The sequence below is a fragment of the Bicyclus anynana genome, chromosome 8 (genome assembly GCF_947172395.1).
Source record: "Bicyclus anynana chromosome 8, ilBicAnyn1.1, whole genome shotgun sequence".
NCBI classification, from domain to species: domain Eukaryota; kingdom Metazoa; phylum Arthropoda; class Insecta; order Lepidoptera; family Nymphalidae; genus Bicyclus; species Bicyclus anynana.
Window position 1 is genome coordinate 12890427 of NC_069090.1, and position 121818 is coordinate 13012244.

The window sequence follows — 121818 nt, forward strand, 5'->3', positions numbered from 1 at the left end:
ACAATAAAGATGGGACTAGGATAGCTTCACCGACGACATTTTGTATACTTTCTCTTCACTGGTCGCATGTTAGCGTCATTGACCTTGTAAGCCAATGATATTTTATACTATAGATATTTGTAACAACAAAAGGTAACTGCTGTAAATCGTTGACGAGTTCCATCGTCAGTGTTTCGGCTCCATCATCAGACCAACTCCAGACCTTCATAAAATTGTAGTGGTTTAAAATACCTAATGAAAACCCTAACAAACGTACGTCTCTACAATTTTCGAAAGTTCCCCACAATTTCTCCAGGCTGCCATCATCAGATCCTGACATGAAAAAAATGGGACCACCCTTCCAAACAAAAGAAGAATTAAAAAAAAACATACATGCATCCGAACGTAGAACCTCCTCCTTTTTGGAAGTCAGTTAGAAACAATTATTTCGTAACGTATAAGTTACGTAGCTATAAAAATAAAATACAACATTACAAAACAACACATCGAAACATTGATACAAACATTATTTAAAGTACGTTCAAACTAACCTAAAAATAAATCATAAGATATTTCCATAATGAACTCGTTTATCTACCCACTTAAACTATACGATCTGTGGTTAAAATATTATCTATACTAATATTATAAAGCTAACGAGTTTGTTTGTTTGTTTGTTTGTTTGTTTGTTTGTTTGTTTGATTGAACGCGCTAATCTCAGGAACTACTGGTTCGATTTGAAAAATTCTTTCAGTGTTAGATAGCCCATTTATCGAGGAAGGCTATAGGCTATATATTATGCCCGTATTCCTACGGGAACGGGAACCACGCGAGTGAAACCGCGCGGCGTCAGCTAGTAATTTAATACAAATTCCGTGCGTTGTCAACAACAAATAGCAAACATTCTTATTGGATAGATAAAATTGTTAAAACCAACAGAGGCGAATTCAAACAATGATAAAAATATTTTTTTTTACATTACATAATATTAATGTACAATTATCAAGTTTGTGTCAAGTCATGCAAAATGGTTTTATTAATTACTAGTAGGCGCCGCGCGGTTTCACCTGCGTGGTTCCTGTTCTGTAGGAATACAGGGATAAATTATAGCCTATAGCCTTCCTCGATAAATGGGCTATGTAACAATTAAATATTTTTTCAAATCGGACCAGTAGTTCTTGAGATTAGCGCGTTCAAACAAACAAACAAACTCTTCAGCTTTATAATATTAGTACAGTACAGATTAGTGGGCGACTTTGATCTCGTGAAATTTAGCACACATCCCGCAGAAACCATGGATATTTTCGGGGTAAAAAGTAGCTTAGGTACATTAGTTGCTCAATAACCTCTTCTATGTTTCAGTGAAAGTCTTATTAAAATCCGTTCAGCTCTTCCAAAGATTATCCCGGACAAACAGACAGACACGACGATATGTTTGTGTATTGGTATCGTGTAAATATTGATAAACTAATGTTAGATTTTTAATTATTTAATAATTATAAATACATAAGATAACATATAAAAACTCCTTCTACCAGATAAATATTTTAATCTGTACCTACTGTTTATTAATGATTATGGTTTTATTCTGAGGTTTGGTTGGGTAATTGTTGTCTAGGAAAAGAATGATGACATGTTATGTGGTGATAACTTAAATTTAACTAATGTATTAACCATCTAATAAAGTAACGATTTGTTGAAATTTTAAATTTGTGGAAGTAAGAATGAGTAATAAGATATTTGGAAATACAGTTTAATCATTTCAGCTTGTGTTTTTTTAACTCAATTTTCACACTAATAAGTATGCTACGCTCTTGGGCCTACATAGGAATTAATTAAATAACATTTTGAAATAATGAATATATATATATATATATATATATATTATTTTGACAACGGTATCCTAAGAACGAAAAAACCTGATAACGTTTTACACCAAACAACGCGGGTTTCTGAGGATAAGAGCTGATTAGTTTCCGAAATACAATCAATCGGTACAGCTGTTCATAAATTATTAAAAAATCTTTGTGATTTTTTTTTAATTTATGAATTTTTGTTGTGTGGAAAAAAAAGTGGGAAGCAGGAAATTCAAGTGAACATCTGGTACCTAAAAGTATTCATATATAAACAATGTTTTAATTATCATGTATTCGTATCAAATATTAAGCACTAAAGCAAATTAATTTTATTTAGTGTACAATACTAACTGTCATAGTAGAAGATTCGTATTAAAAAGTACCTTCACCCATCCTTTTATTGGATGAAAATTGTTTTATATTAAATTTAGTACTTATGTTAAAATAGTACTTTGTTATAAAAGGGGCTAAAAGACCCATTTATACCTACGTATTTTTAGGGCACGAGCCGTAAGGCGAGGGCCGCTAAATAGAAACCGAGTTTATAATAGGTTTAGCCCCACGTGTTACTTTACACTACGATTGCGAGAAAATAAATTAATTCAGTACAGAATTCAATGTTAAAATTCTTTTTGCAGACGCTCAACTCAGAACTCAATAAAAATAAAATTAATAAAAAATACGCATTCCACAGACAAAAACGCTGCATTTCGTTCCAATTTCAATTTTTTATCAAACAATCAGGGCCTTACTTATGTACCTACTCGTACCCAACCTATGATGATTATATTGACGAATAAAACCATCTTTTTTATAAAGGTCATTATTTTAATATTAAACTATTTACGAATGAAACCTTTTTCGTTTTAAAGTAGGTACTCGTAACAAAAATAAAAAAGAATCAATCCTACCTACCTTTTTTTCTTCTAACATCATTGTCAACAAGGTTGAAGATAGTTTCTAATAGGTATGGCTCTTAGACTATCACTAAATCATTCTTTATCAGACCGGTATTACGATGTTTCTATTAATATGTATACCATAACATACACGCAATGAACGCGAGATATTTGCGGCCTTCAAACTTACTAAGAAATTACTTCGTAGACAGTCGTGTACAGCAAAGTACGATCATAAAGCTCATTACTGGTGAACAAATAAGACGTAAATTATAATCGTAATACAAAATTAAGTGACATTTTATTTTATGTGATAATCGAAAACGTAAGTAGGTACTTACCTATTAGATAATATACCATAGTTAATATTTGGCATATTACGTAATTTTTTTCAAATCAAACTCTAAATGCCCGCAGTTTTGCTTTTATAATGTAGATCAGTTAATCTGTTACTTTTTATTGGGAACAAACAATACATTTTCTGGATGATCGATTCGTATTCGATATAGGTATCGTTAATTTTATATATCCAAAATTCGTGAAATCGTAAATAAACGATTTTACGTTTTATAATATTATTTTTTCAACTAACAATAGTTTCGATTTTTATAAAAACAGAATAACAAACCTAGTTATTTTTTTATGATTAAAACAGACGCATTTATAATTATTTTCATTAACTAAAAATATTAACTTAATTACCTACTTAAAAAACTTTCATAAAAAAAGGAAATGTAAAATTATAACTAAAGATTTAGACCTCGTAGTCGGATGAATTCCACCCCAATCGATGTTCATTGGTAAAATGCTCAGAAGACTGGCAGTATTGACACATTGAAAGGCAATCTCCAACCTAAAGGAGATCATTCACGCTCCATACATTTCTGGGCTCTTTTTTGAAAGTGACGGTCAACAAAAAAAAAATAGCACGACTCGTTAGAATTAGCCATTTGGAGCAATAGCTAATATGGCATAGAAGTTGTAGGAGGGCTCTGAACCAAGTTATACAGGTTCGACGATTCGTTATTTCCATACATTTTGTCGATTTTCAAAAGTGCCCACCAAGAAAAAAAACTGATACGTTAGAACTGCCCATTTGGAGCAATAGTTAGTATGGCACAAAGATTGTATTTCTAGTTTTTTTTTCTTAGCGGGCACTTTTAAAAGTTGACAAAATGTATGGAAATAACGAATCATCGAACCTGTATAATTTAAAAGATCGGACTAACTTACCTAGTGACGTCCGATCCCCAATTGTGTGAAGTGATCTCGTACTCACTTTTGTACTATGTAGATGTTCAAAGAAAGAAAGTTGTGTTGGTTGAATAAACAGTGAAAATGTTCAACAATACATTTTATAGGACATAGTCCTATTTATAATCACATACTTATATAACATGATCAGTCTTTAAGTACATATTATTTCGTTGTATTAATATCAAAATAATAAATTTATTATCATAATAAACAAAATAATTATATTATAATATAATATTGTCATCGTTTATGTTTATGTTATCTAAGCATAAAGACAACGTTTGCACTCGATGTGCAGTAACAAGATCCAGAAGAGTTACTAGTTTCTTAGTAAGCTATTATTTACTTATGTATTTCGTTGAGAAATAAAGTAAAATAATCTTTAAATTATATCAGGGCTCCAAACATTTACTCAAAAACAAAAAATACCTATATCAAATCAAACATTTGATATAGGTATCGTTAATTTTATATATCCAAAATTCGTGAAATTGTAAACAAACGATTTTACGTTTTATAATATTTTTTTTCAACTAACAATAGTTTCGATTTTTATAAAAACAAAACAAAATAACATACCTAGTTATTTTTTTATGATTAAAACAGACGCATTTATAACCATATTTAGGCTTTTTTGGTGATCTATAAATTCCCCTGAAGAATCTTACCACTCTCTCATCAGTCCCTATTTGGGTTCCTCAAACCAGACCACCCTCATATTTAGTCCTAGTCGAAAGTGAACTCAGCATATTCTCCAATGAGGGCGATGGTATTTTCCGCTTTATGAACACTTCCTCAATAATATGGTTGCTATTTTTAAGGGTTATAATATAATATACCCTACAATAGAGTTGCTGGAAGGAAACAATATCAAGTCACGACAGGGATACAATAGAACGGGTTGAGATTCTATCATAGAATTAAAAAAAAAGAGGATACCAAGGTTGAGGAGGTCAGCAAGGGACAATTACAATATCAATGGCATTCTCATTTTTATTTTTTGTAACATTTAACTTATGAGTGAAAACTCCATGCCATTTTAAAGTGAAGGCATTATGATCTGAATACCAAGACACATAATTTGGACATTTAGCATTAAAAATTTTTTGCAGCCTCGAGATGTCCCAACTTGTCTACTATTTTCTGGAAAGCCTTGTCATTCAGGCTTCATTCAATTTCGGAAAACTGAACGTCTTGTTTCTTAATATATGCACACAGCCAAAGATCTCTTTCCTCGCACTATTGCCATAAAGCCCTTGCCAGCTTATTGAGATGAGGAAATTGGGTACCACCCCTCCTCAGTGGCGTGCATAAGGTTGTCGATCAGGATATGCACTATTAATAAAATTAAGCAAACTGAAAAAACCTGTATTTAATAAGCACTAAGAAGACAACTCTTAGGGTATGCAGTACTATGCATATATGAAGTGCAATCCACTGCCTCCTATCGACATAGGCGATGTCTGTTATATTATCGATCCTTAGCAATATTTCAGTGCTTTAAACAATTATATTTTTAAGACCTATGAATGCTGCTAATAGCTCAAAGTAATTTATATGAAAAAGTTTTTCATCACTAGTCCAATGTCTATGATTTCTAATATTATTGCAAACTAGTCCTTAGCCTGTCCTGAGAAAATTCTAACTCTATTTTACTTTATAGTACAAGAGTCTGCCTGAATGTGAAGACACCACCATTCTAAATCTAGTAAGAGTTCTCTTGATAAGTGTAAAGTAATGTTATACTTTGCATTATTAACTTGAAATGCACTCGTTTTGTAATTTTACAAAGTTTTTTATAAAGCCATCCATATTCTATGGCTGGGCATGCTACGAGCTGGCCTTATAATTTAGCAAGATCTATGATTTTACAATTTCATTTTAGATTTTTCTTTATTAATAGACTTGCTAATAGATTCCCTTCTCTTTTGAGGTACAGAAATTTGGTGGTACTGGTTTTAAAATACTTTTATCAGTTTTCTACTATATAAAAATAAGTCGGGTTTTCCTTCCTGAAGCTATAACTCCAGAACGCATGAACCGATTTCCACGGTTTTGCATTCGTTGGAACGGTTTCGGGCTCCGTGATGTTTATAGCAAAGAAAATTCAGGAAAAGGTAGGGGTAGGGTAGGGTTAGTTGAAAGTTTACATCGAGTTTCACGCGGACGAAGTCGCGGGCGTCCGCTAGTAAATTATAAAACACAGGTCTTTCAAAAATGTCAAGTTGGTTGACACATTCTGTAAGCACTTTTCATAGCTATCAGCAAAGCAGAGAATATCTCTTAGTAATAATAACGGACTGTGACCTCAGCTGGAACATAACAGGTTTTATTATCTTTGTGAAGACATACAGTGATGTCCTATTTTAGTTATAGTGTTACACTAAGCCAAATGTAAGACAGGTAAATTCACACAAAATGTTAAGTCAACAGTGGCATAAAACATCTTGGTGTAATAAGTTGTGCTGGCTGTTCTCAAAGTGAATTGTGTTAATAAACTTATTAAACTTCTTGAGATTAGGTATAAATGTCCAAGTTTCATCAGACGTTGGGTGCAGAAAATATGCTGGATAAAGACCATTCGTTGACAAACAAACTTTTATAGCTCCTAGTTTTAATAACGTATCAATTTCTACTATTATCATTTCGGTCTCTCTAGGAGTGAATGAATGGTTTTTTGGAACATAGTCCATTAGTGGATATTCAAAAAATAGTATTTTGTATCTTACAAACCACCTACATAAGGTAGGATTAAACAAAAATGGACCAGCTATTGGTGAAATACTGCAAACTGCCAGTATGTACCTAGACGTTGAGCCTGACGACGTAGACGCTGTTTCCTCACCCGGCTTGGTACTGCTCTCGCTGTCCGGTATGTCTGCTGCCTCAACTTCAGTTTCTGCCCAGTCGGACGCGGCAACTGGGATCGTTGTGGGCCCCTGGAGTTTAGATTGCTAATCTTGTATTCTTTAGCTCCTCTGCAGCCTTTTTATGGCTTGACTTTATCTTGCAGTTTGTTTCCAAAAAGGTATACCAAAACAGGTCTTTGATATCCTTGTACAATTCTGGAAGTATGAGGCTCATACGTGTCTCAGTGTTATCGTGATAAAGTTGACATAAAAGTCTCGTTATTATCCAAAGATGGTATCACAACACTTAGTACTTTGCCAACAGCTGAGATTGCTGTGGCTAAGAGTAACTGCTGGTCAGCTATACATTTATCGCGTTTAGCTTCGGAGGCACAAATAAACTGCAATTTTTAGGCGGGTCATATTGTCTCATTAGGGCCACTTTGGTGTCTTTTGTAAGACCATTTTTCAAGATTGCAGTCCAACTATTTGCCAAGCCCTCATGCAGCTCAACTCTGTTTCACTCTCTGCTCGAACCTTCTTTACCCAGGAGCCCCTCAATGGCTGCTGGCAAAGAAGTCACGGCTGTACCCTCTGTTGCTTCGTCTGCAGGAACTGCTTTATCTGCCTGCCCCCTCCCTCTCCATTTTCAGCTTGATCCTCACTGCTATTGAAGGATGCGGAGGGGAGAGAAGACGAGTGGCGGTAGCAGCGTAGACTTCTACGGCTTCTGACGAGGGCACTTTGGATCAGGGGAATAGTGAATTTCACTAGAAGATTCCTCCTCACTTAAATACTTGACATGCTGTGTGAAAAATTCTACGACTAATTTCTCGTGAAAGTTTAAACAGTAAACAGTCAACACCATGAGACCTTACGTTCGTCATATCGCGAGACGGACAACATAATATACCACTGGCTAACCTCTCGTAAGAGCTCTAAGAATAAACAATCAACACCTTATGAGAGCGTACGTTAGTGATATTGCGTGATGGACAACATAATATACTACTGGCTAATTTTTATAAAAAAATAACAATAAAAGCAATAAAATAATTTTAAAATCGAAAATAGAAATACAGCAATCAATCACAGCGCAATCGCACAAAAAAGCACAATGACATTGACAGGTGACCAGCAAAGATGGCGGATTGTCAGACCACAGACAACGGTGATTGACAGCTTAAAAATAGTATTAATATCTTTTTAATAGTCTTTGCTTTAAATATTGTGACAGTACAAAAGTGAGGACGAGATCACGGAACACAATTTGGTTCAGAGCCACCTGACAACTTTTATGCCATATTAGCTATTACTTCAAACGATTAGTTTTAACGATTCGTGCCATTTTTTTTCGTTGGCCGGCACTTTCAAAAAGGGCCCAAAATGAAAGATCTCCTTTAGGTCACGGGAGACATCGATTAATCACTTTGCGATTTCTTTAAAAAGAAAGCGAGTACTCGGATCCCACGGACTTAGCGTTTCGACCGCAAACGGCTCAAATACGCAATCACCGGCGAGATTGCTGTATTTGCGTCGCTTGAGGGTATCTGCTGACAGACCATCATTTGTGATATTGGATCTTTCAGGAATATTAAAAAAATAGAAAAAATGACGCACTGGAATCACAGATCGGATGCTGTGCACTGGTACATGCAAGAGATATCGTCGAGAGTGGTCGCCGAATCAGGCATACCTGGAGATAGGTACCACTTGGGCAAGCTAACGCTGAGAGGTCTTAGAGATGCTCCAGACTATATTTTACAGGTGCGATATTTAATACGTTCACAGCGGCATAAATCTTTGTATACTCACCATTCAGGGGGCTATTTAGACCCCTTAAGCGCACTAAATATTTCAGTCGAGTCTCTCTGGTCCTGTCTTTGCCACAGGTTTGGGAGCGACATACTGGACTTATATTATTTCTCGGTTTAAATATTGGATAGAAGCAGGCGTTACTTTGCGGAAGTTGGTCATGTATATATTATAATTTATTTATTTTGCTATAATCCGCGAAAAGCCGACGAACCCATGCAACAACGTCACCCAGGTCCGACAAAATACTCTCGACGTAAGTTTCAATTGCACGTTGTAGAGTCAACATCTCCTGAGGATGCTCCGGTTTTGGGGTGAAACGTACTCAGAGAGTATTTTGTCGAACCTGGGTGACGTTATCGCATGGGTTCGTCGGATCGGCATTATTTTTATGCTGTCAAGTATTTGATTTTTCCGAACAACTTAGGCGGTTCTAAATTGCAAACAAAGACAAAAATTAGGTACGAACAATAGCTATGTTAGTATTTTAGCATAGAAACACTTTATTAACTGAGAATATTTCGAATATTTTGTGGGTGGTAAACTATTAATTTTAATAAAAACAATATTCTAGGTTGACGGGGCGACAGGAGAGACCGAAAACTTTGCATCGGCATTAAAGAGATCCGTACAATGTGCCAATGCATTCAGAAAACTTGGATACCACCATGAAGATGTAGTGCTTCTAATGGGACCAAATCATATTCACCTGACAATACCGATGTATGCGGCGTTCTATCTGGGAATGAGTGTAGCTGGCATTGACATGACGCTGGGAGTTAGTAAGTAATTTCTGTACGATTAATAATATAATCATAAAACTGAAAATTTTGAAAAACTGAACAATTCATTTCAGTTTTTCAAAATTTTTAATTTCATGAAATTATTATTTACACTCTCGATCAAGTCATCAATATTATCTTTAATTTGAGACCCCACTCGAGTATATTTGCAGATATTCGGTTATTTTTTAATTGAGAAAGATTACAATAAGGAACTTAAGCTAACTCATCCTAATAACTATACAAATCATGCCCACGTTGAATGGTACCAAGAATACTGGCTGCATTTCCGCGTTGGATAACCAGGCTGATCCTTTGCGCAATAATGAGCCAGCCCTTCTGTCACCAGTCGAGGCAACTACTGAAATGGTTCGGTAAATTTTTTTGGCACTGCGACTCCATGGCCCAAGGATCTCCATGGCAAAAGGTACAAATATGTAACTCTCTGTCAGAGAGGCATACTTGAGCCACTTACCTTTAATACAAAAGAAAAACTAAATTAAACATCGCTTCCTTTAATACAAAAGAAAAAAAATTAAACATCGCTTCATCCGTTCGGAGCTATGGTGCCACAGACAGAAAGACAGACTGACAGTCACACAGACACGTCAAACTTATAACGCCCCTCTTTTTGCATAGGGAACTAAAAATCAAGTTGCGGCTGGGCCGATTGAGGTTTTCTTAATTGGTCTAGGTCTGGCTAGTTACCGGCAAAGACGTACCGTCAAGCGATTAAGCGTTACGATGTCGTGTAGAAACCGAAAGGGATGAGGATTTTCATCCTACTCCTAACGAGACTCTTTATCTGAGATTTTGTATTATGTAAGAAGTATTAATATTACATCTACACATTCTAGAAAGTAGATACTCGTACGCGCCCTCAAAACTGGATTTAACTACATCGATTACTTATAAAGCAACATTGTATCGTATCTTGAGATAAGATTTGATAAAATTCAAGGAAATACAATTTTGATATGACAGTATCTGATTATTACAACTCACAAAATAATAATAAAAATAAACAAGTGCGAGTCGGACTCGCACTTTAAATAAATACTATATTTTTTACTAGTGGACGCACGCGATTTCGTCCGCGTGAAAATCGATGTAAACTTTTAACCCCTATTCTATTTATATTTTCGCATGTTTCTTATCTAATATTAAATAGTCCACTAATTGTTTCACAAAAATATAACTCAAAACATGAACCAATTATATTTAAAAAAACCTTCAACCCATTTTATCCCGTTATACCCTAGGGGTAGAATTTTGAAAAATCATGAATGACAATATTTTTAGTATTAGTACACATACCCATATCTCTACAAATGTAACTTGAAAAATAAAGGACTTTCCACACAAACTTTCAACCCCTATTTTACCCCCTTTTGATTTAATTTTCGCAAAAAAAAGTATTTTATAACCTTCTACGTATTATGAACTGGAATCGCACTACGTTTCATTTAAATCCAATCAATAGCTTTAGCGTGATTTCCGGTCAATAAAAATACAGCCAGACAGACAGACATACAAAAAAAATTTTAGAATTTAAACTATCGTGAGTGTTATTCATAACACGGCTAAAACTCACGTGATATTACGTCGGAGTATGCCCGACTAGTTTCGAACCCATACGGGGCCCTTAGTCATGAGCTGGTTCTTGCACGATCCAAACTGCGAAGCGGCTGCGCGACGCGCTGCTGCACGCATTGCGCGCGCGGAGAGGGGTTGAGTGGTGGGGAGTGAAGGTTCCGTTACACTCTCCGACGGTTCATTAATGTCATCTTCATTAGACTCGTCTTCTTGTAAGCAAACCGAACTAATGCTATCTTGTTCCAAGTTTGTTGTATGTGACAATGAAAGAAATAGCGGTTTCCACGCTGTGGGCAGCATCCATCCATGATCCCGATTAAAATTCGGGTGACGACTAATTTCTATCGCTTCACGTATCTTACGAGGTACTAGAAAAAAAAATTGGCATCAGTATCGATAATGTAATTTCCTCCAATAAAAAAATCAAAATATCTTTAATGTACAGTATTCGACCTGTTACAGTTTTATTATAAGTACAGATGATTTATCCAAAACCACATAGGCTAACCTGGCTAAGCTGGGCTGAAGAGGCTTAGATCCTACTAAAATATTCTGTTCTTCTATAGATGAACTTCGCGATACCTTCAAATTCAACGCACCGAAAGTGATATTTTGCCAAAGCGAACGAGCAAACGACGTGGTTGAAGCATTGCAAGGTCTCAACATTAAACCGCAAATTGTAACATTTGACCAGGGAAATGGATTCCTCAGTTTTTCAGAATTATTAGAGAAATATGGCAGCGAGACGTCTGTTGAAAATTTTAGGTATGTTACATACATAATATCATTGACAACCTATAATCGTTTAATGTTGAGCTCTCTGAATAAGAGGGGTTAGGCTAATAGTCCACCACGCTAGATGCGAATTAACAGACTTTACACACGTAGAGAAGTAAGAAAATTTTCAGGTATGCAGGTTTCCTCACGATGTTTTCCTTCACCGTTTGAGAAACGTGATATTTAATTTCCTAAAACTTACATACAAAGGCGTCTTGTCGTCTCTAGCTCACCTAGCGCCCAGGTGCAATCAGCATTCTGGCGCCCTCTAGTACCGTGCTGATCACTGTTAAAACGGAATATGTACAAACAGCACTTCAAATTACCACAAACTTTCTATGTAGCAAATATATACCTTGTAGGTACCTAACTAGAGACGTTTATTTAAGAAGAGCTCTAGATGCTATGCAAAATGTAGATATGTTAGCCGGAGTGAAGATGCCTGCGCCCACATATCTGAAAACTTAGAGGTGCATGCCCTGGACCGGATTCAACTTACGCCCTCTGACTCGAAAGCAAGGGTCATATCCACTTGACTATCACGGCTATTAAAACAGAGCTGAATATTATTATATTCCCGTTCCAGGGCACAGGTCGAATACAACGTCCTACTATATTGAACAAACAAGCGTACTTATTATGTTAAACACAATAATCTTATTAATAAAAACACAATGAGCTCCTTAATAAGCTCATTGTGTTTTTATTAATAAGATATTAATAATTATTAATATCTTATTATGAGATTTTTGTGTTTAACATATAAGTACGCTTGTTGATGAAGTCTACGTAGTAGATGAAACGATCAGAAAAACCAAAAGGATCATATTTGCTAAACTATGTGGTAATTGCCTGACTGAAAGAGACAACAGGAAACCACGAATATAAAACTAACCTTATTTTCTGATTGTGCAAGCTGGAGGGTTTGGGCGAACGCAGGAGCATCGCCTGAAGGAGCTCAAAGGCAGAAGCAGAGCGTGGCGGGACGACTCTCTAAGGGTGTCTCATCTGAGAAGGGAAGAAGGCAGTTCGGGAAGATTGCTTTAGCCTAATTGTATCATCAGTCCGGGAGCCCCCGACATCCTGAGTTAAATAGCCCACGTCCGGGTGACGTCAGATATCGGGGACCTCGTCTTCGCCGCCGAAGACGCTTAGCTTAGCGTAACTTGTGGAAACTAACCTATCCTTATTTTGGATTTCAGAGCTGCAGACTTCGATAGCTCCAATACTTTAGCTTTACTAATAGCAACCAGTGGTACTACTGGTCTTCCGAAATCGGCAGCAGTCACACATAAAAACCTGGCTCTGGCTGTGCCTTACATGTGGCAAGTATTTATCAATATTTTTTGGATGAACATCAACCTCTAACGTGATGATCTTTTATAAATCGGTCGACGCCGGCTGTATGCATGAAAAAGTGTCCTGTTGTAACTTGACTAAGTAGGATGAAATTAAAAATACCAAGAAACCTAATTACATAAATGTAATTAAATTACCTTACAATTGTCTTTTTGAAAAATATAAACATAAATGGAAATAGCGGGGTTTTAAAATCATTTCATGTAATCATTATGGTAGCTACTCAATACACTTAAATTAAGTGTATTGAGTAGCTACCATACAAGTGACTTAATACATAATAACCCCGATATCACTGGCCAAAAGTACAATTTTATTATAATCTTTATCAGGGAAATTAGCACACAGTTCATCGTGACGCATTAACTTTTTTTCTGGGGCAAACAATGTATGGAGTGGGCCATCTCCTTTTCATGAATGTTTTCTTTTGGTCTGTAAACCAACTATTTTTATTTATTTATTTACAAAACAATATCAATTACAGTTGCCCAATTCTTTTTCCTAGGCTACAATAAACAATATTATAAAAGAGAATTCGTATTTATAAAAATTACTAAGAAAAAAAACAAATAACAAATTATTATACAGCAAAAGCGAAAAAGAAATAATTAAAAATACAAAACGTTATAACAATAATGTAGTAACATAACATCGAATAATTTATATTGCAATTATATTATTGTCTAAGAAAAATAATTTCTATATTATTGACTTAATCAACTTTCAACAAGAATATATTGTATCGCTAAAAAATGTCAATCTGAGAATCTGATGTGGCAGTTTGATATTGTGACGATCACGTCAACGTACACGCGAATTTCTAAGGAATTAAAACAGCGCCATCTAGTGGCACTACTGCACAACTGTTTCAATTCTACACAAGTTTTCAATGTTTTCATACTGTTGGCGTTAAAGTAAACACGATTTAATACTAATTCGTGTGTTGGCGTTAAAGTAAACACGAATTAATACTAATTCGTGTTTACTTTAACGCCAACAGTATGAAAACATTGAAAACTCCCACTAGGCACCCTGTTTCATGTTTATTAAACCATTTGATTATCCATTTAGCTATTGACTAATAGAGACAATTTTTGCGAATGTCACAGGCATACCTTCGAAAACTTTCCGACACCCAGTCGCCTGCCAGTAGTCTTGTCACCGATCCAATGGTACTCCGCGTTGTTCATATTCGTCTTTTCACCGATAATAAGGCAAACGAGACTTCAGTCATCGCAGCCCTCGACCCAAGAACATGCTTATTATCTAATTAACAAATATAAAGTAAGTACTTGTATGTATTATTCGATCGATCAACTCATTTTTGAGAATTTCGGTAACCTTGAATATTTCGAAAATGGAAACGAAGAGGTTAAAAAAAATTGTAGATTCTAGCAGCATCATGAAGCAGCGCCCACTACATAAATGCCAATGCACTGCCTATCTAATACTTGTAAACCTGAATGCAATGCTTATCCAAAACTTGTAAACATAAATGCACTGCTTATCCAATACTTGTAAACCTGAATGCACTGCCTATCCAATACTTGTAAATCTCAATGCACTGCCTATGCAATACTTGTAAACCTAAATGTACTGCCTATCCAATATTTGTAAACCAAGGGGTCTGACTCTACGACATCACGGTGATGGATTCGATCGTCACCCGTTGGACTATTATCGTGCCCATCCCTACACAAAATTTCCAAAAGTCAACGACTTCTAACAACACACGATATAACGATAACCTATATTTGATTTGACAAAAAATCCTTTTTTTAATGGTTCACTTGTACATGACGTAAATCTTTGTTACGTAAATTTTGAACTCCACGTTTGCTTTTTCCTTACATTCATTATGAAAAACCGAGCTACAAAATCTAGAGTCGTTCTTACATACCAAAAAGCGAAAAGTGTATGAAAAAAATAGATTTCAGGTAGAAAGTCCTAATAATCATAGTAAATCCAACTACGTCATTTTAATTTTATTTCTATCTTTTCATTCAAGCCAACATTCATGATGACGAGTCCAAACACACTGACCACACTCTTCAAAGCTGGCGATCGGGAGAAATGTGACTTGACAAGTTTTGAACTAATTCTTGTTGGCGGCAGTGCAGTCCATCCTAGTCTTGTGAAGGAAGTGAAGGTATAGAATCATTCACTAATATTTAGTTACTTTTTTTATTGATAAAGAATACCTACATATTAATAGGGAACTTAAGCTAATATATCCTAATAACTATACAAATCAAATCAGTCGTGATAGCCCAGTGGTTCGAATCCGGTCCGAGGCATACACCTCCGACTTTTCAGTTGTGTGCATTTTAAGAAATTAAATATCACGTGTCTCAAACGGCGAAGAAATCTGCATACCAGAGAATTTTCTTAATTCTCTGAGTGTGAAAAAGTCTGCCAATCCGCATTATACCAGCGTGATGAACTATTGGCCTAACCCCTCTCATTCTGAGAGGAGACTCGAGCTCAGCCGCATATGGGTTGTTAATGATAATGATAATACAAACCATACCCGCTTGAATTGGTGGCAAGCAAACTGGCTGCATTTCCGCGCTGGACAGCCAGGTTGACATGTAGCGACCCACATTAGGGCCCGCCCCATTTCCCAGGGAACCAGCGTCAATCAGGTCGCCAATAATTAAATAAATTATGATCGGGATCGACGTCTTAAAATGCTTTCCGAAGCAGGATACAACACCACCAAAGTCACAACTTAAAAGAGTTGAACAATATCACCAACTTATAGCAGTGTGGTAGGTCTTAGCTCCATTTCCCTTCTCCTATCCATTTAGGATAGGATCCCTCCATAGGAAGGCCTGGTTAAAATACGCTGATAATAATGCTTGTTTTTTTTTATTCTATGACAAGTTAACACATTTTTTTTACCTATTCTTAACAAGTTAGTCCTTGACTACAATCTCGCCTGATATTATGTGACGATGCAGTATAAGATGGAAGCGGATTTACTTGGAGTTACAAGGTACAAATTATTTTTACACCTCTGTGTACGCGGCATCGTATTAAAACGTCAAATCGCTTGGCGTTACGTCTTTGCCCACAAGGTGGTCGAAGTCTACCACCAGATCAATGATGAGATCGAAGTAGAAGTTGTTCATTCAATGTTAATATTTTACAGGAGGTCTGTCCCAATACAGAATTAATGGTGATATACGGTATGAGTGAACTTTCTGGATTAGCTATGGCCTTTGACGGCAGTCGGACCGAATCACTAGGCCGGCCTATATCCAATTGTTATGTAAAAGTAAGTAAATAGTACGTTTTTTTATCAGGTACATTAAAAAATCGGTTCATACTTAAGCAATGGGTGGTCAGAGCTTCAGAGTGAGAATCTCATCACAATATTCACATTTACAAAGACTACTGCCTTTTGAATCCAACCTTAGATCGAAAGCCAAAGCTTTCAAGTTCTTTGCTTTTCGCTATAAGACCATCGACTGATACTAATTTTTATTAGGGTTTTAATTTAAAATAAGGAAGAAACCATTTATACTAGAAGATTGTGACCTTACAATCTTCTAGTATAAATGGTTTCTTCCTTATTTAAATTTAAACCCCGTAGTCATTTAATCTGTATAAATTTAAAAGTGAACAAAATTTTCAGTTGGTAGACCCTTATACATTAGAAGAAGTGACGGAACCAAATAAAAATGGAGAGCTGTGGGTCAAAGGACCAGGCGTATTTAAGGTACATATTTTATTTAAAACTTTTGAGTTCATTTTGATGTCTGATAATGTCCCCAAATATTTAACGCAAGATATAACTATAGACTACCTCCCTGCCAAATTTCATCTTTGTACGTTAAGCGGTTTTCGAGACTTCGTGAGAATGACCTTTCGAATTTGTATATTAGGAAGACTAGCCAACGACCGAACATTATTTTCCCCGTTTTGCTTTGCTCCTATTGGTTGTAGCGTGATATTATGTATACTATTTTTTTCCTTACATGGCAAAAAAGGTAAACAAAGATCCGTCGTCACGACATTCACATATTTCTCACAAACCGTCCGTTTAAACTAAATCATTTATATACACATCACTTCATTTAACGCGCACACCGCGAATTACATAAAAACTGCTTGTAATTAACTATTATATCACATTTATTTCACTAAAAACGAAATCACAACAAGTTTTATTTCTACAGATTAACGAAAATGTTGCGAATTTGACATTTCGTAATGCTAGATTGTCTATGAATTGAAGAGACGGAAAGATACATGAAATTATAACTTGTCGATAATTATGTACATATTTTTTAATTTTAATATTTGTGTCCTTTGTGGCTTATAAATAAAATAAATGTGTATCTTTATTAACACAGCACCAAAGAATATATTATACTCCATGGAGAAGAAGTAAATCTACATACATGAAAACGTTGGACATAGCAGCGACATTATTTCCGCATACGAATATTTTTTCATAAAGTCAGTGGCAATTTTAAATGGAGATTTTTGATTTTAAAATAGTTGAAGGACCTAATTGAGAAAAAACAAATAATAATTTATAAAAATATATACAACCGACTTCAAAATATTAACGTACCCACGAAATTAAAAACGGGAAAAATAATATCATTATATTTTCTGCCAAGCCAGTGTATTCAATCTATTAATTGAAGGTGTACCCTATCGTAAAGATTTTTGTTTCTCAGACATTATTTTTGTCTGTCATGTGTTTTTTTCAGTAACGACTTAAGTCAACATCAGACGGGCTTGGCAGCGACTTCAAAATTATCAATAAGTAGAAAATATAATAATGTTATCTTTCCCTTTTTAGTTTCGTGGGTACGTTAACATTTTGAAGTCGGTTGTATTTTTTCATAATATTTTTTTTTTATATTTTTAATATACCTAATAAATAAATCAATCCATATGAAATTCAACCTAAAATCCACCCATCTGAAAGTCGGAATTTTCGGTTAGTTATATTATTGTTAGTCATACACTACTCAGCAATCAGTAATAATATAACAACCAAACAACAAATAAATAACAAGACTAACAATTGCAAACGAAACAAATAAGTAATGATGATATGGAACAAACATTGACACGACCTCACTGTGAGCATGGAAGCGACAATGTGGCACTTTTTGCTCGCAGTAAACTCATCCTAAACCGAGCTTAACCAATCGCGGCGCGAGTGCTCCCGAATGTTTGTAATTATATAGCACGATCAAAAATTATTAAAAAACCGATAAACCGATTCTTCAACCACTTGCAAAATTTTTAAATTAAGAATAAAGAAAACAATACACAAATACGACTTGAATATTATGATTGCTGGATCAGAAAAATAAATAAAAGATTTAAAATACTAATGGAAAAAAATTATTACTTTTGTTTCGCAACATGGTGAGATTTTTATTTTTCTGGTATACGTAAATCGTGATAGTCAGAGTTATTAGGATATTATATAAAGAAGTTTGAGAGATAGTGATGTACAAGGGGCCGAAACTTTAGTACAAAGGTTTTTGAATATATGACATTATGCGGTAATAAATTTAGTAGGTTCTAGAGCTAGAAAAATGTTACGAATTATAATTAGAGACAGACAGTAAGTGTACATTAATTCCAATTATGTTCTACATAGTCATTTGGACTAGTGGTGTATAACCAAGGGAAAAAAAGAAAGAAATAATAATCTTTAATTCAATAGAAAAATCTTTTTGTCGCTTTTTTGTTTTTCTCAATTGTTTTCTTCAACAATTTAAAAATTAAAAATTTCCATTATAAATTGCAACTGACTTTATTTCAAAAATATTTGTATGCGGAAATAATGTCGCTACTATATCCAACAAAATGAAATGAAATGTTAATGTTTTTTAACTTTTGTAACTTTTGTATCTTTTGTAATTTTTAAAAATGTAAACTGTAAAATTTTTGTAATTTATGTACTTGGAAATAAAGGCTATATTATTATTATTATTATTATTATTACTATATCCAACATTTTCATGTATTTCATGATTCACTTCTTCTCCTTGGTGTATATATTCTTAAAATGATATTTAATTTCCTAAAATGCACACAACTGAAAAGTTGGAAAACGAAACGAATATGGAACGTATTCGTTTTTTAAGATGACGTATAGTAACGGATATTTTAGTTTAGTTATTTCAGATATAACGATACCTACTTGATATCGTTACGATGCCCGCGGTTAACTTCTCAACCCTACTGATTGTCTTTGGTTCATAGTCAGCCATTATTGTTGTTTAAAATTGTCATCTAAGAAAATTTCAAGTATAGCTTATATATAATATAAAAAAAAATTCAACCATAAGTTCGTCAGTATGTAAGGCAGAAGTACGAAATTGCCTATAACATGGTGAGCAAATGTTGTGTGATGACGTCACGTACAATATCGCGACCGTTAGCGGGCGTCGATATTTATGCGAACTTTGAATGCATGTAAAATCATAACTTTAGGTATTTTTAAATAAAACAAAAACTAGTGTATCTGTATATATAAAAGCTCTAATTTAACGAAGCTTCAAATGATTATGCGTACCTAGTAACCCTCTCCATTCACCAGGGATACTATCGCAATCCAGAAGCAACGGCAGAAGCGATTAATGAAGACGGTTGGTACAGAACCGGAGATATTCTGTACCGGGATAGTTGTGATTACTACTACTTCGTCGACCGTATGAAGTTATTACTTAAATACAGGAATCATCAGGTATGTACAAGGTGATATTATGCAATTTATATTTGTGAAATAATATAAAAGTCGACGTGGTTTTGAAGGAATGTCCCTATTTCTTCTACCCCTAATTCTTCTTTCTTTCTTAACTTAAATTCAATATCCTCCTTATCTTAAGGAGAAATTCACATTTCTGGAAGTGCAATCAGAGCTAAGAACATGTCGTGCTAAGAGCACGACATGTTCTTAGCTCTCTGTGTATGCCTTTCCATAGGAGTAAATTTTACAAGTGTTCATTTGTTGTACGTGCTATTAAGCTATGGAATGCACTCCCAGTCGACATTCGGAAATCCAAATCCCTTGATATGTTTAAAAAATCCGTTAAGACATATTTTCTTAGTCACTAGTTACATATTTTATTTTATTAGAATGTTTATCATACGACATAATGATATATTATTTATGTAAAAAGAAAACCTCTTTAATATTATTTCTTTTTGGTAATTTACTTTTTTTTTCATGACATTGTCACATTTGAAATATTCGATAAATTGACTTAACAGCAAAACATTAAAATTTTTATTAAAATATAAAGTAAATGTAAATAATAGCTTTGAATGTTGTTTTTATATTTTATTTATAGGTAAGTTTTAGTTTAGTATTTATTTTAATAATTTAATGTAAAATATTGTAAATAACAATTATATTTTATTTATAGAAACACAAACAAGCTTTTATTACTACTATCACATTCATGTGAAATAATTGTCATTATAAAACAACATTTATGCAACTATTTTACGAAAAATGGAGAAATTGAGGTTTGATTTTGAAGTAAAACCAACAAGTGATGGAAAATCAAACGCAATATGTGTAACTTCGATTGCCACACCTGATGGTAAAACTTTCAGTATACCAGAGGAATATCAGCCGGTAAATCTCCACCAAACAATTTATAATACTCCAAACTTTATTAAGGTAAAAAAATCCTTGAATAAAAGATACCAAACGAGGAAAGTCTGGATAACCTTAACTAAGGAAATAAAAGATATTTATTTGGATGCGGAGCAAAATGTACAATTTTATGATTTTTATCTCGAAGAAATTCTAAACTATTCTGAAATTATACCTAGTAGTTCACATGGAGTACTAGAAAAATTGTTAGAAAAAATGCTTGAAGAAAGACAAAACAAACCTGAAAATCAAAATTTAGGGAATATTGCAAAAGATTTCATGATTGAAAAATTCAATGGTAGAAACTCAAATGCTTATCAATGGCTAAAGGATTTTAATAAAGAATGTGAACGTTTTGACATAAAGGAAGATATAAAGAAAATTAAAGTTTTAAAAAATTTTATGGAGCAATCTAGTGTCGATTGGTATAGTTGTATGATAATGAAACATACAATAGAATCAAAATGGGACAAATGGGAAAAAAGTTTTTGTGAAACATTTGCAAACAAAGGATTGTCACCCATTAGATATGCTCTGTCCTTTAAATATCAAACAGGCTCATTACTCGCATATGGTTTAAAAAAAGAAAAACTTTTACTGGAAGTAAGGAAATCAATTGATACCGAAACACTTATTGACCTTATAGCGGTTGGATTACCGAATTATGTGGGGGATCAGATTGATCGAGCAGCTTTAAAAAGTACTGAGGATCTTTATTATGAAATTGGGAAATTGGAACACCTTGTAAGAAATAATAAATATGATAATAAAAACAGTATTTGCTCTGACACTAAATTAAATAAAAAGGAACAAACAAAACCATGCCCCATATGTGTGAAAGAAAAAAAGGGGAAACGTTACCATTTAATAGAAAATTGTTGGTTTAAGGATAAAGATAAAACAGGAGTTGTTAAAACTGTAAATAACTCTGAATTGGAAGTTGAACTGAATGAAGAGAGTCCAAAAAACTAGATGTGCCACCATTAATAAAAGTAAAGTTACTATTGAATGATACGTTAGATATTTCTGGAATTTATGATTCAGGTTCGAATGTATCATTGATTAATGCAAAATTATTAAAAATACAGAAAAATGATAATTCAAACAATACCCAAATAGTAAGCTTGAAAACTATTAATGGTGAGAAGAAAACAAAAGGTATAATAAAACTTAAAATAAAAATATACAATATTGAAAGAGTTATGGATATCTTCGTAATAGATAATGAACATTTTAATTATGACTTTTTGATTGAACTAGATTGTATCAAAAACTTTAAGTTGATGCAAAATGAACAACTAAAAATCGTACAATTGAATGATCCAAAAGAAAATGAAGACATAAATAAATGTGAAGTGAATTTCAATGAACATATTGACACGGCAAATTTTGAAATATTGGTAAATCATCTTGATTTATCCCAACAATCAGAAATTGATAAGTTGGTAGAAAAATATAAACAAGTGTTTGCTAAGGATAAATATGATATCGGCACTGTACGGGATTATGAAGCACATATTGATTTAAGTGTAGATAAATATTGTTGCAAACGTCCTTACAGATGTACAGCTGAAGACAGAATAGAAATAGAAAGCCAGATATCAAAACTATTAAAAAATAATTTAATTGAGGAATCTTATAGCCCATTTGCTGCCCCAGTTACTTTAGCATATAAAAAAGAAGACGGTAAGAGAACAAGGCTATGTATAGATTTTAGAGAATTGAACAAAATTGTTATTCCCCAATCACAACCATTTCCGTTGATTGAAGATTTAATGATCAAAGCTGTGAATTGCGAATATTTTTCTACTTTTGACATAAATTCAGCCTTTTGGTCAATTCCTTTGAAAATAGAAGATAGATACAAAACTGGCTTTGTTACACAAGAAGGACATTTTCAATGGACGTGTCTTCCGTTTGGATTAAAGACTGCGTCAGCCATTTTTCAAAGAATATTGGGAAATATTATAAGAAAATACGAACTTTCTGGTTTTGCAGTAAACTTTATAGATGACATTTTAATTTTTTCTAAAACTTTTGGAGAACATATATTACATATATCTAAGTTACTTGAGGCAATACTAAAGGAAGGCTTAAAACTGAAATTTTCAAAATGTACTTTTGCGGAAAAATACGCAAAATATTTGGGTCACATAATAGAAAATAATTCAGTAAGGCCTTTGAAAGATTATTTGTCTGCTGTAAAAAACTTTCCACTTCCAAAAACAAAAAAAAATATACGCCAATTCTTAGGAAAAGTTAATTTTCATCATAAATTTATACCACACAGTGCAATTATTTTAGATCCATTACACAATTTATTAAGAAAAGATGTGAAATTCATATGGACTGCAGAATGTCAAGAAGCATTTGATAAAATAAAAACATTATTATGTTCAAAACCAGTTCTAAATATTTTTGACCCAGAACTACCAATATACATTTATACAGACGCTAGTATAAAGGGTGTAGGAGCGGTTTTGAAACAAAAAGATAAAAATGAGGATATAAGACCAGTTGCTTATTTCTCAAAAAAGTTAACTGAAACTCAAAAAAAGAAGAAAGCTATATATCTAGAGTGCCTAGCAATAAAAGAATCTATAAAATATTGGCAACACTGGCTTATGGGAAAAGAATTTATTGTATATTCAGATCATAAACCATTAGAAAACATGAACATTAAATCAAGGACTGATGAGGAACTAGGAGATTTGATGTATTATTTATCTCAATATAACTTCAAGATAAAATATAACCCAGGAAAATCCAACCAGGAAGCCGACTGCTTAAGCAGAAACCCAGTTTTAGAACCACACGAAAACAGAGATGATTGTTTAAAAGTTGTAAATTTAATAAGTCTACAAGATATAAAGAATGACCAATATAGAAATCAAGACCTACAAAAACAAAAACTTATTAACAAAAATGGAATTTACTACAAAAAGAATAAAAGACGGGAAAAGATTATATTATCAGAAGAGATGAGCATAAATCTTATAAAAGATGTTCACGTTAGTTATTGTCACATTGGGAGGACCCAGATGATAAATAAATTAACACCATTTTATACAGCAAAAAATTTCATCAAAAACATTAAAGAAATGTGTGATGAATGTGAAACTTGTATTAAAAACAAATCAAGGAAGAAATCAAAATATGGTTTAATGTCTCATTTAGGTCCTGCAACACAACCTTTTCACATTGTATCAATTGATACCATTGGCGGTTTTGGAGGATTGCGATCAACAAAAAAATACTTACATCTTTTAGTTGATCATTTCACAAGATATGCTTATATTTCTACATCAAAGACACAAAGCTCCACAGATTTTATTAAACTAATGAAAAATGTTACAGAAACTTACAAAGTAGATATGGTATTAACAGACCAGTACCCTGGTATCAATTCCAAGGAATTCAAAGAATTTCTGAACCAGGAAAATATAAAAATGATTTTCACTGCTGTGGATACACCTTTTTCAAATGGACTTAATGAAAGGCTAAATCAAACATTAGTCAATAAAATAAGGTGTAAGATTAATGAAAATCAGAATAAAACAGCATGGAGTACTATTGCGCAAAAATGTGTAGAAAAATATAATGAAACAGAACACACTGTTACGAAATTTGCTCCAAAATACCTTTTAGAAGGAGAAAATGTGAATATTTTGCCAAATGAACTGAAATCAAGATACACTAAAGACGATCTAGAAAGAGACAGAAAACTAGCTCTGGAAAACACACTAAAATCTCACAATTATAATAAAAAAATATTCGACCAGAATAGGCAAGAATATATATTGAAAATAGGAGATAGAGTATATGTAGAAAACGGAAATCGTTTAAATAGAAAGAAAACCGATGAATTAAGAATTGGACCGTTCAAAATTGTACAAAGGATTTCCAATTCAATCTATGAAGTTGATACCGGCCACAAAAAAGCGGAATCAAACTTTTATCATATCACAAAACTGTATCCTGTTCTTAATGAGAGAACAATTATAAATTAGAGAACATTATTTAGATAAAGTTCTTTTTTAAGGGGGGGAGATGTAAAAAGAAAACCTCTTTAATATTATTTCTTTTTGGTAATTTACTTTTTTTTTCATGACATTGTCACATTTGAAATATTCGATAAATTGACTTAACAGCAAAACATTAAAATTTTTATTAAAATATAAAGTAAATGTAAATAATAGCTTTGAATGTTGTTTTTATATTTTATTTATAGGTAAGTTTTAGTTTAGTATTTATTTTAATAATTTAATGTAAAATATTGTAAATAACAATTATATTTTATTTATAGAAACACAAACAAGCTTTTATTACTACTATCACATTCATGTGAAATAATTGTCATTATATATATATTAGTTATATATTATATTATTGTATAATTTGTGTATTATGGTTAATGTATTAGTGTGTAGTTATTTGTATGTATGTATATGTACATTATTATAACGTACACACCACCTACAATTGTCCTAATAAGTTCCTAAGCCTAAAGTTGCCTGGAAGAGATCGCTACTAAGCGATAAGGCCGCCTTTTGTATTCTACTTTTTCTTGTGTTTCTGTTTTGCTTGTTTTCTTTTATTTTTGTGGTGTACAAATAAAGAGTATTAAATAAAAATTCAATTGCTCTCTATTAAACCTTTTTAACTGATTTTCATTAATTTCATGATGAATAATATCATCATTATGCATATTCTTCCTAAGTAGGATATTGTGTCGTGGGAGGCAAACATTCCGAATGACCACTGTATAAAACTGAATAAATATAATGTTCTAACTAATGAACGACCTAAAAATAGCTATGTGGTTTGTACATCGAGAAGTGGATTACCAGCAAAATCTCTATAATTTGCGTAAATAAGGTCTCTCTGAAAGCCTACTATCACTTACCATCGGAGATTGTATTCAAGGGCTAACTTGTAGAGAATCACACTAATATTATAAAGGCGTAAGTTTGTGTGTAAGTGTGTAAGTATGTTAGTTCCTCTTTTACGCTGCGACTACTGAAGCGATTTGGCTGAAATTTGGAATGGAAACAGATTTTACTTTGGATTAAAACATAGACTATTTATTATCCCGGAGAAATCCATTGTTCCCGCGGGATTTGTGAAAAAGTGAATTCCACTTGGACGAAGCTAATTAAAAATAAATGGAATGCTAAGACACTTTTCCCTCCCTTGGGAGAATTTGATAATATTCATATTCAATGTTAAATTTTCAGATATCTCCTTTAGAGTTAGAGAGCGTGATAGTCAAACATCCAGCAGTACTCGAAGTGGCAGTCACTGGTATTCCACATAAAGAGCATGGTGATTTACCCGTAGCCTTTATTATTCCACGGGAGGGACACAAAGTCACTGCACAGGAAATTAAAGATTTGGTTAAAGGTAATTTTTATCTTCATTACCATAATACTCGGGGCACCAGTCTCCTATCAGAATGAGAAGGGTTAGGCCTTAGTCAACCACGCTGGCCTAGTACGGATTGGCATACTTCACACGCAGAGAATTAAGAAAATTCTCAGAGCAGGTTTCCTCGCGATGTTTTTCTTCAACGTTTGAGAAATGTGATATTTAATTCCTTAAAATGCACCTGTTCTTAAAATGTAAAAGTCATATCCACTGGGCTATCACAAAAATATATCTGTCGTGGTTATTATGAAATTTTGTGTGCATATCAGATAGGCCTCAGAATCTGCCAACATCTATTTTTCATACCACTAAGTGAAAGAATAGTCCATGCCAAAAGTTTTTTAAGGCTAACAACGGTTGGGCAGGCTAGTTTATGTATATACAGGGTGCTCGGGAGTATTACACATAACACATAACGCTATTATTACACATACACATAACGCTAGAGTTTATTTATTTTAATTTATTAATTTTCTTTTTTGGAAAATTAAATAAAATGACTGAGGAACAGTAAAAAATATTTCGTTTGTCAATACATTTTAAATTGTGTCCCTCAATCGCATCCTTATATTTATGACCCAGCCAAACCTATTCATTGTTATATATCATTAAGTAGCTTACTAGTAAAATGCGAAGTGTCAGTTTAAATATTTCGTCGATATCGACAGTCTTACCACTACGATTAAGTAATTTTATAATGCAAGGATAGTTAAAAGCGGGTGTTACATGGATAGTTGGAATTCTTTGAATTACTTTGTATGAAAACATATCAAGTTTTTATTTCATCATCATCATCATCATCATCATCATCATCATCATCATCATCAGTCCACTGCAGGACATAGGCTTTTTGTAGGGACTTCCAAACATTACGATACTGAGCCACCTGCGTCCAGCGAATCCCTGCGACTCGCTTGATGTCGTCAGTCCACCTGGAGGGGGGTCGACCAACACTGAGCTTACTAGTGCGGGGTCGCCATTCCAGCACCTTGTGACCCCAACGTCCGTCGGCTCTTCGAACTATGTGCCCCGCCCATTGCCACTTCAGCTTCGCAACTCGTTGAGCTATGTCAGTGACTTTGGTTCTTCTGCGGATCTCCTCATTTCTGATTCGATCCCGCAGAGATACTAAGTTTTTATTTAAGTTAAAAAAATTGCTATGCAGTTTGGCTCCTATAACTTGTGGACTTGTCAACATCTTGAAGTTATGGGAGATACTCCCGAGCACCCTGTATATAAGTGATGTGTATAACGCAACTCTGTACTTCCTTTTCCAGAGAGTCTAACTGACACGAAGCAACTAAGAGGTGGTGTGATATTTTTAAAGGAACTTCCCTTAACGTCTACTTCAAAAACTGATCGGAAGAAACTTGCCAAGCTAGCACAGTCCATGCAACCTGAATGAGGACATAATCTTCAAGAATATTGTAATATTATTATGTTGTAAATAAATTATTATTATATTATTACAAAATAAATTGCAACGTTCAATCCAAATCGTTTTTGGCTTGTTTTAATAAGTAAACGTATTGTTGGCCTAATTTGCAATAAACAGGAATGAATTATAATTTTGTTTTTCTACCTTTCGATCACAAATATTTACATGTTAATTTATTTAAAAAGTCAAAAGTATTTATATTATTATTTTATTATTATTTAGTATTAGACAAACTTCGTATGAAAACGACACTAAAACAAAAATAGAAGCAAAGACGAAATTTAATTCGTCTCACCGTTCTCAAAGTCACGGCAGACTTAGCAGACACAAGTACTTTCTCCACGTGAAAACCTCTGCCCCTTCTGAAATGGAACTAGCAGCCCGCTCCGGCTTTGCACGGATGTAATGTAGATTTTTATTATTTTTTTTGTTTTTTATTATTTACAAGTTACCCCTTGACTGCAATCTCACCAGATGGTAAGTGATGATGCAATCTAAGATGGAAGCGGGCTAACTTGTTCGGAGGAGGATGAAAATCCACACTCCGGATAAAAAGTGGCCTATTAATCCAGGCTATAATATATCTTAATACCAAATTTTAGCTAATACGCTTCAGTAGTCGAGGCGTGAAAGAGTAACAAACATTCATATCATCAGTTTTCGCAAATCTCAGAAAACCATGGGATGGCATGTTTTTGGGATGAAAAGTAGCTTATGTGTTAATCCAGAGTAAAATCTATTTCCATTCCAAATTTCAGCCAAATCGGTTCAGTAGTTGCGGCGTTATAGAGTAACAGACATCCATACAAACTTTTGCGTTTATAATATTAGTAGGATATGTTGAAATGTACTTGCCAAACCCTTTTATTTGATACCAAACACGTGGTGATGATCTCACTTTAATTCTTTTTCAAGGTTAGAATCTGAGGATTCAATTCCGTCAAAAATTTTGATAAAATCTACTAACATTATAAAGATTAGGAGTTTGTTTGTTTGAACGCGCTAATCTCAGGAACTACTAGTTCGATTTGAAAAATTTTTTCAGTGTTATATAGCCCATTTGTCGAGGAAAGCTATAGGCAATGTTATCCCCGTAGGTATTTATACGGGAAAGGTAACCACGCGGGTGAAACCGCGCGGCGTCTACTAGTTTACCGAGCCATTATTACGAATCTTTTGACACCTAATTCATTATAATCGGTTCAGTAGTTTCGGCGCTACAGTCACAGTAGATATAACATAAAAAGTCAGCCAAATATGTTCTGGAACATAAAAAGTCAGCCAAATATGTTCTGGAACTATATGGCATCGAAACGTGCGAGGAGACGTAACCATAAGATTGTACATGAGGGAGAATTAGTGCCACAGGAACAGTGTGCGGAACTATTTGCGAAATATTTTAAATCTGTGTATGCGCAGACACCTCCGCGCCTGTGCGTAGAAGAGGCAGTAAAAGCAAGCGGTGGGGGTAGTGAACGTATACACATAGATTTTATTCATATTGATGATGTGAAAATGGCGTTAAATAAATTAAAGCCGAAATTTTCTGCTGGCCCCGATGCCATTCCGCCATATCTAGTTAGGGATTGTAGAAGTGTATTGTTGTTTCCATTGCATTACATTTTCGATGTCTGTTTTGGAAATTCTTTCTATCCAGACATTTGGAAAGCATCTAGAGTAGTGCCTGTTCCCAAAAAAACTAATAGTGTGGAAGTCAATAACTTTAGACCTGTTGCAGTACTGTCAGTATTCGGAAAGTTATTTGAATCGATATTGGAGAGTCGAATTAGGAAGCAGTTTGAGTATCAACTTGCTGATGCACAACATGGGTTCCGTGCAGGTCGGTCAACTTGTACTAATTTATTGTCTTTCTGGACTTATGTGACTGGAGCTGTGGATGGTAGTTCACAGGTTGACGCAACTTACTTTGATTTTCAAAAAGCGTTTGACGCAGTTGATAATGACGTGCTTCTTAGTAAGTGTGCGTCGGTTGGATTTACACCGTCATTACTTGAATTCTTTTCCAGCTACTTGAGAAATCGGAGACAGTACGTACAGTATGAAGGACATTGCTCGGAACCATATTTCACTCATTCTGGTGTGAGTCAAGGAAGTAACCTAGGCCCGTTGGAGTTTTTAATATTGATCAACGATCTACCCAATGTGATAACCCGTGCTAGGTGTCTACTATTTGCAGACGATTTAAAAGTCTTTCTTAAGGTGGAACGCGCTTCCGATGTTCAATTTCTCCAAGACGACATAGACAATGTGTTGCCATGGTGTAATCGAAATAAATTGTATTTTAATATCAATAAATGCGCAGTAATTACGTTTAGTCGAAAGGTAGCACCGATTATTGGAAATTACAAGTTGGGTGACACTAATATTTTGCGTGTGACTGCTATTAGGGATTTAGGGACAAGTATGTCCGAAGATTTATCATTTCGCAGTCACATACATGATATTTGTGGTAAAGCATATAAGACTCTTGGGTTTGTACTCCGGCAATCACAGCATTTTAACTCGATTGCTATAATAAAGACTCTGTATAATGCGTATGTGCGGAGTAAACTTGAATGTAATGCCATTATATGGAGTCCGTTTGAGTGCAAATATATTGATATGATAGAAAAAATTCAAAAAAAGTTCATTCGTTGGCTTTATAGGAAACAATATGGGTACTCAGTGGGTTATCCTACTATTTATCCAAGCGTCTTCCTTCTGGGTATGGCAGGGTACAATAAGCTTGAGTTACGACGTAAAGTAGCACTGCTACAGTACATAATACATTTAATTAGAGGCGAAAAAAGTAATCCTGTCATATTAGGGTCGATAGACTTGCATGTTCCTGACAAGTATATAAGTTGCCGACGTCGCCAGTTATTTGCGGTGCCGTGGGGCAGAACTAAAGTAAGCCAGCATGCGCCGCTGGCTCAAGCGCTGCGCCTGCTCAATGATCTCACTAGTAAAAATTTAGAGATTGACATTTTTCACACACCTGTCTATCAGATTGTAAATAAAATTAAGTTGTTATTAGAATAGTTTTTATGTATATGACATTTTTAATTTTGTTATTTGAATAGTTAATTTTGATTGTTATTATTATTATTTTTTTTTGTTTTGTGTATTTTAATTGTTGACTATTATTATTAATTTATTTGAATTGTTTAATTTTAATGTATTTGAATTGGTTAATATTAATTTATTCTTAATTTTTAATTTGATTGAATTTGAATTTATTATTTTTAATTTTTAATTTGTTTGATTTTGAATTTATTATTTTTAATTTTTAATTTGTTTGATTTTGAATTTATTATTTTTAATTTATTTTGTTTGCTTAATATTCATTTTGTAATTTAAGATTTATTGTCGTAATTATTATTCCTGATTGCTCGAGAAACGAATTGGGAAACTGTAATGTTTCTCTGGGCACATGTCATGTATATATAAATAAATAAATAAACATTTATAACATTATACTATGATACAGTCGAACATATACGCAATACGAATCCATACATACATAGACTGCCCATTCTTTTGGCTTCGCTATTGTCGGGTAAAAATGATAGACCTTACTTGTTAGGGAAAATCACAAGTAAAATCTGTATTATTTAATAAAATAATTAGGTATGTTTAGCAAAATAATTTATCTAATTGATTGAATCGATTGATTCAGCAGTTTATCCGTGACGTAGAGTAACAGATACATTTATGTACAAGTAGACGAAACGAACACACTTAGGTAATTACTTATTTTATTACTTTACCTAATTATATTTTGGAATCTACTCGAGAGCAGCTGTCGCGTCGTTTCGAAGTTTGCGAAAAATCTTGTGAATATAAATCAAACAATATTATCTTTGTCCTCGTGTAAAAGTGCCTAGTAACTGTGTATATTATATGTTTTAATATTTTTATCTTCTCTGATAACTGCGCGTAGGTAAGTGTTTTAAAATTATGAAAGTTATAAAAGTTTTGGTAATAATAAATATATTTTAGGGCTTCGCAACTCAAAATTAAAAAATAACCTTAACAATATCTCATTTTTGTTTGTTTGTTGTATGTCCGTTTGCCTGTCTGTCAAGAACCTTTATCTCGAGAATTCTTTGAGGTCTCGAATTGAAATCATGAGTAATAGTCAGGTCAGTAATAGTCTCTTGAAGAAAATTCAAATTTCCAAGTAAATTCCTCCCGTTTATCCCGCGAAAAAAGTAAGCTTATTATATTTCGACACTCGTAGGGAATATAAAATAGGGTAGGTACCTAGTTTTCGTTGTACTATGAAATTCGGCAAGTAATAGGTACCGTCTTTTACCTACTACGAGCATAGAAAAAAAATCTGAAAACTATAGGTATATTAAGTACCTATACATTTTTAATAAAATCATTTTAAAAAGGTATTATATCTCCTTTCCATCTTCCTTTTAATATTAATACATTTTTATATAGAAATAGCCGTCACTTTTCAGTTGTGTGCATTTTAAGAAATTAAATATCACGTGTCTCAAACGGTAATGGAAAAACATCGTGAGGAAACCTGCATACCTGAAAATTTTCTTAATTCTTTGTGTGTGTGAAGTTGCCTATCCGCATTGGGCCAGCGTGGTGGACTATTAGCCTAACCCCTCTCATTCTGAGAGGTGACTCGAGCTCGTTGGATTGATGATAATGAAAGTACGGAACTGGTTAAGCGAGTCTAACTCGCACTTGTCTGGTTTTTTATATTATTCTGATCTGCTGCTTTCTACGTCTGATAATAACCTAACATGTTGATGAGATAACTATGCCTAATAAGATTAGATACGTACGTATTTAAAACATTTATTTCAATGTGCTATAACTGTAATATATCACTGTTGTGCAGGTATGTTGCGTTTACCTATTAATGGAATGCAATTGGGCATTTTAATTGAAAAATATCGGATCAAAGTTATAATGAACGAAAAATAAAAAAAGGGTTTTTGCTAATTTTCATTTTTATATTTATCCTTAGAATTTATAATTTTAAATAAAAAATATCATTGAAATCTTTTTACTATAACTGGTTTCCGAGGCCTAATTGCACTCCATTGTTTAAGAATTTCTTTTGACTTTCAATTCATCTCTTCAATCAGATAATTTAAAAATCAATAATATATTTTACTTTTTTTATTGAGAAAGAATACAATAAGCAACTTAAGCTAACTTATCTTACTACTATAATAGTAAGTATAGGTGTAGGAGATACTACCCTAAACCTTGGAGAGTTTTAAGGTAGTATCCAAAACTACCCTAAAACTATAATAATAATATATATATAATAATATATATAATAATAATAATAATATAAAATATAGGGGTCGTGCCCACCCTAAAATGGACCTGTGCCCACCCTAGGATTCTGGACTACCGATATGGAATTCTGTTATGATAATAATGGGCTTGATGTCGAAAGCCAGGCCCACCTTAGAAAATAATCCTAGATACGCCTTATTGATTAACTAGTGGAGGCTCGTAACTTATCTACGTACCTATGCGTTCGATCGAAATCCTATTTATTTTGTATTACAGCCATCTTCCTGTTAATGCCTTTATAATGAAAACGTAGGGACAAATCGCTTGGAGAACAAATACATACATAATAATATACATAAGTATAACATTTCAGGAATAACTGAACCATAAAATGTCGGAATGGCACCACAGAACCGATGCTATACACTGGTATATGCAGGAATTGTCATCAAGAGTAGTTGCTGAATCAGGTATTCCGAGTGATAGGCATCATCTCGGGAAATTGATTTTACGAGGGTTCAAAGATGCCCCGGACTTCCTCTTACAGGTATAAAAAGAGAGTCATAATATTGAAATCACATTTAAACCTACATTAGCATCGAGTATGTATCCATCTGAACAACTTGGGACTAAAAAGTGAAAAGCTGAATAATTGCAACGACCTAGTATTTGACCTTCACTTTGTTAAATCCTTTTTTAAATTTGATAATATTTAAAACTTAATCATTATCATCATCATTATTAGCCGATGGACGTCTGCTAATAATGATGATGATGACTGCTGGACATAGGCCTCTATCATAGACTTCCAAACAAAACGGTCTCAAGCCGCCAGTATCCAGCGATTCCCTGCAACCCGCTTGATGTCTTCGGTCCACCTAGTGGGAGGTTGACCAACACTGTGCGCTTTCCGGTGCGGGGTCGCCATTCCAGCACCTTGTGACTCCAACGTCCATCGGCTCTTCGAACTATGTGGCCTGCCCATTGCCACTTCAGCTTCGCGACAAACTTAAAACTTAATAACCTTGTTAAATTGTATGGTCTAAGAGCTAGTTGTAGTAACAGGATAGTTTCGTGGTAAATACCTCAGCGGCGTCATCGGGGGTTTGGGCGAGTGCAGAAGCATGCCTGTTGGGGCCCGAAGGCAGAAGCAGAAGATGAGATGGGGGAACGACTCTCTAACAGCGTCTCTTCTGAGACTCGGACCTCGGCTCGGCCTGTTCTGGAAGATTGTTTTGGCCTGTGTGTATGAGTAAAACCCACTTTTGGATGTCATCAGATATCGGGGATCTCTTCTTCGCTGGCGAAGACACTGTGTACGAGTAGCTTATGTTTGTGTTGCCTGGGAAGCATTATCGATCGTTAGAGAATTAGCTTGATAGTACTTAATCATTCCTAAAAATATTTCCCTGGTCCTATTAATTTGTGTATTCTTAGATCGATGCAGCTACTGACGAAAGAGAAAATTTCGAGTCAGCGTTAAAAAGATCCGTGCAATGTGCCAACGCGTTGAGAAAACTGGACGTGAAACATAAGGATGTGATACTATTGATGGCACCGAACCATATTCACCTCATAATACCAATGTATGCAGCTTTTTACCTTGGCATCGCTGTCGCTGGAATTGATTGGACTCTAGGAGTTGGTAAGTATGTAGTTACTTAGTTAATTAAGACTTATTACCTAAATAAACATTCTAGTTTTCAATACATGTGTTTCCACAAAGAGCTTTTCCTAAAGACCTTGCTGACCGAAGGTCTTTGCAAGACTAGATATTTTGCGTGAGTGTCGTTTCTGCCAGACATGTTAAGCCATTCCCCGGCCCGAGCAAATCCTCACGCCTCATAAGACAAAATGTTGTAGAAAAATATGCCTCTTCAAAACCTGCAGTGATATTGGCCTTACTCGGTTGGTCATAAATTCTTCTCATAGATATACATCTATGAGAAGCTCTTCGAAGCACTTGTAGTTTATCTCGATTTTATGTATGCATTTTTGATACCGTAATCATTAATATCTAACAGTAAGTAATCCTATTTTTATTTGTGAAATTCCATCTGCATTTGTCTGTCAATCCGTACGTACTCGTAGGTACAAGAATTTTCATCATTTGACTATGTGACACGCGAATTCTATATTTCTCTTTCTAACACATACTATATTCACACTGTTGGAGGAGTGCTATTCAGTTCTAATAACTGAATAGCATTCCTTCAAATCGTTAAATCAACTCGAAGGCTCTCTTTATTGCAGGAAAGAGAAGGGTTGTGCCCATACATACAATAGACCCTACAGTATACAGTATATTGATGAAGTTAAACAAATATTAAAACTATAATTTCAGATGAACTTCGAGACACCTTCACATTCAATGAACCAAAGGTGATTTTCTGTCAAAGTGAAAGAGCAAAAGACGTCGCATCGGCATTGGAAGGTTTACAGTTTAAACCACAAATCGTAACATTTGGAAAGGCAGATGGATTTACTAGCTTTTCTGAACTGCTAGAAAATTATGGAAACGACACGTCCGTTGAAGATTTCAAGTAAGTTAAGATACTTTTACTTGCAGAATTTTTGGTTACCAAATTACCAAACAAACTAAGCGAATAGAACTTGTAGAGCTTACTGCGCCGTGGGAGACTGACATTCCGAAGGAGTACAGTATAAAAGTGAATAAATATTATGACCTAACAAATGAACAAACCAAAAATGGCTATGTAGTTAGTCTGTACGCCGTAGAAGTAGGTGCGAGAGGATAACCAGCAAAATCTCTCTATAACTTGCTTAAAGACTTTGGCCTTTCTAGAAATGCAGGTAGTTCTATATTAGAACGAGTATCCAAAGCTGCTCTAAAAGGATCTTAGCAAATTTGGCTAGGCAGGGTGAACAACACGAGCAGAAAAGGGGGAGTTGATCGATCGTCAAGGAATTCCTTAACCGGCTTGAAATGTCGGGTACTTTGTTTTAAGGTTAATTTAATGATAGAAGTTTAATGATTTTGTTAATGAATTTCTAAGTTCTTATGGTTGTATTTATCGTTTTTTATTATATATTTTCTGATATATATGGTTGATATCATGGGCGTTCAATTGGATATGGACTTTTACTGCATACGATTTAAATGAATATTTTCGAAGATATTACAGATTTAAAAATTGCGGGACGTAGCGTTTGCGGCCGGCCAAGTTGGCGGGAGTTCACTGTTTTTAACCGACTTCCAATAAGGAGGAGGTTCTACGTTCGGCTGTATGTATGTTTTTTTTTTATGTATGTCCAGCGATAATTCCGTCATTTATAAACCGATCTTGAAAATTATTTTTTTGTTTTGAAGGGTTTGATTTCAGGGTGGTCCTATTTTTTTCATGTTAGGATGGCATCCTGGAGAAATCGAGGGAAACTTTCGAAAATTATAGAGACAGCTAGTGTGTTTGTTAGTGTTTCCATAAGGTATTTTAAACCAGTACAATTTTATAAAGGTCTGGAGTTGGTCTGATGATGGAGCCGAAACACAGACGATGGAACTCGTCAACGATTTATAGCAGTTACCTTGTGTTTGGGCTTGATTAATTTGTATTGATGAGCACTTTCCACCTAGAAGGGTTGTGACTGTGTTAAGGGTCTGGTGATGAAGACGAAGGACAGTTAAGAGAACTTCTCAATGGTTCACAGTAGCCACCTTGTGTTTGGACATAATAAATTTGTATTGATGAGAACTTTCCAACTAGATGGGTTGTAATTGTATTAAGGGTCTGGTGATGAAGACGAAGGACAGTTAAGGGAACTCCTCGACGGTTCACTGTAGCTACATTGTGTTTGGACTTGATTAATTTTATATAGATGAGAACTTTTCACCCATAATATGGATTGTGACTACATAGGAGGTCAGCTGATGAAGACGGCGGACTGTTAAGACCACTTCTCATGAGTTATGATACCTTTCACGTTTTACTGGATATTCATATTACGTGTGGATAAAGGGGGAGTGAAATTTTTTCTTTAGTGAATTTACAGAAAAACCATTGCACCCGTGCGAAGTCGGGGCGGGTCGCTGGTTTAATATATATTTCGGAGGACTGAATAGGTATGGGCCAGCTATGATGGAATCTTGGAAATAATATTGCCAGTAAATAGCAAAATAATCACTTTAATGTAATCACAAAATTATTTAACAATAACAATTAATTAACAATAATAAATTGAATGGAAACGCGGTAAGTTTTATGCCATGAGGCCGTTCGTCCCATTTTTCTTATGACAGTTCTACTTTTTCATTCCATATTCCATATTCTTTTTCTTCTTCTTTTAAAAACGTCCAACGACATTCCAACTGGCCATGTTACACATGTACAGGCCTTCATGGCATAAACCTCACCCAAGTGCAGTACTTGACGTTTCCTACTGCCGCCATAAGATGGCACTATTATTATCTAATCTCCGACACGGCCATCCTGCGTAACACACGTCCCAGTGTGTTACTTTACTGTAACAAACTCAGAGGAAAGTATCAAACCGCTCGGTCATTCCTGACCTTCAACATAGTTAAAAGTTACTGATTTTTGTATCTAAATGTTTCCAATAGCTATTAAATTAGTCGCTACAAAAATTCGCAATAACTATTTGGTCAGATCAAAACAACACAGTTAAACAAAATTACCAACAAAGGAAACTCTGTTTTCAAAAATTTTTAGTACTCAAAATCAATCAACTAATAAAACTCAGAGCTGAACTGACTTTTCTCTTTTATCACAAGTTTGCTTCAGCATGTCAAACACATGAAAGTAAATCAAAAACAAAACATTCAATTCAACACGTAATCCATGGCTACACAAAGCCAAGTAACCTCCAGTTACTCAACAACCCGCGAACCCCACCGGGAACGCTGAGCCTCCATAGACTCCCTGGTTTCCACTGAAACCCGACCTCCGCCAATGTTGTCTGCGCACCGCGTACTCACTTCATAATCGCAGCTACTTTACTCTATAGCGATTCGTCAGTTAAGTTCCAAGCCCACATTGCAGACTCACAATTATGCACAGATAGCATTCAATGATTATCATGATTATTATTTTTCATTTCTCAATGACCAAATAACTAAACTGTTGTTTACAAATTTTTAGTCAAAGACAAAAGTTTACAAAGTAAAACAAACTGAATTGGTATAACAGAAATAGCGTAGACCGTTCTTGGTTTTCACGGCAATTATAGACAGATTTCGCATTACTAAGTAAATCGTCATCACCTCTTATGTTAGAATTAAACTTCACTTTACCTAGTGTCTTTAATAAACCACAAAACGAGAAAACAGATTCCCACTCAATCAAAATCTCTAGACTTCTAGAGTCATCCGCCACAGTCATGTACTACTCTCATTTAACGTGAATACGTCAACACTCAATAGTTAACAAAACATGAACATTTTTCTACAGCTCCTCGAGACAACACTCTTCTCACCACGGCTCTCACAGCCGAACAAGCAATCGCAATTGCTTACGCACGTCCATCACATGGATTGCGACTTCATCCATCACATAGATCACACGCATTTCACGGCCGATAGTCTACTCGAGTTGCTATTGATCATCTCACATCATGATCATCACTTACATCATTAACATCGCTTACTTCAAGTGGTACATGACCTATTGGCATCTTCCCCCAATGCGCGAAAATTCTCATGGAAGTCTTTGAGAGTTCGGCTGGAACTACCTGCTATGCTTTTAAGCTCGTAACGATCATTAATTAAAACTTCTGTAATTACTAAGGACCCTAAATTTCCTATCTAATTTAGTTTTATTTTCCTTTCAAATCAAAACTAACTAAACGCAAACACTAAAATAGCTTTGTCATTACTCTTTACATTCTATGTCACTTGTTCACTATAGTCGAATAATAAATTAAACGATCTCCAATTAAGTTTCCTATGATACCATTTTTTATTGAATCAAAAATAGTGATGTGACAAAGTGAACGAACATGACTAACTCAATATGTTCTGAACCAAATTAGTAAATAACAGTTACATCTGTTATTTATTGAGAAATTTGTCAGTCTATGGCTTATTAATAAACGTAAAACCTATTTTGAGTCACAGTGATGAAAATAAAATTATTAAGACCTTATTAAATCTGACTAATAACTGAGACAAATACAATTAAATCAATGCTTTCTTAGAATTTAATTTTAAATTTCATTACTCTAAAGGACAATGGGCAAAAGCTGTATCGGTGAACTGAGTAAATCGAATTTATGTCACAAGGTTTTCATGATTATAATTCATTTTTTTAAATTATAAACGTTACTTTTATTTATAAGATATCACGAAAAACCGAAATAAAAATGAATAAAAATAAAATACTATTTTGTCTTTAATAAGACCGCCATTATTTTTCTTGGAATGTTGTCATAGTTATTTTTACTTACATGACAATCATGTATGACGATTTAATACCGCTATTGTCCACGTTTATTCCTATCGTGAGAGAAATAAGACTACATAATAATATTAGAAGACTCCTTATGAATATTATGGATTAGTGTAGGGTACTTAATATAGTTTAAGTTTTAAATACATCATGGACATCAGTAAGTAAAGTCAACATATTAAGATGCGTAACTCGACACTCGCTGATTACCGCGAAATGCGATGAATTATCACTAGATGGTAAATTATATTTAAAGGTCTTTAAATCAAATATTCAATTAAGCTTTATTTCATTGTGACACAATAAAGTTGATACCGATACTGATCACTTCATAATCGAGGTCAATGTCCTTTTCAAAGCGGAGGTAGTGGTACTCTTAGAGACTAGAGCAAATAGGGAAGAATTGGTCAATTAAATAATTTACACAATTTTTCTTTCAACCGTCTGTCACAAAGCGTTATGATAAATTCATAATTCTGTTCAAAATTCCTCTTTGAGAGCGAAAGAACTGAGACACTATTATTTACCCATACAGAACAGGACATCACTATGACAATAAATATGGTATCATTATTATTTTACAAAGTGACATTAGCATCTGTCAGAAAATTTGCAGGATTAATGATTTGTCTAATTAACGTTTAATTTTGCATAAAATATGAAAAGCTGTAAGTCTTGCTACGCACTTATCAAAATCTCTAATCTCAAAGAAAATCAACAGTCAAGGTTTGATGTTAGTATGCAATACTTTAACTCACAATAATATGGTTATTTCAATCCAGTAACCAAAATTCACAAAACGTTGCAACCATCCAGCAACTCACACTCGTAAGATTACTTCAATCCGGTAACCAAAATTCACAAAACGTTGCCTCCATCCGGCAACTCATTGGGTGACCTCTATCCGGTACCCAGAAACTCACAAGGCGTTGCCTCCATCAGACAACTCATTGGGCTACCGCCACCTGGTACCCAGATATCCACACGGCGTTGCCTCCATCAGACAACTCATTGGGCTACCTCCACCTGGTACCCAGATATCCACATGGCGTTGCCTCCATAAGGCAACTCATTGGGCTACCTCCATCCGGTAACCCAGATATCCACAACGACTACCTGCATTTCCAAGCCATTTAGCTTGAACATGCAGGCTATCTGAGCGACTTGCATACTACGTCATACCACCCCCTCGTCATTGTTCAAAAGTCGATGTCTTTGTCATCAAAGTTGTCACAATCAGGCATTTTGCGTAAGCGATCGTGTACGTATTTCTAAGTATTAGTAGTAGTATTAGAGTTGAAGGCTTTTAAAGTCGTAACGGAAATGTTTTGTTTCGAATTGTAATACTTCTGCAACTTTGAAATGTCCTCTATACTTAGGATCGAGCTTAGTTCGGTTTCGTTCTTGCCGCTTAATTTGCCCGTAACGTTGACGATTCAGAAAATCATCTAAATCAAAATCAATCATCCAGTATACCGTGAACTAGGGTTTCTACTGCATGATTACATTTCAGGGATTTGCACTTCATAGATGCATACACCCATACCCTGTGCCTAAAACTTATACTGTGTTACAAACATATTCAATGCCTTACTAAAATAGAACTTAATAAAAAGTATAATCGATTATAACCAAATTGAAATTTCATATCACTGATAATAATGTACAGTATTTTAGTACCTTTACACTTTAACAACGACTAACGTTGATCTTAAGAGGCACTCTTATTTGTATGTGAATTGCGTTCAAAGAATAATTCATACCCTGAGGCAAAGTTCTGTTCACGCCACTGTATCAGATATTATAGTAATCTGAGATAAAACTTGAACCTACAAACTTAACGACTACGTGTTGTAATTTTCCAGCAAGTCTACGTTAGTCTAGAAATACAGTCTTTAACTACAATCAACTCCCCAATCAAACAAAATGAAAACTGCCCACCAAATTCAGTGACCTCATCACACCGCATACGTCCACTCGTTTTGTTCTGCTAGATTTAGCAGTAAGTTAAGTGCTACTCTTGAGTGTTGAGTTCTGAAGTCGGAACTGTCCTTTGATTGTCGCACGAACGGCTGTAACATTCAAAAGATTTGGGTACAACCAAATTTAACACAAACATGGAATTTCGTAGGTATGAGGGCTGAGGCATAACTATAAAGACAATCGTTTCAAGCGTATCAAGTCGATACGTAATACGGACGATACCTTCTCATCATCTAAGCTTAGAATGTTACGAGAGCGTCGATCCACGAAACGCGGACTTTCAATCGTCTACTTCCAATGTGCACAAAAATGTCGGCCCACTCGGTCGGATCAATTAATTACATAACCCCATTTATTCGTATTGTCAGTCAAACAACAAGCCATTATGTAAAATTTACTCATTATGTTCGGGAGGCAATAAGGGTGCCAGAATTCCAGTTATAATGCGATAATCCAATACAAACTCCATATTGCTATATCATCATAATCATCATCCAACATCATCCTAAGATACTATCTCAATCTCAGCGCTGACTAAAAATTGTCAATTTCTCGGCCTCATCTACATTATTCATTAAAGAACTCGCTACATCTGCCCGCATGATACCAGCAAAGCCGATAAGCACTATCAAAAAGTAAGAAAACAAAATCACCGGATAATTTGATCAGCAGCTTGTCTTTACACATGTGAACCTCCGCTGTGACCGTCACTACTTCGCTACCAGTCTGCGTCAGCTGATGCTACTAAACCAGGTAACCCGCACACGTAGTTCAAGTTGCTGCTTTGTTTCTTTTTTATCAGACTCTGGACGTCTGATTAAATTGGCAATCCAACACTTAGCTCCTATTATACTACAGTGGTTCACATGAAAGAAAAAGAACAAGTTATTAAAGCGAGAGAAAAACATTTTCTCAAATTCTACTCTCTACATATTAGGAAAAGCAATCTGTGAAAACCACGTTGCGGCTGAGCCTTTCATAGCCTTACTAAGCATAAGAATAAGTTTACTCCCCTGTACATCACGATCCGACAACCAAAATAAATCCGTTGTTCCGTTAGCCAAGCTCAAGTCCGTGTCTGCATCTTTCGCCTGACAGTTGGGTAGGACCCTGGCCTTGTCCTTAATAGGCGGCGGATTGTAAAGCGTTTTTACGAAGAGTCATTTGGTATTTTGCTGTGCCCCGACTATAGCCTGCCAACCAGCTTTACTGACAGATTCACGTGGGTCGCACGATCCGATCCCACTTCTGATTTCGGAGGACTGAATAGGTATGGGCCAGCTATGATGGAATCTTGGAAATAATATTGCCAGTAAATAGCAAAATAATCACTTTAATGTAATCACAAAATTATTTAACAATAACAATTAATTAACAATAATAAATTGAATGGAAACGCGGTAAGTTTTATGCCATGAGGCCGTTCGTCCCATTTTTCTTATGACAGTTCTACTTTTTCATTCCATATTCCATATTCTTTTTCTTCTTCTTTTAAAAACGTCCAACGACATTCCAACTGGCCATGTTACACATGTACAGGCCTTCATGGCATAAACCTCACCCAAGTGCAGTACTTGACGTTTCCTACTGCCGCCATAAGATGGCACTATTATTATCTAATCTCCGACATATATATATAAAGAAAGGGAAAGACTGTGCTAGAAGTGGGTACGAATATAGACTTACGGGGCGGGGATCGAACGTAGAGGTTCGATCCCCGCCCCGTAAGTCTATATTCGTACCCTCGGTCATGAGTCCGACCGCTCTTACCGTTGAGCTATTGAGGCTTAATGTACCTAGTATTATTATGAATTGAATAAAATAAACAGTGTACCTACACATAAGTAACCTTGAATCTTGTATCTACTCTTAAGTACGCTTCACTTAAGTAAGTTAATTAAGATTTTTTACATTAAAGTTTAATCCAACTTAACATTCTATTGACTAAATTATGCTTGTAATGTCCTTTGAATGTCATAATAAATATATTATACTTTATTTTTTAATTACTTCATGATTATTCAATAATGACGGACCTGGATAATTTTTGACGGCCTCCGTGGCGCAGTGGTATGCGCGATGGATTTACAAAACGGAGGTCCTGGGATCGATCCCCGGCTGGGCAGATTGAGATTTTCTTAATTTGTCCAGGTCTGGCTGGTGGGAGGCTTCGGCCGTGGCTAGTTACCACCCTACCGGCAAAGACGTACCGCCAAGCGATTTAGCGTTCCGGTACGATGCCGTGTAGAAACCGAAAGGGGTGTGGATTTTCATCCTCCTCCTAACAAGTTAGTCCGCTTCCATCTTAGACTGCATCATCACTTACCATCAGGTGAGATTGTAGTCAAAGGGTAACTTGAAAAGAATAAAAAAAACACTTTTGAGGGTTCCTTACGAAAACAGAACCCTTATAAGATCTTTGTTTCTACACTGTAAGTAACATTTACCGTTATGCATTTAATCTATTCCAGAGCTGCAGATTTCGACACTAGTGACACAATAGGGCTGCTAATAGCAACCAGCGGAACAACTGGTTTGCCAAAATCAGCATGTTGTACGCATAAGAACTTAGCCACGGCCATTCCATATAAATGGTAATATAAAACTTTGAATTTAAGAAACTAGGTATTTAGGCGTCAAGTTAAATGCCATAAGATTTTCTTTGTTGTAAATATAGGTAGGTACATGCATGAAGAACCAAAGTCACTGATATAGCGAGAGAAGCTGAAGTGGCAATGGGCAGGCCACATAGTTCGAAGAGCCGATGGACGTTGGGGTCCCAAGGTGCTGGAATGGCGACCCCGCACCGGAAAGCAAAGTGTTGGTCGATCCATCACTAGATGGACTGAGGACATCAAGCGGGTTGCAGAGCCGCTGGATGCTAGCGGTTTGAGACCGTTTTGTTTGGAAGTCCATGCAAGAGGGTAATGTCCAGCAGTGGACGTCCATCGGCTGTTAATGATAATGATGACGTGTCATCACTAGCTTTTGGCTTCAGCTGCAGCATTTCAGCTAGAGGACTGTCTCAAAGTTATATTTTATCGCTTTTCTTACTTTAGTATAGTTACTTTTCATACAGAAGGTAGGTACTTCTGAATGTGAAAAAAGTAACCACACTAAAGCAGAAAGATAAGAAAAGCGATAAATATAAGATATCCGTTGAAGTACGGTAATAGAATACACAGCAATTGACAGTCACAAAATCAATACGGGGATAAAATGTACACAAATTGGCACTCACAAATTAAATACGGGGATAAAATATACACAAATTGACACTCACTAATTAAATAAGGGGATAAAATATACACAAATTGACACTCACTAATTAAATACGGGGATAAAATATACACAAATTGACACTCACTAATTAAATACGGGGATAAAATATACACAAATTGACACTCACTAATTAAATACAGGGATAAAATATACACAAATTGACACTCGCTAATTAAATACGGGGATAAAATATACACAAATTGACACTCACTAATTAAATACGGGGATAAAATATACACAAATTGGCACTCACTAATTAAATACGGGTATAAAATACAAACAAATTCAATACGAGGATAAAATACACTCAAAATGTTTTTTTACTCCCACTTCGTAATCTACTCAATATAAAACCTCAAACCATATCACAGAGCTATTTATTCCTACAGGTCGTTCGGTAATGTTCGTTACCACACAGATAAACCATGCTACAATGATTTTTTTTTTAAATTTTAAATAATTCCATCATTGGCTACAAAAATTCAGGCTTCCACAAAAGATACAAATCTAGAAGGCCATGTCGATACAAAAATAGAGGAGGCCATGCCCAAAACGAATTATATGTACCTATATTATTTACTAAGTTTTGTTAATTCTTTTATTTCTTTTTACATGCCACTGCACGTAATTAGCCATTGTAGCACTCTGACTATTCTGTAATTCAGCTTCGCCTCATTGCACAAAAATCACTCGTGCTACAATGGCCCTCATTACGTCATCGATCATTTTGTTTTTACATTATTCACAGGCTCACCTTCGACCAGTACCCGACACCCACTCGCATGCCATTCATCATCTCACCAGTGCAGTGGTACTCAGCGCTGTACGTGCATATATCTTGTCCGATACTGAGGATGACAAAAGTTCAATCTTCTCAACCCATAACCCAAGAGCACGCTTACTATATAATCAACAAATACAGAGTAAGTTCAATTGTTGGTACCGATGTACAGTGGTTAGGTTCTGGGACGGGCTACAAAAATCGCTATGGCTACAAGCTTTTCTTTAACCAGGGAAAAAGAGGTTGTGAATTACCTACATTTTACTATTTTTTGCTATTTTTCACACGTAACGGGCCCCTGTAGTTCGAGGGCCCCGTATCTATACTAATATTATAAAGCTGAAGAGTGTGTTTGATTGAACGCGCTAATCTCAGCAATTACTGGTCCAATTTGAAAAATTCTTTCAGTGTTAGATAGCCTATTTATTGAGAAAGACTATAGGCTAAATATTATTCCCGTATTCCAACGGGAACAGGAACCACGCGGGTGATACGGCGGTAGCTACACCCATTTTACATTATTCTTAGACAAACAAAGCTGTAGTTGTCACTGGTAAACTGTAACTGTAAAATTTTAGATTTTTGGAACCACATTGGAAAATAAATTCAGCTCTTAGCCTGTGTGTGTCGTTATCAACCCATATTTGGTTCACTGCTGAGCTCGAGTCTCCTCTCAGAATGAGAGGGGTTAGGCCAATAGTCCACCACGCTGGCCCAATGCGGATTGGCTGACTTCACACACGCAGATAATTAAGAAAATTCTCTGGTATGTAGGTTTCCTCATGATGTTTTCCTTCACCGATTGAAACACGTGATATTTACACTAAAAAGTTGGAGTTGCATTCGAACCCACACCCTCCAGAATCGGGGGCAGAGATCATATCCACTAGGCTATCACGGCTCTTAACAGGTACTCAGCAAAATCTCTGTGTAGGTACTCAGCAAAATAAAACCTTAAATTACATATTTTTCTATTGAATCAAATATGTGGGTCTTAATTACCTATGTAATTATCAAGTTATTTTCAGCCAACATTTACCCTGACTAGTCCGAACATTCTGACGACACTGTTCAAAGATGGCGACCGTCAGAAATGCGACTTCACATGTTTTGAACAATTAGTCGCAGGAGGCAGTGGTGTACACCCTGATCTTGTTACACTGATGAAGGTAAAAATTTGTTTATTACTGAGGGGGTAGGGTTGAGTAGGGTATGGTAGGGTAGGTGTGATAAGAATAGGGATAGGGATAGGGAATGAGTCAAAGCGAAGCTTGACCGGGTCCGCTAGTAGAGTGTAAAGTAGCCAGTCACATATCTTCGCGACACCCCTTCGAACCTTTCTTGGGTTGGGTTGACACCTGCTACATTCCAAAGCCATTCTAAAGAATTTCGCCTTTATAAAATGAAGAAATCAACCTATGGTTCCGAGACTCGGTCAGCATCTATGGGCCTCAAAAGAAGGTTCAGAGTCACACAGTGGGCGATGGAACGAGCTATGCTAAGAGTATCTCTGCGTGATCGAATCAGAAATGAGGAAATCCGCAGAAGAACCAAAGTCACCGACATAGCTCAACGAGTCGCGAAGCTGAAGTGGCAATGGGCGGAACACATAGTTCGAAGAGCCAACGTTGGTGTCCCAAGATGCTGGAAAGGCGACCTCGCACTAGAAAGCGCAGTGTTGGTGTGGACTAACAATATCAAGCGAGTCGCAGGGATTCGCCCTACAAAAAGCCTATATTCTGCAGTGGACATCCATCGTCTAATATGATGATTATGATGATGAGGATGATGATGATGATGATGATGATGATGATGATGATGATGATGATGATGATGATGATGATGATGATGATGATGATGATTATGATGGTGATGATGATGATGATGATGATGATGATGATGATGATGATGATGATGATGAAAATGAAGTCTTTCTAACTATCGCAGGCTCGCATTCTAATGATCAAAATATTTTTCAGAAAGTTATGCCTAACACTAAAGTACTGGTGATGTATGGTTTGAGCGAGTTGTCTGGAATGGCTTTCAACTTTGACGGATGCGTGCCTACCGCTCTGGGTAGGCCTGTGCAGAGTTTGAAGGCAAAGGTATGTAAAATCTTGTACTAATATGTATTCTGGGGAAATACGATATTTATAGTTATGTGAATATTCATAGATTATAATTATAGAGTAGTTAAGTGGGGGTGAACTATCGTATATTTTCAAATATACCCGCGTTTATACGAAATTAAAGAGCATGATGTGTACAATATAAAAACTCTAATTTACTGAAAATTGGTGAAAATACTAATGGATCAATCATGCATCAGGACTTACTCCAATTAGTACGTAATCAAAACCAAATATTAAATTGTCTTCCTTTATTTTTTTAGTACATAATTCCTTATGCTATTTTTTTTATAAAAATGCTGATTTTATGATAATGCTAAATCGTATAATAATTCCATAAAATAATGTTGCTTTGTCATGAGGCCACTTAAATCCAGCTCAGATTCAGCTCACATAAATAACAACATTTAAACTGGACCTTATGATTGAAAAAAATTCATGACATTAAATTGTTTACTCTAACTATGTTAATAACAAGTCTTTTTTTTTAATTTTAACTAATATAATAAATTAACTATATTTGCTATTGTTGAAATTTACTTTAAAACAAGTTATTTTCCTATCCGATTCCACTTAAAATGTTCCAGCTCGTTGATCCTACTACGCTCGAAGAAATAACTGAACCGAACGTTATTGGCGAACTTTGGGTTAAAGGACCAGCTGTTTTTAAGGTAGGTCCATGAGAAAACATTCCTGGACAGTCATACTTAAAATTCGTAGGTAACCACACACTACTTGCAGCCGGCACCATGTATTATACAAACTCCTAAGTAACATGGTGTTGCTTCAAAAAGGGCACAGTTAGTTGCACCATTACTCTCATTACTCTACTATTTTACAACTGCACCAGTAAACAGTAATCTGCAAGCTTCTTATGTAAATGTGCTCTAATAATATAGTAGAATCTAATGATGTTAAATACCTACTGTTAGATGTGTTACTAGGTCATGAAAAATGCGATCAAAAGAGAAATTTAACAACGAGAGAACAAATAATACCTAAATATCGTTAACAATGTCGAGTTGTGTATTCAGGAAGTGTAAAAACTATATAGTATACATTCATAAATAATTAAAGACAAAATTGTGCATTTGTGCGCTCAAGTTTGTAGCCTATTATTCGGATCACTTTTTACGGTGATTTTGTAGGGTCGTAACCGTTCTATAGTATAAAATTATCATTGGTAGAACCATTATATTATGTAAAACTTGAAGGGAGACGCTAAAAAATCGAGTTTTATGTGAAAATAATCGACTGGTAAAAGTAAAGGCTCCCAGATTCCTTGTTAAAGGAAGTATTAAGAAGATTCAAATATGAAATCGAAATTCTAAACCTGCCGAAAACGGTGGGTGGGTCTTTTGTTTCAGCGGATTTTTTTGTTTTTTTATATATTTATTATGAATTAAATTTTAGGGATACTACAATAATCCAGAAGTAACAGCACAAACACTGGTAGATGGAGGCTGGCTGAGGACTGGAGACATGATGTACAAAGACTCTGCTTACAACTTCTATTACTTTGACCGGTTGAAGTTGTTACTTAAATATAGAAATCATCAGGTACGTGATAAGATGATACTATATTTTGTCAGAGTAATCATCGGCTATATAGTACTAACATATGTACAAGCATAGGCTAAAAACTAAAATATTAAATTTTTAGCCTTTGCTTGTACATATGTTTTCTGTGCCTTTGGTTAATTACCTACTATTACTATATTACTTACTTTGGACACAGAAAACATATGTACTTGGAGTAGAGTTATAACTAGTCACCTGGTCAAAATCGTGTCACTTTGAAATTGTTTAAAAGTTCGAAAATTAACGCCTATTTAAATATAATCTAGCATGTTTCACTTATTACTCCCAAATTTATCAATGAGCTCATTTGTTTGATCGAACAGTGCATATTGCCTGTGATGAGCAATGTATCTGAAATTAGGGGCCTCATAAAAAGTCTCAAATTCACTCAGCAGGCGATGGAGATAAATAGAAATGGATGACTGGGTAAGAGAAATGTGGACATCCGTAGAATAACTTAAATCACTGACATAACTCAGCGATTCACCATGCTGATGTAGCAATGGGCGTTGGATATACTTCGAAAATCCAATGACGTTGGTGTCCCAAAGTGCTGTGTTGTTTGATCCCACTACTATGACGATGACATCCAGAGGGAGCGGTTGGATGTAGACGGCTCCAAACCGTGGTGTTTTGAAATCCATAAAGAGGCCTTGTCCAGCTGTGGGCGTCCATCGCTGATAATTATGTGATGGTGAAAATGATGATGATGTGTATAAATATAATGACGTCATTCTTTATCATTTTCAGATATCTCCATTAGAAATCGAGAGCGTTATAACAAAGCACCCAGCTGTGTTCGAAGTAGCAGTGACTGGCATTCATCATCAAGAACATGGGGACTTGCCAGTCGCCTGCGTTGTTCCTCATGAAGGCTCCAACGTTACAGCACAAGAGATTAAAGATTTTGTAAAAGGTAACACTAATTTTCGTAGTCGTGACCGTGTGTTTTTATTTAATGAGTGTGCAATATGTAATTTGGTGGTTACAAATGGTTCCGGATCTCAGATTCTGGAAAAGTTAGGAGCCTGATATTTGGGTGAATGATATTTCAAAGTGTTAGCTTCGTTATGACTATACAAAATACACAATTTGTAAAACTTTTCTCGATAGTTTATTTTTTTGAAAAATACATGTTTTGCTCACATTTTGCTTTCAATCTCAGGAAAAGCAAACTTATTTTCTTAAATTTTTGTTTTGTATAGAAAATTAGGTATATATCTTGAACATGGCCATTTTGTTTATCGTTACGTTGTTTAATTTACTTGCAATTAGGTAAAAATGTTTTTGGCGCTCACATCATAAAATTTGCGTCGCGCGTCAATCGCTCCGTGTTTTTCACTCACGTGAAAGTCATGATTCGGCGTCTTATTTGCGCTTCGAATGTTATCCATATCGTATCGACGTGCTGCGCGCTCTTAATGACAAGTGAGCCCTTAACGGCTATTTTATTATCATCACACATCATGAATTTTGTTTCAGAATCACTGACAGACTCCAAACAACTGAGAGGCGGAGTGTTATTCTTAAAACAATTGCCGTTGACATCGACATCGAAGATAGATAGACAAAAGCTTCGAAAGTTAGCACTTTCATCGCCACTAGAGTAAAAAAGTAATACAATTTGGTTACAATATATAATATTATTTGTGTATCAAATAGTGTAATAAAAATGTACTGTAACCGTGGTTTTAATCTAGCAACTTACATACTCGTATGTTTTTTTTTTATTATTATTCTTTACAAGTTAGCCCTTGACTACAATCTCACCTGATGGTAAGTGATGATGCAGTCTAAGATGGAAGCGGGCTAACTTGTTAGGAGGAAGATGAAAATCCACACCCCTTTCGGTTTCTACACGGCATCGTACAGGAACGCTAAATCGCTTGGCGGTGCGTCTTTGCCGGTATGGTGGTAACTAGCCACGACCGAAGCCTCCCACCAGCGAAAAAATATGTATACTGTGGCGTTACCTACGATGCCTACGAGTATTTATACACGACAACTCAACTATCATTTATTGGAGTTTACTCCTTAAGAAGCGATTTTTCATTTAGATGGTATTCCCGGTATGAATAAAATACCTATAGGCAGTAAAATTCGATGAACGAATGACAGCGTTACGATTTTGTGTTATATTGTTTTTTTTTTGTTTTGTAATTTTGTAGCTTTTGTAATTTAGGTATTGTTCCATCGACACATTTCATAAATATTTTGCACGCCTATAGGCAAGACATGTTTGGATCGAATAATTAATTGTATATTTAATTTTATAACAAGTGTAACCCATGTTTAAAGCAAATAAATAAATTATTATTATATTATTATTATAACCTATTCTGCGCGCCTTTCACTTTTCAGGCGTTAGTATTGAGACGTACATAGTGTATGCTGCGGGGCAACATACACCTATTTAGACAGTTGATCTGAAACGAGTGAACTCCACTGAAATTCTTGACTTTTTTGACTTAATTAATTGGTTCCGATATATTTCGGACCCTTATTCCATTTAATACACGAAATATATATTGTTTTTTTATATTAAATTTGATATGAGTCAACTTCCCTATTATATTATGTAATATCAAAACGTCGAATTATGAGTATGATTTCAAAAATTATTTTTTTGAAAAATTATTTATCAGAGTTTTATTTAATTGAAACATTACATAACAAATTATCATTAATTACACAGGTGCTATGTTTTGATCTACTGTATAGTTACAATGTTGTAATACTGTGTATAATTACAAATACATATTTAAATATTTCAGTCTATTGTTATTTTAAATGAACATAATGAAATTTAGACAAGTGTATCGAAAAACTGATACCCGTAGTAGATTTGCTTTAAACAAGCCAACTTGGTTCAAAAGTGCTTGTAAACTAAGCTTAGGTACTGAGATTAATATCGAAATATCAATGATAATTTTATACTATAGATCGGTTACGTCTCTTCAAAAACACTGCAAAAAGTGATCCGAACAATATGCTACAAGACTGAGCGCACGCATGCATAATTTTGTCTTAAATTCCATTATTTATTTATGTATATATATAGTTTTTACATTTCCTGAACACATAACTCAACATTGTAGACCCCACCACCACGCTGGCCCAATGCGGATTGGTTGACTTCATCATTCAGGTTTCAGGTTTCCTCACGATGTTTTCCTTCACCGATTGAGACACGTGATATTTAATTTCTTAAAATGCATACAACTGAAAAGTTGGAGGTGCATGCCCCGGACCGGATTCGAACCCACACCCCCCCGGAATCGGAGGCAGAGGTCATATTCACTGGGCTATCACAGCTCTGGGTTCAGTGTGGCAGAGAGAAAATCTTGGAGCAAATCCCGGGACTCGTGAACGGTGTGCAGGTTTAATTATCAACATCGTTCGTTCTGTGTTCGTTCTATTATCTCTGGTCAAAGATCCTAAAATAGCAGCTTTGGATACCCGTTCTCATCTTATCTATATAATATATCAAAGATTTTATACTATTAGTTACGTCACTAGCGCTCCGAAACTGAGGCGAACAAAAGTGGCTAATAATAGCCACTTTCGAAGCGCTAGCTAGTGACGTAACTAATCATTGTTTCTAACACGACGTGAAATTAAGTCTGTACTTAATTTCACGTCGTGTTGGAAACAATGATAGTTGTTTAAACAAACAGTACCTAAATATTGTCTTCGTTGTGCATTATATTTTTATTACAATGTCGAGTTGATGTATGTAATCTGGAAGTGTAAAAACCATGTTACATAAATATATAATGTAAGTAAACACAAAATTGTGCATGTGCACAAAATAAATTCAGATCACTTTTTGCGGTGATTTTGTAGGCACGTAATATATCTAATAGCATAAAATCTTTGATATCTACGCTAATATTATAAGGAGGTAAAGTTTGTTGTATTGTAGGGTAATTAATCTCTGAATCTACTAAACCGATTCCAAAAATTCATTAACCACTAGAAAGTCAGTTTATTTGTGAGTGTCATGGGCTACATTTTTTTCCTGTATCCTCACGCGAACGGGAATTACACGGGTGAAACCCCGAGGCATCTGCTAGTATATTAGAGAAATTGTTGCTGTTCTAAGCAGATTGTAGAGATTTTGCTAGTATACCTTTCACACCCACTTTTATTGAATACAAATTCATCACATACCCATTTACTTATATAAAAAAAAATATTGTGTTTTTATGATTCACAATACTTGTCAGGACAACTCAATTAACAAATCAAACTGTAACCAAAACAAATCCTAGAATAGAATGACCTTGAGTGGAGTCGCGGACTTGTGATCGTTGCATGTAGGGTTAAGGACGTCCTTGATAGTTAACTAACACTCCCCTTTTTCACTCAAGTCACTCTCCCCACCTATCCCAAGTAACCCATAAATAATTACACCAGCCACGAGTATACCGAAGCCAACCGTACGACGCCATATATCACCAGTCCTTCCCGCCTGATGGCTACTCCTCTTAACTCCCCTACTCTTTACGAAAACAAATCAACAAGAGATCGAGCGACGTCATATCCATCTCGGACTAGTATTTCCTGCAGTGTGTTATTCAGAGAATTCACTGTTCCATTTCATACTTTGCAGTCAACGATACAACCAACTTCATTGTGGTCGTATTGAAAATATTTACAGTTTCTGACATCGATATAAATCGTTAGATGGGCCCTTTCATACTAAGGAACGCACAATTTTATGTCATTACCCAAAGATGTGCACGCACATCTTATCTTAGTACGTAACAAGCGCATGCTGTGAGTGGACGTGGACTTAAAAAAATATTTTCTGTTTTTTTTTTAATTTTAATCCCTTAATTATTCCTTCGTGTTCATTTTGGAAGTGTTAAAACACAAGCCACAACATGAATAAAGAGAAATGTGTTACGAGAGATGACGTACTCAATGTACGAAACCAACGACAACTCCGCAACGCTTTGAGGCCCATCTAACGATCTACGATCGATGGTTTCTGAACACTGAAGCCGGAACGAGTAAGTGTTACATTGCAAATATTATCATTCCATCAACAACATGTATTTTTGAATGATAATTTTTATTTCTTTTTAATCGTGGCCGTCAGCAGCACTGTTCACTTGCGCGTGTTGCAGACTCACGTAAGTTGAAAATTTTAAATAATTATTTTATTCATAACCATGTTACAAATAATTATTGATGATTGTTTTCTATAAATTCTGACTTAGCAACTGTGAGAAAATATTCAAAAACCATTCAATTTGAAAATAATATGGTACACATCCTACCTACTCGTAATATACTCTTAAAAATCAAGGATTAGGCCCAGGCATCTCTTCCTGTCCGGTCGAATATGGAATAATCTATACTAATATTATAAAGCTGAAGAGTTTGTTTGTTTGATTGATTAAACGCGCTAATCTCAACTACTGGTCCGACTTGAAAAATTCTTCAAAATTTTTTTTATTTATTTTTTTTTAAATACACAAAGTGTACAAAAGTTTTGTTTACATGGCGTGCGCTGCAAAAACTATTGATGTTAGAATAACATAATGTACTAGAACTTTGCAGAACACATCATTTTCTACAAAAAATGTCGCGACAGCATATATCTATCTTCTATATTTTAGCAGATTTTATATTTCTTTATTTTACCTTTTGTACTTTATTAAGTTTATTTATAAAAATAAAGTTTTATAACTAAGATACTCTTTCAGAAAATACAATAAAATGTCAGAATGGCATCACAGAACCGATGCAGTACACTGGTTTATAGATGATCTATCGTCTAGAGTGGTCGCTGAATCAGGTATCCCATGCGATAGGTATCATCTTGGAAAATTGATTTTAAAGAGCTTCAAAGATGCACCGGAATTTATTTTACAGGTATAAAGTATTAAATTAAGTAAGAATCTAACTATACTACGTGCTACGGTGATACAGACAGATTGATTGATTGTCACAAACATACAGGCTCACATACCAGTCAGGCTTATAATACCCCTCTTTTTGTATGGAAGGTTAATATATATACTAATATCATAAATGCGAAAGTAAGTGTGTCTGTCTGTCTGTTACCTTTTCACGACCAAACGGCTGAACCGATCAAGTTGAATTTTGGTATAATGGTAAATGGAACCCTGTAGCGAAACGTAGGTTACTTTTAACCCTGAAATAAAAACAAAAAAGGGGTGAAATAGAAGTTGAAAGTTTGCATGGAAAGTCCTTCATTTAAAGTTACAGTTTATATTTGTTTTTAAATTATAAAATACGAAATATAATGTGATTCAAAAATTTTTCAAATTAAACCCCTAAACTAGCGAGAGTAGGGGTTGAAAGCTTACATTGATTTCTACGCGGACGAAGACGCGGGTGTTTGCTAGTACGTTTAAAACGAGTTTAGGAAAATGTTCCCTGCACGTTTAATTTTTATTTATGTATATTGAAGAAGAAAATCTAACTTTTTAAAATCCAGTAATAGCACAACGTGATTAATTGCTTTTAGTATCCTAACTATGAGTATTTTAGGAGAAATTCATGACTGTACGATTTACTCTTGTTAAATTATAGGTTGACGGTGCAACGGGTGAATCAGAAACCTTTGGTTCAGCATTAAAAAGATCTGTACAATGTGCAAACGCATTCAGGAAATTTGGTGTAAACCATGGCGATGTGATAATTTTGATGGCGCCTAACCATATTCATCTTACTATGCCGATGTACGCAGCTTTTTATCTTGGCATTGCTGTTGCTGGAATTGATTGTACTTTAGGAGTTGGTAAGCATAACGGTTTTATTTCCCTATCTATACTAATATTATATAGCTGAAGAGTTTGCTTGTTTGTTTGGACGTTTGATTGAATGAACTAATCTCCAGAACTACTGGTCCGATTTGAAAAATTCTTTCAGTGTTAGATAGCCCATTTATCGAGAAAGGCTATAGGCTATATATTATCCCCGTATTCCTACGGCGGGTGAAACCGCGCGGCGTCAACTAGTTAGTATTATAAATACGAAAGTAAGTCAGTCTGTTACCTTTTTACGGCTAAACCACTGAAATAATTTGGATGAAATTTGGTGTACAGATAAATTGGACTCTGGAAAAGAACTTGGGCTACTTTTTATCCTGGGAAAATCATTCACAAACACAAATTCAGTTTTTCAGAAATCCCACGGAAACCATGAATTTTTCCGTGACAAACCCTAATAACGTGTTAAATAATTTAATAATAACGTGTTAAAGCAAACAAACTTTCGTTTGTCCATTCGTTTATAACGAGTAAGTAGGATGTAAGATCGTACAGAGACGTCATACAAATACTATTCACAATTGCGACGATGGTAATTTAATAATTTTGATTGTAATACATCGAAATATACATTACATACATTCTCTATTTTATTTTATTTATTTGGGATCGAAAACAGTTGCGTACAATAATATTAATAAAACTTAAATTAAATTTAAAAACAAATGGTTTGCATACACAACCCACATCTCTATTCACAAGTAATATCTCTATCCACAAGTAATTATACAAAATGTAGATGGGGTGATAAAAATGATTTTCAAATTAAACTGTCTAACAAAGTACCTACTTTTATACAAGGAAAAGAAAATAATGATATAAAAAAAAGAAATGACACAAATTACAATAAAATCTATATCTATACTAATATATAAAGCTGAAGAGTTTGTTTGTTTGTTTGATTGAACGTGCTAATCTCAGGAACTACTGGTCCGATTTAAAAAATTCTTTCAGTGTTAGATAGACCATTTATCAAGGAAGGCTATAGGCTATATATTATCCCCGTACTCCTACGGGAACGGGAACCACGCGAGTGAAACCGCGCGTCGTCGCGTCAGCTAGTATATAAATAAATACGTCATGCATCTCACAATTAAAATTATTAATCGCTTTTAATAATTTTAATTGTGATCTATCCCGATGTTCCAGATGAACTTCGAGACTCCTTTAAATTCAATGAACCAAAAGTAATATTTTGTCAAAGTGAAAGAGCAAAAGATGTTGAGGCAGCACTAGAAGGACTACCACATAAAACACAAATTATTACATTTGGACAGGCGGATGGATTTACTAGTTTTACAGATTTTCTTCAAAATTATGGAAATGACGTAACAGAGGAAGATTTTAAGTAAGTTTTATTTATTTTATATCAATCAATGATGTAACCAAGAATTTTTTTTCAAATGTAACTATACATATAGGTTGATCCTAACTTTAGCTTACATTTATTTATCTTAAATGACTAAATGATTTTCAAAATGGAATTCCACCAAAAAATGCTCGTATAATGGGATGATGACTAAGTTTGAGTATACTGAATTTTGTGATACATTCGGGTAAATAAGGCCAATATTACTAATTTATACATAAAAAGCAAAGAGTGTCTGGATATTTGCAAAATAAATAAGATTATAAAATCTTTTATCGTAATTAGATGAAAATTCATACACTTTTAGCTTCCATACATTAAATGTGACATTTTTCAATACATGAACTATAAACATATGCGCACAAATAACAGAGATATTAGTAATTTTGTTTGAAGAAAACACATACAAATCTAACGATCATTATGACCTACGACGTCATTAAATCGTACCATTTTGTATGGGGTGTTTTTCAGACCCTTTAAATCCCTGTAGCTCTGAAAGTAATGATCGCAGATATCCTGTTACTTTTACAAAATCGCTTTAATATTAGCATACTCTTAATTTATATGCAATTAAAAAAAACTGCCATCATACCTAATACAAACAGCTACCTACCAACAGTATTACAATAAAGATAAGATAGGAGCTGTACAGTGCACACTGCACATATTATGATAAAGTATTTGTTTTAGTGTGTGTCGTGTTACAAGATTACATAACACATACACACATCGTCATCAACCCAACCCACCCAAGTCATTAATTTATGCTTCATTAAACTACAAATTACGACTAAGTGATGTCTTAATAATAAGAAAATTATCATCATCATCATTATCAACCCATATTCGGCTCATTGCTGAGCTCGAGTCTCCTCTCAGAACGAGAGGGGTTAGGCCAATAGTCCACCACGCTGGCCCAATGCGGATTGGCTGACTTCACACACGCAGAGATTGAAGATAATTCTCTGGTATGCAGGTTTCTTCACGATGTTTTCCTTCACCGATTGAGACACGTGATATTTAATTTCTTAAAATGCACACAACTGAAAAGTTGGAGGTGCATGCCCCGAACCGGATTCGAACCCACACCCTCCGGAATCGGAGGCAGAGGTCATTTCCACTGGGCTATCACTGCTGCCTACATACATACATAACAGCAGCTAATATACTAGCAGATGCCCCGCGGTTTCATTCAAGTAGTTCTCGTTCCCTTGAGAATATAGATAAAATATAGCCTACCACACTCCCAAGTAACGTGACTAAGTCCTCATTCACACGAGAGGCACAGCGTAAATTTGTATTCTGGTTCTCTCTGAGATTCAGCCCCGACATGCAGATTGTATCATTTACATATGTCGATAGAGACAATACAGGTTGTGTAGAATTTTTCCGAATTCAGAATTTTCATACCCCCATCAATTTCTTAATCGCGATTTTAGCATTTTGGCATGAAAGAAATTTATATGGCAGAACAACGTCAGCTAATAGGTATATATAGCTTGGCAACTTCGTTCGTAACACTCCCGATGGTCTGCGCGGGCCGGGAGGCGTGTAGCGATGAATAAACCCAACGACTGATGCACCTCACTTCCCCGCACGCACGATTTCACACCCGCGCAGTCTTTCCCTCCGTCGCCCGCATATAATGGGAGTGTCATCAACAAGCTTGCCAGACTATAATCATGTATTCTATACTACTCAGAGCCGCAGACTTCGACACTAGTGACACGGTAGGGCTGTTAATAGCAACGAGTGGATCTACTGGATTGCCGAAATCAGCCGCTTGCACGCATAAGAACTTGGCCATCTCAGTTATGTATAAATGGTAAATATTTTCTATACATACCTAAGAATTTGTTTTGCCAAAGCTGGATAGCCCAGTGGATATAACCTCTGCCTCCAATTCCGGAGGGCGTAGTTTCGAATCCGGTCCAGGGTATGCACTTTTCAGTTATGTGCATTTTAAGAAATTAGATATCCCTTTAAACATACGGCAATCAAAGACACTGGACATTTTTAAAAATGCCGTAAAGACTCATTATCTGGTGCAGTAAAGACGATCTGTATATATATTATTTCTTTTCAATTATAATGTATTTATTAGTATATTTTCATATGTATTTTATTCATTATTGTAGGTATTTGTGTAATATTGTTTATGTATTAGGATGTAAATTATTTGTATGTATGTGTATTACTAATACTATGGTTATTTTTGTTTTACGCCACCTGCTGATGTCCTTAAGTTTTCCTAAACCGAAGGTTGCCTGGAAGAAATCGCTACTTAGCGATAAGGCCGCCTTTTGTATGCTGATCTCTTCCTAATTTGTTTATTATTTCACTTGTTTTTGTCTTTGTGGTGTGCAAATAAAGTATATTTATCTTATCTTATCTTTACCTTCTGATCAGTTTGAAGGCGGTGCCAAGCCGGTTTAAAATGCCTTATGGAAACACTAACAAACGCACTAGCCGACTCTACAATTTTCAAAAGTTCCCCTCAATTTCTCCAGGATGCCATCATCAAATCCTGACATGAAAAAAATGGGACCGCCCTGGAACCAAACCCTTCAAAACAAAAAAAGAATTTTTAAAATCGGTCCATAAATGACGGAATTATCGCTGGACATACATACATATTTAAAAAAAAAAAAAAAGCATACATACAACCGAACGTAGAACCTCCTCCTTTTTGGAAGTCGGTTAAAAACAATGTGAAACTACAAATTCCAATAAGCTCGAATATCAAAACGAAACACATTAAAACCCCAACTTTAAGTTTCTTCAGCGAAAGGGTCTAACGTGTTAGTCCTCCTTGCCTCGGAGACCAGGTTTAGGGTTCCGTTAAAATAGGCTGGTATTCATGATATTATATTGTTCGTTCTAGGCTTACTTTCGATCAATTCCCGACGCCAACGCGATTGCCAATCATCTTGTCTCCAATCCAGTGGTTCTCAGCGCTGTTCCTGTTTGTGTCTACTCCGATACTGAGGAGTTCCAGACTCCAGTCATCCCAACCTATGACGCAAGAGCATTCATATTACTTAATCAACAAGTATAGAGTAAGTTTATTAAATGACATTAAATTATTGATAGCAAGCGGACGCCCAGCAGTTTCAATCGCGTAGTTCCCGTTTTTGTGGGAATATGGTTATAAAATATAACCCATGTTACTCGCTAATAACATAGCTTTCTATTGGTGCAAAAATTTTACAAAATCGGCTCAGTGGTTTCAAAAATATTGGACCTAGTATTTGTGATCGACTATGACTTTGATATTATTAAATTTTATTTCAGCCAACATTTGCTATGACGAGTCCGAACATGTTGACGACACTGTTCAAAGCTGGTGATTGTGAACAGTGTGACTTCAGCTGTTTCGAGCTAATCATTGCAGCAGGGAGTGGTGTACACCCAGGTCTTGTCAAACGAATGAAGGTATACCGCTTAATTAAATATTTAATGAGGAACATTCAAATAATGGGTAGTTGACTCATATCAAATTTAATATAAACAATATTATTTTCGTATGTAATATGGAATAATTTATTAAAAAAACTTAATTTAAAAAAATTTTCAAATTTTCCAAACGTCAATAACACTGTCGTCCATTTTGTGACGTCATAATGTTACTTGATGTAGGTACTAAACGTCAAACTAATTAATAGCTAATATTTTTGTCAAACGTTCCGTTTGGTAAGGGGTTAGTTAACGTGACGTCAAGAAGCAGTTGAAATATAGACCATCATGGCCGACAGCGTTTTGGCTCGTATTGTGAAATCAATATTTAAAAATTAAAATTTTCATGTAACGGAAGCTGACATGTCGAGTAGAAACCGAAAGGGGTGAGGATTTTCATCCTCCTCCTAACAAATTAGCCCGCATCCATCTTAGATTGCATCATCACTTACCATTCGGTGAGATTGTAGCCAAGGAATTTTTGGGGCGTCTCTGTGTTCAATTTGAGTAGGGATTGGGGGTGTAACTGCAAATCTCTATGAGTGAGTGATTGGCGGCTCTCTTAAAGTAAATTTTTTGAGAGCTATTTCATGTGTTGGGATATTGTAAGCAGCTCTGTAGCTCTGTCAAAATAAGCTTAACTACTAACAGTTTATTTTACCATTTACCAGGAAATTATGCCCAATACTAAAGTTATGGTCATGTATGGATTAAGTGAGTTATCCGGAATGGCCTTCAACTACGATGGATGTCTACCCACCTCGCTTGGCAGGCCTCTGCAGAGTATCCAAGCAAGAGTAAGTTATCATGAAAAACCAGTAGAACTTCTGGCGATGAATGAAAAACACATTATGTTAAATCAGCTTTACATGTTTGAAGTAACAAATTTAATTTAATTTAATACTGTTTATTACGTTGCACTCGAAATTTTAAACGAATATCCGGACAAATCAGTCCAGTTGGGTAGGTCCAATTTCTTGAAAGAGGTGAACCGCCGAATCCAATTTGGCCAGACAGCATTCGGGAAACTTCGCGATATATTTTCATCTGAAATTCCTCAGTGCCTGAAGACTAAAGTCTTCGAACAGTGCGTGATTCCGAGACTATGGGCCTCATAAGAAGGCTCAGAGTCACACAGCGGGCGATGAAACGAGCTATGTTAGGAGTATCTCTGCGTGATCGAATCAGAAATGAGGAGATCCGCAGACAAACCAAAGTCACCGTCGCTCAACGTGTCGCGAAGGTGAAATGGCAATGAGTGGGTCGACCCCCCACCAGGCGGACTGATACATCAAGCGAGTCGCAAGTATTCGCTGGATGCAGGCGGTTTAGGAACCTGATGTTTGGAAGTCAGTCAAAGTCCTGTAGTGGACGTCCACGAAAATCCACGCTACGCCACTGTTTCCACTCGTAGGCAAAGACCCTATAGCTTGGCAAATTCGTTCGAAACACTCCCGATGGTCCGCGCGGGCCGGGCGGCGTGTAGCGATGAATGAAAAACCCACGACTAATGCACCTCACTTCACTTTCACACCCGCATAGTCTTTCCCCTCGTCGCCCGCATATCATGGGAGTGTCATCAACGAACTAGCCAAGCTATAGCTACCATAAAGACTACTAGCGCTTGTGTAGGTACTGATCTATGACAAAAAAATGGATTGTCTGTAAAGTCGGTATACTGACGATAGTTGAACGTGACAATGTAAAAAAAACTGAGGGAATGGTAGAACTTTTCAAAAGAAAATGTTCGTTTTTCTAAAACACTGTAATAATCTTCATAGACTCCTTCATTTGTTGTAAAAAAAGTTGGCAACCCTAGAGCGAGAGAACCACGCATGACGTCATCTTTTTTCGAATGTGCAGCCAGCTCCATCGAATTATAAGACGTTGTCACGTCAAAAAAAACGTATTGTTTGTGGTATTCAAAATTGTTATTGAAATAACGTATGCATCAGAAAATGCGAAGACACTGCCTCCTGTAACACAGTAGGTAATAACTAGCACAGGAGGCAGGGCTTCAACTTAATTTGTGATATAAAGTTTTGATGAATAAAGATTTATTATTATTATTATTACTTTACAGCTTGTTGATGCATCAACTCTAAAAGATGTAACCGAGCCTAATGTTAACGGAGAACTGTGGGTCAAGGGACCGACAGTTTTTAAGGTAAGTAAGCCATAATCAATGGCCTTAATAAGCTGTTATGAGATATTCTTTCTATATTCTATACTAATATTATAAAGATGTTTGAAGTTTGTTTGTTTGTTTTGTTGAACGCCCTAAATTTAGTTACTACTGGTGCAAATTGATTTTTTTTTTAAATATTGGATAGTCCATTTATCCAAGAAGGCTATAATCCTATACTACTAATATTATAAAGGCGGAAGTTTGTGTGTAAGTGTGACAGTTTGTAAGTGTGTAAGTGTGTAAGTGTGTAAGTATGTTTGTTCCTCTTTTACGCTGCGGCTACTGAAGCGAAATGGCTGAAATTTGGAATGGAAATAGATTTTACTCTGGATTAACACATAGGCTACTTTTTATCCCGCAAAAATCCACGGTTCCTGCGGGATTTGTGAATACTGAATTCCACGCGAACGAAGTCGCGGGCGTCCGCTTGTATACCATAATATAGCCAAAAGTAGCGGAGCATTAATGAAAAACGTAGAAAAATATTCTTTTTCTGAGCTAGCGATGTCACAGAAAACATATGCCGATGTGTCCAGCGAAATTGGTTCATCATCATCATCATCATATCAGCCGATGGACGTCCACTGCAGGACATAGGCCTTTTGTAGGGACTTCCAAACATCACAATACTGAGCCACCTGCATCCAGCGAATCCCTGCGACTCGCTTGATGTCGTCAGTCCACCTGGTGGGGGGTCGGCCAACACTGCGCTTACTAGTGCGGGGACGCCATTCCAGCACTTTGGTACCCCAACGTCCATCGGCTCTTCGAACTATGTGCCCCGCCCATTGCCACTTCTGCTTCGCAACTCGCTGAGCTATATCGGTGACTTTGGTTCTTCTGCGGATCTCCTCATTTCTGATTCGATCACGCAGAGATACTCCTAACATAGCTCGTTCCATCACCCGCTGTGTGGCTATGAGCCTTCTAAAATTGGTTAAAGTTACACAAAATATGACCGAATTATTTCTCTACAAAAGACCTAAAATTTCCTCGTAGAAAAAGTCGTGAGTGTCCACTAGCATAATATGGTTTTATAAATTTTCTAGGGTTATTACAACAATCCAGAAATAACAGCGCAAACTCTCGTGGAAGATGGCTGGCTAAGGACCGGAGATGTAATGTACAGAGATGCTGCGTATAACTTTTACTACGTTGACCGACTCAAAATTTTGCTTAAATATAGAAATCATCAGGTATTTACTTATTAATAAACACCTTATAATTTTTTTTTTTTTTATTGAGAAAGAATACAATAAGGAACTTAAGCTAACTTATCGTAATAACTATACAAATCATGCCCACGTGGAATGGTGGCAAGAATACTGGCTGCATTTCCGCGCTGGACAGCCAGGCTGATCATTTGCGCAAAAAATGAGCCAGCCCTTCTGTCACCAGTCGAGGCAACTAGCCGCGGTGAAATGGTACGGAAAAAATTTTTGGCACTGCGACTCCATGGCCCAAGGGTCTCCACGGCAAAAGGTACAAATATCTCTGTCAGAGAGGCATACTTGAGCCACTTACCGGTTTCAGCTTTTTCTGCTGCGGCTCCCGGTCTTGATTCTGTCTCCCTGATATGACACGGTGCTAATGTGTCGACGCATGTAGCGTCCCACATTAGGGCCCGCCCCATTTCCCAGGGAACCAGCGTCAATCCATCAGGTCTCTTACCATCATCCCGACTGATTCCTAACGGCTCGATTAGCGCAGGAATATTTATGGTGAAATGAATTATTTTAAGAAACTAAACGGTGTTAAGAAATTAAACACGTGTCTTAAACGGTGAAGGAAAAAACATCGTGAGGAAACCTGCATACAAAAGTATTTTCTTAATTCTCTATGTTTTTCTATATTCTCTAAGTCTGCCAATTCGCATTGGGCCAGCGCAATGGCTCAGCAGTGAGCCGAATGGGTTGTTAATAATGATGATATACACCTTGCTCACGACATTACTGCCATGAATGTTGAGTCTAGAACTATTATTGGCGTATATTAACTATTATTTAACTTAAAACTTATACATGATTACATATTATATGATGTATACTAAGTAAAATAAAAATAATGAAACAAAAAGGAACAGAGTAATAAAATAACAAAATAAATATAAATGGGAAACTAAATTAACAGGAAAAATCAAACAATAAATACGAGTCAAACCGATTTAATGTAAATTTTTATAAGCTTTTAATAGAGTTTTGTATGATTATTTTTAATTTTGTTACCATAAACATTGTTAAAAGTGTAAATTAATATCAAATAAGAAATAACAAACTAATGCTAAGTATCTTTGATTGAAACAGTTTATTATCCCCAGATATCTCCTTTAGAAATAGAACGCGTTATAGTAAATCTACCAGGCGTGTTTGAAGTTGCCGTTACTGGGATACCTCACGAGGAGCATGGAGATTTACCAGTTGCCTGCGTTGTTCTATATGAGGGCTTTAAAGTTACCGCGCAAGAAATCAAAGATTTTGTTAAAGGTAATTCATTCTAAACAACCTAAGCTAGCACGTTTCGACGGCCTCCGTGGCGCAGTGGACTTACAAGACGGAGGTCCTGGGTTCGATCCTCGGCTGGGCGGATTGAGGTTTTCTTAATTGGTCCAGGTCTTGCTGGTGGGAGGCTTTGGCTAGTTACCACCCTACCGACAAAGACGTACCGCCAAGCGATTTAGTGTTCCGGTACCACGTCGTGTAGAAACCGAAAGGGGTGTGGATTTCATCCTCCTCCTAACAAGTTAGCCCAATTCCATCTTGCTAACTTATAAAGAGTAAAAATAAATAAAAAAACGTCGAGCCATGATAGCCCAGTGGATATAATGTCTTCGATATGCAGGTCGTTAGTTCGAATCCAATCCAGGGCATGCATCATTAACTTTTCAGTTATGTGCATTTTAAGAACTTAAATATCACTTGTATCAAACGGTGATGGAAAAACATGAGGAACATTGAGGAAACATGCATAGCTGAGAATTTTCTTAATTCTCTAGGTGTGTGAAGTCTGCCAATCCGCATTGGGTCAGTGAGGTGGCCTATTAGCCTAACCCCTTTCTGAGAGGAGACTCGTAAGGGTAATCAATTGTAAAAACCTCCCCGTATCCTGCAGGCTAATTAAAATTTTGACGTATGTTAGCTGTTGACATATACGAAATTGAGATTTGTCATCAGGTGTCTATTGACAAGCCTTCGTGGATATCATACAGTAGGTAAATGACATTTCTCAGTTGATATGATGTTTATTTTAATAGGTGTTAATAAAAAACTAATTAGTGAATAGGCTAGCTGGATTTTTTTTATTATTAAGTAACATTCACGTTAGCCAGTGGATATGACCTGTGCCTCCGATTTCAGAGGGTGTGGGTTCGAATCCGGTCCGGTGCGTGCACCGCCAACTTTTCAGTTGTGTGCTTTTTAAGAAATTAAATATCACGAGTCTCAAACGGTGAAGGAAAACACCTTGAATTTTCTTAATTCTCTGCGTGTGTGAAGTCTGCCAATATGCATTGGGCCAGCATTGCTGAGCTCGAGTCTCCTCTCATTCTGAGAAGAGAGCCGAGCTCAGCAATGAGCCACATATGGGTTGATAACAACATACACGTTAGTCGGAAAAGAACGTTATTCCTACCATAAAACCTTCTGTGTTACGCATAAACCTTCATGCTGATTTCGTCATTACAGTGATTAAAATCCCTTGAACAATTTGAAAATTCTAACCATACACACAGTGAAAAGTGACTATGTTTTGTACTATGATATAATTAAGACTCTATACCTTTTTCAGAATCATTGACGGATTCGAAACAACTGAGAGGAGGAGTGATATTCCTAAAGCAGTTGCCACTGACGTCAACATTCAAGATCAATAGACAAAAACTTCGACATTTAGCCCTTACTTTACCACGAGAGTAAAAATGTTAATACCCCCCAAAATTATATAATGATTTATAGATTTTTGTGAATAAGAAAGAAGTAAGGAGTGTTTTTAAAATTTAGTACTAATAAATAATAATCACTAGGACTTTAATTAAAACTTAATGTTCAATCATTAAATTACTTACACTTTTTTGAAAAAAATAAAGTACGACATATTAAATGTGTATATTTTCTTATAATACAGAGGCGTAATAGCCCAGTGGATATGACTATGCCTTCGATTCCGGAGGGTGTGGGTTCGAAACTGGTCCGGGGCTTGCACCTCCAACTTTTCAGTTGTGTGCATTTTAAGAAATTTAATATCACGTGTCTCAAACGGTGAAGGAAAACATCGTGAGAAAACTGGCATACCAGAGAATTTTCTTAATTCTCTGCGTGTGTGAAGTCTGTCAATCCGCATTGGGCCAGCGTGGTGGACTATTGTCCTAACCCCTCTCGTTCTGAGAGGAGACTCGAGCTCAACAATGAGCCGAATATGGGTTGATAATGATGATGATGATAATTTTCTTATTATTTAGACATCACTTAGTCGTAATTTGTAGTTTAATGAAGCATAAATGAATGACTTACTATTGTAATTCTACTAATTCTACTTTTTATTACTATTGTAATTCTATCTATTTACTATTTTAATCTAATTTACAATTTTATGCTGTTGTACTGTCATTATAAGTGAATACATACTGAGTATTCAACTATTTTTTCCTGCTCAGATAACATAATGATACTTCCAATCATGTAATCAAAATATCATTAAATAAACTGATTGTATGAAATTGTCACATAATAGTCAGATGCCATTATTTGGTATACACGTGGTTAGTAGAATAATACGAGTCATCCATCTAGGACAAAAAATGAACCTATATTATTTTTTTAAAGAATATTTATCATATCTTTTTTTTTAATATGACCAATATTCCAATTCCCCTCCAACTAGTCGGGATATATGTATTAGGAGTGGGTGTGACAATAGGCGGGCGAGGATTGAACCACCACCCATCGGTGATGAGTCCGACCGCTCGTACCGTTCAGCTATTGAGGCTTACTACTTACTTATATTATAGTTGTAATTAAGATTTCTCAAACATTACCAATCGATCTGAACAATTATTTCAAACAAATGCATAACACCCAGAGCCCGTAGCCAATTGGCACGTCGATTCTTTTTCTACAAACGCCATCGCTTCCAAAACTATAGTACGATTATTAATTCCAGTTAGTAAAATGACAAGTGCAACTGTCACTGAAATGTCATTTTACTGACTGGAATTAATAATCTTAATAGATTAATCGTATGTACGATTATTAATTCAATGGTCTTTGATGCCATGGAAGATGGGTAGGCCTTTGGTGTGGGACACCCTTGCGCCTTCACATCTTCCTGGCACGATGGGCTGTGTGGGAAGAAATTGCGAAGCGATTAATCGACGCCTCCTGTGATCAGAAGGCCCACTTAGACTTAGGTCAGAAAATTAGTATTGCCATACAACGTTGCAATACTGCCAGCCTTCTGACTTTACCGATGAACATCGATTCGGATGAATTCTACGACGCCTACTAAGTCTTTAGTTATAACTTTATATTTCCTTTTTAAAATTTATATTTCATGTTTATTTAAATATTTAGTTAGTTTTAGATAATGTAAATATGTCTTTTTATCAAGAATTTATTAATTTATATGTATACTATATTACTTGACTATTGATAACCTGAAAGAAAATCAGTCTGTATTTAGAGTATCAATGGAAAAATAATAGGAGCTTAAATATAAACCTGCAATATATCGGCATACAAATGCAAAGAAGAAGATATTACGGAGGAAATGGAATTTAAATATAATAGAAAACAGAAGAGGAGAGAGAACTCCACCCTGAGGCACACCCGTCAAAAAGTAAGTGAAAGAAGATATACTATTGTCCAAGCGCACACACTGCTATCGATAGGTTTGGAACCAATTAATAATAGATTGCGACATGACAGTAGTATTTAAAATTGTTAAAAGTAGGTCAAATTCAACGGTGTTAAACGCGTCGCCAAAGTCCAAAAGAGCACAGTAAGATGTTTATTTTCAATAGCAAACTGTATATCATCGCTGTTTAATTATTAATTACTGTGAAATTCCGTCAATTTTGCGAGTACACTAGCGCATATATTACATGTATTCTTAACTTTGAATGAAAAGGAATTAACGGATGAAATCGGGAAACTACTAGTAGTACTTACTAGGTATAAATGTACATAAATATCATAAATAATGTGCTCCCGAATTGTTTTTTTTCGGCCACGGCGGACAATCTTATTTCAAGATTAAACATTTACTGGAGATATTATAGTGCACAAGTGTGTGCCCAGGTGGCCCAGGCCCAGCACAGGTGCACTCTCTATTCTCTCATTCTCACATTCCGATGGCACGGCAGACCACACGACCGGTAAAAGATCAGGCGCAGGATCGGCGGCTTTACGTGCTCTCCGAGGTACAGGGGTGTACTAACACCGCCGACTTCCTAACTCCAGGCTGCTATTGAAATTTTTCTTGTAAAAAAAATACCGATTACGTACGTTTTTGCACGGTAATTAAAAATTAATCTTGAAAATCGCGCAAATCTCGAGAACGGCTAAACCGATTTCGCTATATCTTTTTTTAGAATACTCCTTGAAGTACGAGGATAGTTCATACGGAGAGAAAAATAAGGAAATTCTAAAAAAAAGGTTCTATACTCCCATACAAACGATTTGTAATAATACCTACTTCCGAGTAAAAGGCAACTTTAATACCATATCATAAAGTTCAAGTGTTAATGGAGAAGTCCGAGAAGGCAGAACAATTGATTGACGTTAGTGTATGGGTAGTAGAGTAGAGGCAGGGTAGGGGTAGGGTAGAGGTAGTGGTAGGAAAGAAGTGGACAAAGTCAAAGCCAAGCTTGACCGGGACCGCTAGTACATAAATAATACTTACTTCTAAGTAGGTATGTCTCCATCAATGCACACGTCAAAGCCGTATTATATCAGTAACTGCAAGTTAGACATTACCCATTATATATGTATGAGCTGACTCTACTTAAGCCTTTGAAGCGAACCTGTAATTTGACATGAATAAAGCCTATCTCTATTTAGCTTGAATAATTGAACGTTTTGAAGGTTATGAGACGGACAGCACTTGTTTGGTCACAAATTACGTAAAGTAGAATTTACATTTTTCATTTGGCCAGCGTGGTGGACTAATTTTTTTGGGAGAAGTTTTTTTCATTTTCGTTATATTTCTTTTAAAAAGTATATTTTTGCATTTAATTTTTCATTGTGTTTTTCTATTTATTATGATTAGTTTAGTTTTCGAAAGTATGTTTTCAATAACGACAATAATAAACATTTATATTGTCGATTTTGTTCATTACAACGATTGTCAATATCTTAATGTACAGTTTAATAAAAATAATAAATTAAAATTTAAATATTTTTTTTATTTTATTTAACATCAAAAATAGGTGGGTCCTGTGGACCCACGACTATATAAGTGTGATTATTTTCCACCTCTACAGTTAAGGGTTAATATACAAGAATTATAATAGTGGCCATAAATCTTTTAATAAGATAAGGTCTTAAAATATAATATATAAGTTATCTTCAGGAAATAAACAATCGATACAGTGTTGCATCAAATGTTCATTGTCTCTGCATTACACTTCTAATGAAGGTATTGTTAATATTTATTAAACTTTATTTTATTAATGAAATTACATATTTATTTAACACATACATATATAAACATTACAAGGCAAACCTAGTGCGTTTACACGAGTATAATTCTCGTGTTCGATAATTATTCCAGCATTTACATATACGTATATGCTAAAAGTTCTGAGAAATTCAGCAAGCGAGAAGAAAAATGTTAGGTTATTTACGAAGAAAAATGTTTTTTAATTAAATATTTCATGTTTTTTGTAATAAAAGAATAAATTCAATATATAAATGTGAAAGTAACTCTGTCTGTCTTACTGTTTGTTTCCTTTAACAAAAAAAAAATAAACCACAGATCTGATTTGAATGAAACGAGATGGCCCATGTTTGCCTAGCTACCTGATACCTCATTACAAAAATAAAAGTTATATCAAAAATAAAGATTGGTCATTGTAATATAACTTTTGGGTATGCTGAGCGCCATACAGAAACTGGCAACTTTGCTATACGAGTAGGTAGAGATAATTTGTACTTTGGAAGAGACTACTTTTTATTTGTAAAACAGATCAATCACACGAACCGAGTCGTGGGCATCCGCTGGTGTAGAAATATGCTATAATGAAAGAGCAGTCAATATAAAACAAGTGAATAAGTTCCTTAATAAACCATTGGACAACAGATATTACATATACTACGAACAGAAGTCTGCCGATCTTTATAGAGATAACTATCACAAAAGTGAACTGATCATAAAAGTTGATCCAATATTTTAATAATCCGATTTATTTTACAGGTAAGTTAATACATTAAAATTAATTCTACTATTTTTCCTTCATCATCCTATTTACATATAAATAAAATGTGCGCGAGTGATATTATAAGGGTTCCGTTTTTGTACGTTACGTTCGTACGTTCGGAACCCCTAATATATATGAATTATACTATTTTTTCTTATCCTATTTACATATAAAAATATTGATCCAATATTTTATTTTATCAATTTATTTTACGGGTAAGTTATTACATTAAAATGAATTAAAATAAATTTTCTCATCCTATTTACATATAAAAAAGTTGATCCAATTATTATGATATGAAATTCGATTTATTTTACGGGTAAGTTATTACGTTAAGTTTTTCTTATCATCCTATTTACCTAAAATGAAATATTCGCGAGTAATATTATAAGGGTTCCATTTTTGTACTTTTTTTTTTTCTGTCCGAGTAGGTGCCGATAGCTCCCTGCGGAACCACTACGGCGTCACCGGGGGGGTTGAGCGAGCGCAGAAGCATCGCCTGATGTGACCCGAAGGCTGAAAGAAAGATAGAGGACGGAACGGCTCTCTAAGGGCGTCTCCTATGAGACTCGGACCTCGGCTTAGAGGGCCATTCTGGAGGAGGTAACCGTGACCTGAGTGAATCAGTCCGGACGCCCCCAAGGTCGTGAGTTAGAAAACCCACGTCCGGGTGACGTTAGATATCGGGGACCTCGTCTTCGCCGGCGAAGACGCTGTGCAGCTTGTGATTGTGTTGCCTGGGAAGCATTGTCGGTTGTTATGTCATCGTCTGGATCGTAAAGGACGTTCTTGGGACGCCTCTGCTTGCAGTTAGCATTTAGGTTGGGAGTGTAATTGCAGGCCTCAACCACTAGTTGGTTGGGATGGAAGGCAGCTCTGTCAAAATAGTTTTGAGAGAGCTGTTTCATGTACTTAGCTATTGTCGGTAATTCTAGATCTCTATGGAGGTCATTATTGCGTAAGAACCACGGCGCGCCCGTGATTTGACGCAGAAAACGATTTTGTAGGGTTTGAAGCGGCCTAAGGGTCGCTTTGGGACGGTGGGCAAACACTACACTAGCGTAGGTTAAGATCGGACGGATCGTAGTTTTATAAAGTGTTAGCTTTGAGCGGAGGGACAATTTACTTTTCTTATTTATCATAGCGTAAAGACGGTGCATTACGTATGCGGCCTTTTTTCTCGCTTTGTTAACGTGCATGGAGAAGCTCATGCGGTTATCGAAGGTGACGCCTAGGTACTTGGCAGTACGTTGCCAGGGGATGGGTGCTCCGTAAAGGGAGACTTCTTTGAGTCCGGACTTGAGACGGGAGACTGCTTTGCCAGTGAAAAGCACGGCTGCGCTTTTCTCTGGGTTGACTTCTATACGCCAAAGGCGGAACCATTTACCTATAATGTTTACCGCCTTCTGGAGGCGGGCTCTAATGTGGACCCGGTTTACTGCCGTCGCGTACAGTGCGGTGTCGTCCGCAAACTGGGCGACGTGTACGCCCGGGTGGTCGGTGGGAATGTCGCTTGTGAAGAGCGAGTATAAAAGCGGGGAGAGCACGGAGCCCTGAGGGACTCCTGCGCGAATCTGTCTGGGTGAAGAGAGAGTGCCGTCTATACGGTACCTGAAGGTGCGGTTGGACAGAAAGCTGTGTAGCAAGCGTACCATTTTGTTTGGTACGCCGAAACGGTTTAGTTTGAATATCAAGCCTTCGTGCCAGACACGGTCAAACGCTTTAGCTACGTCAAAGAAGAGCGCCCCGGTGGCGATGGGGTTATGAAATGTATTAAAACCGGTTAGAATGTGCTCCGTGAGGCGGTGCACTTGATGAACACATGAGTGTTTACATCGAAATCCAAACTGTTGTTTGATGAGAAGTTGCTTTTCATCGCAAATGGCTTTGAGACGATTCAAAATGATTATCTCATACACCTTGCCAATGGTGTTGAGAAGACTAATTGGGCGGTAGCTAGTCGGGAGGTCGCGGGGTTTACCAGGCTTGTGGATGCCAATGACCGTAGCTTCTTTCCATGCGTCTGGGAAGGCGCAGTGAGCTAGGAGAACATTGAAGATGTTCACCAGGAGGTTGATTATCTGGACCGGGAGAAGCTTTAAAGCTTTGTTGCTAATCGTATCAGGCCCCGGAGCCTTCTTTTTGCGCAAGCCCTTGATAACCGCAGAGACTTCCTCGCATGACGTAGGGGTAATTTCGACTCCGTCCGGGGGGCGAGATAATATAGAAGTGAGTTCGGACTTCACTTTTTTCGCGTGTGATTTTACAAATGCCGTAGTGCTTGGAGTGCACTGGGCTTCCAGACTGTCGGCTAGGCATTCGGCCTTATCGATGTCCTCGATCGCGTTTGGGAGGCCAGGGCGTTTGAGAGGTGGGGTGGCTGCGAGACGGTCGGCTTTGAGATATCTTGCCACGTCGTAGAAGGCTACGTGCGATGGCTCGAGCTCTCTCAGTCGGTCGTCCCATTGTCTGTCATAACGCCAGCGCAAGCGACGCTTGCACCGTCTTCCGAGAGTCCAAAGTAGACTCGCGTTTTGTCGGGTCGGTTCAGATTCGTAGCGTCTTTGCTGGGCGTTTCTATCCGTTAGTAGGGCCCGTAGGTCCGACGACAGGAGGGCCTTGCTGAAGGCAGGGACCTCCTTGGTGCAATCTTTTATTGCTTCGCGAATGTGACCGTTTAGGTTTGAAGAAGCTGCGAGCGCTTCGCTTAACGTTTCTATCTCGTCAGGGATTTGATCTAGGTGCTGTGAAGCCAAGGACTTGAGACGCTCAGAGAGTCTCCCGTAATTAATTATAGTTTTGGTCGGGGGGGTCGTAGAGGGCGGGGAGCCAAGTTGGAGTATAACTGGTCTGTGGTCCGAGTCCGAGGCCAGATCCGAGAACACCTCCAGAGGACTCACTTCAAGAGTGATGTTCTTTACGAGTGCCAGATCCAGTACGCTCGGAGTTTGGTTTCGTGTGTCCGTCAGTCTCGGGTAACGTGTTGGTTTGTCGGGGGTTAGCAAAATGAAATTAGCATCGTCGCGGTCAGTCAGTCTTCTTAGAGTGTTGCCGCTAGTATTATTATAAGCGTTAAACCAACTTGTATGTTTAGCGTTAAAGTCACCGGCCAAAATGACGGAGTCACTTAAGGAGAGGAGTGTCTGAATGTCACTCTCTAAGAGACGTTTACCGCAGGGTTGGTAAACTGAAACCAGTGTGATCGGCGGATGGCCGGTCATACTGACCTGACATACTGAGACTTCCATGTTAGTAAGCTCGGGAGGATCGAGAGGAGTGCAGTGAAGAGCCCTTCTGTGATATATAGCTGTACCTCCCTTCCTTTGGGTGGTCCGGTCGTTTCTAATCATTAGGTAATTCCCTATTTTGGGATCGCGAAGGCTAGGTTTCAAGAAGGTCTCTTGCACCAAAAAGATGTCCGGTTTGTGGTCGCTTATCCATTCTCGGACCTCGAGTAATTTATCGTTGAGCCCGTCTGCATTGAAGAAGCCGACAGTCAGGGAATGTGGTTTTAATCTACCGTTGTGAGCCATTTAGAAAATTCTTATAGTTTTCGATCGCGCGGAGCATGATACTGTGCTCGCCTATTGCCCTTAGGGGGTCTACTTTATATTTCTCAATGAAGAGATCGTATTCTTCCATACGGAATACATCCGAGAAGGAATAAGACTTTTTGGGTGCCGCCGGTTTGCGGCCCGCTGCCCTGCCCCTTCGCTTGCCTGGCTGTGGGGCCTTCCGGCATCCGCGATAGTTCGCGGGATGGCCGGCTTCGCCGCACAGCACGCAGCTTGGGGGCACTTCAGCGATCCGTTCCTTGCGGGGACAATCTATCGTGCCGTGATCTCCCAGGCACTTAACGCACCTGGGACGGGCAAAACAATTCCTTTGGGAGTGTCCATAGGTCTGGCATCTATGACATTGACCTATGCGGCCACGGTTGTTGGGCTTCTCAAAGGAGAGGCCAGAGAGGTGGCATATTGCCTTCAAGTTGTATATCCTCTTGCCCTCAGGAGAGAGCTCGAGGATCACTAGACAGAGGTCTAGCGGCTCTTTTGAGCGGGATCGGTACATTCGGTGTACCTCCTGGACGGGGAGATCTTGTTTAAGCAGGTCGGCTTTGATGAGCTCAGTATCAAGCTCCTTCGGGAGACCGCGGACTACTACGCGGAGGACTCGCTCATCACTCAGAGCGTAAGTGTGATAGCCTATTGAGTTTGACCTCAATAAAGCTGTCAGACGCCTATGGTCACCGGATGACTCGCATTCCGCACGAATACCTAAGGTGGTAAGCTGGGCGTTTGGAATAGGGATATTGTTTTTTATTAGCATGGGGACAATTTTGTTTGCCCATGCGTCCTTGTCCCTAATAAACATTGGGGGGATCTTCTCCTTGCGAGATTCCTCCATAGGAGAGTCCTCACTTTCGGAGTCTGAATCGGATAAGGTTTGTGACCGAGCTTGGCTCTCGGTCACAGTGACCTTGCTAGTGGTAGTGGGCTGAGCGTCGGTTTTAGTAGCCTTTCGCCGTTTTCTGTTACTTACGACGACGGTGAAGCCATCCTCAACTGGAGCCGGTGAGACCTGCGAGTCTGGGATATCGCAAATGTCCATGGCGGAAGGCCTATGAACCGTGTTGGTCGGAGTGCGAGTCATAGATTCGCGGGAGAGTGGCAAAGTGCCCTTTGGGTGGGCTGAGGGCCCGGGGTGCGCGTTAGGCGCGCTAGGCCCTACGGACGGAGCCGGAATCGGTGTTGCCGGGCGACCCGAGGCCGAGACACGTGGGTCGCGGGCCGCGGATTGGCTGCCCAGCGGCGGGCGCACTACCTGAGCAGGTAGCACGTGGCGCTGTGTCACGAGTGGCGCGGGGGTTGCGGGGATAGCGGGGGACGCGGCGGCATTTCCCGGAAGGGGACTACCTGATTGGGGTTGACTTTGAGTCAAAGTCACGGTTTGAGACGCAATCGGTTGCGAAGACATAAAACTTTCCAGATAGCCTGGAAATTTAACTCGGAGGTCCTTGAAGAGGGCCTCCAAGTACGGCGGCGGAACGGAGTTGGGGTCCATAGTGGACCCCGGAACTAACAGGGCCTCCCCACCGGGGCGGGGAGGTGAGTACCTACTGTGTGGCCCTAGTGGTCCACGCCTTTAGGTGACGTGGGTGTACCTACTCTTATTCTAGTGTACTCACGGACCGGAACCACTTAACTACACTAGAACAACGCAGAACACAACACAACACAGCACAACAAAATCGGTGGTCAAGACAGTACTAGAAAAACTAGCACCCTCTCAAAAGAAGAACCAATATTGGTGGCCTCCACCGTGGGATCGAAAACCTGCATAGGCGAGGACAGACGACCGCACGGGACGGCTGCCAAGATCGGAGTGCATTTTTGTACTACATACGTTCGGACCCTAACAATATTGAAGTGTCTGTCTGTCTTTTCAATGTAACTTGTTTGTGTGTGTTTTTTGCGCGAGTGATATTATAAATAAAGATTAGGTTGAGCTGTGATAGCCCAGTGGATATTACCTCTGCCCCCGATTCCGGAGGGTATGGGTTCGAATCCAGTCCGGGGCATGCACCTCCAACTTTTCAGTTCTTAATTCTCTGCGTGTGTGAAGTCTAACCCCTCTCATTCTGAGAGGAGACTCGAGGTCAGCAGTGAGCCGCACATATGGGTTGATAATGATGATGATGATGACATTTTAATGTCTGTCTGTTTTCTCCGAATGTACTAGACCAATTCAGTTGAGATTTGGTTTACATCAATTCTTGTGACCCAAATACAGGGTATCGTACAACCTATCGTAAGTAGATAAAATTTGAATATGGGCAGCACTTATGGGGACAACTTGAACAAAAACTTTTACGAACTTCATCGTGTGATACATCAAATTTCTTGTCTTGATAAAAGTATTTTAAGAATATTTTTTTTGGAATTAAAAAGTTTAATTTCAAGTTATTTAAACAAATACACATAGCTTTCGATTCGGAGGGCGAAGCCGGTCCGGGGCATGGACCCCCAACTTTTCAGTTGTGTGCGTTTTAAGAAATTAAATATCACATTTCTCAATCGGTGAAAGAAAACACATTTCTCAATCGGTAAAGAACTTCTTTATTGGTCAATAATATTTTCTAAACATGGTTCAGTGCAATGGTGTCGAAACTATCCACGGATGCGGTACACTGGTTCATGTCGGACCTGACGTCTCGCATAGTAGCCCAGTCGGGGCTCCCAGCTGACAGGTTTCATCTCGGCAAAATTATCCTGCAAAGCTTCAAAGACTATCCTGACGCAGTGATGCAGGTATGATGATAAATACATTCCTTTATAAACAAAGCTTACGTATGTAAGTTTTGTTACCTTATAGATACAAATATTATGCTTCTATTTTATTGTTTGTTTCCTTGTTCTGTGACGTACGAGTGTGTAAATAAATAATATTGTTAATCTTAAGGTTTGCCAGGATATAAGGATGTCTTAAAGTATGAATGTAATTAAACTTTGTTTTAATAAAATACTGATTGGAGAGACAATTTTCAAAAAAGATTTTTATGAATGTTTTGAAAAGTAACGGCAATAGGTTTGTTCCTTTATATTTAAAAATAATCGAAAAAAAATTGGATTTGATTTTTTTATTAATTTTGATAGGATTTTAACCAAGTTTAATACAGTAAAAGCTCCTTATTCACGCTTTCTTTATTCACTATTCGCGGATTAAAAAATCGCGTTCCAATTCCTATATTCGCGGCTAAATATTTCGTTTTTCGCGGATCTGACTGACGAAACTGACTTAAAATCTGCAAATTTAAACTTTAACTTGCAAATACCTATTGCCGAAATTACAAATGGATGGTTCTTAAACCATCCATTTGTAATCCATCATAATAATGCCACTGCTTAAAATCACTCTGAATAGAAACTTTTAAAAAATGTCAAGCAAGAAAAAAAATTAAAATTCTTCAAACAATTGTCTAAGACTGAAGATAATAGTTAATCAATAACTTCAATTAATTGTTTTTTCTTTATATATTTGTTATTTATTTTGTCACCCAAGAACGTTTCCCTTATAATCCCATATAAAATACCATTTCATATTCACGGTTTCTGTATTCGCGACACATTTAGAGAACGTATCCCCCGCGAATAATGAGCATTTACTGTATTGGCACATGTTGTGTGATAAACTAGGCCTTTTTTAGTAATTTGTTTTCTTAAATAAAACCTTTGCAGTTTTTGCGAGCGGCATTTGATTATTTTTTTTTAAATTACAATTGGTTAGTAATGAGTATTGTTTTATAGATAGACGGAGGAACAGGCGAATCGGAAACGAATGGTTCTATAATGGAGAGAACGGTAAAATGTGCTACAGCTTTCAGAAATTTAGGTTTGACCACTGGTGATGTTATGGTGCTTATGGCACCAAACCATATCGATCTATCTGTGCCGTTCTATGCAGGCTTGTATACTGGGGTCATCATAGCAGCCGTGGACAGGACTTTAGGAGTCAGTAAGTAATTTTCTAATCAAAGACTAGTTAATTGTATTTGATAACATAATTAGAAACCTATTTCTCGGTGGTATCAAAGACTTTCTTCTTCAGACACTGATGATTTACTATCTAAACCGTGTGAGTTGCCAGTATTTTTTTTTTGTTTAAAAAGAATATTTACCAAATTTTATATGACCAATGTTTCCATTCCCCTCCAGCTAGTCGGGACTGTTCTAGGAGTGGGCACGACAATAGAGCAACGGAGCGGGGATCGAACCACTCCAGCACCTTGGGACCCCAACTGCCAACGGCTCTTCCATGGCCATGTGCCCCGCCCGTTGTCAGCTTCGCGACACATTGAGCTATGTCGATGACTTTGGTTTTTCTGCGGATCTCCTCATTTCTGAATCGATCACGCAGAGATACTCCTAGCACAGCTGATAGTCGTTACAAAATCAACCCTAAGCATACCCATATTGGAGCAGTGTGGTGGTCCTATATTGTTCGTGGTCGTCTTAGTCGCTAAACTTTGGACCTTATTAGAAGGCTCAGAGTCACACAGCGGGCGTGTGATAGAAACAGAAATGAGAAGCTCTGCAGAAAACCAAAGAACCAAACATACCTCAGCGAGTCACTGAAGCTAAAATGACAATGGGCAGGCCACATTGTTTGAAGAGCCGATTGACGTTGGGATGATGCTGGAATGGCGGCCCCGCACCGGAAAGCGCAGTGTCTATGTGGACATCATCATTTACAGCAATGGACGTCCAACGTGTTAATGATGATATAAGGAAGGAAGAAGAAGGGTGTCCTTGTAGAGGGCCATTAGAACAAGCTGATAATGATGATGATATAAATAAAAATTGAGGCCTTGCCATTATGCTCGCCTGTAATATCTTGATATCAAGTTTAATATGCACCAATTGACAGTTGCGCTGGCATTATGAATTCAATTGACAGCATCGACATTTTATCCAATAGGTACTAGTACCTAATGCATCTCTCGTCATAACATTTTCATTACGTATTTTATTTATACAAATATTATAAAACTGAAGAGTTTGTTTGTTTGTTTGGTTGAACTCGCTAATCTCAGGAACTACTGGTCCGATTTACAAAATTCTTTTAGTGTTTGATATCCCATTTATCGAGGAAGGCTATATGCTTTATTATCCCGGTATTCTTACGGGAACGTGAACCACGCGGGCGAAAGCGGGCGGCGTCATCTACTGTACCTGTCTATATTTTTCACTAACATAATCCACGGTTTCACCCACGCAGTTTCCATTCCGGTGAGAATTCGAACAATCTATAGCTTACGTTATTCGCTGGTAATGTAGCTTTATATCGGTGAAAGAATTTTTAAAATTAGTCTAGCATTTTCCGGGCCTATTTGTAACAAATAAACAAATGAACAATTAAACGTTAATAATAATGATATGGCTATAATAAGATATAAGAAGAAAATAAGAATAATATAGGCCTATAGCCTTCCTCGATAAATGGGCTATCTAACACTGAAAGAATTTTTCAAATCGGACCAGTAGGTTCTAAGATTAGCGCGTTCAATCAAACAAACAAACTCTTCTGTTTTATAATATTAGTAAAGATTAATCTAATGAATATTTTTCAGAGGAATTGCAAGATTCTTTTAATGTCAGTCGACCAAAAATCATATTCTGCCAAAGTGAGAAAGCTCCCGACATACAAGTAGCTCTTAATGAGATAGATTTAAATGCTCTCATAGTAACTTTCGACAAAGGAGATTATCTATGCAACTACGCTGATTTCGTAGCAAAATATGCCGACGACACTCCAATACAAGAGTTTAAGTAAGGAATTCACTTTTTTAGGCCTTCTCCTTACACCATCATTATATTTATAGTTAATAATCTTAAGCTTTCACTTAACTGTTGGATCAAGAGTCGGATACAAAAGGCAGTGATTCTTGAGACGGCGCGTATTGTGAGGGGGTTTATCACTCTGGAGCCCTTACCACCGGTTGCTTGGGCACTCAAATGTCCCGCAGCGGGAGGGTGGATTTTTTTTTTATGTTTTGTATATTATACTTATATTGTTAAAATAAAAAAAAAGAAGTAATAAATAAATGAGAGAAATGTAAAGCTCTTTTTGTACTTTTCGTTTAGGTACCTTACTTAACTTGACTTTACTTAAAGTAAGTTATGTTAGTAAAGTTAAGTTATATTATGTAATCTTTAGCACGGCCTGCGCGCTGCCGTGCGCTTGGATCTTCTCTCATATCCATAAAACTATAATAACATAGTACAATAAAATGGTCTATTCTATATGTATATGTATATGATCACGTTTACAATATTAAAAATTTACAGTACAGTTATTGCTTTGGATTTATTTATTTTAATTTAAGAATTAAAATTTATTTTTTCGATTATTACACATGTATGTTGTTCTTTTATTAAATTCAAAAGTTTTATTTTTATTTAAGAGTTTTATTGTATGTGATATGTTATAGTATAGTACAAAATTGTGCATAACTTGATAACCTTTAGTTTCTCACTTTTATAATATGCACTAGAGTTTTAACCATTATGCAACCATTTCATTTAAATTTTTATTTGTATGGCTGATGGGAGGCTTCGGCCGTGGCTAGTTACCACCCTACCGACAAAGACGTACCGCCAAGCGATTTAGCGTTCCGGTACGATGTAGTGTAGAAACCGGAACGGGGTGTGGATTTTCATCCTCCTCCTAACAAGTTAGCCCGCTTCCATCTTAGACTCCATCATCACTTACCATCTGGTGTGATTGTAGTCAAGGGCTAACTTGTAAAGAATAAAAAAAAAAAAAAAAAAAATGTATGAAAGAATTTTCCATTTTTCAGACCTACAGACTTTGACCCCTCAACAACAACCGGTTTCCTTATATCAACAAGTGGCACTACTGGACTGCCGAAAGCTGCTGAAGTCACACATAAAAACTTTGTTATTTCTATACCAATGTTTTGGTAAGCAAAATTGACGTTTTTTTTTTTTTTTGATAAATCTGAGTGAAATTGGTATTTCAAAAATACCGCTTGAGCTACTACAAGTGGATATCTGTAAACACTTCTTACATTTTGATAAAAATTAAAAGGTAAATAAGCAAAAATTATCTTAAAGTGTATATTTAATATGCAATAAAGGCTTGCGCTTGACTACAATTAAGACTGATGGGAAGCCATTTTAAAAGAGCAACTGTTGAGTTTCTTGCCGGTTTCTTCGCAGCAGAACCTGCCTTCCGAACCGGTAATAGAATCTTTACGAATAGTCAACTAACGTATCAAAAGTGCTACAAGCACTTTGAAGCACAGTTGAGCCTACTTGAAATAAATGAATTTTGAAGCATTAATGCGGTCTAAATTGGAGCGCGCTTGCCTAGAAGATGCCTATTCACTCTTGCTTTTGCTTTCGGAGTATCAGCACTAGATCCTATTACAAAAACTCACGACAATCAAGAACATATAGCTGTGTACATACGTATTCTGTGGTATTAATAAAACGACTTCAACGTCGGATTTTTTCCATCGTGTCAGAAAAGAGGCCAATATCTTCGAATTGACTTATCGGATTTTCATCGAATATGCCTACTACAGCGTCCGTTAATGGCACTCCCTTGATAAACGGGCGACGGAAAGGGAAGGACTGCGCGGAAATGAAGTCGTGCGCGCGGGCCAGAGGCTGGAAGTGGGGTACATCAGTTGTGGGTTATATTTCATCGCTACCCGCCTCCAGGCCCCGCGAACCATCGAGAGTGTTATGAACGAATTTGCCAAGCTATAGTAGCTTCTCGATCATGTTAGTGTTTATTTACAAGAGCGGCAGTTGCTACCGACGACTGCAGTCGACGGCAGACGGCGACGTATAGGCGGCAGTCGACAGCGGTCGCCGACTGCAATCAGCGACGTCTCGGCGGCAGCCAACGGCAGTCGAGTCGAGCAGTTGCCGCTCATGTAAATTAACCCAGTCTTGATCTTATTATTTTGCATCCTTTTGTTGTCGATGTCCAGTCGACTCGCACAAAACGTCTCGCGTCGACGTTTCTAATAAGAACAGCGAAGATGTGGAATGCCCTTCCAGCTTCTGTGTTTCCCAACACTTATGATTTGTGCACCTTCAAGACAAGAGTGAATAGGCATTTTCTAGACAAGCGCGCTCCAACCTAGACCTCATCATTACTTTCCACCAGGCATGATTGTAGTCAAGCGCAAGTCTATTATGAATAAATAAAATATATATTTAGGATACATTTCAATACGTTCCCGACGCCGACTCGCATGTCGTTGGTTGGGGCACCGCTCCAGTGGCTGACTGCACTGTTCCAATTCATCGCATCGCCGATATTCAAGTACACACGTCTGCAGACCTCCATAGCTGTAACACCGGAACATGCCTACTACCTCATTAATGAGTATAGGGTAAATATAAAACTTTTTACATAGCAATAATGTATCGTTATCAACCCATATTCGGCTCACTGCTGAGCTCGAGTCTCCTCTCAGAATGAGAGGGGTTAGGCCAATTAGTCCACCACGCTGGCCCAATGCGGATTGGCAGACTTCACACACACAGAGAATTAAGATAATTCTCTGGTGTGCAGGTTTCACGATGTTTTCCTTCACCGATTGAGACACGTGATATTTAATTATGATGGGTGAGGAATCTTGTCACAATACGCGCCGTCTTAAGGATTACTACCTTTTGTATCTGACTTTCAAGCGAAAGCTTCTTCAGGTGTTGGTCGAAGCTTTTGGGTGTAAGATCAATGACTGATATGACTATCGGAATAAATACCGATCAAATTGAAAACTTCCTCCTTTTTAAAGTCGGTTAAAAACAGTTGACTCACCGTTAAAGAACATAGAAAACATTGAAGCTAACGCTTTGTTATACCCTTAACGTAAACCACGTATTCTTTAGAGTTACGAATGTGCAATACAGAAAAGCAATGAATAATATTAGTAAAACAAACCAAATTTTAAAAATTATACCATTTTTGAGAAGCTGTTCCCAATGTTCAATGAAATTCCTGTAAAAATTATGACATTGGTTTTTAAGTACGCTGTATTATACGTATATATTATTGTTTTCCACATTAATTGGAATTTAGGACATGAGTTAGTGCAGACATGCTGTCAAGTGTGGTTGAGGTTGCGGTTGGCTTCGTAAGTTTTCTGCGAAAGAAAGCACGATTACTAATATTACAACTGTAATAATATTTTGAAAAAGAAGCAAAATAGTCGGAATTTGTTCACGGGATTACCGTCGGAATGTAGAGATAACAGTAACTATTGTTTTCACCTATTTATAACTATTGTTTTTATGAAGCCGTGATAGCCCAGTGGATATGACCTCTGCCTCCGATTCCGGAGGGTGTAGGTTCAAATCCGGTCCGGGGCATGCACCTCCAACTTTTCAGTTGTGTGCATTTTAAGAAATTAAATATAACGTGTCTCAATCGGTGAAGGAAAACATCGTGAGGAAACCTGCATACCAAAGAATTATCTTAATTCTCTGCGTGTGTGAAATCCGCATTAGGCCAGCGTGGTGGACTATTGGCCTAACCCCTCTCATTCTGAGAGGAGACTATGGGTTGATGACGACGATTGCTTTCACAGTCGTTACAGTCAATGGTCTTATAGCGAAACTTCCCTATAATACCATTGACTGAAATTTCATTCTCATGAATCGTCCCATTTCATTTTCATGAAAATCGGTTTAGTAATTTCGTGTTACAATCAAAAAAACTGAAATACATCTTTGAAGTTGGTGCCATTTTATGTTAAAAATATTATAAATATTGAATCTTTCAGCCAACGTTTACAATACTTAGTCCAACATTAATGGCGACTCTTATCAAAAAAGAGGCTCGAGATCAATGTGACCTCACCTGCTTTGAGATCATTCTGTTGGGAGGAAGTTCGGTACCTACCACCCTAGTTGATGATATTAAGGTAACATGCATACTAATATTATAAGTTAGTCTGTCGGTCTATTACCTTTAGGTATACGTATACGTAGAGATACATTGGACCTTGAAGCAGAATACAGGCTACTTTTTATCCCAAAAAAAACATGGTTCTTGCGGGATTTGTTAAAAAATTTGTCACTAGTAAATAATTTTTTTTACAACTGACGAACTAAACTGATGGCTCACCTCATTGTAAATGGTAAACCACCGGGCAAGCAAGAGACGCGGCCTACCAAGCACTGGCCTGTGTCTTTTAACGTATGTGTTTAGTCGCATGTGTCTGTATTTAGATAAGGAACCATGCCCTTCAATTCCGAATTCAGCATTGCTGTTTGGACAGAAATACGCATAGTGGCAATGCTTCCTCGGAGGAGTTCTGTCACAATAAGCTCTACTATTGAGATAGAAGTACTTAGTCTCAGCTCTATGCAATATAACTTATTAGGAACAATACGTATGACAGGCCATTCATCATCATCATCATCATACCAGCAGATGGACTTCCACTGGACATAGGCCTTTTGCAGGGACTTCCAAACATCATGATCCTGAGCCGCCTGTTTCCAGCGAATCCCTGCGACTCGCTTGATGTCGTCAGTCCACCTGGTGGGGGGTCGACCAACACTGCGCTTTCTAGCGCAGGGCCGCCATTCCAGCACCTTGAAACCCCAACGTCCATGGGCTCGTCGAACTATGTGGTCCGCCCACTTCAGCTTCGCGACTCGTTGAGCTATGTCGGTGACTCTGGTTCTCCTACGGATCTCCACATTTCTGAGACTGTCATTAATTACGAGTATTATGATTCAGTTGTCATGATATTCTTCTAGAGTATCACACCAAACACAGAAGTAGTAAATATATACGGCATGAGTGAAGTGGCAGGAATAGCCTTCAGCAACGAGTTCCCACCACCAGGTTCCTGTGGGAAGCCAATGAAATGCTTTGAATATCGTGTAAGTTGATCCATACATCTTATATGCGTGATTTCAAAATAAGTTTTGCTTTTAGTTTTATGCGACACCAAAATACAAACAAGCTTATTACTGTACATTATGATATAAGTGGGGTAAGTTGAAAATCGCAGCCGAAGCGATATTGCAAGTTCGAGCCGCAGGCGAGAGCTATAGTAAGGAAGCCGAACAGGCGAGAGCTATACCTAGCTCTTGCCTACGGCTCGACCTTGCAATATATGTTGCCTCGACTGTAATTTTCGACTTACCGCACTTACCTATATCATAATGTAATATTGTCTACATGTTGTTGTTGTCTGTGTCGGCTAGACCGATTTTAATGGAACTTTCACTGGAAGATAGAGGAAGAAAAATGAAAATCCATAGTTCCTGCAGGGTTTGTTAAAAACAGAAATTCAAGCAAACGAAGTGGCGGGCTTCCTTTGTCCGTCTTTAATATGAAGACATATTTAATATTTGTGTAAAAAAATTAGATACTTGTTTCATTAATATGATAATATATGAATAAACTATGTTTCAGTTAATTGACGTGGATACCCAAGAAGATATTGCCGAACCAAATACTCCAGGAGAACTTTGGCTGAAAGGGCCTTCAATTTTCAAAGTAAGAAAATTATGGTTCCATTGTTACGTAATTGATGCTCAAAAGAAAATTAATATATAAATTTCATTTTTTTTTTTTTTATTTTTTTTTTTATTCTTTACAAGTTAGCCCTTGACTACAATCTCACCTGATGGTAAGTGATGATGCAGTCTAAGATGGAAGCGGGCTAACTTGTTAGGAAGAGGATGAAAATCCACACCCCTTTCGGTTTCTACACGGCATCGTACCGGAACGCTAAATCGTTTCGCGGTACGTCTTTGCCGGTAGGGTGGTAACTAGCCACGGCCGAAGCCTCTCACCAACCAGACCTGGACAAATTAAGAAAATCTCAATCTGCCCAGCCGGGGATCGAACCCAGGATCTCCGTTTTGTAAATCCACCGCGCATACCACTGCGCCACGGAGGCCGTCAAAAGCATCACTTAAGTATCCAGTAAGTGAATAACAATATGAAATTGGAATATTTCAATATACATTGAAAAATGCTTTTTTGGGTCCTGTGTAAATATGGTGTAACGTTAAAAATAAAACGTCAATTAATTAGTAGCCGTGATAGCCCAGTGGAATCTGACCTCTGTCGGTATTCGGAGATTGCAGGTTTGAATCTGGTCCGGGACATGCACCTCCAACTTATCAGTTGTGTGCATTTTAAGAAATTAAATATCACGTGTCTCAAACGGTGAAGGAAAACATCGTGAGGAAACCTGCATACCTGAGAATTTTCGTGTGTGTAGTCAGCCAATCCGCATTGGGCCAGCGCGGTGGACTAAGGCCTTACCCCTCTGATTCTGAGAGGATAGTCGTGCTCAACAGTGAGCCGAATATGGGTTATTAATGATGATGATGATTAATTAAACTCTTAAATCCTCAGATGGTACAGAGAGTACAATAAAGGATCTCATTTAATATACATATTTTCATTTCATTTAATAAAACTTGTTAATTAAAGGGATATTACGACAACGCAGAAGCAACTGAAGAAGCCTTCGTTGACGGTTGGTTCAAAACGGGAGACATGTTCTACAGGGATGAAAATTGGAACTTTTTCTTTCTAGAACGAATAAAATTGCTGTTAAAATATAAGAGCTACCAGGTAAACATTAATCACTTAAGATTAATAATTAATTGAGATTTATGTAAATATTTTATTCGTATTTAAATCAATCTACTGCGCCCTAAGAAGTCAATAACAAATTTGATTTTTTACAACATTGCTAATTTTAAATTTTAAATATAAAATATCAGCCCTGAATTGAGAAGAAGTGTTATTACATTCCCGTGCCTCAAAGAACACTTTAAGCAACGACATTTTATACCATAAGACATGTTACGTGCCATTTACGTGCCTACAAAATCACTGCAGTCCAAATCACTGCGATCCAAATTTAGCGACTCCACTGAGCGCACATAATACAATTTTGTGTTTACTTATATTAAATATCAAAGTATACCGATACAGTTTTTAAAGTTCTATAAAGGTGGGTACAGATTGGTGCAATGCAACATGTAATGCAACATGCAATGCAAGAATTTGACGTCCACATTGCTGCAATGTATCACGAATGCTCGTGGTTTGGACGCCTCGCGCGCACGAACTGCGCCTGGGTCGCACACGCTCCGAGCGTTACAACTCGTGCGCGGTTCGATCCGAGATTTGTCGGTTTTTGGTACGAACACAAAGGGGCGCGCAGTGTGCGCAGGACTGAGCCGACTGATTCGTAGTCAATGCGCGCGCCACACGTCCAAGGCAGCAGGGAACATGCAATGTAAGGCAGAATATTACATTACATGTTGCATTGCACCAATCTGTACCCACCTTAACACACAACTCGATATTGTATACAATTTTTTAGGTATTATTTGTAACTTTCGTCGTTTACTGTGCGATTCAATGAAATTAAGACAATTAGCCGCATTTTTATTAAATCAATTATAATTAAATCTTTGACTTTAAGCCGTCGGTCCCGGTCACTATCATTAACATCTGAAAGTGGTCGTTACAGAAACATTACAACCCTAAACCCGCTAACCCACATTGGTGCAGCGTGGTGGGTCTAAGCTCCATAACCCCTCTTCACAGAATATAGATGAGCAGTAGTTGGATTTCATACTAGAGGTCGAAACGCGAGGTATACCAACGCAATACAATTACAATCACAAAACTAAATGGAAACACAAAGTTGGCAAATGTAATTAAAATGCTGGAGGCGGGCAGCCCTATCACATGTTTACGTACCGCGCAGCTGTGGGTATTTATTTCAAAAATACGGAGTTACAATACTGCTTATATTTTTACTGTGTCCACTTGTATAAGGAGGGAAGCTTGGCCCTGACGTGAAAATAGGCTGATAAAGATGATGATAATACTTCCTCTTCTTCAGATATCACCAGTAGAAGTAGAGAACGTTATAAGACAGCACCCTGGAGTACTAGATGTAGCAGTTACTGGTATACCGGATGCAGAATGCGGAGACCTGCCAATCGCTTGTGTTGTGACACGAGACGGATACGATGTATCGGTGGATGAAATTAAAAATTTAGTTAAAGGTAAAATATTAGCAATTAATTTAGTGTACAATTTGTCACTATTTATACAAAGATAAAGTCGAATACTAGCGAACGTCCACGACTCCGCGTGAAATTCTGTTTTTTTTTTTATTTTACAAATCTAGTGAGAACCATGGATTTTTAGACGCTAAAAGATACCAAAATGTAGCTTTTTGTATCTAGCGGACGTCTGTGACCACGGTCGCGTGAATTTTTTTTTTATTTATTTATTTGTTTATTTGTAATCAACGGCGTTAAAGTACCTACATGATTATAAGAATACTCTAGCTGACGGGACGGGAAGGAATACGGGAATAATATAGCCTATAGCCTTCCTCGATAAATGGGCTATCTAACACTGAGAGAATTTTTCAAATCGGACTAGTAGTGCCTGTGATTAGCGCGTTCATTCAAACAAACAAAAAAATTCTTCAGCTTTGTAATATTAGTATAGATAAACCTTAGCCCACAAAGATTAATATAGTAAGTATTGATCATATTGTAATCTTACAATACATTTAAATATTTTCGTAAATTTCGTGGTAACCGTAGATTTTTCCGGGATAGAAGTAACCTATGGGTTAATAATCTGCGCACCCAAATTCAGCCAAATCGGTTTAGTTGCTATAGTCTAAAGGAGTAACAAACATACACACTAACTTTTCCCATTATATAATAGCTGACGCCGCGCGGTTTCACCCGCGTGGTTCCTTTTCCCGTAGGAATACGGGGATAATATATAGCCTATAGCCTTCCTCGATAAATAGGCTATCTTACACTGAAAAAAAATTTCAAATCGGACCAGTTATTAACGCGGACCAGTTATTAAAGGACCCGAGAATAACGCTTTCAAACAAACAAACTCTTCAGCTTTATAATATTAATATAATTAGTGTTAAGTGTATAATCTATCTCAATTATAAATTTTAGACAAATTGCTGTAGATAGTTGTCGTAAAGGAGTGACAAACACACACATAAACTTTCGCTTTTATACATATATTCGTACACAGGAACTTTCACCTTATAAATGACTACAATTCAATATTGAACAGCCAATATCTACTGCTACAGTTTTTGTCGGACCTGTTTCGCCACGTTAATTTATTAGTTTTGTTGCGGATAAAATCTCAGCAAGTTTTTTACTCCTTGTCCATGAACCTCGGTAACTTAACACCGACTTCTTTACAAATTCAAAACATTGAATGAGTCATGGTAAAACCTACAGTAAAACAACGTCAAACTACACGCTCTACGATCCGTTAAGCGAAGAATGAGATAGTAGATTTTGGAAAGCCCCCAGAAAACACTGTGTATTGCGTATGCATGTCTAATACGTGAAAGTTAAAGCCAAATATTATATTGTTGTATTATAGTTCGTCGTCGTCATCAACCTATATTCGGCTCACTGCTGAGCTCGAGTCTCCTCTCAGAATGAGAGGGGTAAGGCCAATAGTCCACCACGCTGGCCCAATGCGGATTGGTAGACTTCACACACGCAGACAATTAAGATAATTCTCTGGTATGCAGGTTTCCTCACGATGTTTTCCTTCACCGATTGGGACACGTAATATTTAATTTCTTAAAATGCACACAACTGAAAAGTTGGAGGTGCATGCCCCGGACCGGATTCGAACCCACACCCTCCGGAATCGGAGGCAGAGGTCATATCCACTGGGCTATCACAGCTCTATATTGTATGTATTATAGTTATAACACTTAAATTCGCTTGGCGGTACGTCTTTGTCGGTAGGGTGGTAACTAGCCATGGGCTGAAGCCTCCCACCAACTAGACCTGGACCAATTAAGAAAACCTTAATCGGCCCAGCCGGGGATCTAACCCAGAACCTCCGTCATCTAAATCCACCGCGCATACCACTGAGCCACGGAGGCCGTTCATTGGTGCTTATAAACTAAGCCCACTTGACATAAATGACTTCGATTTTGAACTTCAAAAAACACCATTGACCAATGATCAATAGGAAAGAAGTCTACTCTTACTTATCAGTATACCAAATGTTAATATTAATAATTATTGTTATACACATTGATGTAATACCTAATCTATTATTTTATTTTTACAGATTCGCTATCAGATTCAAAACAGTTACGTGGTGGGGTGATATTTCTAAACAGTATACCTATGACCGCTTCTACCAAAGTGCACAGAAGACAACTTAAGGAATTAGTGTTAAACCTAGAAAGGCAATAAATATGATGTGCACAATAATAAAAATTTTAATAAAAAAAATACAACCGACTTCAAAACCTAAAAACGTACCCACTAAACTGTGAAAAATAACATCATAATATGTTCTACCTGCTGATCAGTTTGAAGGCGGTGCTAAGCCGGTGATGTATTAGTTCAAGCCATGTGAGAATATCTTATAGATTTGGATTTTGCAGACAGTGTTGTTTCATGTGGTCCTGTCAGAAATGGCTTAAAATTAAGACAACACCCGCTAAGCACCGCCTTCATACTGTTAGAACATACTATGATGCTAGAACATATTATGATGTTATTTTTCACTTTTTAGTTTAGTGGGTACGTTTTTAGGTTTTGAAGTCGGTTGTATTTTTTTTATTAAAATTTTTATTATTTTTCCATTTTTAGTGTAAAATTTCATCTCAAACGAATACATCAGACCCTTAATGACAGTCACAACCCATCTTGGTACAAAATTCTCAGCAATACAAATTAATCAAGCCCAAGCACAAGGTAGCTACCGTAAACCGTTAAGGGGTTCCCTTAATTGACCTTGGTCTTCATCATCAGACCCCGAGTAACAGACACAACTCATCTAGGTAGAAAGTTCTCAGCAATACGAATTAATCAAGGCCAAACACAAGGTAGTTACTGTAAACTGTTAAGGAGTTCCCTTAATTGTCCTTGGTCTTCATCACCAAACCTCTAAATGACAGTCACAACCTATCTATGTGGAAAGTTCTCATTAATACAAATTAATCAAGCCCAAACACAAGGTAACTGTTGTAAATCGCCGAGGAGTTCCCTCGTCTGTTTTATGGCTCCATCATCAGATTGATTTTAAACCTTCATGAAATTGTAGTGCTTAAAAATACTAAATGAAAAAGTATACGAACATACTAGACACCCATATAATTTTCGAAAGTTCCCCTCAATTTCTCCAGGATTCCATCATCAGATCTTGACGTGATGGCAATGGGACCAAATGGGGACTATACCGTTTCAAACAAAAAAAGAATTTCTAAAATCGGTCCAGGCGTCTTTGAGTAATCGGTGTACATACATAAAAAAAAAAAAATACCGACCGAATTGAGAACCTCCTCCTTTTTGAAGTCGGTTAAAAAAGTTTACTCGTATATTCACGTCACTAAATACAAACTTATTGTTTATATTACACTCCTTGATTACCGCGCGACGCTTCGGCGCCGCTGCTTACGTCACGGTAACTTGCACGTGAACGCCGCGCGGCGCCTAAGCAATCGACTTAAAACCTTATTATGAATGTAATAGAGACTAACTTAGAATGAACAAGTTTATTGAGTTACAACAACCTTTGTTAAATTTCCAGAGGATTTGAATGAAGAACACGGTCAATCTTGTTCATTATATTAGTGCAATTACGTCATCCGTAATAGTGATTTGTCGCAGTGACTAATGGAATTCATAGACGTTGCAGGGGCACCCCCAGGGGATCATTCAGCCGCTGAGTGTCGAATTTAACCTCCATTTAAATAAATAAATAAATAAATATACTTAAACAATACACATCACTATCTAGCCCCAAAGTAAGCATACAGAGTAGCTTGTGTTATGGGTGCTAAGATAGTTGATATTATAATATTAATATACATTTATATACTAAATATAAATACTTATATAATGAATAAATACACACAGACACTGGAAAACACCCATGCTCATCACACAAATATTTTCCAGTTGTGGGAATCGAACCCACGGCCGTGGATGCAGAAAGCAGGGTCACTGCCCACTGCGCCACGCGGCTGTCTATTTGTTTGAGAATTTGACACTCAGCGGGTGAATGATCCCCTGGGGGTGCCCCTATGAATTCCATTGTAAGAAATACCCGCTGTCAGTGTTTGTGTAACGTCTTTTTTCAAACTGTGGTAATTTAGTGGCTGCCAGACACCGGCTGATTCATCCGCATAGTTCCAGTTCCCGTTGGAATACTGAGATAAATATAGCCAATGTCACTCACAAATGATGTGGCTTTCTTTTGGTAAATCCAGAGATTATCCTTACAACCTCACAAACTCAAAACTGCACCTATTTATAATATTAGTTAATATAGGTACATAGTATAGAAAAATATTTCTAATTTACAAATAGATACTTTTACTACAAAACGTAAAAGGGAAATATTAAAAATGCACGTGTTTACAAACGTTCGTTTAACAAACTGGTAATTACACCAATTATAGCTTTAAAGGAAAAGCTAAAATAGTAGGTACCTACTAATCGTTACACCGTAATTATCTATCACTTAGGTATTTATAGATAGAATAGTTAATTCCAACCAAGTAGATACAAACAACACACAAGTTGCTATGGAATATAAACATGAAATTCTTATATACTTGCGTACGCCCGCAACTACGTCCGCGTGGAATTCACTTTTTCACAAATCCCTCGGGATCCATGGTTTTTTTTTCGGGATAAAAAGTATCCTATGTGTTAGTCCAGACTATAATCCTATCTCTACTTAAAATGTCAGGCGATTCGGTTCAGTAGCCGAGGCGTGAAAGAGTAACAAACACTCATACTATCAAAATCATAAGGTTTTCGTAAATCTCGTGAATCCATGGATTTTTTCGGATTAAAAAGTAGACTATGTGTTAATCCAGAGTAAAATCTATTTCCATTTCATAATTTCAGCCAAATTGATAGTTACGGCGTTAAAGAGTAACAAACATTCAAACATACATCCAAACATTCATACAAACTTTTGCGTTTATTAGTAGGATTAGTAGGATTTATGTCTATTAATTAGTATTGCACATGATATGTATAAAATAGATTACCTAAATAAATGTAACTTAAACTCATTATGTTTTTCTTATTCATAAAGCCTTTTTTAAACCAGTTTTTGCAGGATCTCATACTATATTGCTCCTTTTTTAAAACCAGCAAGAGTAGGAAGTCCTATTTATAGCCGACTTCAAAAAAAAGGAGCCGATTTCTCAATTCGACCGTAGGTATACCTTTTTATACTAACATATATTTTGATTATTTACCCAGAAGTTTACATTTTAATTCTATCAGGATTTTATTATAATCTATCATTTCCCAAGAAAGAGGACAACAAGAAACTTTTGGATATTTACAAATAATGTCTGCTATAAGTATTAAGCCTTTCAAAATTTGAGCTGCCAAAAACTCCAAGTCACGTCCAGCGGGAAAAGCCCACAAAAACCAAGTAGTTCAAAGTCAAAAGTCAATGGCATTACTGTATGTGAACTGAGTAATGGAGAAATCATGGTGAAATATTCGCAAAGATGACGTTGTCCTTAGACGATGGCGCGTCTGCGGTTTGTTTAGAACCTGTTAGCCCTCAAAGAGTTTCGAATACAATGCATTCCCAAGTATATATTCACAAGACAATGTTATTAAGACGACGTTTTTTTTCGAACTATGTTGCATTTTCAATTTTGGGCGTTGGAAATAGACCTTCATTTTTTTTTTTTATTCTTTACTAAGTGATGATGCAGTCTAAGATGGAAGCGGGCTAACTTGTTAGGAGAAGGATGAAAATCCACACCCCTTTCGGTTTCTACACGACATCGTACCGGAACGCTAAATCGCTTGGCGGTACGTCTTTGACGGTAGGGTGGTAACTAGCCACGGCCGAAGCCTCCCACCAGCCAGACCTGGACTAATTAAGAAAAACCTCAATCGGGCCAGCCGGGGATCGAACCCAGGACCTCCGTCTTGTAAATGCACCGCGCATACCACTGCGCCACGGAGGCCGTCAAACTCAGCTATTATGCTATTGTTTCAAAATTGTACATGAGTTTATTAATTTTAAATTAACTTTGACATTTAATCTTTCTTATAAATTTGACATATAATTGGTTAAGTGTTGATATATGATTATATAAATGTTATGTGCACCTATTGTATATATGCTCAGAATTATTTTTATGTGATATGTTTTATTTGATTGTTTAATATGTATATTGTTGGCGTGCTTTTTATAATAAATAAAAATAAAATAAAACTCTCGGGCGAATGAGGGCTTACGTGCACACAGTAATAGATTCTACACAGTGATAAGAAAAAACATACATACAGCCGAACGTAGAACCTCCTTCTTTTTGGTCTGTTAATAAAATAGTACCTAAAAAATAATGAACGTCGAAAATTTTGTGGATTGACGACATTAAGCGAGTCGCAGGGATTCGCTGGATGCAGGCGGCTCAGGATCGTGATATGTAGAAGTCCATACAAAAGGCCTATGTCCTGCAGTGGACGTCCATCGGCTGATGAAGATGATGGTGAACTGCATGTCATTGGATGTAAATGGGTTCACATGGAAGAGGTGCACTTTTATTCTACCAATACATCTAACGGTTTCTACGGAGCAACAAATCGGAAAGCTAAATCATTTGGCGGTACTTTGCTGTTGGGGTACAAGCTTATGCAGATGCCTACCACCAGACCAGACCTAAGTCAATTTAGAAAATATAGAATTCTCACCCTAACTAGGAATCAAACCCAGACACTGTTGAGAAGCAAATCATCAATAAGTGCGCCAGAGAGGTCGTCGGCATTTAGCAGAATGCGCAGCCTTTGGGCTTGCAACTTGAGGTTCGAATTCCCAGTAATCATACAGGCACTCATACTCAATAACATTATATCCAGTAACCTAAATACCTAAAAGGATAATAGTAAAGAAGCAGAGGCTGTAATTATCAAAGCGCACGTTTGTCATACGACGTTTTCTAACACATTTGCGAAGAAACACACTTTGAACACACTTTCTGAAAATAAATTTGCATCTTTGCCTGCTTTTTGCCTGTTTTCCTTATGATGACATTTTGACGCTTGTTATTTTTGCACAGATAACGAAGTGCGATCACCAGCGTTTGTTTTTTTTTAGACAAATGCACCAAAACAGCAAGTAACTACATAAATTAATATTTTTGTGTTTCTGTTACAGATAGAAAATTTATTGTCAAAATTAATATTATATTTATTATATATAATTAAATATAATATTATATTATATATAAATTATATATATAAATTTTATATATATATATAATTTAAGTTTTATATTTATGTTACGATATTGAAATTGGTGAAATAAGTGATACTTTACCAGCAGATGTGTTAGAACAAATATTTATTGCGGTATCTGTATGAATAGTCACTTCGTATAGTCGTTGTTTGGACACGCCTTTTTGCTATTATTGCGGCAGAAATAACATACGAGGATAACGTCAGTGTTATGATTGAGATAAATATCATTGACTAATTCAATGGCAATAATTGGTCAAAAAAAGACGTCAAGAAAATGACGAATTTTTCCGTTTAGCGCTGACTTGTGGTCTTAATAAATTGCTTTGCAAAACCGCAAGAACTGTGGTAAGCAAAAGGTAAAAAGATACCTATTTTGGTATATAAGTACTGAATATTCCGTATACAGTGACTGATTATTATTGAATAAAGTATTTAATGCTTTTTAATTAGGGCCAGCAGATAAATGTTATGGTAAGATGTAGTACACGTATCGAACTATTATTGACATTGAAATAAACTCGAAAAATACCTAATATACACAAAATCAAGTCCCCAAAAAGCAGTTCTTTTCTCATTTAAAAATAGAATTTAAGAGAGCTAGACTCTTTCATTAAATGTGTATTAATAAAAAAATAATAATAAGAGTTTCAAGATATTTGAGATAAACTTTTTAATTTTTAGTATATTTAATACTTTTGCAAAATTGCAAAATTCAAGATTTTGATAAAACCTAATCGAATAGCACCTTGCTTATCCAATTATACATGTCCACTAAAATTTTTCAAAAAAGAAACGCTTTAAAAGGATTTTTTGCAAAAAATACTCTAGTCTAATGATATTATTATATACTAGCGGACGTCCGCGACTTCTTCCGCGTGAAACCCTACTACTACCCTACCCTACTATACAGGGGATTAGTAGGGACTCAATTCTACCCCTAACCTACTCCTACTATACCCCTACCTCTACCCTACCCTACCACGGGACGGAAGCTTAAAAAAATGGAGTAACTTCTCCCGTTTTCCCAACATTTCCCTCTACTCCTATTGACGATAGCGTGATGAAATATATACTATAACCTGCCCAGGAGTATGAAGAATAATTGTAACAAGTTTTGTTAAAATCCGTCAAGTAGTTTTTGTTTCTATTACGAACATACGGACAGATAGACAGATAAAAATTTTACTGATTGCATTTTTGGCATCAGTATCGATCACTAATCACCCCCTGATAGTTATTTTGAAAATATATTTCATGTACAGAATTGCCCTCTCTACAGATTTATTATAAGTATAGATTCATCATTATCAACCCATATTCTGCTTACTGCTGAGCTCGAGTCTCCTCTCAGAATGAGAGCGGTTAGGCCAATAGTCCACCACGCTCGCCCAGTGCGCATTGGTAGACTTCACACACGCAGAGAATTAAGAAAATTCTCTGGTATGCAGGTTTCCTCACGATGTTTTCCTTCACCGTTTGAGACATGTGATATTTAATTTCTTAAAATGCACACAACTAAAAAGTGCATGCCCCGGACCGGATTTGAATCGGAGGCAGAGGTCATATCCACTGTGCTATCACGGCAAGTATAGATTATTTTTCAATTATTTTTCTTATTTACTTTCTTACAATGTTGTTACAAAAATAATAACAACTCATTAACCACGCTCATCTTTAGAGTTAATAAGGAAAACTGCCTTACAACGTTGTTATAAAATATTTATGACCTCCACACGTGCATACCCACATAATGAGAAAAATTTTGCTAAGAACTGCATGTCACAATGATTGTCGTGACTTGCAAATATAAAATAAAGTTAAGTAGGAAACGGTACCAAATACAATATTACAAGAAATGTGAATTATATCACTTATTTATACGTATATACCTACGTAGTACCTATGTAAATTCAATTAGTCTTAGTTTATTTATTTTTTGTCTATTTATATATTAAAAATACTTACACTAACTAAAACAATAGTTGCAGCAACTATTAGAAATAAACACAGCATGGAATAAACGAGAAAAGTAAATAAAAGAAAACTTATAAAACACAAAAAAATATACATATTAACTTAAAAAGAAAAAAAATGAGAGAAAGAAAAAAAAATAAAGTAAGAAATTTAGTCACAAAAGCTCCAAGAGGAGATGATTTTTTTCCGAAACTATATATTACGAATTCTAAGTAAATATCTAATATAGTATAGATATTAAAGAGGGTTTTACGTAATTTAGGGATAGGAGAATTGTCACCAAGGACAGCTCTACGTTATATTAGTTATTAGTAATCGGAATAAATCGAGATGTCGGTTAGGTTTAATAAGATGACACACGAATGATATGATGACAAATGGATGATTCTAAAGATGATGATGATGAAGTTCTTTATAAATCTAATTATTCTTGTAATCCATGTTGCCTATTATAGAAACCATGGGTTAACCATGGATCTATCGAGCCTTAAGACTTAAAGTGAAGTTAACTGATAGCCCATGCGAACAGTTATGTGATTTGTATGCGAATAATTAATGGCTGGTAATACACATAATTACACTATGAAATCAAAACCAGAAAAACAATTTCCTTATAGGTACAAATAGGGTCCCTAACATATAAATATATATAAACGCTCAAACGGATGTCTAACCTGATAGTAAATGTAAAAAGTAAAAAGTCAAAATCGGTCCATAAATGACGGAATTCTCAGTTAAAAAAAAACATACATACAGCCGAACGTAGAACCTTCTCCTTTTTGGAAATCGGTTAAAAACCAGAGCTCCTTGGTGAAAATGAACAAAAATATCTAATCACAAATAATATAGCAACAAATGACATGATGCTGGTAAGTTTTCCTAATGGTATAACAGGCATGGAAATAAAAATAATGGATAGTCCGATTACATCCCGTATCTGGAAAGACCATTCCAAAAACTCACTATATATGAATACATAGTAAAAGGTTTTACCTTAAATAAATTACGATATCTTTAGCAAATTAAAAAAGCAATAAAAAAAGGATTTCCCAAGTACTTGTAGGATGCGTACAGTATATAGCGAATCTACTTGTTGATTAAAACATATTGAGTTTTTTACCGCTCCACGTGGCTCTATGTTGATATGTAAATATAAAGCCTGAGTCACATTTATGAGCATCGTTTTGCAATAACTCCGAAATACCAAGAAAATATCCAAGATTATAGCCAAAATTTTCGTTATTTTTGGATTATTAAAGGTACGGTAAAAAAAATTGTATCAAGTGTGAATCATAAAAATACTAAAACTGTCTGACCCGGCAAACAAAAAAATAGTTTTCAAAATTGATTAAGAAACAAAAAAATATGAGGTTTCATTAACCTGTGGAGGTAACACACCTCCACAGGTTAATGAAACCTCATGCTTAAAACAGTAAATAATTAAACGCTTAAAAGTTCAAGAACCATACAATATATAAAATACTCGTGTCACAGAGTTTATTACCAACTTCGCCAAATAAGCTGGATCGATTGTTATGATTTTTTTTGCATAGTAGTAATATCTATTTTTTATACCCTAAAATTATAAGGATGGTCCACCTTTAAATTTGCCTTATATTTTTTTTAAATAATGAATCCTCATAACTTTGTCGTTTCTTAATCTATTTTGAAAACTGTTTTTTGCTTCAACCCTTTCCATTTACGACATAGTATGGGGATTGAAAAAGTTAAGGTCAATCTAGATTTTATAAATATAGAATGGTACAACCTGTGAGATATACAAATACACGGCGCAATCGCAGTCGTCCATTCAAGCAAATGCAAATTGATGCTGACAAATGTGACTTAGGCTTAACGAAAATACCTATTTGTCGTTGGCCTCTAAACGTTAAAATGATTAGGTACGATCTAAACGGAAAGAAAAACTAAAAAAACCGGTCAAACGCGAATCAGACTCGAGCACTGAGGGTTCTGTACAAAAAAATATTTAACATGTAGGTACTAAATTAAAACGGATTTTTTTATCTAACATAGGTAAATTTTCCTACAGTATATGTAAATAGGAAATAAAAATTTTCTGTGCTATCAGTAATTTACAAATTTAAGACCATCTTGAAATTATAAAAAATATTTCAAATTGTCAGAAGTCCTTTTATTTGATATGCAACACAGTATAATTTGACGAACCAGTTAGAAAAAAATCTAATTTAACCCACAAAAGTTACTCTCATGTAAAAAAAACGCTTTTATTTATGGTAGGTAAACGTAGGTATGTCTCTGCATTACCGACTTACATTAAATAATGTAGACAGACGAACATAAACACGAGTGAAACTTAAAGAGTTCTTCTTTTATGGGACCCCAAAAACCAAAAAACAAACAAGATAGTAAACTAGGTGTAATATATATATTTTGTTGAGTGTTAAATCTAAGGAATATTTTTTCCTTTTTCACAATAAATGCAATTAAAGAACGTCATCATCACGTAGATAGGTATTCTATATCCATAAGATTTAATATAATATATTTTTTTTTCTCTTCTCTCATTTCTCTCATTTATTTATTGTCCTTTTTAATTTTTAACAATGTCAATAATACAAAATATAAAATACAAAACACTATTAAAATTAATTTATAAAAAAATTGTTAAATAATGTTAATCATAATAAATATTATTATGATTAACATTATTTACCATGAATTTCAAGACAATGTGTAAACCACAGCAATATCTAATTACCGACTCATCGGCATGTTATTTTGTGTTTATCATCACAGTTTACTGACGTTCCTTCGGAATCCTTTACTGTTTCCGGTCTAGGGGTTTTACATCCTATTCGTAGATCTTTAGGTAAACAGATGCTGAATTAACCTTATTTCCTTCCTTAGATACGTCTTAAAACACTAAGAAATCGTTTGGTACAATTAACAATGGTGCTTATTACACATAGATTATAAAGGTCAATTTTAAAACCACAACTCAAACAGTTTTCCCTATACAGTGTTACCTGAGGATTGAGGTAAGGTACATAACAAGTCTGTATATCAATGGTTAGTGTTAGTATAAAGTGCCATTCAAAGCTGAGTCAAGCAAAGATACGGACTTGCTAGTTGATTTTTTGAAAATGGGTATTCCGTGTGAGTCATCTCGTGACACCCATCTCGGGCAGCTGATGTTGGAAAAGTTAAAGGAGCACAAAGATGCAATTTGTCAGGTAAGTTAACTACTTTTACAGTGTCGTGCATAAGGCTGTTGATCAGGTTATGCACTATTAAGACAATTTAACCAAACTGGGAAAATATGCGTTGGAAATAAAATATGCGTTAAAACAAAACATTTTTTAGGGTATACAGTGATTCAATGCATGTATGAAGTGCACGCCAGTGACCTTTTATTTTAATGAGGGTAGATACAAATATTATATGTTTACTACTCTATCATTTATTTTTACATGTCAATACTTAAATTCAAATTACTCAAATTATTTTAAGACTTTTAAATTTTTTATTGAAAGTTAAGATTTTATGATAGTGATGAAAGGTAAAAAACTTAACTTTCCACATTATTTTATAGCGCATAATTTTTATATACTCTTAACAATTACACTCCCTAATTTTCGCCGGCACTCCAATATTATGACAGGCGTCATTGATCGCGAGATTCTCTATTGTTGCAGTTTAACATTTTAGAAATTAATAACTTAACTTTGTTTTTTAACTTGTTCAAAACCAAACGGTTACAATGGTTTTTAATGTTAATCTCATGCTAAACAACCTTTAAAAAAAAACATTTAATTTACGAAAGTATAAAACACTACCTTTCTTTTTATGAAAGTGAAGTTTTTGGTATTTTGGATAATTAGTCAATAATGTATTTTAAAGTTTTTCTTTTTTTTATTGAGAAAGAATACAATAAGGAACTTAAGCTAACTTATCCTAATAACTATACAAATCATGCCCACGTGGAATGGTGATAAGAATACTGGCTGCATTTCCGCGCTGGACAGCCAGGCTGATCCTTTGCGCAAAATATTAGCCAGCCCTTCTGTCACCAGTTGAGGCAACTAGTAATTTTAAAGTTAACATATTTTAGTGATTCAACTTTTGCACTCCAAAATAACTTGAAAAGCATACTTAAAAGCATCATTATGACTCTATAGATAGACGCAGCTACAGGCGAAGAGGAATCCTATGCCTCAGTGGCCTCACGATCAATACAGCTTGCCAGAGCTCTCCGAGCATACGGCTTGAAACCAGGAGATGTGCTTGCTCTGGGCGGCAAAAACCATTTGGACCTTCACATTCCCTTCTACGCGGCACTTTATAATGGTCTACCACTTGTCGGAGTTGATCCACTTTTCAAATATGGTAAGTTTTTGCACGGTACATATTTTTTTTTATCATACTCGGAGAGATATTACAGTTGCCCAATAATATAGCACGAAAGATGGTAAAACAGAGGCTCAACAATGCCAATTTTAAACTGACGAACTATTTGATCTAGATCATTAATTCCCAAAGTGGTGCAGATGAAGCTCCCAGGGTCCCAGGAAGACTACGGTTGACGTGACATTAAAATGGGGGCTCACGATTCATAAGCGAGGGTCCACAAAAATTTGTGCATTGATTGCTTCCTTGTGCTGTGAGTAGATATCAAAAATTAAAATTTACTGAAATAACTTTCTCCCTGGACAATTTTACTTTTTGTCATCCACTCACAGCGCAATCCATTAATTAACTAATTCTCAATACTTTTTAGAACTGTTATTTCGTGGTGGCTGTTGATTCCGACGAAAATTTCCATAGATTAATTTAATCACATTTTTTATACAGTTTTGGATATGAATTTAAAAGTGGTCTATGAGAAAAAAAAGCTTGGGAACCTCTGATCTAGATTGATCTAATCAATGAGCCGCTTGATGCATTTCTTTATTCTAAGTAATTATTTACGTTTTGTGTTACCAAAGTGTTTATTTTTGACAGCAAAGAAATTTATGATAAAACATTAATTTCAGATGAAGTTCGGACACTATTCAAGTTAACAGAACCAAAAATAGCATTCTGTCAAAATGAATCATATGACACTTACTCCAAAGCGGCTGCTGATCTCGGACTTGATATGAAAATTGTAACTTTTGAGCACGGAGAATGTACAATGGCTGAGTTTATTGACAAATATGATACAGAAGAACCTGAAGATGATTTCAGGTAACAAAACATTTAAATTTTATAAATAAGACTATGAAAAATCGTCTTTCTATTTATCTACGTTATAAAGCAGTTTGTTTGTGTGAGTGTGAGTTTGGTTGTTTTGAACATGCTAATCTCAGGATGATGAATACATAACAATAACTAAATTAAAATTAATTAAAACTAAGACTACTGAAAACTAAGAACTGTGTATGTTTGTGTCGGATAGTCCATTCATCGAGGAAAGTTAAAAGGCTTTATTACATTAAGCTACGATATATTGTTTATTTTGAGAGCTTCCGTTGCTTGCGCTGCGTAAAAGGTTAAAGTAACCCAATAATTGTGTACAACGGATTTGCTCCACATTAAAGTTTTGTGACGTCACAATGTTACTTGATGTACTAAACGTCAAACTAATATACTTATTTTTCAAACGCTCCGTTCGTAAGGGATTAATTGTTAACATGACGTTATGAAACAGTTTAAATATAGACCATCATGGCCGACAGGCGTTTTGGCTCTTAATGTCAAAAAAAATTTAAAAATTAAACTTTTTAAGTAATCACGTCTCAAAAATATATGATAATTTTTTTTCAATCTAGTAGAAGGATAATATATATAAGAGGTCAGGACGGGACAGACGAAAGTGGAAACTGCTGGAGGAGGCCTATACCCAATACAATGGGATTCATGCAAACGTAATATAAAAAGAAAAAAAAATCTATTAAAAAAAAAAAACATTGTATTACTAATTTGTATGAAATAAATAAAGACTTTATTATTATTATTATTATTATTATAGAAGGAGAATTTAAAAAAAAGTGTCAACTAGCATATTCTCAACACAACAGTTTGAGGGAAAGCCACTGTTGTAAAATCCCATACAATTTATTGTCATTTACATATTCCAATGCACAGTGACGATAAATGCAAATGCGGATTGCGGAGATTCCGGTTTTATTATGTGGGTGATCGAGCTCCATTTGGCGTTTTGGGTTTTTATTAATTAGTGAAGTGTTAAAATTGACGTATAGAATATTATAAAACGTAACTTTTTTGCTACACCATATGATTACACCATATGATTTACGAGGTATTTATTATGTATACCTATCTCAAGAAACTTATAATGTCGACGTAGATAAATTGAACAAGCCATGACATATTTAAATTCAAAATTTTATCAAAATGCGTGTCCTTTTCGAGATCGTAAAATATACAAACTTTGCTAGCTTAAACAGAGATTATTTATAGATAAAAATATATTTTTATTCATGTTGTACAAAATAATTAGTTGACTATTTGTATTATTTTTATAACTAGTTTGTATTATTTTTAGAGTGACTGACTTCGACACCGACAAGATATACGCATTCTTGGTCAGCACAAGCGGCACTACAGGCAAAGTGAAAGTTGTGGCATTTAATCACAAACCCTTCATAAACAAAATCAAAGGGCTTCTGAAACTGTACAATTATGATAAACAGTAAGCAAATAAATATTTATTAAATAAACAACGAGTGAATAAAAAAATACCTACTAGGTAGTTACATCTCGACCAGTCGTCAATTATTTAACTGGATGTCCGATATAAAACATGAACCGTTACATCGTTTCTCAACTAAATGGCTTAATTATGATCATTTTACGTAAATTGGCATTATTATAGTAGTGGTAGTAGCAAGTAGACATGAGCATTCACATCATATCAGCACTTTATAGTGATTGTAAAATCAAAAAACATCACTGCCACTTGATATAAACGTTGTCAAGGTCATTACATTAAAATAATTATTTAGATGATCGCAAAAAGGACAATGTAATGAAAAACGATCTAGTGGATCATGTTTTGAATCGTAATTGATAGCCAGAAAACACCTCGCCATGTTGAGTTAAAAAAGGAACTATATGTACTTACTAAAGCTAAATATTGAACATTGCTGTAAGCTTATTTATCAAAGTTATAATTAAAAAAGGTATGGCATCAAGAACTAGTTAATTAAAATTATCTTGAGGTGAAAAATGATGATGTTATAAATAAACACTATAAAGAAGCTCACCATATAGTAAAGAGTCGTTATCAACCCATATATGGCTCTTCTGAGCTCGAGTCTCCTCTCAGAATGAGAGGGGTTAGGCCAATAGTCCACCACGCTGGGCCAATGCGGATTGGCAGACTTCACACACGCAGAGAATTAAGAAATTATCTGGTGTGCAGGTTTCCTCGCGATGTTTTCTTTCACCGTTTGAGACACGTGATATTTATTTTCTTAAAATGCACACAACTGAAAAGTTGGAGGTGCATGGGACCGGATTCGAACTAACACCCTCCAGAATTGGAGGTAGAGGTCATATCCACTGGGCTATCACGGATCTCTAGTAAAGAGTGTACAAACTATTTTAAGCATAAAAATCATCGAATTTCTCGGCTAAAGTTGTTTCGACTGGTGACAGAAGGGCTGGGCTCAATTTATTCACAAAGAGTCAGCTTAATAGTCCGACGCGAGAATGCAACCAGTATTCTTGCCACTATTACCACGTAGCCACGATTTGTATAGTTATTAGGATGATTTAGCTTAAGTTTCTTATTGTATTCGTCTATACAAGAATTATATTATTTTGTTTGTGCTCAGGCCAAAGAAGAGAGTCTTGAACTTATCTCCAGTGAATTGGATATCAAACTACTTCATGTCTGTGGGCAGCCCTCTGAATGGAGACACAAAAGTACAAACTTCTTTACCAGATGATTATGAACATATTATTTACGTAATAAATAAATACAAGGTAAGTTGCGGAAACATAGTCTAAAAAATCATTTGTTTATACAACCTTCGTTTGTAAAAGATTAATTTTTAAAATTGAATAGTCATATAAAGAGCCACATAATTCGTGATATTACTTTTCTAGATTTTGTTAAATACCGTCATTATCAGCTTAGGCTAGATCACCTTCCATATAAGAGAGAAGATTAATAAAAAAAACAAAATTGAAGGAGCTTAGACCCAATACCGGATGACGCGCTAAGGCACTAATATTTTTGTCTATAACTACTATAACTATCAGATGTTAATGATAATGATAATAATGATAATGGCTGATCGACGGCATAAAGTGCTCTCCTATATGTGACACTTCCAAATCCTCAACTTTGGGCTGAATTTCTCGACAAAAAGTAAAAGCTTAATACTTTTAACCCGGCCGATGACTCGTGGTATAAAGCCTCATAATATAATGAACAATCAAGCAGTTTAATTAAAAAATAATAAAATCTTTTTATATTTAAACTTTAATGTTAATTTTAAAAGGAGATCATTCACGCTCCATACATTTCTGGGCTCTTTTTTGAACAACAAAAAAAAATGGCACAACTCGTTAGAATTAGCCATTTGGAGCAATAGCTAATATGGCATAAAAGTTGTAGGAGGGCTCTGAACCAAGTTATACAGGTTCGACGATTCGTTATTTCCATACATTTTGTCGATTTTCAAAAGTGCCCGCCAAGAAAAAAAACTGAAACGTATCGTTAGAACTGCCCATTTGGAGCAATAGTTAGTATGACACAAAGATTGTATCTCAAGTTTTTTTTTCTTAGCGGACACTTTTAAAAGTTGACAAAATGTATGGAAATAACGTATCATCGAACCTGTATAATTTGGTTCGGAGCCACCTGACAACTTTTATGCCATATTAGCTATTACTTCAAATGATTAGTTCTAACGATTCGTGCAATTTTTTTTCGTAGGCCGGCACTTTCAAAAAAGGCCCAAAATTAATGATCTCCTTTACATTAAAGTTTATATTTACATTTTTCAGAAATTAAGAGTTGTTGATATTTAATTTGACCTTTTTTCGCAGCCTGTGACTTGCCTAATAGGACCAACGCTTTTGACCTATCTAGTAAGCCGAAAGAAAGATGTGGACTTTAGCTGCTTTAAAAGTGTCACCATAACAGGCTCCAAAATATTCCCCGAATTGCTTGCTAAGCTTAAGGTAAATTGAATTTTTTAGTTATATATAAATAAAATAATGATTTAATGTTGTATGATCTTTTGAAGTTGAATTCTGAGAAAATTAATTAAAACATTTTATATTTTAGGCTCTTCTAAACAAAGATACCTTAGCCGTGGAAGCGTATGGTCAAACAGAGACGATTGGGTCTGTCTTAGGTCCCATCCCAAATGGCCCAAGTGGCAGCTGTGGAAGACCACTACCTATCTATTCTATTAAGGTATTACCAAAATATCTACTCTTTAAATATTCTTTCTTCTAAAAAAATATTCTTTAACCATTCGATATTGCTATTAAAATGTGTATTGAGTTACTCTATCTATGTATCATTGGGCTAACGTGGTTGACTATTAGCCTAAACCCTCTCATTCTGAGATTAGATTCGTGCTCAGTAGTGGGCCGAATATGGGTTGATTATGATGATGATGATGATGATGATGATGATGATGATGATGATGATGATGATGATGATGATGATGATGATGATGATGATGATGATGATGATGATGATGATGATGATGATGATGATGATGGTGATGATGATGATGAGGATCTATGTACGAGTACATATATAAGGTTTTGCCCAATTTGACGTAGGTATGTGTAGTTGAATTATAGGTACATAATATTACGTATAACTCAATTACATAAATTATCCCTATAATTATTGTAGAAACCGCAAAATAACATCTAAGACGTAGTACGCAACTATACAATCATATTATTATAATCTCTAATTGCACGACACAAATCTTAAAATAGACGTAAATTTAAGCAGCCATTTTCCTGTAATGCATGCAATTAATATTAATACATACATACATGTATGAAGTTTTATTTTAATACTGAACTTGTTTATTACAGTTAGTAGATCCAAATACTGGAGTAGAGATAAAGGAGCCTTACGTAACTGGTGAATTGTGGAATAAGGGACCTAGATTCACGGTAAGTGAATAGGCAGTAAAAATGTTAATTGACTAAGTTACTTAGTACTTTTAAATCAATATAGCTTTATTTGACCGGAAGGCTGGCTTACATATAGGTCAGAGGATGCAGCCAACCTTCTGGAACCCAACTTTGCCAATTGTTTTTAGGACGATTACTATGAATATGTTTTTCAATGTATCCAATTTATATATAAATAATTAAGTTTTTGGTATTATAAAATTCTTAAATTGATTGGCGTGCCTTTCAAAACTCAACCAAAGTATCAGAACAATTAAGGCAACAATATTAATGGACAATACTAAAAGTTATAAAATATTTCAGGAATACTATAATGACCCCGAGGAAACAGCACTAGCTTTTTCAGAAGATGGTTATTTCAAAACTGGAGATCTACTATATAAGGACGAGAATGATAATTATTTTTATATGGACAGGCTCAAAACTTTGATAAAGTACAGAAATTCACATGTGAGTAACAAAGAGTCGTATTACTAAACTAGCTGACGCCGCGCAGTTTCACTCGCGTGATTCCCGTTCCCGTAGAAATACGGGGATAATATATAGCCTATAGCCTTCCTCAATAAATGGGCTATCTAACACTGAAAGAATTTTTCAAATCGGACCAGTACTTCCTGAGATTAGCGCGTTCAATTAAACAAACAAACAAACAAATTAAACTCTTGAGCTTTATAATATTAGTATAGATTCAATGTTGTTTGAAAGTTTAGGGTCTTTAAAAAATTAACCACTACTTTATTAACCAAAACTATTCGATAGTAACTAATGACTAGTGACAGTGCAGTGTTCCGTGCAACATAACTAATTGTATCATACCTAAACTAATAGTTAGTTAAAGTTACGATAGGTCTAATACTAAACTAATAGTTAGTTAAAGGTAGATTAGACAATCTTTTAGTTTACTTATATGAAGATATTTCGAAAATTATTGTTGGAGGGCATTAAATAATGGATACTGAAGCCAAAAATAAAATATGCGAAAATAGAAGGGGGTGAAATTGAAAGTTTACATCAAGTTTCACGCGTAGCATGAATAGGCTAGATCGTTATTTTATTGAGTACCAAATTGGCACATTATATATAAAAACTTTGTTACAGATCTTGCCATTAGAAGTAGAAGAACAAATAAGCACGCATCCAGGTGTAAAAGAAGTATGTGTGGTCGGTGTCAGTGACCCTCTAGAGGGACAAGTGGCAGTGGCGTGTGTAGTCAAAAATGGTGAATGCCACGTTACTGCACAGGATATTAAAGATCTCGTTGCGAGTAAGTAAATTTTACTATTTCCTCAAGTTTCATTCAGCCCAGTGATAGGCCAGTGGATATTAACACTACCTTTGATTCGGAAGGCGTATGCTCGATCTGGTTCGGGGCATGCATGTCCAACTTTTCAGTTATGTGCATTTTAAGAAATTAATTATCACAAGGAAACCTGCATACCTGAGAATTTTCGTAATTCTCTACGTGTGTGAAGTCTACCAATCCGCATTTGTCAGTGTGGACTAAGGCCTAACCACTCTCATTCTGAGGAGATTTTTATTCAAGTTAGAATATTGAGCTTAAGATTATATTGTGTTCAATTTTAAATTGTGTTCAAAATTCAAATACGAATGTACCTATTTTTAATAATTTAGATTATGTTAATTATACATAAAAGTTCATCCAAAAAAATGTATTGTAAAATTCAAAGGACACTCCATACATATTGATACTCAGTCTGAACTCATCTACATCCTGGCTTCTAATAGATATAGAACTATTTTTAATACCCCAAGAAGATAATATAATGATTTATTTATTTTGCTATCATCCGCGAAAAGTCAACGAACCCATGCAACAATTTCACCCAGGTCCGACAAAATACTCTCTACGTACGTTTCACCCCGAAACCGGAGCATCCTCAGGAGATGTTGACTCTACAACGTGCAATTGCAAAGTTAAAAAAACCGACTAAAGGGTTCGTCGACTTTTCGCGGGTGATAGCAAAATAAATAAATCATTATATAATCATGATGAACTTCCGCAAAGTAACGCCTGCTTCTATCCAATAATTACAAAGAAGATTGACAATTTAATAACGTGTTTCAGATAAACTGTCCAAAAATAAACAGTTACGAGGTGGCGTCGTGTTCGTAGATCAATTGCCATTGACATCATCTGGGAAACTTGCGAGGAGCAAAGTTTTACAATTAGTTAGCAGCATGAAGAGGGAGTAAAATGATAATTTAACAGACACTATTTAATAGTATAGGAAATAAAATTTTAATTAACCAAAATAATGATCCTTCGTATGGATGTAACCGATGAAACCAAGTATTCATACAAGGAAATGATAAAAAAAAACTGTTGCTGCAGTAAATGATATTTGGTAAAAACTGGATCATTTTTGGACTGGAGTTGAATTATTGATAATCCGTAGATATTGTGATATTGGTATATTTAAGTAAAATTGGGTGCACTAAGGAAATGAATAAATTATTTATATTTTAAAATTCAATGATTTCTTTAATTTTTTACTATAAAATGAATTTTGGTGCTAAAAATAAATCTATTCTCTCTCAGCAGTCATCGTCATTTTTTCAAGTATGCCTTTAAGTACTTTTCCTGTAGACGTGTAGGGCAGTTTGTCAACATATAGTACACCTCCCCACAGTTTCTTGTTTTCGGAAAGTTTACCTGAAAAAAAATGAAAAATAACAAATAATTAAAAAAAATAACCAGACTGCCTAACCTGCTGCACCTAGTCATCTGCCTCGCGAATTTTGTATAGCGATTAATAAAAAATGAATTGTAGGTTTTTTTAATATGGCCATGACCTACCATTTTGAAATGAGCCCTTGAATTTAATACCCATAACGCAATATTCGAAAAAAAAAAATCAGCTTGAGTATATAGCGTCTCACAGTCGTTGTGTTGGTTTATTTAACCAAACATATCTAAGAACCTTAATTAATTTGGAAAATATGAGTAGTATAATACATACATACATACATGATACGCACGAAAAACATAACCAATCTTGCAGTCGAGTAAAAAATCTTTAAATGATTTTAAAGATTTCTAAGCCAAACACCTAACACCAAAATGCGAAAAATAACATCGTACTTGACCTGTCAACTGATCAGTTTGAAGTTAATGTAACTATACGTGTGTATCTATAAGGCTCTATAAGTTTTGATTAAAATTCTTACACAATCCTAATCATTGTATGCTCAGTGTTAGCGGTATAGAAAAAAAACGTAATATTTCTGAAGGGGCGGAAAATAAATAATATATACAAGGAATACAACTATTTTTAGAAATAACCCTAAAATTGATTGACAGAACATTTATATCATTATCACAAGCCAAGCAGCGAGCAAAAGCTGTATTTACAACTATCTCACTTGCTACTAGATCCTTTATCTCCTGTGCGGTGACGTCAGAGCCTTTGTGTTTCACAATACAAGCAACTATTTTTTGTAATTCAACAGGACCATCTATGCCGACAACACAAACATCCGCTACTCCAGGGTGTTCGCGTATTACTTCTTCTAATTGTAGGGGATATATCTGCGAAATAAAAATTCAGTTTACTTAATGTCTATCTAGTAGAAATAACATTTAGTTGAATTCCTAATGGCGATCCCGCATTAAAACTAAAAAGCGCAGTGTTGGTCGACCTCCCGCCAGGTAGACTGACGACATCAAGCGAGTTACAGAGATTCGCTGGATGCAGGTGGCTCAGGACCGTGATGTTTAGAAGTCCCTACAAAAGTTCTATGCGCTGCAGTGGACGTCCATGGGCTGATATGATGATGATGAATGTCTTATAATATATTCTTAAGAGATTCAGGATGAAGATCAAAAATGAGGAAACCAAAGTAGAACAAAGTTTGTAAATTACAAGTTTTAAATAAATCAAATATAAATGTTACCAAAATTAAACAAAGTTCATTGCTAGAGACAAAAAGAGTGTTCCCTGCCTAAACGTCTATACCGTAATGCCGTAATTTGTCCAAAAGAGATGTGGACAGATCAACCGCCACCAGAATACTGGATTCGACCGTCTAACGTGCGCTTTGTGTCACCAGACGGTCACCGCTCGGTCACCACCTCCCTCACTAAGTCCAACTCATTACGATTCAATTTACGTTTCTTCGCGTCGGCACGACCGAACCGATTGATGAATCGAACTTCGCTCTGGTGATACGCAAACGTCGTCGTGTTTAGTTCACTCTACACGCTTCTAACATTATAATACTGTTTTATTTTTTATCACTTTGATTATGGCCTAACTACTTCTCTGAGGCATGATGAATTGAAAACCACCAACTTTCAACTCCGGACTGATTTTTACTGGAAAGTTATTTACTTACACGTGTGCCGCGATACTTTATCGATGCCTTGAGACGATCAACAAAAAAGTAATTATTGTCCTTATCGCGGTATAAAAGATCCCCTGATTTGTAAAAGCCATCTTCTGTGAACGCTTTTGCAGTTTCCTCCGGATCATTGTAGTACCCCTGTAATTTTAACAACATTTGAATGAATATTTGAAAGAATGAAACACAGGCAAAATCCCTGAAGACTGTCAAAAACCGACTTTTAATACTCTACCTAAAAAGAAAAATGCTAGAAAATGTCACAACTTCCATACTATCAGTCTTATGAATCACATTTTTAAAAAATCATACATAAGCGTATAAGTAAGAAATGTGAAGAACTACTTAATGAAAACCAATTTGGGTTAGTACAGGTATGGAAACTAGAGAGGCACAGTTTGCTCTCAATGTATTCGTTCAGAAATGCAGAGATATGCAACAAGATGTGTTTTTGTTGCTTTATTGCCTATGAAAAGGCTTTTGACCGTGTTCAACACGAGGTACTAATAAAACATCTGTAAATACGGGCATAGATACTAAGGACCTATGTATCATTCTGAACCTGTATTGGAAGTAAACAGCATCAGTCAGGGTAGCTGGTGAAGAAATAAACTCCATTAAGATTGAGAAAGGCGTTCGACCGGGATGCATCCTATCACTCCTGTTGTTCAACTTGTATATATAAGAAGTAATGAAGGATGCTCTAGAAGATCGTGCATTAGGAGTTGCATTAACGGGCAAGTGATTAACAATTTACGATATGCCGACGACACTGTCTTTATAGCTGCTACGCAACAAGACCTGCAAGGAATTGTCAATAGAGTAAGTGAAAGAGTGCAAACGAGTGCAGTGAAAGAATGGGGTTATCCATGAATTTATCAAAAAAAAAATGTATGGTTGTTTTGAGGAAACCACAACTACCATTATATATACTAATAGGGCATAACATCCGGCTCCGCATAGAGATTGCTCGTGCATCTCTTATGAAGATGAAGTAAGTTCTCTGTGGCCGTCAACTTTCTCTAAAATTACGTCAATCAATCAATTTATTACTTCTTAACAATAAATTACATAGTTATTTTAAGTTTATTTATCCTATACTATTTGTGTATCCTATACTAAAATTACGTACCAGACTCCTTTGGTTTTAGGGAGCTCTTTACACCACGGAAGCGATTACAACAATAAAACATCGATTCTACAGTTTATATAAACGCGTTACATCGTTGATCTTGTACTGTAACAAAGGGGTACCGTCTAGCGAGGCAGGTTAGCGCCTGTAAGTGCCAAGTGGCTCGTCGATTTCCTTTCTACGATCGCAAACGTTTCGAAAACTAGAAAAGTGTATGGGAATGACAGATCTTGATCCCGTGACCTGTCGATAGCAAATGCGACTTGGCTACAGGGGCTGAATCGCCTAAGTCACAACCCGACCTAGGGGTCGAACCCGGAACCACGTGATCCGATGCCACATAAGCTAACCACTGGAATAATGGGTGTCCTGTTACTTACCGAGAAACAAGGCCCTTTAACGAGTAATTCACCAATAACGTTGGCTTCCTTTATCTCCACACCAGTGTCTGGATCGATCAACTGAAAGAGATACAGTAAAAGTTGCAAATAATATCATACTAACGTTATAAATGCATAATAGAGTTCGCTTGCTATTTCAGGCAATAACAGGGTTATAAAAGTCCTACTCGTCCAGAGACTTTTAACTAAAATTTTCCTGAAAGCCATAAAATCTCATAGCCTCACCAAGGACTCGAACCCAAGACTAGAAGCCACAACGCTTTATGCTTAATCAACGTCACAACCATACCTTTACTGTGTGCATATCTGTTGGTACTCCACAACTGCGAGCGGAGCGCAAAGGGCTGGGATTAAAAATGGCACCAATCGTTTCTGTTTGACCATACAGTTCTAATATCCGACAATTATCAGCAAGAAGTTTCTGTAAAACAACCAATTATTTATAAACTTGTCGGCACAGTAAGAGCGGGGGCACACGATGCGTTGCGGCGCCGCAACGTTGCATAGTCTGTAAATCCTTGTGACGCATAAACAACTGAGCGGTGCCGCTCCTACATCGCAACGCATTTACCCCTCCCCGTCTCATCTCGGTGGTTGCAAGTCCGGCGCAGCGCCGGAGCGCATCGTGTGACATGCCACACATATTTCTATGTAAGACGACGCAACGACACCGCTCCCGTGCCGCACCGCCGCCGCAACGCATCGTGTGCCCGCTCTGATCCAATCTTACCATAGGCTTAAGCCGGATTTATATTTGTCTGACGTGTAGTGTCGTCAGTACAAAATCGGTATCATACATTTTGTATGCGGCACATCAGAAGCCATCACGACATGTCACAATACATAAGTGTAAACGTTGCGATTTACGATTCTGTTGATGCGTCACGACACGAAACATCAGACAAATATAAATCTGGCTTAAATCTTTACTTTAAGACTAGCACCCACGACGTACACGTGCAATTGAGTTTTCGAGGAGGTTATTGTGCAATAGTCACTTACAACTCAGACCAATTACCTTCTATTGGACTTGTATCACACTCAAATTCACCAACAAAATTGTCTGTCGTTTTTTAATGGGGTCGAGATAAACTCTCACTTCGAAAATATAACACCAATATATATATCCTGTGTAGGTACATTAGCACGTGTAATTTAAACACAATGAAACATCGATTCTATAGACGCAGTTTGTATGAACACTTTTGATCTTGATCATATAGTTTTGACAGAGGGGTAACCTCTAGCGTGGAGTAACCGTACATTAATAATTCAACTAAGTTCTACATAGTCTTTTGGTCTAGTGGTGTATTACCAAGGTAGGTACGTGTTTAAAGTAGGAATCCGCGCAGCGGCTAAACGCGTCCGCCCATCTACTCCTGGCCCATCGTGCCAGGAATAGATAGAAGGTAACAAACCTTCCTGGCACGATGCCAGAAAGGTATGTCTTCCTGGCATCGTGAAGCTTCTTCCTATTTGTTACCTTCCTGGCTGCGCAGGCGCAAGTATTACATCTAAAAAGTATATTAAAATATGAACGATTATTCTACTGTATAATAGAAAATATCTGAAAATACCTTAAATTCTTGATGTGCTGTGTCAAATAGTTTACCCCCTGCGATAGTTATTAACCGTAAGGAAGTCATATCGATATCAACTTCATTCTTCCGAGCTTCGAGTAAGATAGATGGTATTTGCATCATACAGAACAGTGCACATTCCGGCTGCAATAAAAGTATTACACAAGATATTACTTGATTTTAGAAAACTAGCTGAATCAGCAAACGTTGTTTAGCCTTATAAAAGGTTTGGGTGAACCACCCTTATCACTTAGGGGTATGTAAAATAGATGTTGGCCGATTTTCAGAGCTACCCGAAATACACACAAAATTAAAAAAAAATCGGTCCAACCGTTTCGGAGGAGTTTTATCACAAACACCGCGACACGAGTATTTTCTGTATTTATTACTAGCGGACGGACCTCGTCCGCCCTTACACCTCTTTAATCCAGCCCTTACAGTAGTATCGCTGTAAAAATGGAATAACTTCTTTTTTTTCCCAACATTTCCCTTCACTGATCCTATAGATCGTAGCGTGATGAAAAGTATACCTGCCAAGGAGTGTGAAAAATAATTGTACCAAGTTTCGTTAAAATCCTTCGAGTAGATTTTGCTTCTATAACGTACATACAGAGAGACGAAAAATTTACTGATTGCATTTTTGGCATCAATATCGATCGCTAATCACTGATAGTTATTTTGTAAATATATTTCATGTACACAATTGACCTCTCTACAGATTTATTGTAAGTAAAGATGAGGTAAATAAAAATAAAGCTGTAATCTAATAAAAGCTAGAATTAATTTCGTATAACTTACTCTGTATTTCTTAATTATATCTGTAACGTGGAGTACGTTTAAATAATTAAAATTGTTGTATTTGGAAGTTAGCAACAGTATGCCTCCACTAGCCACTATCAAAGTCGGAGCAAAGAAGAATGACATCCAGTGATTTGGTGACAAGAACAATGACTTACTTATACGTCTGAAACAAACCATTATTAATAGGATAGTTGACTCATATCAAATTTAGTATATTATGGAATAGGGGTCCGAAATATATCGATATCAATTAATAAAAGTTAAGGATTTCTTATAAAAATATATGTTCTAATTAAAAAAGGGTACGGGTAAGGGGTAGGATAGAGTAAGGGTAGGGTAGGGTAGGGGTAGGGTAGGGTAAGCTAGGGTAGGGGTAGAGTAGGGGTAGTTGAAAGTTTACATAGAGTTTCACGCAGACAAAGTCTAGTAAGCAATTGTTTTTAAAATTACTAAAAAAGAAAATGTAATGTAACTAATGAGAAATTACTGAAAGCGTTTGGAGTGATTATATAAAATATATTATTAAAATATTAATTTACGATTTGTCTGAGTATTTAGTGTAAAATGCGTCTTTAAGTAGCAGTGGCTTATTTTTGATGGCTACAATCTTCAATTTTCCCGTAGTACCGCTAGTACATACAAGAAAGGGACATATTTCCTCTATGTCGTATTCTGCCACCCTGTAATACAAAAACAATATAAGATACGATTTAATTTTGTTCTTCTTTATATATCAGTTAAAATATCAAAAGGAAATGCCCATCCCTACGCAAACCGCCCGCAGTTTACTTATCATAATCATCATCTTAATTAACGACTCATAATCGACTCACTGTTGAGCACGAGTCTCCTCTCAGAATGAGATAATGAGAGGGGTAGGGCCTTATTCCACCACACTGGGAATCTGGTGGTATTACACCCGCGGAGAGCCGGTTAAGTCGTTGGTCCTAATCATTACCATTAACATCCTGATAGTAGTCGTTTATGAATTTAATTCAAATTCAGGAGTCGGTCGTTGATTTGAGTATGTCTGAGTGATCGAAACAGGTATGAGGAGATCCGCAGAAGAACCAAAGTACCGACATAGCTCAAAGAGTCGGGAAGCTGCTGACAGCTGATGGACCTTAGGTGCTAGAATAGCGACCCCGCCTCGGGCAGCGCAGTATTGGTTGACCCCCACTAGTTAGGTACCGATTACAACAAGCAACAAGCAAGAGTCGCTGGATACCATGCGGCTCAAGTCTATGGCCTTTGGACGTCCATGAAGAAGTGGACATCCAAAATTAGGACGTCGAATGAGGTATCTATAGCAATAGTATGCATGATTCTAGGGTGTAAACTCAAAACATTGAACCGATTTCAAAAATTATTTTACTAATAAAAAGCTACGTATAATTATTTGTGAATGTCATATATGCTCTTATTTATCCCCGTACACCTAAGGATACGGGAACTAAGCGGGTGAAATGCGGGGCGTTTATAATTTTCCTTCCGTTCTTATGAATATTCGCAAGTTTCACCCTTCTCGACCAGACAACAAATATACCTATATTTTAATTTCTATTTATCTATGCTCACAATATATGAATATTATACTCTCATACAGTTGTACCTTACAAAATAATATAGAGCTAAAGATACTTGCTTGAAAATTTCTGTCGGTTCTGATGTCTGATACATCTGTAAAAATTTCGACATTGCATTGTCTCCTTCATCGAAAGTGACGAATTTGATATCCAAACTGAGGCTCGCTGCTGCCGTCGCAAAAGTATCGCATAATTCGTTTTGGCAAAATATTATTTTGGGTTTCGATCGCTCAAAATGTGCACGCACCTCATCTATAAATAGAAAGAAGAGAGACTAAATTAGCTCATCAAAACATAAATTGTGAAAATTGAAGCCAAATTTACTAAACATATATGTGTAGTTATCGACTTCGCCGATAAGAAATGAGTAAATATACACTGGCTAGCGAGTAGCGTTCTGTTAGAGTGAGCCGGGATTGTCTTTTAAAAAATAAATAAGTCTGGGAGCGAAGATGAGACTTGATTGGGTCAGGCGGGCGAAAGGCTAGTTCGATGAAGAAAATGCTTAATTGGCAAAAAAGCGGAAAGGGGTGCAATAAATATAACAGATCGCTCGAATCTGGTTGATACGCTGCCGCTATCCGTATCTCGATATTAACGTACTAGAGGATGCCCTCGAGATCGTCTGACAAAATCATTATATTTAATAGCTTTCATCTCCTACAGATCAGACTAAGAGGTACTGAGTTTCTGAGGTATAATTCTTACCATATTTATAGAAGGTATCGATGCCAACAATCGGTGAACCGTTAAATAGTGCTGCGAAAAACGGTATGCAAATATCAATATGGTTGCGACCGCTTATAGCGACGACATCTCCCGGGCTCAGACCAAACGCTCTCAGCGCTTGCGCTAATCTGATGGAGCGATTCAATACTGATCCGTAGCTCTCTTCTTCTCCTGTCGCTGCATCGATCTGAATTTAGAAATATGTTATTAAATTTTTTTAAACAAAATGTAAAATAATTTAATCAACGCCACGGATTTAAATAATAATAATAGATAGGGTGATTCTAGGGAAGGTTTATTAAGAACTAGCGGGCGCCCGCGTTTTTGTCCGCGTGGAAATCAATGTAAACTTTCAACCCCTATTTCAGCACTTTAGAGTTTGAATTTTAAAAATTCTTGGATCACATTATTTATTTTATGTTTATTAAATTGTCTTGCGACCAAGTCTTGGTCGCTAACTATGGGCCTCATAAGAAGGCTCGAAGTCACACAGCGGGCGATGGAACGAGCTATGTTAGGAGTATATCTGCGTGATCGAATCAGAAATGAAGAGATCCGCAGAAGAACCAAAGTCACCGACATAGCTCAACGAGTTGCGAAGCTGAAGTGGCAATGGGCAAGTTCGAAGAGCCGATGGACGTTGGGGTCCCAAAGTGCTGGAATGGCGACCCCGCACTAGTAAGCGCAGTGTTGGCCGACCCCCCACCAGGTGGACTGACGACATCAAGCGAGTCGCAGGGATTCGCTGGATGCAGGCGGCTCAGTATCGTGATGTTTGGAAGTCCCTACAAAAGGCCTATGTCCTGCAGTGGACGTCCATCGGCTGATATGATGATGATGATGATGAAATTGTCTTGTTAAATTTTTAAAACTGTAACTCCAAAAATTAAAGACTTTCCATACAAATATTCAACCCCTATTTCACCCCCTTCTATTTTTATTTTAGGGTCAAAAAGTACTGCATGTTTTGCTCTAACGTCCCATTTACCATTATACCAAAATTCATATTCATTGGTTCAGCCGTTTAGCCGTGAAAACGTAACAGACAGACAGACATACAGACTTCGCATTTATATTACCTATTGGTATAGATTATAATAAAGAATGTCGGGGTATAGTGATCTATGCGGTCGAAATCCTTCTATTGGTGAAACGTTTTCTTCTTAATCGTGCTATCTTAGCAGTTGTCAAAGTTGCATCGACGTGCGATGCCTTCCCCACCTTTGGCGATTGGCTGGATTGTTGAACCAGAGGCGTATCTAGCTCACGTAGCGCCCGGGTGCAATCATCACCCTAGCGCCCTCTAGTACATAAGCGTGATAAGCACTGTTAAAATGGAATATGTAGGTACAAACAGCACTTCAACTTAACTTAAACTGTATTTGTAGCAAACAAAAACCTTATAAGTAGTTACCTAGTTGCCACTCTTTGCTAAAACTACATTCATTTAAAAAGAGCTTTAGATTCCATGCAAAATGTAGGTATGTATATGTAAACCGGAGTATTTTTTACGTGAGGTTATACCGCATTCGGACCCGCCAGCATAACCCGCGCGGTGAATATTACTCGGGCGCCCCTGGGATCGCGGCGCCTGGGTGCGGCGTTCCCTGCACTATAGGTAAAGACGCCTCTGGTGCGAACCGCCATGGATATACGACATAAATTGAACGAGTATTTTATGAAAATATAATCAAACCTGGAAAATTCGATCCGGAAAGAGTCTCATTCGGTCGAACGTTACATGTCCGTAGTTAGGTGGATACTCCATGTTAGCGCGCTGCAGTGATAACTGTCAGACTGTAGTCTGGACTGAACTGCGACTGTGTTGGCAGCACACTGCTCTTGTTATTGTACTATATATACTCGTATGTATATAAGACATAATCAGCTGAACACTTACCTATCGCATAGGTACTCGGTTCAACTGTCGATAGGTATATAACTTGATGTATGTAAGTAACCAGTGGCGGATTTACCCTCAGGCTCAGATGTAAGGGTATTCGGGACAAATAATATTTTTTTTATATTTTTATTAAAGTGAGAAATAGCAATAAATTTGAATGTTGTAATTTTTTTTTTAACCATTTCAATGTTCCAATTAAATGTGCATCTCTAAAATCTCGGAAAATATTACATAATTTACTGATTTTTATGCAAGACAATAACTCTGCTCGGAGATTTTCTCTCTACCACACGATGGACCCGGCACCCGCACCATGCACCAAGAATTACATGGATTTATGGATCCATGGAATGCTAAGATATTCATCTAATTTTTTAAGTTCTAGAAGAAATCCTTAGGTTGTATTAATTATTATCGATATATTTCGGACCCTTATTTGATGATCACACTATACGAAATTAATATTGTTTATATTAAATTTGATATGAATCAACTACCCTATTGTATCAATTATAATATATTATAGGTGCTGAGAGTTGAGCGGCTGGTACCTTGGGACCTACGGCCAAACCTACGGCGACAAAATTACAAATCCGCCACTGTTCACTTATTATTGACAATTAATTAAATGATCACCAAAATGGGTTTTAAATTATATCTGTAAAAGATTACTAATTATTAGTCTCATTAGTAGGACAACAGGCTAATTCACTATCGTTGACGTATGTTAGTTGACATAATATGTATACGAAATTGAGATTTGAAGATGTTTATTTTTAAGTAATTTTTAGTTTTTAACCGACTTCCAAAAAGGAGGAGGTTCTACGTTCGGCTGTATGTATGTCTTTTTTTTATGAATGTCCAGTGATAATAATTTATTTTAATTATTAGGTTGCTCTTGAAAATAAAAACCTTATTCCATAAAAAAAAATAATGCCATATTACATTCTTCAATTCTAAATT

The 121818-nt window shown here is 36.3% G+C and overlaps 6 protein-coding genes across 8 annotated transcripts; 5 read left to right on the plus strand and 1 right to left on the minus strand.

Moving 5' to 3' along the window:
- The first annotated feature begins 2910 nt into the window (after positions 1–2910).
- LOC112046031 (luciferin 4-monooxygenase) lies at positions 2911–27775 on the plus strand. Of its 2 annotated transcripts, none has more exons than XM_024082475.2 (12): positions 2911–3059; positions 8430–8607; positions 9230–9437; positions 11600–11798; positions 13013–13135; positions 14279–14453; positions 15178–15318; positions 16324–16449; positions 16810–16893; positions 19750–19896; positions 26052–26217; positions 27519–27775. In XM_024082475.2, exons 2-12 carry the CDS (start codon positions 8452–8454, stop codon positions 27644–27646), a joined length of 1653 nt encoding a protein of 550 aa, XP_023938243.2. In that variant the 5' UTR covers positions 2911–3059; positions 8430–8451; the 3' UTR covers positions 27647–27775. The 2 variants fall into 2 exon arrangements, with proteins under 2 accessions (XP_023938243.2, XP_023938244.2); XM_024082476.2 differs by having other exon boundaries at positions 2942–3063; positions 27519–27769.
- Positions 27776–33347: 5572 nt separating this feature from the next.
- On the plus strand, positions 33348–50802 carry LOC112046033 (luciferin 4-monooxygenase-like). The gene is made up of 11 exons (XM_024082479.2): positions 33348–33503; positions 34394–34601; positions 35301–35499; positions 43833–43955; positions 45392–45566; positions 46453–46593; positions 47404–47529; positions 48141–48224; positions 48967–49113; positions 49885–50050; positions 50617–50802. Exons 1-11 carry the CDS (start codon positions 33348–33350, stop codon positions 50742–50744), a joined length of 1653 nt encoding a protein of 550 aa, XP_023938247.2. The 3' UTR covers positions 50745–50802.
- Positions 50803–54864: 4062 nt separating this feature from the next.
- On the plus strand, positions 54865–67435 carry LOC112046032 (luciferin 4-monooxygenase-like). The gene is made up of 11 exons (XM_052883324.1): positions 54865–55020; positions 55705–55912; positions 57093–57291; positions 59018–59140; positions 60200–60374; positions 60610–60750; positions 61443–61568; positions 62855–62938; positions 64009–64155; positions 65277–65442; positions 66743–67435. Exons 1-11 carry the CDS (start codon positions 54865–54867, stop codon positions 66868–66870), a joined length of 1653 nt encoding a protein of 550 aa, XP_052739284.1. The 3' UTR covers positions 66871–67435.
- Positions 67436–71211: 3776 nt separating this feature from the next.
- LOC112046034 (luciferin 4-monooxygenase) lies at positions 71212–91198 on the plus strand. 2 transcript variants are annotated; one of them, XM_024082481.2, is made up of 12 exons: positions 71212–71365; positions 77524–77680; positions 78677–78884; positions 80500–80698; positions 81730–81852; positions 83127–83301; positions 84697–84837; positions 85682–85807; positions 86346–86429; positions 87378–87521; positions 88810–88975; positions 91059–91198. In XM_024082481.2, exons 2-12 carry the CDS (start codon positions 77528–77530, stop codon positions 91184–91186), a joined length of 1647 nt encoding a protein of 548 aa, XP_023938249.2. In that variant the 5' UTR covers positions 71212–71365; positions 77524–77527; the 3' UTR covers positions 91187–91198. The 2 variants fall into 2 exon arrangements, with proteins under 2 accessions (XP_023938249.2, XP_052739283.1); XM_052883323.1 differs by lacking the exon at positions 81730–81852.
- Positions 91199–101256: 10058 nt separating this feature from the next.
- LOC112046060 (luciferin 4-monooxygenase) lies at positions 101257–110856 on the plus strand. Its single transcript, XM_024082527.2, has 11 exons — positions 101257–101412; positions 102358–102565; positions 103213–103405; positions 104727–104873; positions 106021–106171; positions 107243–107377; positions 107484–107615; positions 108260–108340; positions 108665–108811; positions 109460–109625; positions 110448–110856. The coding sequence occupies exons 1-11, from the start codon at positions 101323–101325 to the stop codon at positions 110573–110575; spliced, it is 1578 nt and encodes a 525-aa protein (XP_023938295.2). The 5' UTR covers positions 101257–101322; the 3' UTR covers positions 110576–110856.
- On the minus strand, positions 110835–120802 carry LOC112046059 (luciferin 4-monooxygenase). Its single transcript, XM_024082526.2, has 11 exons — positions 120649–120802; positions 118932–119139; positions 118283–118475; positions 117177–117317; positions 116635–116800; positions 115834–115980; positions 114546–114677; positions 114236–114316; positions 112718–112864; positions 111746–111911; positions 110835–111035 (listed from the first exon to the last, which is right to left on the minus strand). The coding sequence occupies exons 1-11, from the start codon at positions 120718–120720 to the stop codon at positions 110908–110910; spliced, it is 1581 nt and encodes a 526-aa protein (XP_023938294.2). The 5' UTR covers positions 120721–120802; the 3' UTR covers positions 110835–110907.
- Positions 120803–121818: the final 1016 nt, after the last annotated feature.

What these genes read in the sequence shown, in the direction of transcription:
- LOC112046033 (XM_024082479.2), top strand. Translation starts at nt 33,348, where the DNA reads ATGTCGGAATGGCACCACAGAACCGATGCTATACACTGGTATATGCAG. An exon ending in ACGTCCGTTGAAGATTTCAA is followed by an intron (nt 35,500 to 43,832) that starts GTAAGTTAAGAT and finishes AATCTATTCCAG; the next exon opens with AGCTGCAGATTTCGACACTA. An exon ending in AAGGACCAGCTGTTTTTAAG is followed by an intron (nt 48,225 to 48,966) that starts GTAGGTCCATGA and finishes ATTAAATTTTAG; the next exon opens with GGATACTACAATAATCCAGA.
- LOC112046031 (XM_024082475.2), top strand. Translation starts at nt 8,452, where the DNA reads ATGACGCACTGGAATCACAGATCGGATGCTGTGCACTGGTACATGCAA. An exon ending in CTGGCTGTGCCTTACATGTG is followed by an intron (nt 13,136 to 14,278) that starts GCAAGTATTTAT and finishes CGAATGTCACAG; the next exon opens with GCATACCTTCGAAAACTTTC. An exon ending in GTCTTGTGAAGGAAGTGAAG is followed by an intron (nt 15,319 to 16,323) that starts GTATAGAATCAT and finishes AATATTTTACAG; the next exon opens with GAGGTCTGTCCCAATACAGA.
- LOC112046060 (XM_024082527.2), top strand. Translation starts at nt 101,323, where the DNA reads ATGGGTATTCCGTGTGAGTCATCTCGTGACACCCATCTCGGGCAGCTG. An exon ending in CTGTACAATTATGATAAACA is followed by an intron (nt 104,874 to 106,020) that starts GTAAGCAAATAA and finishes GTTTGTGCTCAG; the next exon opens with GCCAAAGAAGAGAGTCTTGA. An exon ending in TACCTATCTATTCTATTAAG is followed by an intron (nt 107,616 to 108,259) that starts GTATTACCAAAA and finishes TGTTTATTACAG; the next exon opens with TTAGTAGATCCAAATACTGG.
- LOC112046059 (XM_024082526.2), bottom strand. Translation starts at nt 120,720, where the DNA reads ATGGAGTATCCACCTAACTACGGACATGTAACGTTCGACCGAATGAGA. An exon ending in GAACCGACAGAAATTTTCAA is followed by an intron (nt 117,318 to 118,282) that starts GCAAGTATCTTT and finishes TTTGTATTACAG; the next exon opens with GGTGGCAGAATACGACATAG. An exon ending in CAGCACATCAAGAATTTAAG is followed by an intron (nt 114,678 to 115,833) that starts GTATTTTCAGAT and finishes GTTGTTTTACAG; the next exon opens with AAACTTCTTGCTGATAATTG.
- LOC112046034 (XM_024082481.2), top strand. Translation starts at nt 77,528, where the DNA reads ATGGTGTCGAAACTATCCACGGATGCGGTACACTGGTTCATGTCGGAC. An exon ending in ACTCCAATACAAGAGTTTAA is followed by an intron (nt 80,699 to 81,729) that starts GTAAGGAATTCA and finishes TCCATTTTTCAG; the next exon opens with ACCTACAGACTTTGACCCCT. An exon ending in ATTTCTATACCAATGTTTTG is followed by an intron (nt 81,853 to 83,126) that starts GTAAGCAAAATT and finishes ATATATATTTAG; the next exon opens with GATACATTTCAATACGTTCC.
- LOC112046032 (XM_052883324.1), top strand. Translation starts at nt 54,865, where the DNA reads ATGTCAGAATGGCATCACAGAACCGATGCAGTACACTGGTTTATAGAT. An exon ending in CACCGGAATTTATTTTACAG is followed by an intron (nt 55,021 to 55,704) that starts GTATAAAGTATT and finishes GTTAAATTATAG; the next exon opens with GTTGACGGTGCAACGGGTGA. An exon ending in GTCTTGTCAAACGAATGAAG is followed by an intron (nt 60,751 to 61,442) that starts GTATACCGCTTA and finishes ACCATTTACCAG; the next exon opens with GAAATTATGCCCAATACTAA.